General features: G+C 39.2%; 3 protein-coding genes, 1 long non-coding RNA gene and 1 other non-coding gene across 21 annotated transcripts in view; 3 read left to right on the top strand and 2 right to left on the bottom strand.

The window, feature by feature from the left end:
• The first annotated feature begins 3,719 nt into the window (after window positions 1–3,719).
• On the top strand, window positions 3,720–3,860 carry LOC132220200 (small nucleolar RNA SNORA48). The gene has a single exon (XR_009449716.1). It is a non-coding gene; the product is annotated as a small nucleolar RNA SNORA48 (small nucleolar RNA).
• Window positions 3,861–18,271: 14,411 nt separating this feature from the next.
• MYBL1 (MYB proto-oncogene like 1) lies at window positions 18,272–54,080 on the bottom strand. 7 transcript variants are annotated; one of them, XM_059673008.1, is made up of 16 exons: window positions 53,655–54,078; window positions 45,677–45,778; window positions 45,298–45,369; window positions 41,399–41,491; window positions 39,933–40,153; window positions 37,422–37,596; window positions 35,222–35,293; window positions 34,555–34,659; window positions 31,581–31,811; window positions 30,162–30,530; window positions 27,643–27,785; window positions 26,630–26,744; window positions 23,536–23,652; window positions 23,344–23,448; window positions 22,725–22,904; window positions 18,272–20,862 (listed from the first exon to the last, which is right to left on the bottom strand). In XM_059673008.1, the coding sequence occupies exons 1-16, from the start codon at window positions 53,688–53,690 to the stop codon at window positions 20,734–20,736; spliced, it is 2,265 nt and encodes a 754-aa protein (XP_059528991.1). In that variant the 5' UTR covers window positions 53,691–54,078; the 3' UTR covers window positions 18,272–20,733. The 7 variants fall into 7 exon arrangements, with proteins under 7 accessions (XP_059528991.1, XP_059528990.1, XP_059528992.1 ...); XM_059673007.1 differs by having other exon boundaries at window positions 31,581–31,814; window positions 53,655–54,077; XM_059673009.1 differs by having other exon boundaries at window positions 31,581–31,814; window positions 45,677–45,782; window positions 53,655–54,076.
• Window positions 54,081–67,599: 13,519 nt separating this feature from the next.
• Window positions 67,600–96,506, bottom strand: VCPIP1 (valosin containing protein interacting protein 1). Its single transcript, XM_059673001.1, has 3 exons — window positions 93,522–96,506; window positions 86,603–86,689; window positions 67,600–73,058 (listed from the first exon to the last, which is right to left on the bottom strand). The coding sequence occupies exons 1-3, from the start codon at window positions 96,223–96,225 to the stop codon at window positions 72,190–72,192; spliced, it is 3,660 nt and encodes a 1,219-aa protein (XP_059528984.1). The 5' UTR covers window positions 96,226–96,506; the 3' UTR covers window positions 67,600–72,189.
• A 243-nt stretch (window positions 96,507–96,749) lies between these two features.
• LOC132220053 (uncharacterized) lies at window positions 96,750–120,313 on the top strand. 7 transcript variants are annotated; one of them, XR_009449674.1, is made up of 5 exons: window positions 96,750–96,978; window positions 98,159–98,223; window positions 101,354–101,467; window positions 106,912–107,095; window positions 119,190–120,313. It is a non-coding gene; the product is annotated as an uncharacterized LOC132220053 (long non-coding RNA). The 7 variants fall into 7 exon arrangements; XR_009449676.1 differs by lacking the exon at window positions 98,159–98,223; XR_009449679.1 differs by lacking the exons at window positions 98,159–98,223; window positions 101,354–101,467 and having other exon boundaries at window positions 119,190–119,362; window positions 119,977–120,308.
• A 13,856-nt stretch (window positions 120,314–134,169) lies between these two features.
• SGK3 (serum/glucocorticoid regulated kinase family member 3) overlaps window positions 134,170–139,854 on the top strand; it is a 109,834-nt gene continuing 104,149 nt past the window's right edge. For 4 of the 5 annotated variants that reach the window (XM_059672997.1, XM_059672995.1, XM_059672996.1 and 1 more), the window contains exon 1: window positions 134,170–134,308. The gene's annotated coding sequence lies outside the window, so the exon portion shown is untranslated. The remainder of the gene's footprint in view (window positions 134,309–139,854) is intronic. The other variant, XM_059672993.1, reaches the window with a different exon arrangement.

The raw sequence follows: 139,854 nt of genomic DNA, 5'->3' as shown, positions 1-139,854 counted from the left end.
AGCAAGCATTTGTGAGCAGTTATTACAGGCTCAGCACCTGTTTTCACAAATACGTGTTCTCAGGCAACCTCTCTTGCTAAATGAGGAAGTGGAGGCTCAGAGAGGTACAATAACTTGTCCAAGATCACACAGATCCTAAGTGTGTTTCTGTCTGCATCAGTCCTACATTAGTTGATTACTCCACAAATGCAATGTATCTGAAGAACTAGACAAGCAAGCATGAAATCGATTGTCTTTAAATTGAATAGAAAAAAAAACACTCTTGAAAATGTTTTCAAATGAAGGCTACTTGAGCTTGACCAGCAATAACCTCTTATGAAAGGGGAAATAACTTGGCTACTTGTGGTTAAGAAATATTGCCTCACCCTCAATGTCATACCTACCAAATCAGTCAGCTCCCTACTTACTGTGCCCTCCACTTGAGTCATATGAGTGTACCAGGGACAGGAAAAGGGGGAAATCCATTTCACATCTGAAGTCTTGTTTTAGGAATGAGTGACTCAGATGCCACTGACAGACTCCCTACCTAGCCAATAGCCTTATTAAGGGGGCACTTGCTTTCAGTGTATACTTAATGGGACTTGGGCTTCCAGAGCTCCAATTTTTAACAAAAGGCTAAATTCTGAGACTCAAGTCTGCAGACAAAATCTTCAGGAAGCTCTGGGGCACATGATTTAACTTCCCTGACCCTCAGTGTCTTCGTGTATAAACTGAGGATAACAATACCTACCATATAGAGAAGTTGTGAAGAATAAATAGGATAGGGAAGTAATGAAATTGGCACATACCAGGAGCTGGATCAGTGTGAATTCCTTCTGGATTGCCAGGAGAGAGGAAGAGGGATTGTAATGAATAGTGGTAAAGCTAAAATATTTCCCTGTTGACTTCATTTCTTCAACAACCATGAGTTCAGTGCCCACTGGGTACTGATGACACAAAGGAGAATCGGCAGGCAGGACAGAGGTAGAGTTCATCAATAACCCAATGAGATACATGCAGAAACAGAGGAGGAGCAAGGAGGTAGGGCCCCCTGAGGAAGACTGACTAGTTCTTCTGGGGCGTTAGGAGGACCCCAGGGGAAGGTGGAATTGGGCAGGGCCAGGAGTATGGGGTTGCTAGGTGGAGAGAAGGCTTTAGGCAAAGCAAACAGCAAAAGCAAAAAAAATAAAGGGGGGGCGGAGGGGGGGGGGCCTCAGGGAGCCCATTTGTCTGGTTGAAAGATAAAACAGGGCAGGTGGCTAAGGGCCTAGAATGCCATACTAAGCAGATGTTTTAGCTTCTGGTTGGCAGTGGGCAGGTATGTGAAGCTCACAGGAAGGAGCATGCTCTGAAGAGGTCTCCGTTACAGAAAGCTCTTGCCAGCAGCTCTGTCTATGATACGATGGAGAGCGCCAAAATGTTGAAAAGTGGCGAAAGGAAATGAGGAGGGAGAAGGAAGGGAGAAAGGCTAAGAGCCCAGATATCTCATGGGCTCCATAATTAGCATTCAAATAATGACGTGATTCTAGTGAGACATTCCCAGGGACTCATAATACTAAAACTCTGTGTACGGTAACTGCTGAGTGCTAAGAGACATGTTCTTCCTAGTGGCACATTCCAAAGTGTGACTGGGAACCTAAGGCAACCGAAAGGGCATTTGGTCCAGTTAATTCAAAATGGTCCCTCTCCTTAGGTCAGTGATGGCGAACCTATGACACGCGTGTCAGAGGTGACACGCGAACTCATTTTTTTGGTTGATTTTTCTTTGTTAAATGGCATTTAAATATATAAAATAAATAGCAAAAATATAAATCTTTGTTTTACTATGGTTGCAAATATCAAAAAATTTCTATATGTGACACGGCACCAGAGTTAAGTTAGGGTTTTTCAAAATGCTGACACGCCGAGCTCAAAAAGTTCGCCATCACTGCCTTAGGCAATGAGGTCAGCTCCTGAGGGAACCAAGTTTTCACACAACACCTTGATATCTTTTCCTGGGCTCTGCCTTCTCTGAGGTAGCATCACCATGCCCTGGAATATGCTTGGCCCATGAATTTACTCGTATTCACTTAACAAACATTTATGAAGACCTACTATATGTTAGCAGTATGAGGTTTATAAGGGAAAATATAGAGATATAAGGAAGAGATAGATGGCTCTGTCTTCAAGGAGATGACTTCTAATGTACAACGTAGCTATAAGAAAATGAAATCGGCTAAATGGAATTCAAGGTGATTTGAAAAACTCAGTTACATAATTTGAAAATGATGTATTGGTCCTTGCTTCCCAAGGTGTTGTCCACAGAACCAGAGCATAGGTATCACCTGGGGAGCTTGTTAGAAATGCAAAATTATAGACTCCACCCAGACCCACGGAAATCAGGATCCGCATTTTAATAAGATCCTCTGATGATGTCTGTGATATTCAAGTTTGTGAAGCACTGGTTTAGAGCCCATGCAGCCTTCAAGCTTGTTTTAAACAAGGTGGTGTATTTTTTGTTTTAAAGGAAACAATAAACAGAAAGTGACCAAAACTAAACTCCCTGTAGTATTGTGAAATTAGCCTAACCACAATATAATCTGTCAAAATTAGTACTTCTTCTCCTTAATGCATCTTATATTTCCAGTTCTTTCTTCCTGTATTCAATATGAGAGGGATGCAGGTGTGTGTGGCTCAAAAGAGGAAAGAGAAGGGGGGTGGGAATGGGTCCTCTCTGGGAGGGGACAGAGCTGGCAAGCTACCAGCAGATTCAGTTCTAGAAAATGAAGCCTTTGTGCTTTGAGGTGGTCTGAGGCCATTTGCTCTTAGATCTCCATTTCACCTTGCCTTGCAGCTGCCCTGCGGCGCTGCCACGTTGGCACCAATGCATGCATTTTTGTGCTGGTTTCATTTTGTATGTGGAGAGGGAAGCATTTATTGACCACCTGCTAAGTGCATAACATGAGCTAAATGCTCTCAGGTGCATAAAGGTGTGATCAAAGATGCGTAGGAATAATTGTAAGGGTAGACAGACAGCAAGTAGTACCAAAAGAGAGATACAAACCAAAGACTATGAATGTTGAGCTAAGGGAGAGAGTATTCCTGGCTGAGGAAATCCCAGAAGGCTTCATGAAGGAGGCAGCAGAACTAGCTAGGCCTTAGATGATTATTAGGCTTTCAAGAGGTAGATATGGGATTAGAGCATTTTATTTATTTTTTAAAAATATATTTTATTGATTTTTTACAGAGAGGAAGGGAGAGAGATAGAGAGTTAGAAACATCAATGAGAGAGAAACATCCATCAGCTGCCTCCTGCACATCTCCTACTGGGGATGTGCCCGCAACCCAGGTACATGCCCTTGACCGGAATCGAACCTGGGACCCCTCAGTCCACAGGCCAACGCTCCATCCACTGAGCCAAACTGGTTTCGGCAGGATTAGAGCATTTTAGAAAGAGCATCTAGCTAGAAAGAAAGAAAGAAAGAAAGAAAGAAAGAAAGAAAGAAAGGAAGGAAGGAAGGAAGGAAGGAAGGAAGGAAGGAAGGAAGGAAGGAAGGAAGGAAGGAAGGAAGGAAGGAAGGAAGGAAGGAAGAAAGAAAGAAAGAAAGAAAGAAAGAAAGAAAGAAAGAAAGAAAGAAAGAAAGAAAGAAAGAAAGAAAGAAAAGAAAAGAAAGAAAGAAAGAAATAGCATCTAGCCAAGCAAATAGATGGAGGTACAGAGATAAATGCTTTCTCTGAGGACATGAAAGAATTTGAATACCCGCCTGGCAATTTGCAAGGAGACACCTGATTGGTGGTGTTGCTCTTTATCAGTCAGGGCAAAGCAGATGTACGGTCCTTAGTTTATCTTAGCTTGATGCCTGTGTTGGTGGCCAGAACTGTTTCATGTCTGGGACACACTGAAAAAAAAGAAGAAGAAAAGAATCTGACTGAGGAATGTGACAGCAATCTGGAAAGGAAGTCTTGGAGTTAGGCCAAAGATAGTCCCAAATGCTCAGATGTGGGCAGCAGGAAGTCACCAAAGAGTTCTGGGTAGAGCGATGACACGATTACATCTGTCCTTTGGAGTGGTTATGCACCAGGCATACTTTGCAGGTGAGGCGGGGGACTGGGAAAAGGTAAGCGTTTATGAGACCCTTCTATTGCTTCCGGCAATTCCCGGTTGAAGACGTATTTTTCTTTTCTTTCATGTTTTTCCATCTCCTACTCCTCCACCCTCCTACCATCATACGGTCAATAGATAAAAAGCATCTCAAAGTGAACAGGGAGGAGCTGGGAAGTAGCACAAGCCCTGTTCCCAGAAAGATGGCCACAGAGCACGGGTGTGTGATGATGGAAAATATTAAAGCCACAGACTTATCAAAAAGTCTGGGGTGGTGATGACTAGCGTCATCAGAAAGGAGAGGATGATCAGCTAGAAAAGCCCATTTCACAACAATCTCCTTTCACCTGAACTTGTTTCTGGTGAAGAGGACTATGTGCTGTTCTAAGAAGAAACATCCATTGCTTCTCACCTTTTGGCTAAGATCAAGCATAAGAAGAAACATCCATCCAGTCCCTTTTCTGAGAACCTGATTCCCCTGAGCCCGTTGTTTCCTATTGGTCATATTAGCATCACAGACTTGGGAACTGGACAGAACTGTAGAGCCATTTTGCCAGTTCCCTCATTCAATGGAAAGGCTGGATGACTTGTCCAACTGTAGCTTGCCAAGCTAGAATAGGGCCTTTGAAAAATATATAAACATACAATCTGGAGAAGGCCTGGATGGCATGGCTCAGTGATTGAGCATCAACCTATGAACCAGGAGGTCACAGTTTAATTCCCCATCAGGGCACATGCCTGGGTTTCGGGCTTAATCCCCAGTAGGGGGGGTAAGCAGGAGGCAGCTGATTAAAGATTCTCTCTCATAATTGATGCTTCTATCTCTCTCTCTCCCTCTCCCTTCCTCATATATATATTGAGCATATATATAGAGAGAGAGCATGTATTAGTATTTATATATAGTTTTTTTTTTTTAAGCTGGAGAAGGATCCCTAGCATCCTCCCACCCTTGGAAGTAGGGGCTTCTCTGTCACATGTCCACAAAGTTGTATGTGTCCAGTCAGTCGCAGCCTCACTGGGGGCTGCAGGCCAGAGGGAGAGGGCCTTCAGAGCGAGGGCCAGGGTCCCAGCACCTCTGATGGCAGAAGCAGCTGACATACCTGCATCCAGTTTTCACTCTTAAAAACAAAAATGCAATGGCATTTTAAACCGTTTAGAAGAGAATTTTAAGTTAAGAACATGCAACTTATTCTGCTTGGCCTAGACCAAAATACAAAGAGGCTGGTGTGAAATCACTTTCTCGATGACGGGAACTGAGAAACGCCACACGCTCAGTTGCTTCCCATTGGAGGTGAGAAGGAGGCGAGTCATTCTCTCTCTGCAGTGCTTGTGGAGAATGACTGTGTGGGAGTCGAGTCCCTGCAGAGAAAGTGCTCGGGGCTCGCTGCCGCTCAAAGAGGGAAAGACAGGCACCCTCTCCAAGTCACTGGCCACAGGTCTCACCACATCAAAATATCCCCTCTTGCCTTCACTGTCTTGTGCTTTTATTTAAACGTATAAAGGAGAAAGGAGATGGCCGGTTGAATCGGGCATTGAACTCTGCAAGTCCTTGGCAGATCTCCCTCTGCCTGGACATCCTCTAACCAGCTTTGTGAAAACATTAGCCAGAGCTCCTATTTACAGAACAGGTTGGTCAACCTGAGGGCAGAGGCTTGCTTTGGCCACTGATTTCTAGAAGCGAGGCAAGATCCACAGTGTCAAAGCAACCTCATGTCAGAAAACACAGAAGCCAGAAAGACTGGGCTCCCCAAGAGTCTTCTGTCCCCCAGAGTGTTCTGTCCCCCAGCCAGCCAACTTGGCGAAGGCAGATGAGGGCTGGACAGTAAAAATGTACTCGCCCTCCTAGTAGTTCTGGCAGTAGCGTTCCGTTGAGTATAATGCATTCCACAAGTGTAATTTTAATTTTTCTAGAAGCCACATTTTAAAAAGCAAGAAGAAACCGAGAAATTAATTTTAATATTTTTATTCAGCCCAGTGTATCTAAAATAATGCATTTCAACATGCAGCCAATATAAATTATTAGTGAGGTATTTTACGTTCTCTTTTGTCTTAAATCTTCGAAATCTGGTGCGTATTTTACACTCAAGCACGTCTCAGTTCAAACCAGCCACAGTTCAAGTGCTGAATAGCCACATGTAGTTAACGGCCACAGTATTGAACCCCTCAGAGTCAGAAAATTAAAAATACATGAAAAAGCCCTCGCTGGTTTGGCTCAGTGGATAGAGCGTTGGCCGGCAGACTGAGTGTTGGGTTGCAGGCTCGATCCCCAGTGTGGGGCGTGCAGGAGTCAGCCGATCAGTGATTCTCTCTCATCGTTGATGCTTCTCTCTCTCTCTCTCTCTCTCTCTCTCTCTCTCTCTCTCTCCTTTCCTCTCTAAAATCAATAAAAATATTTTTTTTAAAAGAAAGAGGAAAATAAAAATTTTAAAAAATGAAAATGGTAATCTAAGGACACCAGAATTCTGGAAAGAGGCAGCCTGCCTGTTGCAGTGGGGGAAGAGGGAGGCTGGTTCTTGGAGAAGATGTCACCATAAGTATTGAAAAGAGTACCATTGTCATCATCACCATAGGCTTTACAGAGCTTGTTCTGTACCTGACCCTGACTTAGCAATAAGGAAACAGGGTCAGTAATGGAGGGCTGGTCCACGGTCACACTGTGAAGGAGAAGTAGATGTAGGATCCTGACCCTCCAGCTGGCCACACAGGTCTCCAAGAGAGCCTTGGGGACAATTCCTGAAATTGCAAAGGACTCTCTCTGCGGCTCTGTTCTGTCTGGTCTCATACAGATTTCACTATTTTGGGGAAGAACAATGACATACCACCCAACACAGATGGGCATCTGTGTATTATTCAGGATAACATGGGGTTAGGAGGAAGGCAGGATAGAAACAGGCAGCCATGGGCCAGCATGTCAGAAGTGGCTCTTGGAGTTGCCCTGGAGTTCCTTCTCCCCCCGCCCCCCAACAGGGACCCTCTGCTGGACTCTCACCTGGTCTGTCTGTCCTCTCTCTCATGCTCACTACACACCTCTTAGCTCCTCATGTTCCTGTAGTACATTTGGGCGGAGTGTCACCACCTGCATACACTGCTCTCTGTGAGGTGATGAGCTGTGCTACCGTGTTAGACCCAGGGTCACCGCTGTAGATGTAAGGGGGGGCCTTCCGGAGAGAACTTCCAGACCTGAAGAGGGCAAGTCAGCAGGGCAATGTTGGGGAGATAGAAGGGCTTTTATATGGCCCAGAGCTAAGCAGTGTTCCAGAACTAAGCGCTCCATTCAAATCTGATCAGGGCATTTACCACTAAACGCATTTCATCCAAATGGTACCCAAGCCTCAGGCTTGCATAGGTCATTTTTACTATAATCACTTCTGCTCCAAGCCTGGAGAAAGGGCCACCCCAGTTGGCAGAGGCCCTGGGGCATGTGACAGATAGACTATGGCTCCGCCAACCTATGTCCTACCAACACGCACACACACACGCACGCACGCACACACACACACACACACACATACATGAGAGATACAAATCTTCACCTGGTCAGGAACCCACCCACATCTCCTACCTGCCAGGTCTTGCTCTGCCCAGGAGGAACACTGGGCAAAGATGTAAACTGGGGGATTCTCTCGGGGGGGAGGGGTGGAGAGGGGGTCCTGTGTCCCTCCCTCCTCCCAGCATCCTTTCTCTTTGCACCTGCACACACCCTGGACCCAGCACAAACCCATTCCTCTCTGGCATCCTTTGTATTAAAGAGTCCTAACAATGGCCAGCGTGCTCAGTGGAGTGCAAATGTCACCCTGCTCTCTGCTCCCTCAAAGGCCATATGGAAACTCCGGTCATTGTTGGCCCACAGCTGACAGAGCAAAAGGCTTTAATCTCAGAAGGAAAGAGCCCAGTTCTGAGCAGCAACCCCGCCCCTAAGCACACACAAAGTCAAAAAGACATTTGTCCAAAGGGCCTGTCACTGATAAAAAGTTCTCTCTTTTTTTTTCTTCCATAATTTTCTCTTCCCGCCAAAATGTCTGTACGACCGGCCGCCGCAGCAGGCCCACGGAGAGCCTGCCATCTGACCCCTCGCATGTCCCTAATTGTGCACCATCTGGTGTCTGGCACACACAAAGCCGAGGCCCGCCCCGCCTGGCCTTTCTCCAGGCCGTTTTGTGCTTTCAGGGGCCCAGGTTGTGACCGCCCCCTGCCAGGCGGGACAGGGCCCATGCTGACAGGCACCGGGCCCAGCGCCATCCAAGGTCACTCAGGGGAGGAGGACAAAGGCTGAGCCCAGGCCGCAGGGCCGGGTCCCTGCACGCTGGGCTTGGCCCCGAGGACATTTTGTCAGCCCAGGGCTGGCAGGTGATGTCGGTGGACTGGCCCTCAGCCAGAGAAAGCGGATGTCCGAGCCCTAGGACCCATCAAGGTTGGCAATATGAATTAAAACGTGGGGCCTATGACTCAGCAGCTCCCAGCGCCTCAGAACGAGTCCTGGGCTGCAATTCAGAAAGGCCCGGTGGCAGAGCTGCTGGGGTCCGCAGCACCAACTTTCCGTGTAACAGCAAAACTTGGAGACAGCTCCAACAATTCAGAACAGGTCAAATTGTGGAAACATCCACACTCCCAAATACTGGGTAGTGATTAGAGATGATGCTGGACACCTGTGTATGTTGGCACCGAAGGAAATCCACAGAAAGTTTAAAAAGCAAGTTACAAAATATGTGCCATGGGATTCTATTTTGTTATCATATAAATATAAATGTATAATTACATGTTTGCATGTTTGTGTGTATGAAGAAAAGATATATATGCCAAGATGTTATTTCTGGATATTAAGTTTATGCTGATTTCATCTTCCTATTTCTTATTATGTGTATTTTATACTTACATCATTTATATAATGGAAAATTATGCATACCTTGAGCTTTCTATTAAAATGATTAATACTTTCAACAATAAAGAATTATTTTTTAAAAAAATGATTATTTAATGTATTCATTTTCATCCCCAAATATACACTCCTTAACATATACATACTCTCTCTCTCTCTCCCTCCCCTAATTATTTTGGTAATAATTGATCTCAGAAAATGACTTCATCTCAACTCTTAATAAACGGGAATTATGATGGTCACATTCTTGAGTATGACACTAATATTTTTTTCCAGGACACAATCCACCTTATGTTTTCATGACAAGGGGGAAAATATCATCATAAATGAGAAGATAGCTCTCCTTATAAAATAGGAAAAAGAGGACAGCTGACATCTGTTAATTATATGGCCTAGAGTTCTGCCTCTAGGGTTCCTCTCATCACTCTCACCCAAGCATCCCACCTCCTCGGCCAGCTACTCAAACAGAGCTTTGTGGTTATTACTAAATGCCTTGTCATTTAAAGCCATTTTCCCTGGATTATACGAGAAGAAAACCCATGCAGCTGCTGGGAAGGCAGTGGGCCTTGTTTTCCCATGGGCCCCTTTTGTTCTTTACCACGGATCATCTGTCTATATGAGGATTTCGGGTTGAAAATTGCTGATTAACTTCTCTTTCATCACAGAACCTAAAAGGACACCATCATGGCTGCACTGAAATCTACCACTTCCGTGTTTTTCTACATTTAATACTGTAAACTCAGCTACCCTGCCAACTACCATGAGTGGAGTTTCTGATATCACGGTGCCAAGAAAACATAATGGCGGCAAGGGCTAAATTCTAACTCCTCACCAAGGTTGGTGTTCTCGTTCACTGGGCACAGGATACATTCAAGAACATCAACAATAAAAAGTGCCTGGAAAAAAGTAAACATCTTTCTGGGAGCCTTCAGCAAAATCTAGAGAGAAGGAACTTCTTATCCAAGAGCCCCAGGAGCAGTTCCCAAACGTTTAGCTTTCATAGACCTGCAGACATCATGCTCCTTTACCCCTAAATACTTCAGTATTTGCTGGAACAAAGATAGTCACTTATACAAGCAGAGCACAGTGATCAGAATCTTCAAATTTAACATTAATACGATGTTATTATCTATAAGTTTTATTCCTGATGCTAATTATTATGAGCTGAATGTGTCTTCCCCATATGTTGAAACTCTAGGCCCCTTATTACTATATTTGGAGAGGGGGGGGGTCTCCAAAGAAGTAATTAAGGTCATAAGGGTAGGATTCTAATTCAGTAAGAGTGGTGTTCTTACAAGAAGAGACACCAGAAAGCTCTCTCTCTCTCTCTCTCTCCAGATGAAGATGCAGCCAGAAGGCCGCTTTCTAGAAACCAGAAGCAGGACCCTCACCAAAAACTGAATTTTTAGACACCTTGATCTTGGATTTTTCCAGTCTTCAAAACTGTGAGAAAATAGATTTCTGTTGTTGAAGCTGCCCTCTCTATGGTGTTTTATTATAGCAATTGGAGGAACCAATACACTCATGGTCCCAATAAAGTGACTTTGTAGCAAAAATTTTTTTCTGGCCCAGCATCCAATCCTTCCAGAATTCTTACAACACTTTGTCTATACCCCTTGCTTTGGTTCACAGTGGGTGTGGGGACGGGAACTGCCATGTGTTTCTTATAAGCTTTTAGCGTGTATGTGTCCATCTCTCCAGGGAAGCTTTAAGCAAAATGAATCTTGGCTTTTGTCGTGCACATCTGGGATTGTTATACATGGCCCACACAGGGCCTTGCACACAGAAGGTACTGAGTGAATATTTTTTGATTGATTGAACGGGAATAAGCTTTAATTACTAACTGCATTTCCGCTTCAGGCTAACCAGCACTAAGTGAACCAGACCTTGGTGGCATGTCCTGTGCTGTTGCCAAAACGAATCTTCCCATTGCTCACTGGGAATAACACTTATTCACATGTATGCTCTAGTTTGTAAAAATAATTCTGTATTCACGCTCAGAGACAAATAAGCTCTCAAATCCCTTCAAGATAAATGTCGACCTCTTACCAGGATTTTAAAGACTCTTCAGGATCTGGCCCTAATGTGCATTTTCACTGTATTATTATGTCTTACTATTCACTCCACACTTGAACCAAAATGGGTCACTTGTCATTCCCTTTGAATGTCCTTAATTTTCCATTCTCCAACCTCTACTCATTCTTGCCTTTTCTGCCTAAAGTGCAATTCCTTCATCACCTTTGATTAAAATTACTCTCTAGTATTGGAGCTCAACATGGAGGTGAGTGAAATTCAATTGTTCTTCCCTCTTTGCATGTATACATTTATTCCACAAATACTTACTGAGCACCTGCTACATTGCAGGCACTGTACTTCATGGCATCTACAGCAGTGGGTGAGACAGATATAGTTTCCTACCATCATCATCATCATCATTATTGCCTTTGCTAGTGGTCAGTCTATTTGAGAATCTGAGCTGGGTTTATATTTAGAATGACTTGCTTTCCTGATGTAATAGTACAACAGTTGGTCCTTTGGCCAACAAGAATGCCTCACCTTTGTAGACAACTCGAGAGTTGATAGGAACATACACATTCATTTTCTCATTTCATCCTAATGCAGAGATAATTCAGAGATAAGCCGGGTCCCATCTTATGAAAGAGAAGACTAAGACATTAAGTTAACCGACCTAGACTAAGAAGGGTAAGGATGCTGGCCTTCTGACCCCTTGTCCAATTTCACCACCTCCAGAAGCCAGATGTGGAGAAGGAATGAGCAATATTATCTCCACTTTATAAATGAGAAAACTCACTCCAGCACAACAGAAGTCAGATATGCTGCAAAACAAATGCAACGTAGTGGCATTTGGAAATAAAATTCAATGTCAGTTCTACCACCAAGGTAACATAAATCAGCAATCAATGCTTTGAGAAAAAATTCACTAGTTGCTGGAATTTAGTTGAATTCATAAGTTCAATTGTTGGCAATTTGACCTTGCTTTACAAATACTCAAAACTTGAACAACTAATATTGTAATTTGTTAAACCCGTAAAAATGTCAAATGTAACTAATTCTTCTGCATTTCCAGTTTTGACTTATAGTACTAAAGTAACTTAACATTTCAGAAACTTTGGAAAAAAACTCTCATAATCCACAAATTCTAACATCACCACTGTCAGCTTGAAAGTGTTTCTTGTCATTCTTTTGTCAGAGGCACAAGTTTTATATTATTACAACTATGGTTCCTTATCCCTGGCTTGTATTTTTTTCACCTGATGTTCTATTTAGACTTTTCTGTGTTTCAACATAGTCTGAATGTAGAACAGGTCTTGGAACCAGAAGACCCAAGTTCAAAACACAGCTCTTCCACTTACCAACTACCTGCAAAGGCAGTTGTAGGTCTTTTGGGGCCCAAAGCTTTTACAATTTGGGTGGCCCTTCTTTACAAAATTGAGAGCAGAATGAATATTTCTGTGGAATGAAAAAAGGAAATAACACACTTGGCCAGAATTGTAGATTTTGTAGATTTTGATCTTTGCTTCTGAGATGTCTTTAGGTGATTTACCAGAAATGCTTCCTGATTGCAATCTGGTTGCCGCCCCCTTCCCCCTCCCCCCTCCCCATACCACGTGATTCTTGAACTCAGAGGAGCCCTGCAAATGGGGGCCCTGAAGTTTTAGCCTCATTTGCTTTATATTAAATACACCTCTGCCAGTAGATGTTGAGCAGATGGCATAATTTCTCTGGTCATTAGTTTGCTCATCTATAGAATGGAGTCATAATGGCTACCTCAGGAGGCTGCTGTGAGCACCAAAGGAAATAATGAAGAAACCAAAGTTGGAACCCAGTAGGCACCACACAGGCTGGTTATTATTCCCTAACACCAATGCAATGCATTGCTCCAGCTCCTTGTAGAGACTAATTCCCTTTTGGTTAGATTATCATTTTTAAACATCTATGTTTTCCTTTTTTTTTTTTTTTCCTGCAAAAAGCTTTATTCTTTCCATTTGGTCCAATGCATGGGAGAGGGCTTCAGGGTGGTTAAAAGAATGGCTAGTAGTTTTGGGGAGAGGCTCAGGCAAAAGCCAGACACCAGGGCATGCAGAGGAGCCCCTCAAAGGCCTCTGGGCTCCACAGGCTCCTAGTTGTGCTTGAGGGTGAGCCTTTTGAAGAGATACTTGCCCAGCCCAGCCTGGGGGCCGGCCAGCCTGCAGAGGTGAGTCAGGAGTAGCCCATCTTCTTGATGAGTTTTACCTGCTCACCCTAGACGTGGTTCTCCAGGAAGTCACAGAGACGAGCTTGTGCTCGGGTAGAACCCAGGGCCTGCAGCTCCAAAAGGACCTGGTTCAGGTTCCTCTCCAAGGCCAGGGCTGCTTCCATGGCGTCCTGAGTTTTGCCCACTCATCTCGGGGAGACTTCCTGGAAGAGAATGTGGCCACCACATTGGTTTTGCATCTTTAAGAGATGCTCGGAGCGCTCGAGCTTCTTGTCAACTCGAGGAAGAAGTGGCCCACGCCCTCGAGAGCCACATCTTTGCAGTGGAAATAGAAGCAGAGAGAGAGGTAGGTATGGGAGGCCCGCAGATGTAGGCTGTCCAGGCGGTTGATGGCCGCCTCCACCTCGGTGGAATAATGCTGACAAATTTGGGAGCTCATGGTTGGTGGTTGTTTGGCAATAAGGAATTAAGGTAGAAAAAACAATAACAGCGTGTTGGCTGGTCTCAGAGGTGTTTCTGAAGGTGGGGACTAGATAAGACGATGGAAAGTGGCCAGAGGCTGGAAGAAGTGGGTGTCCTGGGGTTTGTTCTGTCCAAACACTGTTGAAGCAAGAGACAGATCCAGGACCGCCGAGGGTACAATCTCTTACACCATTTTTTATGGATTTTTAGACTAGTAGATTTTGTTTGTTTTTACAAACCCTTCTCTAGCAATGTATAGCTAAAATAGGAAGCGAGTAAAGCTACACTTTATCTGGGCCTTCCCTTAATTATTTCTCCTGAAAACAGTGCCTAATAAAATCTTTTTTTTTTTTTTTTTTTTTTTTTTTGGACGCACTGATGCAATTAGAAAAAGGTTAGGGGACTAAGAGATTCAACGGCTCTGGCCTGTGAGCAGACGGGCCATTCATAACTTTGTAGTTTCTAATTCACAGCAGTCTCAGATGAATTTCCTGCCCAAGCTGGTCTGCTTATGGGACAAAAGCCTGGAGATGTGTTTGTTTCACGCCCCATTGGAGGCGCACACTGCTCAGGGCTGGCCCCTCTGGTGGCCTATATCCATGAGTGATTTGGTTTTTACAAATCACTACAGGGGAATGCAGGTTCAGCAGCACATATATGCTTTCCTTCATACTACTGGGACTCCACCACAAGCCTTTTTATTTTGTAAGTAACCCACAAAAGTTTCAATTAGCTATTTCCTGTTACTGCTTCCTATCAACAAAAAATACCTTTGTCTGCAGTGATTTCTCCAAAATATTATGAAAAGTCTGAAGGTGACTCCAGAAAGTTGCCCCTAAGTCATTTATTCCCCCGCCGAGGACCATTTTCATGTGGCTGCATTTTACCTGATATTCTACCAGCTCTCACAACCAAGGACTAACTAGGTCCCTGTAAAGTAACACACGACGTGAGGAAAGATGCTAATGCCCCATGTAGGCGAGAGATGCCAAGTGTCTCATTTCATTTTAGTCAATTTACCTCAGCTTTAGTCCTGCCTTTGTGAAAGAAATGTTTCCGCATTACAACTACTCCAGCTTCAGCTCAGTTACCTCACCTACTGTAGTAATGGAAGAGGAACAGGAAGGGAGAGCTACCAGGTGGGGAGGAGAGATGAACCTGAAAAGGAGGCTTGGCACCATCTCAAAAACATACTATCAACAATAAAAAAGATTTAAAAAAATTTTAAAAAAAGCAGGTCTGGGGCTAAGGGGCCAGAAAATGGGCCATTTACAACCTCTGAGTGCTGCAGAGAAGAAACAAGAAACCAATGAACTAATTTTAAAGAGTGGGTGATGAGGCATAGCTATTATTTGCCAAGATTTCTCTTATTAAAACTATAGCAATCTCTTTTATATTAAAAAAAGGATAGCCCTGACTGGTTTGGCTCAGTGGGTAGAGCGTCGGCCTGCGGACTGAAGGGTCCCAGGTTCGATCCTGGTCAAGGACATGTACCTTGGTTGCGGGCACATCCCCAGTGGCAGGTGTGCAGGAGGTAGCTGATCGATGTTTCTCTCTCATTGATGTTTCTTATTCTCTATCCCTCTCCCTTCCTCTCTGTAAAAAAATCAATAAAGTATATTTAAAAAAAGGATATATGTGCAAAATACTTAGAGATAATTGAATACTTATAAGCAAATTTCCTTAAATACTAAAAGTAAATGCCTGGTCATTGCGCATTCTATAAGAGCTAGGTTAACCTCAGTTTAAAATAAATTTATAAAAGTGGCAAAAAGTATATCTACTTTGATTTATCAATGTTGATTCTATGGTAAATTTCACTATACTACCTCTCTTAAGGTATCTGATCCACCTCTTTATATCCCAGTCCAAAAGTATGAAAATTTGTACTAATCCCTACTGTTGCTCTTTCCAAAGCTAAGCTGATTTTTTTCTTCTACTTTTTTGGGGAGGGTGAGGTGGGGGGGGGCATCAGTATAGCTCAGTAAGTGGTGATTTCTAATAAGGAGAGTGTGCCCAACCCTATGCCTGGGGAGAATGCTTCCCACATACACACACATGGATGCATATTTATTAGATAAATGAATGAGCCCCCCCCAACCCCCACCCCAAGGCTCCTCTCAGCAACCCTCCCACCCAGGGCAACCACTATCCTAACTTCAAATACCATAAATTAGTTTAGCCTGTTTGTACTTCCATAGAAATGGAAACATACACTATATACTCTTTTGTGCATTATGCTTAATTTTAAATTTAAGACTCAACCCAAATCTCAGACAATGGATTGAATGCGAGCTCAACAAAGCACTGTGTGATTTTAGACAAGACTCTTAACCTAAGCCTGTTTTCATCCATAAGAGTGGATTTTAATAAGGTTTACCTAATACAGTTGTTGAAAGGATTAAATGAAATAATGTACGTGACTGTTACATGGCTTCAGCTGCTATGTTGTCCTATGTTAGTCTGTGAACTTCTGGGTGGTGCAAGACCCCTGAGTTGTGCTAACCCAACAATTCCTTATAGTATAGGGGGGATGGGGAATCCATACTATCCAAATAGTAACCAACCATTTTCTTATTCTCAAATGAGTGTCCACAAATAAAATATTAAACTTGGCTATTGATCTCACTTGCGGCCAAAGGAGAAGATATGCAATTTCTATTACACACTTATTTATCTCCCTTTCTAGAACATCGGCTTCCTTAAGGGAAGGGTCATGTCCCGTTTATCACAGTATCCCCAGGACCTAGCACCAGGTACTGTAAGCACTCAGTCAAGTATTGATTGCTAGTTCAAAGAATCAATAAGTGCTAATTGTATTGGGGCTTAGGAAATTATGTCAGAATTTGGCCCAATCTTTTGAGCTCTGGATTGGCAAAATGACAGTAGTAAAATCAAAATAAAGTCAATCTCCCTCCCTCTTACCCTGTGCTGGCCAGGAAAATCCAATCTAGCACAGTCTATACTTGGAACTAGAATAAGCACCCAGGTCTGAGACCTTCAGAAATAAGGACAGTGTACTATACTGCTTTCAATACTGAGTTTGCTCAAATTCAACAGCTTTTAATGTATTAATGCCAAGATACAAAGTTTTCAAAAACACTCTCTTCCCAACACGTCAGCCATAAATAATTTTTTTCCTGGTACATTTCATCTTGGTGTATATTTCACATATTCTTGACTGTATTTTTTTTAAAGCAAGAAAGGGGGAAAGTGTAATGTTAGGATGCAATTTCACTTGGTTCATTTTCCCCTCCACTACTTACTTAAAAATAAATTTTCACTTCTCACAGAGTGAAGTGCCTCTTCAAAAACTACCATCTGTGTTATATTACAGTTAAAATTCTGATTGGCTGGCAATCCTATCACTCTATAACTGGATAAATCGAGCAGGAAATTACATGATTATAAAATGAGCTAAAAGATTTTTAAGAAAATAGTTTACTGACTATAAAGCAAAACCAGTGTCATGCAGATAACTAATAAACCAAAGCTATTTATAATCTGTTGCATAAAATAAGTATGGTTAATATTCTCCACGTCATGACTAATTTTTAAAAATTCTTCAATTTAATACTTACTGAGATTTTCTAAGTACCCTGCTAGACACAGGAGCTATAGATAGCAATCCCTACTTTTCAAACCAAAGTCTAGTGGGAGTTTTATGGAAGCACTAAGATAATGAGGAAACGATCCACAGATCTGTGCCCTGAAGGTTGAGTAAGATGTTAACAGGCTAAGGAGACAAACGCAGTGATGCAGAGAGAACATTGCACACACAGGCATGGAGACAGGAGCATGCGCATAAATGTTCTTGGAAGACCCAAGTCACCAGTCCACATTAGGAAGTGAAGAATTATTTAGGCATCAGACAACTATAGAAGGTCTCTGAATACGAGAAATGTGACAGATCTGCTTTCTAAATGTGTTTTTTATGCTGACTATAAGAAGAGATCTGCCTTGTCCTCAGCAGTTACATTACACACTGGTTTCATGTGTCAGTCTCACACTTAATACAAGCAGTCTACTGAGAGGTAAACTCATTTCTGGCGGGTGAATCCATCAAATTTCTGAGCCTAAAAGGCTAAAGGTAAAATCTGGATGAATTCACCCAGGCAATGTAATAATCCATAGACCTGACTGGGGGACCAGTTGACCTTGCCCAGGTGATGCCCAGGTGACACCCAGATGTCACTGAACGGTTTCTTTATGTGTCTGTAGAATGGAGAACAGAGCGATTAAGTGAAATAATCCAATTAGAGATTCAGGAAAGGAACTAGATCAGTGGTCTTATGCAGGCTGAGAATTTACAACAGATTTCAATGTGAGGGGTGAGGGAAGGACAGGAGACTTCTCATTGGATGATCGAACGGAAGGCCACATGACTAAGGGGCAGAACAAAGGCAGGGCAGGTCCAAGTTGAGAAAAAGAGGACATGATGCATTTAAGGTGCTGACAGAGAGTCATGTGGAACTATTTAAAGACAGTTTAACATAAGGCTCAGAAAGAGGCTCAAGAGTTGTGTTAACAGATAAAATCACCCATAAAGGGAGTCCTAAAGGAGAAAAGAGCTCTAAGCACAGAATGTTGGGGTGAGTCCTTAAGGTTCGATGAATAGCATAACACACAAAACCAAAGTGAAATGAGCAATGCCAAGTCAACTTGTACACAGATGCTTTATTTCTAATGTTAATAGTCAACACTGTAAGCGAGATTCTCTCGCAATGGAAAGTTTTCCCATACATCAAGAAACTCAATTTAGTCAGGATAATTGCTGTATTAATATGAAAACCTTACAACGAAATACAGTATTATATATGTGTACCAGTTTCCATGCAAGTATGGCTGCTACATGTATGTCTGGCATTTTTATAACATACTGAAAGAAATTCAAATGAACACAACAGTATAAAGGTGACTTAAGATGCCTGACATGCTTAAGATTTTAAAAGTTCTTGCAAAAAGCAACAAAGCAGTTAACTGAAGGATTCAACCAATACCAACCCAAGTAGTACTATATCCAATAATCCCAGGCTTCTTTGCAATATACTACCTTTGGAATAATTTAATGCTCAAGAAAAATTATGCTTTAAAAAATATAGCTCTCCAAAGATATTATACTTTGGTGATTGGATACTATGTACATCCAAGGGCTACATAAATTAAAAAATAAAAAAAACAGAAAACAAAAAAATGAACCATTATGTGCTATTAGTTCAAGGCAACTAAAATTGAAATGATCCAGTATGATTTTGCTACAATCATTGGTTTTACAAAGTGAAATTTCTGTGAGAAGTTCACTAATTAGGAAGCAATCAACATACTTAACAAACATGCTAAGAAGATTCCAATTGGTCCATCTATTTGTTATCAACAAGGCATAATCTTAGTACTAGACATTTTCTTCACTTCTCACTACATCTGATATGCAACAATGAGCTAGTGGGTTTAAATAGCTTAAACCCTATTAGGTCTATTGTTCAAGAGCTAGGCATTAAAATACTTAGTATTTCCATTTTTATTAACAGAGACCTCAGAAAATCTTAAGCTGTTTTTGTCTTAAGGCATAGTATTTTGGTATTTGCAAGAATCTGCCTGGTAATGGTTGATTCCATTAAGTTAACTTGAGAACCTGCCATCATTTGCTTTTTTTCTTTTCAAACAGTGCAAGTGGTGGTCGCTCTTTCCTTCTCTCATAGCAGCATACTTCAGGGGTGGAGAGGGAGAGAGTGTGTCAATTATAAATAAAAATTAAAACTACAGTGTACAATTCTATTTACCTGTCAGTGTTTAAGTTGACAGCACACTATTATATGCCTCAAAAATATTACATAAAATCTCTACACAAAAGCAAATAAAGACATTCTTTCAAGAAGAAATAAAATAAGTGCAAACACCTAAAACAGGCAACTGAAGCAACTGTTGTAACCTGTAGAGGAACACAAAACATTTTTTAAAAGGACAAAATATTTTTATAAATAAAAGATAATGTTCTCTATTTCTGAAACATAGAGTAAATATAACAAACTTCTAAGTGCAAACTGTTTTTAGGGACCAAAGTACCATATTATTTTTTAAACAAAATGCAAAAATTTCAAACACATATACAAATTACCAGATTAATTTATATGAACCCTCCCCGTATAATTTAAAAAGAAAATATTAAATTATTATTTAGTACATTTTTAGAACTACTTTGTAACCAACATGATTTAAAGGGCATAGTGCAATACTTAGGTAGATGTGACATACAGTATAGATATTGTATTCTTTGCAGCTATAACTTACTACTGTTTCATACTTAAAAGTCAAAATTGTTCTTATGTAAGCTTTAACAACAGGAAACAACACTAGCTTCTAGACACCCTGTATAGGTATAAATATCTACATTTAAGCTTTAAAAATGAAAATAAATTATAAAAACAGACTTCTTTCCAATTTACAAAGTTTTCCTGCTCCAATATACTGTACAATACATTCAACAAACTCTCAGATCTTCTGAGACTTACGAAGAAAATACTGACTCTTTACAAAAGAAAAAACCCTTTTTCTATGCATTTTGTTTTCAGTACTATGCTCAAATAAATACATTTAACACTGTAGTTAATTTTATTGTTTTTGAAAAATACCAAAATTTAGTAGTGCAACGTTCTATCCTTCAACTTCCTTTCCATTGTGTTTCTCTGTAAATGGTAGGCTAAGTAAATCAGCACTTTGGCAAAAGTACTTCATAAAACCATGTGTGCTTCCCATACATAGACTAATTTCAGAAATTACACATACTCTGTAACAAAACTGCAGCATTAAGAGAGTAGCAACATATATCTTCTGAAGAAAATATGTGAGAATTTACTTTTAGAATATCCAAAAACAGTCTAATATGATTTTCCCATCTTGCTCTTTAAAAACAATTTTTAAAAATCTCATCTCTTAAAAGATAAATTACAAAACTGCCTACCCCTTAAGCGGCTTAGCTTTCTGCCTGCTTTTTATGAAAAAAGATGCAAATAGGGCTGTATTAAAACCTTAAAAACAATTAATTGACACAAATTTCATTGCAACCTAATTTAGTATAGGTTATACTAAGGGAGTGGGGCATTTCATCAGCTTTAATAACAATTACAGTATGAGAGCTCTTGAAGTGCTGCTGGTGGCTGTGTAAGTGCTCAAATATCTTCTTGCTTGTTCAGTCATAATGAGTTGGTCTTCTGTCTTCCCATAAACCACTGTTTCCCATTCACAGTTTGACTAGAGAGGAAATATTAATAGTAATGTTAAAATTACTAAAACAATTATCCATACTACTTCACAATTACACGTTTAAAAGGTAATTATTTTAATTGATTGGATATTTGATAAGTAGTTATAAAAAATATTTGGATAATGGCATTGTGATTCTTTTTAAGTAATGTTATGCTTTAAAAATACATACTGAAATATTTTTGGTCACTCTTTGGCTATCTATATTGTTTACATGCCAGTGGAGGCAGTTTAAAAGCTTTATGTCTTGCAAAATAAGAAATACAGTCATAGCACAAAGTCGAGTTTATGTTTGTTTCTTGTGTTTTCTGCCCTTATTATAAAGATTATTACTTTATAGGTATGACCTGCTATATAATAAATTTTTCTGAAAAGCTTTGTATTAAACAGTTGGAAATCAAATTATCTTAAATCAATTAAGAGAATATGCTGCAAGTCCCTTTGAAAAGCAGTGGCTCAAGACAGAGATGAGGTGGCTATACTTGATTGCCAAAGATGTTTTCAAGGAATGCTTAAATGTCAGGGATGCTGGTGCTGCAGTCATTGTGGTATAAAGAAAACTTCCTCCTGAATGAACTCTCAAATTCTCTGGTTTGAATTCTTCAGATAACATAATAAAAAATTCTAGCCATTTGCAATTACATAATGGCTGCATAGCAACAGGAAAAAGATGGTTTTACAACTTTTGAGCCAAAAAGTTCACTGGAAACCATTGAACAAAATCAAACTGCAACTGATTCCAACCACTTACCCTTTCAAGTAGCAATTGGGGCTATATTTATGTGTTATAGGAAAGAGGTGCCAGAAGTGAATTTAGATATCTTTAGTTTAAAAATGAAATAATACACACCCCTATGTTCATTGCAGCATTATTTAAAATGACCAAGATTTGGAAGCAGCCCAAGTGTCCATCAGTAGACGAGTGGATAAAAAAGCTGTGGCACATTTACACAATGGAATACAGTAGTACAGCTGTAAAGAAGGATATCTTACCTTTTGCAACTGCATGGATGGACCTGAAGAGTATTATGCTAAGTGAAATAAGCCAGTCAGAGAAAGACAAATACCATATGATTTCACTCACAGTTGAAATCTAATGAACAAAATAAACTAACAAACAAAATAGAAGCAAACTCATAGACACAGAGAACAGACAGGAGGGGGGGTTGCAGGGCTAGGTGAAAAGGGGAAGGGATTAAGTAAAAAAAAAAAAAAAAACCAACAAAAAAACACACACACATACCTCATAGACACCAACAACATTATGGTGATCACCAAAGGGAGAGGGAGTGGATAGAAGTAGAAGAGGGTAAAAGGGGTATAAATAGCGATGAAAGGAGACTTGCCTTGGGGTGGTAAACACACAATACAATATAATACAGAAGATGCAGTATAGAATTGTACACCTGAAACCTATATAATTTTATTAACCAATGTGGAAGTAAAGGAGAGAGGGAGGTAGGGAGAGAGGGAGGGAGGGAGGGAGGGAGGGAGGGAGGGAGGGAGGGAAAGAAGAGGTGGAGGGAGGGAGGGAGGGAGGGAGGGAGGGAGGGAGAAAGGAAGGAAGGAAGGGAGGAAGGAAATGAAGGAAAAAATGAAATAGTGATTAGGAAATCACCAGACAAGTCTCTCCCTACAATTCCAATTGTTTAGTTTATATGTGGCCCGATAAAGGAGTCCCTCAAAAACCCAAGTTTAGTTTGAGTGACAAAATAATAATGAATGTTTAGTTACTGTTATAATCACTGTCAAATTTAAAAAGAAAAAGCATAATTTGTGATCAGTAAGTCCAAAGTGATAACTGAATAAACAACAACAAAAATCATTAAAAGAAATTTATAAATTCATACCTGAAGATTCTTTTCCAATGTGACAACTTTGGAAGTGTTAGGGTTTGGTTTCTTTTTATTAAGTGTATATGTTTTGTTGGTTAAATTTATATCTTGTTTTTCAGGAGTCAAGTTGCACCTATTGTCATGTATTTCCAATAATGGTATCATTAATAAAGATGTTGTAAAAATATTTTCTGACTAAGAGAGAGAAAAAAGAGGAAAATAAAATAACTAATTCAAAAACAGTGACAAATAGAGGGACTACTGAGTAAGGGTAGTGGAAGCCTTGTTAATTTTCCTCTAAGAAAGCTTTTGGCTCCGATAAAATTTCTAGTAATGTAGTAAAATTAAATATTTCAGAAATAAACCAAAGATAAATACTGAAATTTAAAGTTTTAAGAACTACCACTTTTTGATAACATACATAAAAGAGACCCAACTCCTCTCAAAACAAAAACATAAAAAGCAAGGAAGTAAAAAGAAATATTCTCTACAATTACATGCTTCTTTCTGAATTAAGCAGAATAACACTAAAGGAAACTTTGTATGACTCTCTAATGAACAGACCACAATGAGTAAGAAACAAGAAGCACTAGGACTTACAGCAACCATTATTTTTTTTAAAATCTTTACAAACCTGTGTGTCTGGAATGTCTTCAGTCAATAGTTGAGGACCTGGTTCTTCTTTTTCCCAATTATCCAAAACTAGTGATTTTCTGACTTTCTTCACAGAAGCAGTATACTAGAATGAATAATTTACAACAAAAACTTATGGCAAAGTCACTTGGCCATGATAAGGCTTTTATTAACAATGATACCGAAAGATTACCTCTTGTTTGCAGCTTTTGTAAACAGGTTCATCTTCCTCTTTGAGGAATATGTCCGTTCCAGTTTCTTCTTTTAGAACTTCCCGAATATCTTCTTCCAAGAAGGCAAGTGGCTGCGACTAAATTGTTTTTTAAAGGGTTTTTAAAAAGTCTTGTATACCAATTCCTTTTTCTCCCATATAAAAACCCAGCTTTTATATTTTTTCATTAGGGGCTTAATTTTCTCCCAGTCCCTTTTGATACATAAGTTGAATAAATTAATCAACTAACCAGTTTTATGGCAAAAACAATATTGTACCTTGCAAGCAATGAATGAAGTGTGGCACTTTTTCACATATATATGTGAAAGCACAGATCACACTTCCCATCTCTATTCATGAACTACTGTTGCTAACACTATTATTAAAATTATTTTAATAGAAGCAACTAATTAAGCACATATTACTTAAAACGTAGCACCACCAGTTTTATTTCTATGATCTCTTTTATCTTCCCAATAACCTTCTGGAGTGTGTTTTATCAACTCCATGAACAGAAGAGAAAACTGAGCCTTAAAGAGATATCCTGATCGATCAGTTTTAAAAACATTATTAGGAAAGTGCTTATGTATATTAAAATATTAAAATTATTTCATTCTGAGAACCAAGATGGCGGCATAGGTTAACGCCGGAGTTTGCTGCTTTGAACAACTACTTCAAAAGTGAAACCAGAAAACGGAAGGGACATCACCCAGAACCACAGGGGCGCTGGCTGAGTGGAAGTCCTACAACTAGGAGGAAAGAGAAACGCATACGGACACTCAGAGGAGGCGCAGTGCTGAAGTCAAATTCTGAGGTGCGGAGTGCGCGGAGCGGGCTGGCGGCGGAGGGCACGGTTGTTGTTTTCAATCGGGAGGGAGTCGCAGACTCTGAGCTCCAGATCCGGGCGAGTCTTTAGGGACCCAGACTCAGGCGGAAGAAGCGGGACTGTCTGGCTTCGGTCAGAGCGAGTGCAGCTTTCTCTCCGAGCTTTGCAGCGGGTGCTGGGACTCAGAGAGGCAGAGCCCCTGGGGACAGGACTGAGAGCCGCCATAACTGCTCTCTCCGGCCCACACTGTTGATCCTGTGCGACCCGCCCCGCCCAAGCCCTGCACAGAGGCATTTGCCGGATAGCCTCAGGCAAAGGCTAGATTAGCACCTCCCTAGAGGACAGAAGTTCTCTCACCGCTGACACAGCTGAATCTCATAGCCACTTGGCCTGGAGGTCAAACCCTCCCTGGAATTAGCTACAGCAATCAAGATTTATCTATAAGACTGCGAACAAAGACCACTAGGGGGTGCACCAAGGAAGCATAACAAAATGCGGAGACAAAGAAACAGGACAAAATTGTCAATGGAAGAAATAGAGTTCAGAACCACACTTTTAAGGTCTCTCAAGAACTGTTTAGAAGCTGCCGATAAACTTAATGAGCTCTACACGAAAACTAATAAGACCCTCGATCTTATATTGGGGAACCAACTAGAAATTAAGCACACACGGACTGAAATAACGAATATTATACAGACGCCCGACAGCAGACCAGAGGAGCGCAAGAATCAAGTCAATGATTTGAAATGCGAGGAAGCAAAAAACATCCAACCGGAAAAGCAAAATGAAAAAAGAATCCAAAAATGCGAGGATAGTGTAAGGAGCCTCTGGGACAGCTTCAAGCGTACCAACATCAGAATTATAGGGGTGCCAGAAGATGAGAGAGAGCAAGATATTGAAAACCTATTTGAAGAAATAATGACAGAAAACTTCCCCCACCTGGTGAAAGAAATGGACTTACAGGTCCAAGAAGCGCGGAGAACCCCAAACAAAAGGAATCCAAAGAGGACCACACCAAGACACATCATAATTAAAATGCCAAGAGCAAAAGATAAAGAGAGAATCTTAAAAACAGCAAGAGAAAGAAACTCAGTTACCTACAAGGGAATACCCATACGACTGTCAGCTGATTTCTCAACAGAAACTTTGCAGGCCAGAAGGGAGTGGCAAGAAATATTCAAAGTGATGAATACCAAGAACCTACAACCAAGATTACTTTATCCAGCAAAGCTATCATTCAGAATTGAAGGTCAGATAAAGAGCTTCACAGATAAGGAAAAGCTAAAGGAGTTCATCACCACCAAACCAGGATTATATGAAATGCTGAAAGGTATCCTTTAAGAAGAGGAAGAGGAAGAAAAAGGTAAAGATACAAATTGTGAACAACAAATATGCATCTATCAACAAGTGAATCTAAGAATCAAGTGAATAAATAATCTGATGAACAGAATAAACTGTTGATTATAATAGAATCAGGGACATAGAAAGGGAATGGACTGACTATTCTTGGGGGGGAAAGGGGTGTGGGAGATGTGGGAAGAGACTGGACAAAAATCGTGCACCTATGGATGAGGACAGTGGGTGGGGAGTGAGGGCGGAGGGTAGGGCGGGAACTGGGAGGAGGGGAGTTATGGGGGGGAAAAAAAAAGGAACAAATGTAATAATATGAACAATAAAGATTTAATTAAAAAAAAAAAAAATTATTTCATTCTTACTACAGGTAACTACTACTGAAACTACGAAAAGCTTGGTTTTAGTGTTCAGAAAAGAGCTCTGCTGACACTTGGTTTGCTCTCTCTCGATGATATAGCATTAAGTAAAAATTCACAACAGCCAAGCAAAGGTTTATTTACAAGACAAAAAAGAGAGATTAGCACAAAGTCAAACTTATAAGTCAAGAGATAAAATTTTTATCAGCTTCAGTGAACAGCATTTTTTTAAAAATATATTTTATTGATTTTTTACAGAGAGGAAGGGAGAGATAGAGAGTTAGAAACATCGATGAGAGAGAAACATCGATCAGCTGCCTCCTGCACATCTCCTACTGGGGATATGCCCGCAACCCAGGTACATGCCCTTGACCGGAATCGAACCTGGGACCTTTCAGTCCGCAGGCCGACGCTCTATCCACTGAGCCAAACTGGTTTCGGCAGTGAACAGCATTTTTAAAAAATGTTAAAAACCAAGGATAAAAATAAAACTTTGTTTTTATTAAAATTAGGAAAATTCTTTAAAAAAGAGTATACATACCACAATTTTTAGCGGTCCATATTTTTTCTCCTGAGCAGCTAGTGCATTCTTAAAAGGAGTAGGAGTTCTTGGTGTGGTACCCAATATCGATCTTCTAATCGTAGGTGTTCTAAACCTATCCAATCATTTAGATATTTGTATTACAATCAAAATTTGTCTTCAAAGGAATTAAGGAAGGCAAAGTCATGATAAAAAGCACACACTAAATTTATCTTGCATATACACATGCTTTATTTAAACACTAGAGGCCTGGTGCACAAAATTCGTGCAGGGGAAGGGGGTCCCTCAGCCCAGCCTGCACCTTCTCGCAATCCAGGACCGCTGGCTCCTAACCACTCACCTGTCTGCCTGATCAGCCCTAACCACTCTGCCTGCCTGCCTGATCACCCCTAACCACTTGCCTGCCTGCCTGATCACCCCTAACCACTGCCTGCCTCATTATCCCTAACTGCTTGCCTGTCTGCCTGATCACCCCTAACCGCCTCTGCCTTCCTGCCTGATCGCCCCTAACCACTCTGCCTGCCTGCCTGATCGCCCCTAACCATTCTGCCTGCCTAATCACCCCTAACCATTCTGCCTGCCTACCTGCCTGATCTCCCCTAACTGCTCACCTGCCTGCCTGGTCACCCCTAATCGCCTCTGCCTCAACCCCTGGTGCCATGGCTTCATCTGGAAGGATGTCCAGCTGTCCAGTCTAATTAGCATATTATGCTTTTATTATTATAGATTACAGGACAATTGTAAAGTATGCCTGCTTAAACTAATTCTTATTCCAATCAATTATCTTAAATAGAAAAGAGAACTAATGTAGAAAAAAAATTCAAAGTTTTACACTGCATTTAGCTGGTTTTTAGTCTCCTAAAAATAAATATAAGGTGATGATTTTTTTTTCCCAACTCTAAGTCCCATATGGATAGGGAATATGATATGTGCATAAAAGGATAAAAAGTTAATCTATTCTTGAAATCTAATCTTCTAATTTTCTCTAACATAATTATTTAACATCTACTTACCCTACATTTTCCTTTTGATCTTTGGGGGTTGCTTCCTTATGAAGAGGAGTTGTAATAAGAACTTTCTGCCCACAAATAGGGGTTGATGTAAATGAAGGATTCTCTATACTAACTTGTTCATTTCCAGAGCATGTGTTGAAAAACTAAAAAAAAGAAGAGCGTTTATAGTCAATTTCTAGAACATAAATATCCCTGCATAATTCTATTAAACTGATAAAATTTTCAAATTGTTTCCCAATTTTTCTTAGAAAAGGATTGCCTATAATACCACATTTACATTCCACTCCAGGAAAAGTAAGCTCCAGGAGGGCAGGAATTTTTGTTTTGTTCATCACTGCCTTCCCAGAAATTAGAACAGTGTTTAGCACATAATAGGCATTCAAGAAATAGTTGTTTAACAAATATTCAAAAGTTAAGAAACAGTACAAAACTTTTAAAACAAGATATTATCAAATAGGAATCTAGAAACCATAAATAGCTGCTGTGTTAAATGTAACAGTTTTGTACAACAATGTAACTGAAAAAAAGTTTTATTAGTTTATTAATAAGTGATCTTAAGTGTCCTTTTCTATGAGAATACTTTGAATTCAGAATAGTGCTTTGCTGATGAGAAATACAGCTGTCTGGCAAATTTACCTATTTACAACACATCTCAGAACCTCCGAGCTGCCAAAACTGGTATCACACAGTCTATTTTCCAAATGACACACTTTACTCATTGGATCTTAACTTACATACAATTGTGAAGTACTACTTTATTTTTGTTGCTAATAGGTGGAAATTGCCATACGGAATGAATTTTAGCTCTATCAATTCTGGATCCTAATATTTGCAAAATACTTACCCCTAAAATTAGCAGTCAAACCCTCTTAAAACCCTGCAACGATGCCCATCAATTATAGGGTAAATTTCAAGCACTTTGCCATTGAATATAAGGTCTTTATAATCATGTCTCACCTTCTCAGCCACTTTCCACCTTAGAATTTACACTCCACCAAAAAATTACTAGTGTGTCCAACCCCGTTTTACCTTCCTCTAGGATAGCGGTTCTCAACCTGTGGGTCGCGACCCCTTTGGGTCGAACAACCCTTTCACAGGGGTCGCCTAAGTCCATCGGAAAACACATATATAATTACATACTGTTTTTGTGATTAATCACTATACTTTAATTATGTTCAATTTGTAACAATGAAAATACATACTGCGTATCAGATATTTACATTACGATTCAGAACAGTAACAAAATTACAGTTATGAAGTAGCAACGAAAATAATTTTATGGTTGGGGGTCACCACAACATGAGGAACTGTGTTTAAAAGGTTGCGGCATTAGGAAGGTTGAGAACCACTGCTCTAGGAGCTTTGTAATTTTGAGAGCTGGGCTGGGGGTCACACTATTCACATTGCAATCTACGTAAATGACACCCCCTGAAGGAGGAGAAGGCACAATTTTCAAAAAACATAGTGGTTGTGTCCTACCAGACTCACCTCATCTTCCCAACATCAAAACACCTCCAATAATATCTCAGCATCCTCCAGGTTTATTTGAGCACTAAATTTCCTTTTTCTCCCATAAAATGTTTTAATCTCTTTCAGGACGCCAAACACCAGCTCTGTCTCTTACTAACTAACCTGAACAACTTGCTTAACTTCTGACATTCATTCCACCGACCTCCTAAGGTTTTTTGAAAGGGGGTTAACTGAAATGCTATAATAAAAGTGTTTAGGCCCTAGCCGATTTGTCTCAGTGGATACAGCTTCGGCCTGTGGACCAAAGGGTCCCAGGTTTGATGCCAGTCAAGGGCATGCACCTTGGCTGTAGGCTCCTCCCAGGGCCTGGGCAGGGCTTGTGCAGGAGGCAACCAATCAATGTGTTTCTCTCACATCGATGTTTCTCTCTGTCTTTCCCTCTCTTCTACTGGCCCTAAAAATCAATAGAAAAAAATATCCTCGGGTGAGGACTAAAATAAATAAATAAAATATATATAAAGTGTTTTAGCACATAGCCTAAAACAGCGTTTATTAAGAAAGAGAGATACAGTTTGCTCTAAGTATCTCCTGCCGGGGCACATAACTATAGGAAAAAGCAGGTAGTTACTGACATCCTTAGAAAATCTTCTGACATAAAATTCTTACAGTGAGCAGTTGTCTATGGATAGATGTACCTGATATCTGTTGAATAGCTACTCAGAATACTTGATGTCGGTCTTAGCTCTGCCACTAGATAATGTGGACTAGTCATTTTACCTTTCTGGGTCTATTTCCTGATGAGGCCTATCAAAGATGTGGAACTACATCTAAAACATCCCTTTTAGCTCTAAAAATTGTAAGACACTCTAATGACACTACTACACTTTGTGAGATACCTTCCAATTTATCAGAGCTTAGCATGCTCATTGCATACATTTAAGTACATTATCCATTTTTTATATAATATCAAAGCAACGAACCACTAGCAAGGATATTAAAGATGTAATTTAATCTAGCTCATCAACATTTGAAAAGATAAACATTACTACCTGTGAAGGAGAAAATGGTAGTGTTTTCACCGGTGTGTGTTTTAATGCTGTATTACTGCCATCATGGAATGTGCCATCACTAAGTTCACTGCCTGGAGACTGACCCACTCGCGTTCTTCTCTTCTTTCTGAGAATGGTTGGTGGAGTACTAAACTTGGCCACATTTGGGGATGTTAAAGGAACCGCCTCACTTTCTGCACCACTGCAACTGTTTTTTTTCCCTTCAAGTACAAGGCTGACGTTAAACTGACATTCCATGGCGCCTTCGTTGTGCTGAATACGCATCAGTTTAACTGGAGTGGACTTGACAGGAGAAGTAGTAGCACCAGTAAGATCAAAGCTGGTGACATCACTCCACGCTACAGGATCCTGCAATAAATCAAACTCTTTGAATTAATGCTGTAACCTAGTGAAATCTGATCTTGAACTTGGGATAATTTCCAGTTAATTAGCTGCTCATTTTTCTCAGTAGAAATAGGCTTTTCTTTCTTTTCTTGTTCATCTTTTTTTAAGCAAAAGCATTTGAGAGGAACAGATTATAGTTTTACTATGACTCTAATTTGGAATATCCCAAAATAATATTCCATCTAATTCAGTAGCTGGGTAATTTAAAATGTCAAATAAATTTTAAATAAAACTAACAAGTTACCGTACATTATCAGAGTACAATTCATAAAATTTCACACTCTATTCCACATCAGAAAAATACTATCAATTTCTACATAATCATTTTGGATTGTGTAGGGAACATCTTCAAAATGGTCATACACTTTAATCCAAAAATGCAATTTAACCTAAGACATAATCATAATTTTGCACAAAGCTTTACATAATACTGAAAAACTGGACACCACCTAAATGTTCAATGATAGTATATTGGGTAAATAAATTTTGTTACATTCATATGATAGAATACTATGAAACCATTAAAATTCAAATTAAAAAAATAGTTCATAAAACAGGGACATGCTCATGAAACAATGCGGGGGGGGGGATATAGAAGCATAATATATAAGTGCATCTTTGGCTTTAAAAATATATGAATATCTATGTTTTATATGTATAGAACACAGCCTGAAAGGAAATACCTTAAGTTATTAACTCTTGGTTTATGGAAGATTTTCTTCCTTATAGTTTTCTCTGGTTCCCAACTATCTCTAACATATTTGTATAACTTGTATAACAAAGAATGAATTGTTAAATTTTAAATTTTTTAAAATTCTATACAAGGTACATCAATCTTGAGAAAGATTTACATATTTTTTGCAGAAGTCACTGCAAAATATCAGAGTGAAATTAAGCATGTCAGACAAAGTAATGCTTAACATAAAACTGGTCAGTGTCCATTCAACTGAGTTTCTAAACATGAAACTATGTAACTGAAATTGAGCTCCTATAATCTCACAATTTCAGACTTACAGATTCAATAAGTTCTAGAGTCTCTGCAAATTCTGGGATGGTCTGTAGAGAGGACAACACAGCATTTGCCTCCACTGCCAGGAACTTTGTGGGTGAATTCTGCTGAGCAGCCATAGTCTGATTTTCATCCATACTATAAATCTCACTAGTGTGCTCCTCGAGGCTGTTTAGAGTATTGGACGTGCTATCATCCATGAGGAAACTACCAGACCAGCTAGAAAAGCTTCCAGGCTGCTAAAAGCACACAAAAAATAATGTGAATGTTACTTGTCATTTTCAACCTAAACATAAATTTGTATTTTAAATAAGTTATTTTCTAGAATAACATACTTCACAACATTTCAGCTGGAAATATAGTAGCAAATATACTGTCTTTCCTCAAAATTGATAAAAAAATTTTCATTAAACTTCATATCTTAATTCTATTTCTTTTTTCTGTGTTTTTAAATTTACAAAATCATAGTAAGATAAGACAAGCATGTCCAAACTCCTAGAATCTGGCCTCTATCTTTCAAACTTCATCTCCCGACACTTCCCCCTCCCAGGGAATACCCAACTATATAGTACTTGTGATTCCCTGATGAGTTAGTCTTTTACCCCAGAGTGCCTTTGCTCGAACTGCTGCTCCCTAGAATGTTGTCCAACCTACTGACCAGGGAAAACTCATATTCCTCATTTAAGATAAAACATTAGAAAGTACTCACCTGACTACTCTTTCACTACTGTTCCATTTATAATAATGACCTAGTTCACTTATTTTGCTAATGTATTGTCTATCTTTTAAGACTGAGCTTACATATAATTTCTCCCAGGAACCCTGGCTACCTAACTCTCAATTAGACACCTCTCCTTTGTGCTCCCATAAAACTTTGTGACCTATTTTTCACACAATATACTGTGTCCTGCCGCTGTTCCCACTGCAGAGTGAATCCTTTGAGGTCAGGGACAGTGTCATTTTCGTTCTCTCTCCAGTGATGTACACTAGGCGATTTACTTATCTTTTGAGTCTAGTTTCCTAGTGTCTCATAAAAAAAGAAAAGAGACTTTGAAAAGTCATGATTAAGAAACAATATGTAGCACTAGCTGTTTTTGCTCAGTGGATAGAGCATCAGCCTGCAGACTAAAGGGTCCCGGGTTCGATTCAGGTCAAGGGCACATGCCCGGGTTGCGATCTCGGTCCCCAGTTGGGGAGTGGGGGGCGCATGCAGGAAGCAGCGGATCAATGATTCTCTCTCATCATTGATGTTTCTATCTTTCTCCTTCTCTCCCTTCCTTTCGGAAATAAAAAATATAAAAAAAAGAAACAATATGTAATTTGAAAGTTGTTAAGAGAGTAGAACCTAAGAGTTCTTATCATAAGGAAAAAACATTTTTTTGCGCCTACATGAGATGATAGACATTAACACTAAACTTAAGTGGCAATCATGTCACAACATATATAAGGTCAGATCATTATGCTGTACACCTTAAACTTAAACAGTGCTATATGTTCACTATACCGGGGGCAGGGGGAGGAAAAGAAACAGTATGTAAAGTGCATTGCACTGTCCAATGAAACTTTCTTAGGTGATAAAAACGTGCTACATCTGAAGCTGCTCAGTATGAAAGCCATTAACCATATAGGCAACCAAAATGTGGCTACTGCAACTCAGGAGCTGAATTTTTAAATTTATTTAAAGTTAATTTAGAGAGTACGTGGCTCCAGTCCATAGGAAGCACTCAACCAATGTTACCTATTACAATTAAAAATAAAAATTGCTAGAATGTGCTAGAATCACAATAACAAAATGTTAAGTTTCAAGTTAAATAAGGTAAAAAATTTCAACACTGTTGCTAAACAAGTTCCATTCGTTTGAAAGTTTCCTAAAAAATACAAGAAATTAAAGCAATTTTATTTCATTAGCATAGAGTTTACAGTCACTTTCTGAAGAGAACTTTGAAATCATATGCATTTCAATTGAGTTTGTAGGTGGGAAAAAGATTCAAAAAGGGAGATCGCTGGACCCACTGGAAAAAACATAAGGCTGTAAACATACACACCTGACTCTGAACCCCTAACAATAAACTACCTACTTCACAGAGTTAATATAAGGATTACCAAAAACTCATTCAACACATCTATAATGGATCCTCAGTAAAATGGTAGTCATGATACCCTGGTAACCAAAACCCAACATCCATATAAAAATTTTTTTAGAGAGTATAAAAGTCTAAATGTTCCTTTCCCCCAAATTTTAATGTTATTACTTTTTCCAATTTACTGAATTCAATTGGAAATATAATAAATAGGAAAAAAATTCAAAGAAAGAATAAAAGTAATTTTGGAGTGCAAAAATCTCTACATTTAATTATTTTTCAAGCTTTATTTTTATTTTTTTTAAATATATTTTATTGATATTTTTACAGAGAGGAAGGGAGAGAGATAGAGAGTTAGAAACATCAATGAGAGAGAAACATCGATCAGCTGCCTCCTGCACATCTCCCACTGGGGATGTGCCCGCAACCCAGGTACATGCCCTTGACCGGAATCGAACCCGGGACCCTTTAGTCCGCAGGCCGACGCTCTATCCACTGAGCCAAACCGGTTTCGGCTATTTTTCAAGCTTTATTTGTCTTTCTACTAAAGTCATAATTACATGGAATGTCTAAAATAAAACCAAAGCCTAATCTAAAATACACATCATTTTCACAAATATATATATCAAAAATCATACCTTAAGTCTGCTTGACATTTATGACTCAAGAAGCACCTTAATAGTGAACACTGTAAAATATGCTCCAAGAGATGCATATCAAAATCAGGCAATCTCAAAGTAACAAATTAGAAAGACTATTCTTAGTCTATATTAACATCTGAAGTCATACTGAATGTGCGTTCCATTTTGTGACATATGAAAGTCAATGCTGATGAGAACCATAAAAGCATATAAAAGATTCTAACAATAAAATCTAAATACTTAACCTAATTTCTTACCGATGGAACTCGCTTTCTTCTAACTTCATTCTCAGCTGACATAAGAAGCAACTCAAGTTCCTTTATTTTTTTTTCCTTCTCAGGATCTTCATCAATGAAGGGTTGCTAAAGTAAGTTAAATAAAAGAGAAAACAGGCTACTTAACATAATTGCTTATTATTAGTGTTTTAATTTTTATTTTCTTCTGCACAACACAAAATCTATTTTCTCTAAAGCTGAATACTACTAAATCCCAAATACCCAGTATCATAATCCCTCTGGTGTCTAAAGAGGTTGGTGGTAAATATTTACAATTTAACAGAAAAGATTTGGAAAATTTAAATGCATAAAACATGTATACTGCATCATCTGTATCAATTTAGAAATTTATGTTACTCTTAGTACATATTTTTAACCAGTTTAGCAAAAATATGTCCATTCGCAACCTGAATGCATTAAATTGGAAAATAAAAGAACCATCTTACTGGTTTTGACAATCACTTTACATTTGTACCATTTGTTTCTCAAACCCACGGAACAAACTTTCTCCTTTAATGTTACAATACGCAAAGCAAATAGGTCAGATAGTGTTGTTTTTGTCCTCGTTTTATGGAAGAGGAAACAAGTACTATTAGAGTTTCAATAATATGTTTGCGTTTCCTTTGTTTTATTATAAATAAAAAGTTACCTGAATAAAGGCAGAAGTCTGCACATGTTCTATACAATTGCCTTCAGGTGACACATACTGATAGCCTGGGATCTAAGAAGTAATTAAATCATTAATATTGTAGATAACACTTTAAAATCTGAGACAAAGCACAAAAACTCTTGACAAAATAGCAACATTAAAAACTCAGGAAGTATCTGTTAATTTTGAATGTTCATACCAACAATAGTTTCTTATCTAGTAACGAACATTCTTTTCTTAGGATTTACTGATGAAAAGTATTAACACTTAAAAAAGATCTATGTTCTAGATGAAATGTGAGAATTATTTGGCCTAGAGTTACCAGTCAATCACTCTATTGACTACAATATCCACCAAATACTTTTTAAGTCTGTTATTAGGATTCCTCTATTTCCTGGAGAAGACAAAGTAATTGTGTTCCTATCTTTCAGAGGAAGGGGTTAGTCCTTGTGAAGCTCTCACAGAGATGGAAACTAAAGCAAATTTTTCTACTTTCATATTTCCTACTCCTTCTTCCACCCCGTGGCAACATCTAGGTAGAAAGATATGAAAACAGAGGCTTGTTCTATTGCTTGTCTTAGAAAAAAAAATCAGCATCATTCATGTACTTTTGAATATTCTGATAATAGATTACGAATTATTCTGCTTTTCTAAAGCATCTGTAATAAGAATTTTGAAGTTGCATAAAAATTTAACATGCAGTGGTGGAAGGAAATATGCGAAGGTATTTTTTAAAACCTTAAAATCTAACAAATCTAAATATGATATTGTGTATTTCCCACAATGGCCTACCTAAATCACCATCTAATGCAGAATCATTTATACATAACTTCTAACATTAAACTTAATTTTCACAATCTTGATTAGCATCAGTTATCACTCCACTTGGTAACTCCAATGGATTAGAAAGGTATCTTTCTCTAATTTTTCATTAAAATCTGTGACAGTATTTCAAATCAGTGCATTTTTTTCTTTCAAGTAAAAATTAGAATTAATTTTTAGTAGTTTAAATGAACTATGTATACATCTTTCAGTAATTATTAAAAAGGAAACAATTCTAAAAAAAAAAAAAAGGAAACAATTCTTAAAGTACAAGAAATATCCTTATCTTTCCAATATATTTTTATTGAGACTGTTAAGCATTCCCTTGGCCCAAATAATTTTTAAAATGAGTCAAAAGAATAAATTTCTATGAGTTAAAAATAAAGTTAAATTAACCTTTCTAAGATAGAAACAGAACATTTCAGTTTATACTGCTGAAATCTCGGACTCTAAAAGAAAAATTTAAAAATCTTAAGGTACTGAGCATCAGCAGATAACTGTCTTCGCATGTCTATTTGTAAATTAAGATGTCATTACTTTCTTTTAAAATTATGTCTTTAAAAATGTCCATTTAATGGAATAAAATCAATTCTGAGGCATACTAAGCATACATTTTTAACACAAATTTTGTCTTTTTTAAGTCAACTTCACTTTTACATTGTAAAAAGATCCAAGAATTGCTCTACATGAAAAATGGCATGACAAATAGCTAGATAGGGAAATGTAAAACAAACCTCATGAAAACTCCTACTAAACTAATTTCTTATAGGTAGAAAAATGCACTGTCAGGAAAATAGAGCTTGCCCCGTTATGAACTTGGATAATCTCTACTCTAGTGAACCTTTTTAAATGAAGACTAAAGTTACTCAACTGGTTAGTTAGTTGAGGGGGAAGCGAAGTTAAATGCCATCAAAGAACAAATTATCTACCACACCCTCCAAAACGATGGCTTGAATGATATTTTACTATTTTCTCCTTTAAATCATTTTTTGTGCACTTATATCTTAGAGATAAGGAATACTACAATTACCCAAAACTTTTTAGAACTACACAGACAACTATTAGCTTTGAATCATAAATAGATTCAAAGAATGATAGTATTAGGAAATGTATATACTAAATTATTAAACTAAATAATGTAAACATTACATATAAAAGGAAATATTTTAATGACTTTGTCCCCAAAATATTTATCAACCAAAAATGTAGAGATAAGCCTCCACTAATTGTTAACAAGTTTTGGAATATTTTTTCAGCATGGAAATTCAAATGTCTTTTCTCCTTTATATGTTGTATTTGTCCTATTAAGAAAACAAATACCTTCCCATATAGCAACTAAAAAATTTTTTTAAATAATAAAAGTATTAAAAATATGTGCCTGAACAGGTATGTAAAATTGATTCTGGGTTTGCAAATGGTCCATTGTCGCACAAGGTTTGTGTTGAAGTTTAGATGAAGATCGTTCTAATTTTATTCCATCTTGTAAGTAGCCCTCCTGTTCCACTTTTCTTCGCATAGTAGAATTCCAATGGTTTTTAATAGAATTATCAGTCCTATAAAATGAAAGTGTATAATTTTAAAAGAAAAAGATTCCAGATTTTAATACTGTATAAAATGTACAAAGTGCATTTTACAACATTTATGTAAAATTAGTTACTTTTTAAATTAAAAAGATAAACTGTATGTCTATATGTCAGGCACATTCTAAGCACTGGAGATATAGCAGCAAATAAGGCAAAGGAAGTCCCTCTTTCATGGAATTTACATTCTCATTGGAAATGTGGCAGAAGGAAAGTAGGAAAGAACAGAAAAACAAAAATTAAATATGTAATAAGAGAAATGTCAGTGCAATGTAGATTAGAGAAAAATAATGTGTCTCATTATCGATGTGTCTCATCCATGTTTCTCTCTCTGTCTCTCTCCCCTTCCCTCCCACTCTCTCTAAAAATCAATGGAAAAATAACCTTGGGTGAGGATTAACAAAAGGAAAAATGAGTAATAAGGGTAATTTTGATTAGGTGGTCCAGGAGGGCTTCTGAGATGTGACAGTGAAGCTAAGATCTAAATGACAAGAATGAACCAGCCATAAAAGAACAGAAAAAAAGAGCATTCCAGATTAAGAGCATAGCAAGGACAAAGACCTTAAAGCCAGAACAACCATGATTATGAAAAGCAACCACAAGTTACAGAATCCCAGAATTCTTTTTCACTTCTTAGAACAAAATACTTATGGAATAGAGTACATGGGCTCCGTTTTTACCTAAGTTTCCTTTATATAAACGTAAATCTTCAACCTACTTATAGTGTAAATTTCATCTTTCATAAAATCTACAAACATTTACTGAGAACCTAATTTATGTCAAGGTACTAGACTACGTCCTATGCAGTGATGGCGAACCTTTTGAGCTCGGCGTGTCAGCATTTTGAAAAACCCTCACTTAACTCTGGTGCCATGTCACATATAGAAATTTTTTGATATTTGCAGCCATAGTAAAACAAAGACTTATATTTTTGATATTTATTTTATATATTTAAATGCCATTTAACAAAGAAAAATCGACCAAAAAAATGAGTTCGCGTGTCACCTCTGACACACGTGTCATAGGTTCGTCATCACTGTATGGACAGTAAAAAGAAGTATGAGATTAAAAACATCAAAAGTTCCTAGGCCAGATTCAGTAACTTGAAAAGAACCTTAACATTGTGCTTTAATTTCCTTATCTATGAAGACAGCATTGTTTACTCTATGTACTTCACAAATATATGAAGGTTAATTAATAATATAAGCATTTTATAAACAATGAAGTACTATATAGAGATTACAACAACAACAAAATGCATATCTTTTAAGTGAGGTATGAATTTTCTCAATGTTGTTGGTCTATTGTACTATTAGGAAACATTTGAACCAGTGCACTGTATAGTGTACATACCACATCCCTGCCGCTGAGGGAAATTCTACACCTGAGCCGCATGGATACAGAGGGGTGGGCAAAAGTAGGTCTATAATTGTGAGTACTGGAAACACAGAGTATACCAAGTAGACTTCAAGAATGTGGGCAATTTGAGCACTTATGAGATTGTACCTAAGTGTACTGTGCCATTATGCCAGTCTTTTGAATTAATAAAGCTATTGTAATAATTATAACTTGGCCCTGGCCGTGTGGCTAGGTTGGTTGGAGCATCATCCCATATACCAAAAAGTTGTGGGTTCAATCCCCAGTACAGGAGGCAAATGATGGATGTTTCTCTCTCACACTGAGGTTTCTCTCCCCCCCGCTTCCTCTCTCTCTAAAAACAATCCATAAAAACATATTCTCAGGTGAATTAAAAATAGTAATAAAATTGGATAATCATAACCTGCATGTCTTTTTCCATATGAACTGTAAACCTCCTTTTGCCTACCCCTGTATGCACTACTTCCATGATTTGAATCATACCATAATTAAGAATTGAGTTTTCTCTAATGTACTTTCATAGCAATTTATTTCAGCTAGTATTGTTTGTTATTTTCTGGGCTTATGCATAGAATCCAATACAAAAGAAACCTCTTTGATTTAGACTCCATTCCAACCAAGTTTGTACAAAGGTCTGCTTCATTGGCATTGATATATAAACATAATTTGGGGGAGGAGGTGCAGTAAATGTCCATAATCCAAAGGTCTATCATTTTATTGCAAAAATTACTATAAAATACTTCATTAAAAATAATTATATCCTTACTACAAGATATATTACAAATAGTCCCAAACGGTTGCTTGTATTATACAGTCTAAATTTTAATTACAAATAAAATAAAAGTCATGGGGTACTTGCAAATATATTTAATAGTAACATAATAAAGATCAAGTTTAAGTACAGAAAAATGTATATACATTTATATAAGCACCTTCCAGGAAGTAGTTTGGCAATTTCTGCCCAACGATTTCCCAACCGCTTATGTGCTTCGTAAATGATCCTGTCCTCCTCTTCTGTCCAGGAAGATTTCTTTACCTCAGGATTCAGATGATTATGCCATCGTTCTCTGCACTGCTTGCCTATTCTTCCTTTTAAATGTTTTGCAATTAAAGACCATCTTTTTGGGCCATATTTCTGAACTAATTCAATAACCTAAAAAACAGAAAAACAAAGTTTAAAAAACCATTACCTTGACAGAATGTTAAAAACATAACTCACAAATACTTTTTTAAAAAAATGCATTAAATCCAAGCCACAACTACAACTTAAAAAAAAATTTTGCCAATAAATACTGCTTCAGTATTTGCCAACTTCAAAGACTGATTCCAAACTTATCTAAAATACAAGGTACTAATTAAAGTGACTTGTAAGTTAAATTGTTTTCATACAAATAATTTAAAGTAGCTGTAATAGCCTAATAAATCAGTTTGGAAGTAGGATGGATCTACAGTTATTGTCTTTTCATTTCTTCCTTTCTCAAACTGAAAGGATCTAGCTCTCACATTTAAAAACTTATCAAGTAAATCAAATCAGTTCTGAGCTTAATGAAGTAGTAACTTTTTTAGTGTGTGGCAATAAGAATACTCTAATTCTCCAACTACATTAACAATTTTTATGCCATAAAGGACATGAATGAAAGGGTAATTCCAAGTGGAGGACAGAAACTCTCCCATTCTTCTTTTTTATAATACAGAGAATTATCTTGGTTTTTAAATCACCCAACCCTTTGGAAACATGATGCTCTGATATCTATCTTATTTGGTGACTTATTATAGGTCAGAAGGGAAAATTGAGAATGTATATTAAATTATATAAAATGCTATCAAATATGATAAAATTGTTTTTAAAATGTTAACTCAATTTTCAAAAAAAACTCTACCCTAAATGTTACTAACCTAAACTCTAAACAAGGTGCTAAGAGGATAGTATATTTTACTTCCACAAAGCAAACTCTCTGAAAGAAAATACCATATATACTTTGACTCAATTCATTAAAAACTACATTCTGGTCAAGGGCACAAACCTGGGTTGCAGGTTCAATCCCTGGTCCAGTCGGGGCATATGTAGGAGGCAACCAATCAATGTGTCTCTCTCACATTGCTATCTCTCTCTTTCTCTTTCTCCCTCTCTCCTCTTCCCTCCATTCCTCCCTCCCTCGCCCCCCCCCCTCCCCAACTCTCTCTAAAAACCCATGGAAAAAATATCCTCAGGTGAGGATTAACAACAACAACAAAAAAAGACACAACTTACAATTCTTATGCAAGCAGCACCCAGAGAACAAAATCAAAGTGATTTAAATATAGACTTTATGTGTCAAAACAATGTACTAGGAAGAAAAAAAGCTAATCCATCTACACAGCGGAAGAAGAAAAAAAAACAACATGAACATAATATTACCCTCTGATCTTCTTCTTTGGTCCAGGGACCCTTTATCAATTCTGGATTTAAAACTTTCTGCCATCGATGTTGGCACTGAAAATCAGAACGATTCTGGAAAAATTTAGATGATTTTGTTATTGGACAACTTTCTTCCAGAAATCTAGTCAGCCCAAACTTATGTCTCACAACCTTAAAAACAAAGTCTTCAAGAATAATGTATTCAACAGCATTCTTAAATATGTAGTATTTCTTTCACATGCCTGTGTCCCAATTCTTTTTTTTTTAAATTTTTAATATATATTTTATTGATTTTTTACAGAGAGGAAGGAAGAGAGATAGAGAGTTAGAAACATCGATGAGAGAGAAACATCGATCAGCCGCCTCCTGCACATCCACTGGGGATGTGCCCGCAACCCAGGTACATGCCCCCGACCGGAATCGAACCTGGGACCCTTCAGTCCGCAGGTCGACGCCCTATCCACTGAGCCAAACCAGTTTCGGCCCTGGGACCCTTCAGTCCGCAGGTTGACGCTCTATCCACTGAGCCAAACTGGTTTCGGCCCAATTCATTAAAGTAGTGGCAGGGCTTAGACTACAAACAAAAACAATATATACTTGAAATTAAAGTATTTGTCTCTATACTATACCTTGTAAAACAGCAAGCAGCAAATCTATAATACAAATTCTGCCCATAAGAAATGTGTGTAAGGTCGAGAAATAAAAGGAAGTAAACAGAAAACTATATAAAGCAGATAAAAGAACTCAACACACAGCAGCCTAGATTCATATAGTATAGCAGTACATAACTCTACACAATTAAAAAACCCTAAAGGCATTGCTAGACTACTACATGGTACTTGAAGAAAGATGTTTATAAATGATGACCCCCCCCCCAAGTTGTCAAAAAACTAAACATATCTACATGGAAAATGTGTATTATGTATCAGTTAAATTATTTAAGTGTTGAAGCTTAAAAGAAAAATGAATTTACCAGGATAAGAAAACCTTATGTAGAAATATCTCAAACTCCAAAAATGATTAATAATAAATGAAACCTTATTTTAGTCAATTCATGACTTAGTAACTCCTAATATTATGATGATGATAATAATAATAGTAACTTTTCATTAGTAATTCAGTTTATAAAGACATAGGTTAATATACACAATTATAGATAATTTAAAAATATATAAAGCAATAGATACCAATACTTTGTTTACCAATAGCTCGGTCTTTGTGCCTACTGCACTTCAAATTATTTTTATTCAAATTGAGCTTCATTTTTAGCTTCTATACATCAATGCTGATCCATTTTAAGGCTATCACTTTCTTTAAAATAATCAGGTTGTTCCTTTATGTTCTTGTAGCATTCTCTGTTCACTTCATTTGCTGTTATACCATTGAAGTTAAACTGATAAAACTAATGTAAATAACTTTTCTGATTTAGCTTCCATTTATTGAACATGGAAGCTAAATGTCTGGAACTATGCCAAACATTCTATGTTATTTCTAATTCTCACAAAAATACTACAAAACCAGTACTATTATTTACATATTATAGCCTATATCAGTGATGGCGAAACTTTTGAGCTTGGCGTGTCAGCATTTTGAAAAACCCTCACTTAACTCTGGTGCCGTGTCACATATAGAAATTTTTTGATATTTGCAACCATAGTAAAACAAAGACTTATATTTTTGATATTTATTTTACATATTTAAATGCCATTTAACAAAGAAAAATCAACCAAAAAAATGAGTTCGCGTGTCACCTCTGACACGCGTGTCATAGGTTCGCCATCACTGGCCTATATAATAAGAGAGAAACATGCAAATTAACCATCACTCCACCACAAAGATGGCTGCACCCAAGGCTGAGGCCAGGTTCCCATAATGAGCCTTAAGGAGCAATCAGCAGGGACCTGAGGCTGTGCCCTCCCGCCTAGCAGGGCTTGACAGGGGACCTCAAGGTGCACCCCCTGCCCCGGCGTCAGGCCGGAGGAACTCAGGCTGTGCCCCCTGCCCTGGCACCAGGCCAGGGGACCTGAGGCTGTGCCCCCTACCCTGGCACCAGACCAGGGGATCTGAGGCCGCACCCCCCACCCAGTGAGACTTGACGGGGGACCTCAAGGTGCACCCCCCCGCCCTGGTGCTGGGCCAGGGGACCTCAGGCCGTGCCCCCCTCCCCAGCGCCAGGCCGGGAAACTTCAGGCCTTGCCCCCCGCCCAGCAGGGCTTGACAGGGGACCCTCTGGCCACACCCCCCGCCCTGGCGCCAGGCTGGGGGCGGCAGGCTGCTCCCCCTGCCTGGCAGGGCTTAACAGGGGACCTCAGGCTGTGCCCCCTGCCCCGGCTCAGGCTGGGGGACCTCAGGCCATGCCCCCCCGCCCTGGTGCCAGGCCGGGGGACCTGAGGCTGAACCCCCCCACCCGGCAGGGCTTGACAAGGGTGGGACCGGCTGGGTCTGGATCTAGCCCAATGAGGGGGGGCCAGCTGGGTCTGGGTCTCGTGCGATTTTGAGGCACATGTGGGTGGGCGGGGACTTGACTCTGGGTCCCACAGCTCACCCCAGACTCTGACAGGAGGAAGATTTTCATGTACATTTTACTAATTTTCTTTCATCTCTGACACTTCTATTATAGAGAAAGGGCAAATAGCAATATTAAAATATTTCCTCTAATTAATCCCCTTTTGATGCGCACAAATTTCATGCACCGGGCCACTAGTTATCTATATAACTGAAGATCAAAGAAAAATTTTTCTAAGCTAATAGAGTTGACATTTGAACAGAATTTAGACTGGCTCAAAAACTTAATGTTCTTCCCATTATTTGGTCTCCATTTTCAGGTTATATTAAAAGGAGTGACTGCCTAGCCCAGGGGTGGGCAAACTTTTTGACTCGAGGGCCACAATGGGTTCTTAAACTGGATCGGAGGGCCGGAACAAAAGCATGGATGGAGTGTTTGTGTGAACTAATATAAATTCAAAGTAAACATCATTAGATAAAAAGGTACGGTCTTTTTTTTTTTTTTTTTTAGTTTTATTCATTTCAAACGGGCCGGATTCGGCCCGCGGGCTGTAGTTTGCCCACGGCTGGCCTAGCCATTGTGGCTCAGTGGTTGAGTGTCAACTTATGAACCAGAAGGTTGCGGTTTGATTCACAGTCAGGGTATATGCCTGGGTTGTGGGCTTGATCCCGACTGGGGGGTGTGCATGAGGCAGCCAATCAATGATTCTCTCTCATCATTGATGTTTCTCTCTCTCTCTCTCTCTCCCTCTCCCTTCCTCCCTGAAATCAATAAAAAATATATATATTAAAGGAGTCATAACAATATAAAAATAACATAGGTAACATGGTTTCTGAAACCCAAAGTAGTCAATACAGAAATTAAAATATGAATTTTTTTAAATATGAATATTTTGCCTACCAACAGTGTAGCGAGGAACAAATAAAAGTATACGTAAAAATACTTAGTAAATTATAAAATTATATGCTAATAAACAGTAGGTAAATAGTAGTATAATTTTTTTTAAATCGGTAAACATTTTTAAATGTAAGCATTTTATGACAAACTTTTTAACAGACTTTTCTGATTTTTATTAATTAGTTATCAAGTATTTCAATATAATTAATTTCTCTCAAAATGTTTTAATACTTATCAGCAAATATTTATAAAGCCCTACCCAAACTTAGTATTATTTTTGTTTTAGATTAGTAATCTTTTTAGGCCCTGTGGATAAACTAATTACTAGAAAATCAGACTTTCTAAACCATTGGCCACTATAGGAGGACCAGAATAAAAATTGTTTTTAGGAAGAAAACCCGAATCTAAAATAATATAGAGACATTTTTAAAAACAGAAAATTTAACTCAATTGCCCAAATCATCCATTATACATAGAAATATAATGTTTCCCTTACCTGAAGATGACTAGCAATGAGAGTCCAATCATCAGTTCCATGTTGTTCAACCAACTTCTTTAACTTATCATCCTATTAAAACAGGTATGAACTTTAGAAAGCTTTCCCTCACCCTATTCCTCTATCCCTTAATACAGATAATTCTCTGATTGTTATATGGTGGCCATTTTTAGGACTAAATCCACTAGAAGTTTTCCCATTTACTCTACTGTTTCTAGCTCAACATCAATCCACTATTCATGCCTCTGGCTGAAGAAAAATAATGTGCAAGTTAGTTGATGGATAACTTTTCTCATGTTTTATTTTAAAGTAGTTTTCATATCTATAACAGTATTAATAAATACAGATATGAAGTTAGTAAACTTTATCAGATAATCACCTCATCTCTTGTCCACTTTACTCTGTTCCAGAGTTTCTTTAATCCTTTTTGTTGGGGTACTTCATAATCATGATCAGCATACTGAAGGTCATCATCCTCATCCTCACTTATAAAAACACAATTGTGAAATGAAAAATTTTATTTAAATTTTTAAATTCAGTCATTGAACAGGGATGACTAAAGAAGCCACTCAGACTAAAAGGCATATATCCAATAAGATTATTCAAAGTATTAAAAAAAAAACTTAGAGACATACATTGGAGAGGAGCTATAGTCCTTACAACCAGAGATAAGAGTGGATATGCCATCAGGGTCCAAGGTAAACTTTATGTCATCCTAAGGGGTTTGACCTTTATTCTTTATTTGACCTTTATCCTAAAAAGTAAAGGACTTTAAGAAGTGAAAGATAAATCACTATCAGAAATTGGAGAAATGAAGGAAGGAAGACCAATTAGTAATCTTTTACAGTAAGTTACTAGGGCCTGACAATGGTAATGGTAAAACACAAAACATAGGCAGTTAACACACTGGAAGAAATAATCCATTAATAATACAACAAAAGTTAAAATATGTAGAAATAACTTGAATGTACAAGGTCAAAGTAGAGTAAATAAGAAAACAGTATTGTGAGACACAAAAGACGAACTAATGGAAAAACATCCAGACCACATTCTTGGACAGGAAAACGGTATTCTAGATGTCCATTCTCCCTAAATTAACTTAAAAATATACTGTAGGGAAACAATAAATCAAACAGAATGGCAATGGCACATTAACATACACAGATCGCTGCAACAGAACATTCAGAAAAAAATAAAACCATTTGGGAATTTGGAAAATTAAAACAGCAACATATTAAATTAGTAGGGTAAAGATGGACTTTTCAATAAATGGTAAGACACTGGGTAGCTATTTTTAAAAAATAAAGATCAAGTCCTACTTTAAAATAAAAAATTCAGATGAAGCAAATATTTTACATTTTTGAAATGAAACCATAATAGTACTATAATAGAGTAGAATTCTATTTTTTATATTATTGAGTAGAAGAGATCTAAATGTGACAAAAATCAAGAAACCATTAAAGAACAAACTGACTAAAGTAATGACAATGGTCATGGAAAAAAGTACATGAAAGAGATATTTAACAGGTAGAAACAAAAAGATTTTACAACTACTGTGAGAGACATGGGAAAAGGAGAAATCAAGTACGACTGCAAAATTTCTGGCTTTGGGAGCATAAATAGAGCTATTCACTGAGAGAAGGACTAGAGAAGGAAAGCTGAACTTTGAAGGGGATGGGGAGAGTACTAAGTTCTGGGCTAGCTGATTTCAAGGCACTTAAGAACTATATGAGAAATATAGAAGTATATAGTAGTATATAACAGCAAGTATATATATTCAAATATATATATCAGCACCATACAAAGAAATGTGATGCAAGCTACACATGTAATTTCCTAGCAGCCACATTTTAAAAAATAGAAACAGATGAAATTAATTTTAATAAATATTATTTACCCAATATATTTTTTAAATTATCATTTCAACATGTAATCAATATAATCATGAAATGTTTTACATTACTTTTTTCTTACTAAAGCCTTCAAAATCAGGTGTGTATTTTATAGTCAAGCACATCGCAATTCAGACTAGCCACATTTCAATAGCCACATGTTGCTAGTAGTTCTGCTACTGTGCAAAGCAGACCTTGAAGGCAACTGGGCACATGGATATTCTGCTCAAGTAAGAAGTCTAGGGTAGACACACAGTTTTGGCAATCACCAACATACAGAGAACAATTAAAGCCATGAGAGCAAGAAGCCCCAGAAAAAGAGGGCAACTGAATTGATAAACTGAATTAGAGAATTTTTAGTAGCCATCAGCATCTGAAAATAACATAAACCAATATTTATTTAAACTGCCTAAGTACCAGACACTGTGGCAATCTATAAAATTTCTCTAAAAGCCCACAACTCTAAAAGGGGATGATTATTCTTGTTATTCCCATTTTACAGAATAGGAAATTTACAAAAGTAACTTCTTTCCCACAGTTACACCAAACATAGCATGACTGAACTCCAAAACTCACTAACTACTAAATATACCATATTGGAAAAATAGGTAAGAGAATACCAAAAAAGCTGGTTCATGCCAGACAAACTTCAAGTACATTTTTAAATCACAGCAAGGTTCTACTTCTAACTTAACTACTCACTTTGAATCCATGAATATATTAGCCTCTCAGAGCTTTAGTTTACGTTTGTAAAATGAAGATAATACCACCTACATTATAGAATAAATGAAAAACATGGAAACACCTTATACAGCATCTGGCACAGAGAGGTGGCTCAATGTTATTATTATGTGCATAGGCTGAATGTCTAACAATATTCAAAGTTATTTTGCTTTACTAGATTCAACTTTACAAAAATTCATTCTGATTTCAAATAGCAAAATCTTGATGATTTGTTTAACCTTATTAGTAGAACTTAGTAAGAGCATGTAGGTAGTTCCTAATATTACATAGTTTCAATTTTATAAAACTGAAAAATAAAGGCCTGGATTTAATACATACTGTCTACAAATCCTTTGTAGGAACTTCTCATTTCCCTGCTATTTGCAGCCATCTTCAGGTATCAGAAATATCACCTGATTAGCCAAGACTACAAATTGTTAAATTGGAGATGGTTCAGGATCCAATTACTTCATAAATTTCTAAGACGGCTACTAAATCAGATAAAACACCATACCAAAGTTTTCTATCCAAATTGTATGTACTCATGGCAGCTATCCTTCCTTCTTAATGCCAATTACACTTGCCAACCTTCCCAACCAAATAGTAAGCAGAGTGCAAAGACCACATCAACTATGTTAATCTCTCAACACCAAGTACAGTACCTGCCATTCAAATACGTATGTGTAAAATTAATGAATGAGCTTCCTTACTCTTTCACCTCTTCCAAGTCTCTGGATTCTAAAATTACCTCAACACGTGGATATGAAGAAAACTTTTTTTTTTTTAAAAAAGAAAATACCTCTAGAAGGTTCTGAAGGGCATTCCCATTTATTAAAAAGGATTTCCAAAATCCAAATTTACCTCCAAGTGATAGAACATAAAAAACAGAACCTGCTAAAACGAACATTTAAAAATATATATTCAGTACAGAAGGGTTTCTTTGGGGTGTCATGTTGCCAAACCTTTCCTAGAACTATCCCAGCAACATTACCACTTCCTGCCATCCCAAACAGCCCTTGATTGTGCCTTTCACGGGTTTCCCTCTTCCTCCCTCCCTCAGATCCCAACAGCTGCCACAACAGCATTTTGAGACTGCTTTAAAAATTAGGTTATTTATAAATCAAAACAACTTTCAGCTTGGGGAGTTGTCCATATAAATCTTTAGTCACAAAAATATCTACATCCTATCTACTCTGTATGAAATCCACCTTAATGTTCTTACCAAAATATTTTAAGTTAAGGGTATGAGTCCAAAAATATTACTTGGGTCCAAAGAGTAATATTCCTGGAAACTTGTTCATTTTTAACTTTCAAATTCTTCCTTATTTCTAATCACATATGTGGTCTGTGAGAAATTTCTATTTCTACACGGGGTTTCATTCTCTGTTTTGCATCAGCATGGTCATCAGTTTTCAGGCCAAGTTGCATAGCTCAGTCAGTGTTCAGGAAGCTGGGTTTTTGAGTGGGTGAGTGTGAGAGAGCATTAAAGTAGAATTCTTAGAGTCATCTCCCAACCACTGGGACTTCCCTAGCTACTTCTTAGTTTTAGAATTAAGTTATTTCTGTATTATTTAAATTATTGTTGAAAAGATTATGTAACTTTTAAATAAGAAGTATGACAGAAAAAGATCCTAGAGACAATTTATTAATATCACAACAGAAAGATGGCTGACAATGCCAACAGTTTGCCAAGAATAAAGGGAAAGGATAAAACCCCACAAGAAACCTCACCAATATTCCAATTTCACCATTTAATAATGAAAAAAGTTCCACTGCTTTCTACTCTGCTCTATTTTTCTGATTTTTATATCATCTTTTAACATTTCTGTATTATAGCAATCAATGCTGGTAAGATGTACTAAATAAAATCAACTTCCTACTGTGTAGATAAATAAACCATTTCTAGCCTGGGATGACTAATCTAGAAAACAGCCAAAAAATAGGTGAAATTATTTCTGCCATCACAAAGCAAAAATAGAAGAGGAATTTGGTCTCAGAATTTTCATCCAGGCCTTGGTTTCCAAAATCATTCTGACAGTTTTAGTGTTTGAGTTAAAGAAAAAATGTATGCCATAACTGTTAATACATTATCTGAGTATTCAAATGGAAAGGGTTTTGTCGATTATGAATGAACAAAGTGATTAGGGTAATTATGAAACAGCAAAATGAAGCACACACATACAAAAAAATATACTATGACTCACTAAGCAAGGAAGATGGTTAACAGTAATTTCACACTGAGGTGTAAGCTAATATGATGTGACAGTCATTTGTGAAATAACACACAATTATTCATACTTGACAACACTAGATAAAACATCCTGGAGAAGTTCGATTTTATACGCCACCAATTATATCACCTAAAGAGAGTAAAATGAGGCTGCCAAAGAAAAAATGTGAGAATTTTAAAAAATTTATTTTTATTTGAAAACAAACTACTGGTTTGAAATTGGAGAAATATCAATAGTTTTACAAAATTTGTTGTAATAAAATCACTTCAACTTGATCATATTTTAAATCACAAACTGCATCAAGTCTGAAATTTTTATCATAATCAAAAAATAAATCTTTATTAAACTGTTTTGACAGAATAACAGTGCATTCTTTAAAAAGTCCAATTGAATTCCAAGTATGAAAATTTACCAGGTTAGTTTAATATAGTGAAATCAGGCCACCCAGTGGTAAATATGATGTACTGCATACGTGAATATTTTCCCCCCAAATCTTGACTGCTAACTAGCATCACTATAGTAGACAAATTTGACTTTATTTGACCATTATTAATAGCAATAGTGAAGTAAATACTTAAGAGAGTTCTCCTAGCTATTCATAAACAAAAACAATATGAGGGTATTTCTATTTTATTCCATTAGTGGGTATACATTTTTAAATGAGAAAAAATTATTACAAAAGGGTTCAAAATAGGATATATATTAAATTAGAAGTTACCTTACAGACCATAAGATTAAAATCCCTTATAATAACAAATAAACAACTGGGATACAGAGTTTATTTGCTTCCCCCCCACCCCCCCCCAAAAAAAACAACATTACTAGTTAATGACAAAACTGATTTTTAAAAATCGTTTTTCACATTTCAGTATTCTTTCACCCATAACACCCATTTTGATGGAGACAACATAGTAAAATCGCTTCCTACACACACATGTACCCAACTGAAAACATCTTCCAATTCAAGAACTGGCTTTTATCTTTTCAGTTTAGTGTAATCACAGGTCATCTCAAGTGTAAACAGGCCTTTTGGCTTCTAAATGACATTTTTTAAAGTTTATACTTAAGGGTAGACTTGGCTTTAAAAACTAAAATTAATTACTTAATACATAAATATGTTTTAAAAATCAAATACATGTTAATAACAGATATGACAACATTAGTATTGCCTACAAACTGTCATTAAAACCCCCAGTGGGATCTAAAACTATTTGAAGTCACAGAAATGAGCCTTTTCTTTTATGTATATATAGATATAGCTATTTTAAAGATCAAAAGAGGCAACATCCTTCAGCTGTTTCACACCTGAGGTAACAGCGTTTTACTTTTTTTTCAAGATCATACAGAAAAAATGTATTACAGGATTTATGCCTATATATAGTCTTATGCAAAATTATACAGCAAAGTATAATTTTCATTCAAATAGTTAAATATAATTTAGAATACTAAACATTCAAGTGTGAAGACCCTAAGAAAATACACCATCCAGAGATGATAATTTCTCACATCCTCTACCTGAATACTCCCATAGGGTGTGCAACTTCACTCCACTATATTTAATTACTCCAGACTTATGACTCCTTAAATCATTCTATAATATACATTTCAATTAATTTATACAGCAAACAAGGAATAAAAGTCAACAGTACAATTAATGTTTAGATCTCAAAGTTCACAGTATTGTCAATAAAATAAAACTTATACAGGCAAATTAATCATTAAAACATTTCTTCTTTCTTAGCCTATTATTACGAAGCATACACAAATTATGAAGCAAACAGAAAACCAATTGGAGAAGGCACGGTTCTGATATTCAAGCATACATGTCTAACCATAACTAAATGCTGGTGACAGCATTAGCCAAGGAACTATTTTGAATAAAATCAACATCAGTACTGATAAGTACTGCCACACATTATAGCACTTGCCACTTGCTTAATGGTTATTTTTATTTTAGTTTAAAATTGTTGTATATTCAAAAGAAAGGGCCTAATCCAGTACCTCAGTCATTATAATTACAGGAACTTTTAATATCTATCTTTTCTGAAATTTAAGAGGTTAACTGGGTCCTTGACATTCCAGGGCAGTGATTCTCACCTGGGTGATTTTGCCCCCCAATAGACATTTGGTAATGTCTGGAGATCTTTGATTTTTCAGGGCTGGAGGAAGTGGGTGTTACTGGTATCTACTGTTCTTAAGCCAGGGATGTTGCTAAACATCCTACAAAGCCCAGGTCAGCCCCTCACCACCCAAAGAATTATCTGATATATCTATAGTGCCAAGGTTGAAAACCCTGTTCTAGAAATGTGGGTTTATATATGTGTGTGTATACATTTGTTCCACCTCAAAAGTTTGACCTACACTGTAGTTGCTACAAACTAATAAGCTAACAAGGACTTAATTGTAGTTTATGCTGCTTTCTGCAAAAACATCTTAAATACAGCAAGTGCCTAACAAATGAATATAGCAACAAATATTCTGTGTATCATTACCAATTTGTAACAGAAATCTGCACTGAATGAATCCTGATACTAAATTTCAACTTAATACATCACTAGTTAAGACTTTTGAGGTTGTGGGTTTAGAAACAAAGCCATTTGGAAATAGTGCCAAACTTCTTTTCAGGTGTATTAATATCACAATGAAAAGACAACCTAGTTTTTTTGTTTTCTTTTTTGTCTTCCAAGTGATTACTACACACAGCTTAGGAGTAGCTACTATATATAAATAAATCAGATACATAAATTCATCCTAGCAAGTTTTGTTTTTTGTTTTTTAAAGAAGTGCCTTACCTCTGTGCAAACTTAGCTACGGTCAGAGCCAAACATGGACACTCAAAATACTAAGTGAATCAAACACCTTGTTTTTATTTTAAGATCAAGCTACTGGTAGTATTAGTGTGACATCTATCTCTATGTATATATATTTAATAGAAAGTATTAAACATACACAGAGCTGAGAACATGAGTATGGTAATTACAGGACACATCCTAAAGGCCCTCTCTCCACTATTCAGGTTTTCCCAGCCTTTCGGGAAGCGAGGATGGCAGGGGGGGGGGGGGTCTCCGCCCAGGTTTGCCCCTGGGTTCCTAGTTTCACTGGCAGCGATTCCGAGGGGGAAAAAAGTGCCTCTGAACACCATTTCCAGGGCATCCTGGCAGAACGCCGCCCCTTCTCTCGGCGTAGCGTCTTCCCCAAAGCAACTTACCTGGCAAGAAACTCTCTACACCAACAAGTGGCTGTGAGAGATTCTGGGGAGCATCCACTCGAAGGAGCAACCTGGGCATCTGTGACCCACTTTCCGGCTCGGCAACACGCTGGTCCCCCAATTCTGCACACGTCACAGCTGTGCTCGGGGCCAGCCGGGCCCAGGCGGCTGCGGAGCAGCGGGAAGGGAAACCTCTGCCCCGGGCCGGCCCGGGAGGGGGCCTGGTGGGGAAGCAGCGGGAAAGGAGAGAGGATCTGGGGCGAGCCCGTGACGACAGACCTGGGCGAAAGGGATGTCACCCACCTGCGCGACCTCTTCGCCATCCTTCGAGTACCGCATAGGCGCGGGCTGGGCGGGGACGCAGGTCAGCCTCCTCCAGCCTCAGACGAAAGCTTCCGTGCCCCGACCCTCCCGCCGACTGCCCGGCTCCCTCTCCCAGGCCACCGAGCGCGGAACGCACGTCCCCGGCGGGGCAGGACGGAGGGGCGTACAGACACCCGCCCCCGGGTCCGCAGCGCCGCTCCTACCCCCGGCCCGGCCCAGTCAGGGATGTCCCTAACATGTCAGCAGGCGCGCTCCCGCCCTCCGCCGGCCCCTCCCGCCGCCTCTCAGCCTCCTCGCCTCGGGCGCCGACCCCCGCCCGCTCCCCGCAGTGAGCAGCTCTGCAAGGCTCGCAGGAGCCTCCTGCAGGGTTTTGTCCTCTCGGCCGAATCTCGCGCCCAGCCTCCCTCCAGAGCCGCCGTTTGAATCTGCGCACGCGGCCCCGCACCTCATTGGCTGGGGCGGCCGCACGCGAGGACGGGGGGCGGGGCGCAGAGAGCGCGCGCGAGGGTGGGCGGGGCCGGGGCGCTGGGAGCCGGGCCTGGAACTCGCGGGAGTCGGGACGGAGCCGGGAGCCCCCGGGAGGGGGGCGGGGCTCGCGGGCGCTGCTGTGACAGACCCCGGGGCGCGCCGGGCGCCGCACCGCGAGGAGGCGGGACGCCGAGGGCCGCGCGGGGCCTGCCGGGAAAAGGAGTTCCCGCACTCGCCGAGAGGTGGGTCTGGAAGTGGCGACCAGCGCCCACACTTCCCGGGGTTCGCGGACGGTGCTCCCGGGGACCTGGGCGGGCTCGGCGGGGGACGTCCCTGCCGCCTTCTCGGGGCCACAGCTCCTCCCTCCTCGGTGTGTCCCGCCTCGCGAGTGAGGGGGCGCGGTCTGCGGACCTGAGACCAGTCTAAGCATCACGTTTGGGCGGCCGTTACTGTGTAAGCACAAATAGGAGCCCTGTTTGCCCCGACGCCCTAACTCCCGGAGTAGCGAGCAGTCCGTCTGTGGCGGAAAAGTGAGTACAGTTATCCAGAACGAGCTGCTGTGACAGGTGGAGAAGAGTTTTTAGCTGAGGCAGGCGTGCTCGGGACCGAACGGGGAACCAACCCGGTTTGGGGAGCGTGGGGAGCAGCCGCTGGGCGCGGGGAAGGAGCCCGGACCCGGCGAGCGACGCGGGGAGAAGAGAGCGGGCGGGCATCTCGCCCGGACAGTGAGCCCGGGGGGCGGTCCGCCGCGGGAGGCGCCCGTCCTTCTCGGGACCGCCGGGCGGGCGGAGCGGGAGCGGCACCTGGAGAACTCGCGGCGGTGGCAGCGACGTGAGAGGTTTGGCATCTCGGAGCTGCTCACTGCTCCATTCGAGTAGCATTCAAGTCCGTGAACTACCGTGACCACTCAGAAACGGCGGGAGGTCCCGATTTGCAAGGTGTAACATGCTCTGCTGCAGACAGCCCTGAACCACACGTCAAGATTGTCAACAGCCTCGCGTCTGGCTATTTTGAAGTTGTCCGCATCCCTTTTTGCACACCAGAGACGCAGGTGCAAATGTGCATCGAGAGGAGTTTGCATGCAACTGCTTTCAACATTTATAGTTCCTTTTTCTCAAGGTCTGGCTTCTGGGGAAGGAAGGCTACAGGTAGCTTTGAAGTCATTCCTTACCGTGTGGCCGGGTCAGTGTTTTGTTTAACCTAATTTAGACAGAAATGTCATTTGAACACAGTGTTTTCTTATCTGCTCCTGGGTCCTTTATTTCTCTGCTTTTGAGTATCCTAACAGGAAGCAGAGTTTTCTGCTACATTTCAGGCGAGGTCCGTTCCGTAGAGAATACCTTTTTAGAGCTTGAAGGCAGGTATTTTAGATTTTGACAGTAAACTAAATCACCCTCATTTTAGAGGTAGAGAAAAACCGTAATTCCTCAGAAAGATTGTGAATTGATGTAAGTCACTTTTGTAAAAAGCCAATGTGGAGTTAAAAATCGTTCACAGTTGTTTGAAAACTCATATTCAAATACAAAGCTGGGAGTTGGGGTCTTTTAGCACAACATTTAATAAAGTAGTTTTATTCAGAATATATCAAGAACTCTCAAGGCCCACTAATGATAAGAAAAACAATTTAGAAAGGGGGGAAACATTAGAACAGACACTTCACCAGAAAAGATATACAAATAAGCCACATGAAAAGACGCTCCACATCATTGGTCATTAGAGAAATGCAAATAAAAACCACAATGAGATACTACTCCATAGCTCTTAGATTGGGGAAAAAACACTATACAAGCGTTGGTGAAGTTGAAGGTGCTAAGCGAATACAACTTTCATACAATGCAAATGTTTATAATGGCTTCATTTGTGATCGCCGAAAACTGAAAAACACTTAAAGGGCTACTCCTACCCTTCAACCCCAGAGAGTTGTTGAATAGTATAGTCCTGCCTCCTAAGTTTTTCCACTGAAGTATGGTGGACTGAATACCAAGGCGTTTGGAGACAAGTGTTGGACATTTCTTTGAAAACTTTTTTTTTTAACTGATGTGACTTTTTTCTGCTCCAGGATGAATATATTCATGCTTTTAATTATAAAACTGATTTTAAAATTATGTACTAATTTACTTTCTACCTCCAAATCTTTAAATTACTTTATTATCCTACCTAATAAAGAGGGAATATGCTAATTGACCCTCATGCTGTCGCAGAGATGGTGGCGCCCACAGTCAATAAGGAAGGAATATGCTAATTGACTGCCCCACCCTCAAAGATGGCAGCACCCACAGCCACAAGATGGCGTTGCCCAGTCCCCTCAGCCCTGCCAGGGTGGCAGGTGGGCCCAGTTGCTCTGTGCGCCTGCCTCCGGAGTCCCCCAGTTCCCTCAGCCTCCCAGCCGCCCAAGGCTCAGCTAACCAGGGCCGGCCGAGGCTTGTGCCGCCGGCAGTGGCAGAACCAGAGGTATGATGGGGCGTCACCTTCCCCTGATTGCTGGGTCGCCTCCTGCCCCTGAGGGCTCCCCGACTATGAGAGGGGGCAGGCTGGGCTGAGGGACCACCCCCCCCTCCAGTGCATGAATTTTCATGTACCAGGCCTCTAGTTAGTAAATAAATGAGCAGGAAGGTGCACCTTGCTCATCCTTCACATGGCTGCACCTACTTCTTCATAACTTCCTGCAAAGCCCAAATACTCCCAGGGTTTGCTTATGTTAGTTGGAAAAGCTTATGCTAGTTAAATATGGTTCCTAACAGGCTATACTTTTGTTGTTGTTGTTGTTAATATATATTTATTGATTTCAGAGAGGAAGGGAGAGGAGAGAGAGATAGAAACATCAGTGATGAGAGAGAATCAATGATTGGCTGCCTCCTGCATGCCCCACACTGGGGAACAAGCCTGCAACCAGGCATGTGCCCTGACTGGGAATTGAACCATGACCTCCTGATTCATAGGTCGATGCTCAACCACTGAGCCACACAGGCCAGGTAAGACTATACTTTTAATAAAGATGTATCAACCATTCCCATACGTAGATTTTTGTCTCTTCTATTAATTGTTAGACCCTAGTCCCTAGAATAGTGAGATACCAGATGCTCAATAAATACAATAACTCTAGAATGAATGAAAAGGGCAAATAATAAATAAGTACATAAATATTTATGCTCACAAGAATGCAAAATGGATTTGAAATATTTTATGACTACTAAAGGGAGCAAAATTTTTCTAAATCCTGCCAACAAGGTTTGAATAACAACTGGTATAATCCTTTTGGAAAGCAGTACTGAGCAAAAGCTATAAATATGGGCATAACCTTTGACAGATATTTTATCCTAAAAATGTAATTCAATGTAAGCTTGAAAGATCACCTTGAATGCTTATAGTAGTGTATTTAATTAGAATTCCAATTTGGAAGCATTCCCATTTTGAACTAGTTTAAATGGCTCATCAGCAAAAAAGAACAGTATAATACTAAGGCAATGTCATCAAATGACTATTACATTACTAAGCTATTCTAGATGCTATGCATGCATTCCTCTTAAATAATATTCACAACTTGTAAAAAGCATGAGATAGGGGCAGGATAGGCTTTAACTTTTTAATTTATGTACTTCTTAAAAATTATTGATTTTTAGAGAGAAATGAAGAGGGAAAGGGGAGAGAGGAAGAAAGATAGATTTGTTGTTCCACCTATTTATGCATTCATTGGGTGATTGTTGTATGTGCTCTGACCAGGTATTGAACACTCAACCTTGGCAAATCAAAACAACACTCGAACCAACTGAACTCTCCAGACAGGGTTATCCTATGTACATTTGTTATATTTGAATTTGACTTTGTTTATAAAAGTATAAGTTCATGTCTGTGTTGTTTTTTTAAAAAAATGAGTTAAGGCTAAACTCTAAAAATTGCTGAAAACCCTATAAGGAAATGGCACAATATGGTATATAAAATTTGCCCAACGTCGATAATCCTATATAATAAAATGCTAATATGCAAATAGACCAAACGGCAGTACAAGCAGTTGCTATGATGTGCGCTGACCACCAGGGGATGTGCGCGGAACATGGAGGGTGTCCCACGGTGGGATGGCGGAGCAGGTGAGCGAGAGCGCCAGACCAAAGTGGGGCGCCGGTCACTGTCATTGGGGCAAGCCTCTGGTGGTTACTGAAAATTCTTTGCTCCCATGTGCCACGGTCCAACCCAGCACTCACACCTGCAGCTGGCGCTGGCCCGCTCACACCCACTACTGGCACCAGAGCCACCGCTCGCACCCACTGCCGATGCCCGACGCCGGCTCTGATTGCTTGGCACTGTCAGCAGGTGTGAGCAGCGGCTGCTGGCTCCAATCACACCCCCTGCTCCTGAGAGGCAATAGGGGCAACAGCCACCACTCGCACCTGCTGCTGGCACCGGACCCAATTGCTCCGCACCATCAGCGCGTGGGAGCAGTGGCAGCAGGAGCAGGGCTGCCAGCAGACAAGGGACCAGGAGCCACAGCAGGAGGGGGCATGGAGGATGGGACGAGACCCACCCCGTGCCTACCACAGCCTCATGGCCCACAGTTTCTTTCAAGGTGCAGAAATTCGTGCACTAGGCCCCTAGTGTTAAGTAATCCTTTGGCAGAAATAATGTGATCATATATTATGTATTCAATCTGAAAACAAAAACCAAATTTATAACTATATATTGGACACACAAATGTCTGCTCTAACTTCTCTCTCCCTGCCAACAATATATTTTGCTAATCTCTACCTTTGGGTACTATTTTAAATTGATGAAAATTATATAAATAACAATCATACTGTCTAAAATAGGCAACAATATAATTCTTAGTTTGGCTTAAAAGGTAAAAATAAGAGTGGTTGAACCTCAAGAAAACTGTAAGAGGAAAAAAAGTGTTTTAAAGTGTCCCTGTATCAACCAAATATTCCTTGCCTCTACCCTTCTGTGGCAGAATAATGCTCCCCAAAGATGACCACATCCTAACCCCAGAATCTGTGACTATATTACCTTAATGGCAAGTGGGATTTTACACATGTAATTAAGGATTTTGACTGAGATTAAGGATTTAGTTTGAATTATCCAGGTGGACCCATGTAATCACAGGGGTCCTTAAGAGTGAAAGAGGGGCCTTAACTGGTTTGGCTCAGTGGATAGAGCATCAGCCTCTGGACTGAAGGGTTCCCAAGTTCGATTCCAGGCAAGGGCACATGCCCGGGTTACAGGCTCGGTCCCCAATAGGGGGCGAGTGCAGGAAGCAGCCAATCAATGATTCTGTCTCATCAATGATGTTTCTCCCTCTCTCTCTCTCCCTCTCCCTCCCTCTAAAATCAATAAAAAATTTAAAAATAAATAAATAAAAAAGAGTGGACGAGGGAAGTAAATTCTCCCCTAGAGCTCCTGATGACACCTTTAGTTTTGAAACATTTTAGTCCATGGAGATCCTTTGTACTTTTGACCTCCAGAAGATTAGGATAATAAATTTGTATTGTTTCAGTCACTCAATTTGTGGTAATTTGTTACAGCAGCAATAGGAAACTAATACATCTCAGAAATGTTCAACATTTCTGGCCTGTAATAATAAAAGTAGAGCTTTCTCTTCAAAAAGTGATCTTTTATAGTGTTTAAAATGTAGCCCCTCCCCCCCCCTTTTTTTTTTTTTTTTTTTTTTTACAGCAAATGAGCATAGTAACTGAGGGTTCAAAATGAAAAATAGGAACTTGAAGTTAAGAGAGAGAATACTCAGGCCATTAATGAAGAAATAATTTATCAGCATACCACAAAATCCTTAAAGCAAGATTATCATTCATTTGTGGGAAATGTGACATCTACCAAGATAAGAATGTGTGTGCTTCTTAAATTCTAACCTTTCTCCCTCCCAATTTTATCACTTTCCACTTTGGCAGGGACAGTAATCCATCTTTTTTTTTAACCCTCACCTGAGGATATTTTTTATTGATTTTAGAGAGGGGGTGACCGGGCCAGCAGGGGAGGGCAGTTGGGGGCGACTGGGCCTGCAGGGGAGGGCAGTGGGGGCAACCGGGCCAGCAGGAGAACAGTCCACTGCTATCTGTCTGTATTTGTAGCTGTTGAGTTCATAGTAATTCTATATATTTGTCAGCTGGATTACTTGTACCCGAGAGTAATTTTATTATCTCTTCTGTTTCTCCTCCATAATATAGATAGAGTACTAACTTTGCTTTTTAAATTGTGCATAAGTTATCTGTGAATTTCACTTTAATAGGACACAGGGAGTAGAATATTCTATATAATAAGAGAGGGATATGCTAATTAGCCCAGATATGCTAATTAGTCATGACCAGTATGCAAATTCACCATCACTCCAACACACAAGATGGCCACCCCCATGTGGCCACAAGATGGCCGGCAGGGGAGGGCAGTTGGAGGCAACCAGGCCGATGGGAGGGCAGTTGGGGGCGACCAGGTTGGCAGGGGAGGGCAGTTGGAGGCGACCAGGTTGGCAGGGGAGGGCAGTTGGAGGCGACCAGGCTGGCAGGGGAGGGCAGTTGGAGGCAACCAGGCCTGCGGGGGAGGGCAGTTGGGGGTGACCAGGTTGGCAGGGGAGGGCAGTTGGAGGCGACCAGGCTGGCAGGGGAGGGCAGTTGGAGGCAACCAGGCCTGCGGGGGAGGGCAGTTGGGGGCGACCAGGTTGGCAGGGGAGGGCAGTTGGAGGCGACCAGGCTGGCAGGGGAGGGCAGTTGGAGGCAACCAGGCCTGCGGGGGAGGGCAGTTGGGGGTGACCAGGTTGGCAGGGGAGGGCAGTTGGAGGCGACCAGGCTGGCAGGGGAGGTCAGTTGGGGGCAACCAGGCTGGCAGGGGAGGGCAGTTGGGGGTGAACAGGCCTGCAGGGGAGGGAAGTTAGGGGTGAACAGGCCGGCAGGCAGAGTGGTTAGGGGCAATCAGGCAGGCAGGCAGGTGAGCGGTTAGGAGCCAGCGGTCCCATATTGCGAGAAGGATGTCCGACTGCCAGTTAAACTGGCAGTCCCTCAAGGGTTCCCAGATTGGAGAGGGTGCAGGCTGGGCTGAGGGACACCCTCCCCCCCCTCCAGTGCACGAATTTCGTGCACCAGGCCTCTAGTATTATAAAAAATGATATTGGCTCCAGTAGGGTTGAAAGTATTGATTTAAATATATTTATCCTTTCATCCATCTATCCCTCCCATACATAACCCTGTATCTGCTATCTTCTCTCTTCTCTTTCAGTCAAACTTCTTCAAAGCTGTCTTGACTTCAATACCTAGTCTTTAGTTCTCTTGCTATCACCATGTCATTGAAATCATGGCTGCAAAAGGCACCAAACCCTGTTAAATCCGCTGGACATTGAAGAAAGAAATCAATTTTCATTTTACCTGACCTTCCTTTAGCATTTGACTTCATTACTCCCTTTTATTTAAAACTTTCATCCTTTGTTTTCTGTAACATTAACCTCCATGATTTCCCCTCAAACTCCTTTGCAAGCCTGCTCCTTAAAGTTGGCATTCCCCAATATTGCATTTTTAGCTTTTTCTCTACACTCTTCCTAGGCAATCTCAGCCACTCTATGATTTCAGTCATATCCTATGATTCATAAATCTTTACTTCTAATCCCAGTCCATCTCCTGAGCTTCATTTTTCTCCATCTGGAAACATTAAACATGCCATATACAACATGTCCCAAAAATCAAACTCACTTCCCACCCTCCAATCTGAAACTACTCCCAGATCCTATCCCAAATTAGTAGCACCACCATCCAGCATTTCAAGTCAGAACCTGAGAGTCTAGGTCAGTGGTTCTCAACCTTCCTAATGCCGTGACCCTTTAATACAGTTCCTCATGTTGTGGTGACCCCCAACCATAAAATTATTTTCATTGCTACTTCATAACTGTAATTTTGCTACTGTTATGAATCGTAATGTAAATATGATATGCAGGATGTATTTTCATTGTTACACATTGAACATAATTAAAGCATAATGACAATATGTAATCACAAAAACAATATGTAATTATATATGTTTTACAATGTTCTTAGGTGACCCCTGTGAAAGGGTTGTTCGACCCCCAAAGGGTTCGTGACCCACAGGTTGAGAACTGCTGGTCTAGGTTGACCTTTTTGCTCTGTTACCCTCTCCTCTCCATTCCCACAGGCTCATATCTCTGACCTAGTTACAGCAAGTCTCTCATCTTCATCTTGTCCAATCTAATATATCCTCCACTTGATCACCGGAGGGATCTTTAAAACAAATTAAATATCTGCCTTAGGAAAGCTCCAACTTCTAGTTGTTGTCTCAGAAAGAAAAAAAAAAGCCCTTTCCTTTGACATTTGGGGTCACCTCAGCTATTTATCAGTTTAGGCAAACTATAGATTCCTTTTAAGGCAATTACAGCTACAGAACATATTTTGAACACCATAAACCTTGATGATGTAAAAGTAATAGTATAGCTAATAAAAGTTAGGAAGTAAAACCCTGGCTGATGTGGCTCAATTGGTTGGAGCTTCCTCCCATACAGCAAAAAGTGGCAGTTTCTTTCAATTCTCGGTCAGGGTGCATGCAAGAGGTAACCATTCGATGTTTCTTCTCTCTCTCTCTCTCTCTTCCTTTCTCAAAATTTAAAAAACCTTTAAAAATAAAAATAAATAAAAGTTTGGAAATAGAATGGGAAAATAAAGAATATTAGAATACTAGAGGCCCAGTGCACAGATTTGTGCACCAGTGGGGTCCCTCAGCATGGCCTGCAGGGGTTGGGCTACAGCAGGCAGCTGGGGAGGAGCCTGGGCCGGGCAATGCACCGCTCCCACTCATCCTGGTCCCACTGCACCTGCCCGTCGCTCGGTAGGCTCACCAGCTATGAGCCCGATGTCTGGCGACTGTTGGTCAGCTGAGCGACGCTCCCCCTGTGGGAACGCACAGACCACCAGGGGGCAGCTCCTGCATTGAGGATCTGCCCCCTAGTGGTCAGTGTGTGTCATAGTGACCAGTCATTCCACTGGTCGGTCGATTTGCATATTAGCCTTTTATTATATAGGATGTGGAAATGCTAATTTCCTCATTTTACATACTGGAGAGTTAAGAGATGTGTAAAATTAATGGCTCAATAAATAGAGACAAGTATATTATATAAAGTTACAAAGATAACCTAAAAAGGCAAGGGGCCGAAGCCAGTTTGGCTCAGTGGATAGAGCGTCGGCCTGCGGACTGAAGGGTCCCAGGTTCGATTCCGGTCAAGGGCATGTGCCTGGGTTGCGGGCATATCCCCAGTGGGGGATGTGCAGGAGGCGGCTGATCGATGTTTCTCTCTCATCGATGTTTCTGACTCTCTATCTCTCTCCCTTCCTCTCTGTGAAAAATCAATAAAATATATTTAAAAAAAATAAAAAGGCAAGGGTACTCATATTTCAAAATAAAAGGGATGGAGGGGGAAAAGGGGGGAAATGGGAGATATCTGTAATACTAATATAAAAATATATTTTAAAATAAAATATAGGCACTTAAAGTTTTAAAAATTATTTAAAAATAATAGATAAATCAAATACTATCTAAAGTTAATAAATCAAGACATTAGACCTATAAGCATCTCATTTCAGTTATAGAGGTAACTGCCAAAAGGGAAATGCTTGATTTAGCAATTGAGATGGGGAGCTGATTGTCTTTCTATAGTTGAATTTTTTTAACCATGTACATGCATTCCTTTGAGAATAATTTTTAAAAAGGAAAACAAGGGCTATTTTAATAAAAACTTTTACAGACTACTTTTTCAGATAATTGCTTTTTCTAATCACTTCACTGTACCAAAAATACATTTAATAACATTGTAAAGTTTACTAAAGAAAAAGGCAGATCATTTGCCATAAGATTGCTAAATGATAATCTTAACTTAAAAAGCAATATTGAAAGCACAATTTAAGGTATACATTGGTTACAGCAACTTAGGCAGCACTACTGCTTAATGGAAACAGAAAATGTGTCAGATACTAGGACAGGACCATGAGGAGTTAGAAGAGTTGTAATTAACCTTTCTATAATCCTGATAATGTTGAAGGAAATCAGAATAATTGAGATGCTAGCTCCTAATTTGATTCTTGCTTTACTATTTTGCTTACATTTTTGTTATATATCTATGCACCTAACTTACACTGGTCATATTCTGTAGCAGAGATACCTTTTAGTTTCAAAAGATAAGCTCATGTTTCTGAAGTTGGTTATATACACTGAATTTAGAATCTCATTCTCTGTTACAGCTGGTTTCTCTTTCCTTAGTAACCATATTTGCACAAGCTTTCTTAAACTTTTTTATCCTTATCATTCTCTTACAGGATTTGGGGTGTACAGTGTGGCAAACATAAGCACCCACTCAATTTTGCTTGGATGGGCCTAGTAAATAAAATATTTTTGGAGGTGCTGAATATTGCCAATTTGATTTATAACTTTCTACTAATTCTTTAGGTCTTAGCAACTTACCTGACATATGATGCCATAGAAATAGGTGATATGCACATAGCCTATGAACTGTACATAGAAACCTTCCCACGTAAGCAACAGACCCACTTAGTAAATGACAATAATTACTCTAGGTTCTTGAAGAGAGGTGGTTTGACTTTTATCTGACCAATGATTCTCAAATTTACCCAATTTAATCATTTAAGAAGTTCTGAACTTTTCCTTAAAGCATCTCCCAATTTTGAGGAAGAAAACAAACCCAAGAAGGGAAGAACTTGAGACAAAGGATTGGGGTTCAGGAAGGAAACTTGTAGGAAATGAAATTAAAGATAGGCATATCATTCAAAGCAGGTTGATGTACCTGTACATAAGATAGAGTTAACAGACTTATGTAGACTTATGTGTTCACCAAATTTCACTCCTTTGTTAAATTATGAATGTAGCACTGAGCACAGGCTACCACAGAGTCATGAACTTCTTTAGGTTTAAATCCCAAATCTGCCACCTGTTAACTCCAGGATCTTAGGTAAACTACATAACCTACCTGAGCCTATTTCCTGAAAGATTGTGACAGTGATGATACCCCACCGTAAAGAATTGTTTTGAGAGTTAAACTAATTATTTATTGCATATTGTGTTTTACCTATTGCCAAGATATAGGGAAAGGTTTACTAAATTATAGTTATTATGAATGTTTATTGCTTGTCTCCATCATTGGACCAAAAGCTCTAAGAGCCACACAGAATTTGTCTCATTTAGAATTGCTTATCCTGTTCCTAGAACAGAGAGAAGCATGGCATTTGATCAGTGCCTAAGAGAACGTTTTAAATGAATGATTGAATATGTTGATTCCATAAATCAAATATGAAAATAAGTCATTTTATAGGCTGACCTCATCCTATACATATTTCTTTCTGTAAGTAGAACTGACAAACAGGAATAATCCCCTATTTTCTATATTTCCCTTCTTTTCCTCATTATCTCCCCAGATTCTCACACAATTCATGTTTTTATAAAAAGAATTATGTAGTAAGATAAATGGACCAAAGACAGTTTTAGTTCCAACCAGAAAGAGTACAAGTTTGAAAAGCCCGTAAGTTTTCCACCTCAGTATACCATATATAATTTAAAAAATCAAATATCTATTTCAGCCCAGTCAGTGTGGCTTAGTGCTTGAGCTTGACCCATGAACCAAGAGGTCCCCAGTTCAATTCCCAGCCAGGACACATGCCCAAGGTGTGGACTCGATCCCAGTAGATGTGTGGGCGGCAGCCGATCGATGTTTCTGTCTCTGTCCCTCGCCCTTTTTCTAAAAAAATCAATACATTTTTTTAATTAAGTACCTACTTCAAGCTTTCCATATACATTTTTAATGATTAGAGTCAGCATTGCCATTACTAGAGTTTGAAAAAGCCAATCAAAATAAAATCCATACCGAACTGTCATAAGTAGGATGTTTATCTTATTTTATTCACTGGAGTTTTTGAGAGTTCTCAATTATATAGTATGTAACCAGTGGCCTGCATGTACAAGACCTCCAGTCCAAGTTTGGAACAAGTGTAGCCAAAGCATAAAGCAAAGCTTTTTATGTTTAGTTTACTTGGGGCTTACACCCATGTCACTTGTTTTAATCAGGACTATGCTGTCAGCAAGTGACACTACAATGACATGATCAGGCAGAACAAGAAGGTAAAGACTGTAGAACCACATGTATAGTAGAAATAGAGGCCTTGAAAGGCTCCATGATTTGCCTTTGGTCACAGAACACGTTAGAGCACAGCTGTCAGTTCTCCAGATTTCCAATGTTGCATGTGGTCGTAGAGCTCTTCCGTAAATATCAAAACATACAACCAATTTTTAGTTCATTAATTGTGTACCACAAATAAAGTTTTAACGTAATGAAACAATTTAAATAACATGTGCCCTACACATGAGGATTTATCCCACTTAAATAAGTAAACTACAGAATTATTTTGACATACAAATATCAAACATTTGAATGTTTACTGTGTTAGGCACTGTTCTAATAATCTGTATTAACTCATTTAACCCTCACAACCCCAGTAGTGGTGTGCCAGGACTCTCAGTCTGATGTCCGAGGCTGTGCCCTAACTACTGAGTGAATCTACTCTAACAAAATGGGTATGAAGCATATACACTAAAACTTAAAATCTGTCATGTTGATTGTTAAACTATACAAATGTAATTTAGTGCTATTTTTCTATATTTCCCTTCATTTCCTCATTATCTCTAACTAGTTTTTTTAAAAACCAGCACAAAGCCAAGTTTTCTTTATTAGAACATGTCTTTGTCTTTAATTACTCAGTAAACCTGGCTGGTATGCTCAGTGGATTGAACATCATCCCATGGACCAAGAGGTCCTGGGATTTGATTCCCAGTCAGGGCACATGCCCAGGTTGCAGGCTTATCTTTAGTAGGGAATGTGCAGCAGGCAGCTGATCGATGTGCCTCTCTCATTGATGTTTCTCTCTCTCTCCTCCCTTCCTCTCTGAAATCAATAAAAATACAAAAAAAAAAAAAACCCACACACACACACAAAAAAACAGTAAGCATTACATGACCCAATTATGTAATATGTCTGAAGAAATTTTGCTCCTCTTTTCTAATTGGATTTGTTTCATTTGCATTGAAATCTGACTTGGGGAGAAATTACTGTCCCTATATGTTAACCCACTTAAAATAACTTTTTTAAAACTTTATTAATTCTTACTATAAAGAATTCCTTTATAAAACTGAACTACATTTTCATGCATTATAATATTAAGGTATGCCCTGGCCAGGTAGCTCAGTTGGTTAGAGTGTTGTCCCAATACACCAAGGTTGAGGGTTTGATCACCAGTCAGGACACATACAAGAATCAATAAATGCATAAATATGTGGAACAACAAATTGATGTTTTTCTCTCCCTCTCTCTAAAATCAATCAATAAATAAAAAGTTTAAAAATAATAATGTGTCATTCCAGGAAACTAAAGAATAACAAGTAATTTTAAAAAGCTACTGTGAAGTTGAGGGGAAAATCAGTATGTATTATTTTATTTTATTGATATAAAAGAAAACTACAAATACTGTACAGTGAGGTGTGCTGTAGAACACTATACAGTTATAATAAACTATTACCAATTATTTATTACCCAAATGTAATATATACAAGCAATCACAAAATCAGAAAATAATGGGTAACAGCCAGTGCCTTAGGGATGATGTAACATCTATGCTATTTTATTGAGCAGTTAAAGCACTTGCTATTATTTCCAAATATTCTCACTATTACTACTGTTTTTTACATATACTAAATAATATTTCCCTCCAAAAAGTAGACTCTCCAGCTCTTGGCACTAACTCTTAAAGTCAAATAGACCTGAAAATATTGATAACCTTTTCAGTCTTTTATTGCTCCACCACAGGCATAAAGGCTCAGGAAGGGACTTGTGCATTCTAAAGAAAAGTATGCAATACCTTAAAATTTTAAATACTAAGTACTTGATACTCACAAGCAGATAACTAAAACTTTTTTTTTTTTACTAGTTTTCCTTTCTTTTACAAGAGAATAATCATTGTATTAATATTACACTACAAAAGGATGTAGACTCCATAATTTAAAAAATTAAATGTCAGATATACAAGTAATGGCATTTTCTCCAATAATTCACAATTTTTACAATTCCTGCTATTTTGGAACAAAGGTTAAAATTCCCACGATTTAAGTATTATTAAATATGAATTGAAACACTTAGCATCTCAAAGAATTATTAAGAATGACAGAACTTACAATTAACTATAAATCTTACAATTGGTGAGATAGCTCCCCTTTGTTATTTTATTTAAGTAAACATTCTACTATGGTAGGTTTTCAAGTGAATAGTTCTGGCTTGAAATAGTAACTTTTTAAATTAACTGTGAAGTGCCTTGAGGTTGTATAATTTTGTTAAATTATATAACCTTGTAATGTCTATCCAACTTACTTAGAGCATTTACCTCACTACTATTATAAAAAGGCATTTTAAGTTTATAGTAAGATGAGTGGAGTTTAACCTGATTTTTGCGAAGGCTTTTATGAAAATCTTAATATGGAAACTCTGTTTTGAGAACCTTGAAACTCAAAATCTGCTCTGCCATATTTTAAGTATGGGCCAATTAAAATTACTATTGAAAAATTAAGACAAATCTAGACTGATATTTTATATTGTCACTAGAGGCCCGGTGCACGGAATTTGTGCACAGTAGAGTCCCTAGGCCTGGACAGCAATTAGGGTCGATGGGGGCCTTCCTTCCCCTGGCTGCCAGCCGGGGCCTTCCTTCATTCCGTGCCGCTCCCTGGTGGTCAGCACACATCATAGCGAGCAGTCGAACTCCCAAGGGGACAATTTGCATATTGGCCTTTTATTATATAGTATTATATTGACCAAATCATAATGATAGAAGTTACAAGCTTATTTTATATCTAAAGACTAGTTATTAGTGAGGTCTAAATTTTTAAGAGAAATATTTACTAACAGCCAGTATTACTAAGTAACTACATAAAATACTTTTATAAACTTTGCATGTAGTAGCTAACGTGATGTCAGTACAATTCTCAAAAACCTGTCATTAGTAGTATGAGTTGCTAGCAAGTGATCTTCCCTGAGGTATGAGACATTTGCAAAAGTCTGCTCATTACCAATGAAGTAAGATACTCAAAAATAATGGCAATAAGGACCTGTGGCTGGAAATCACAGATGCATTTCAGATTGCAAGCAGAAGGCTTGATTGTAAAACCAAACTAGAAAATTATCAAATTATGCAGCAAATTTGCTAAATTTCTCAGGTCATTATCCTGAAACACAGTGAAAGAGGGGAAAATGGACCTTATGCTTGCCCTTAGACTAGTTCCTGAGTAACCATTCCCTTGGAGTTCATTATATTCTAGCTTATATTTGGCAGTTGTCTTGTTTTTCTTCAATTTCAACCAGTGTCTCATTACCAGCATTCTAGACATATACTATCTTCAATTCCACCCGGACTTTGGGTCATCAATTCAAACTTGGTATGATTAACTATAAAATGAATTACTGAAGGAAAAACTTTGACTTTCAGTGAAACACTGCAAACAGAATTTAGTTATAGTTTATGTAACATCTAGGGCTAAAAATATTAACTGATTTATGATCTCCAGCTTGGACTCAAAGTTGTGGTGATCACAAATAATACTAAAAAATAATCATTCTTTAGTCCTGCATTTTATTATAACAACCATATGGAAGGACAAACAATGATATTTAAGAACTTAAAGAAATTGTTCTAAAACTTCTTTGTAAAGATGATACCTGGGCTCACCTCTCAAAAACCATTAATTACCCCAATTTTCAGCAGCTTTAAAATAATTTTAAGAAATATAATCATTCTCAGAATCAAGCCTTTTATTCTTTATCATGGGAGAACCCAAACTATTATAATATTTATACCTAACTGGCTTCTAAGTAGCATTGCTGTGGCGAGAGAAATTAATGTGTTGTCAGAGATTAAACCCTTTGAAATGTTCACAGGTACATTCTAATTTGAATAAATGAAAGTATTTAATAGGGAGATAAAATTTGATATTTTTACTTCATGCTATGAGAATATATTTGTCAGTTATTAACTAAACATACTAAGCCACAGGTGAAGAAAATATTTGTTAAAGAAAAGGTTATTATATTATTTACCTGGAAGCAGTACATTTTGCTTGTTAAAGTTTTCTTGTATTTAAACTAAAAATGGGGAGGCATGTTTCAATGGCTGAAAAGACCAAAAGTATAGTGGTTAGTGATATATGTAATTTTTAGTTTAATACACAGAAGTCACCTATACTAACTAAATGGGAGATATTAGTTGGCAGCTGCAGTTCTTTATGCAAAACTAGTGCACAATATAAAAATTCTACACTTTTCTGCTATTTAGATATAGAGAAAGACACTTGAAGTTTAGAAAAATGGAGAAAAACGGTTTAAAATGTGATAAAACCCAAATATATATCTTGCTCAGATATCACCTGCAAATGTCTAGATTCTCCATTCTTTCCTTATTCAAAATGGACTAGCTCATTTAGTAAGTAGATTCAGTCAGAGATACTTTCATAGAAAGAAAAACAAAACCTCTCTTATTTGGAAACACAAGTTAAAGTACTGTCTATATTCGTTATGAATCAACAGGTTGAGATTTTTAAACACCTGATATTATACTTCCTGATATACATTTTCTTAGAATGAATACACAATTCTGCATCTGTTACATGTGTAAACAGAGACAGCCAGGCTTTGCTCTAGATAAGAGATTGTATTAACAGACATTTTGTCTTTCATCCATTCTAATTCAACTTAATTTTAGTGAACAGAAGAAAAAGATGGATTGAAATGTACATTTCAGTATATAGGTTTGCAAAATAGGATAAAATAGTGGAATACCAATCTCCAGATAAACATTCTCTGTCTTTAAGGAATAAGCATGAAAGCTGCTTCTTGAAAAAACTGGCACTAACGATTTGATGAATACAAATGCCCAGTTGATCAGGGTATGATGCACTAAAATTTACATCCAAATCCAAGTGAAGCCAACAAATAAAGAAAACCTTATAGATTCGGGGGGAAAAAAAACAAAGCAGTTTTGGTTCAAAGGGAGGGGAGGTGTTAAAGATACTTAGCATATATAAGCTTACATACCACTGATCAAAATCGTAGAATAATGTAACTCGTTCATAAAGAAAAATTCTCATTTATAAATTGTCTGTGAATCTGACAAACTCTGAAAATTAGAGATTAACTACTGCTACAATAATTTTTACATTTTCTACTACACTTTGCAATCAACTTTTCTGCAAGATTAAAGAAAAAACAAACTTGGTGGTACTTGACTAGGCCAGGATTCAAAAAATAATGGTAACATATTATCCACAACAGAGCACACTATTGGCTGTGTTAACTCAAACAGCAACATTACTGAATCACATTGACTTTTATCATTCTAGAACAGATATTTCCCCCATAATCTTGCTCAAATCAGCAAAATGTTTTATCATTACATTCTATTCTCAAAATATTTTCCCCAAGAATACTACCTCTATGAATGTTTACATTCACAGAAATGTCAAGATCCTAATATCTAAAAAATCCTTTTTATGAATTTTAAGATACAATTTAGTTCAGATAACCTTCAAATGTACATAAATCTTTGACACTCTAGTAAATATGTGGGATGGTTACATCAACAGTAGCAAATATCATTCCCGCCCAGTCCTAGCCTTTTTAGAAATCAAACATGTTTAGCAAGAGAATTTTCATGTCTGAAACATTAAGACTTTCATGAAATTAAAATTACAAAGAACTTCCAAGGAACCACATATATGGAAAAAACTCATCTTAGCAGATCTAATACTAATTTGTAGGAATTCAGAGCCAGCCTGGGCAGCAGTATATTAAAAGCTATTGCCAATCACACACTTGCTATCATGCACTGAATAACAAGATATAATCTTTGAATTATATACGTACAAGATATTTAATGACTAATCAAATTATGTGGCCCAGCCAACAAATATTACATATTCACAATAAACATTTTGCCTTTATTAGCCTCTAATTAAATCAAGAGTGATCCATTGGCTCAGTTGTGTTTGTCATCTCAGCATCTTGACTATCCATCTCTTCAGGCTCATCCACGGAATTTCCCTTTTGTGCTTTTGACCTTGTGGCAAATGCTGCTCCCAGTGCCTCTGCCACACAGCTTTCAGTTGTTTCTGTATTCAAATTTTCAGTGCCACCAGTTAAAGAAAAAGATTCAGGTAAGCCAGTCTGAAGACTCCCAGACTTCACAGAACTCATAACTTCTCCTTTCCTTTGAGGAAGATCAGATGTTGACTGCTCTGTACTTTGATCCCTAAAGTGCTTGTCCATTGAAGCCTGAATAGAAGAAACCATTTCCTGCAATTTTTTTCGCTGGGCCTCAACCAATTCAGGATCCAGCTGCCTGCCTTCTCTCGTTGTAACTACTCCAGGAGCTATTCGAATAAGCTCACTGTTACTAGGAGTAGCTGTGAATATAGAAGGCTCCGTTTTAATGGAACTATTACTAAAGTCTGTCCCTGTGTTATGCTTCCTTACAACTGGAGTTTCCCTAGCTCTTGGATCAAGTTGTAGGTTACTGGATGCAGTTCCTAGAGAATGCCCTTTTCCCTGAAAGGCAGTTACATTATGAGGTTGATCAGATTTCTTTTTCACTACACCGCCACTACCTAGTTTTAACAGCCCATGTGAGGGACTTGATTCCCTACTTCTTGTAGTAGCCTCTGCTCGAACCTGACTTACAGCCTCTTTAACTAAGTCTTCAACATCAGGACCGATGGGAAAATGTCCTGCAGCATCCACACACAACTCCAGTCTATCTTCAGAAGCATTATAGACAAAGGTTTTGCCAGGTAGATGTGGAAAAGTACAATGCTTGCCATCAGCCATACCTAAAGAAGGGGAAAGATATTTAACATATTAAAATGTTACTTTAAAAGGACAGTAAGGACAATTTTAGGTGAAATAGTAAATTTTCAATAATTTACAGATTACAGCTTTCAAAACAAAATTAGAAAATAAATTACTATCAATGTAATTTAATATTACAAAAAAGAAATATCACCATAGACCTTAAAGTAGTACCTGGGGAGATGTTTAAAAGAATATATCATTTTGCATTGTGTTTATATAAGAGAATGTCCTGTTTTAAAAAGAGACTTGTTGAATATTTAAAAGTAAAATATCATACCTTTAATTCTCAAATGGCTCAGCAAAATATATACACATATTACCTATGTATCTGTATAGAGAGACATAAAGCAAATATTTCTAAACCATATACATAAAATTAACCTATCACAATGTTAGGAAAGTAGCCTCAAACAAACAGCTAAGAAATAAGAAAAAAAACAACAGCAATAATGTTAGTAAAGCAATGGCTTATTGTAAAGCAGTAAGAAAATATATTTTCATTTACTAAAATTCAATTAAAAAAAATTTTTATTAAGTTATTACATATGTGTCCTTATCCCCACATTATCCCCCATCCCCCCACTCATGCCTTCATCCCCCTGTTGTCTATGTCCATTGTTTAGGCCTATATGTTAGCATATAAGTCCTTTGGTTGATCTCTCCCCCTCACCCCCACCCTCCCCTACCTTCCCTCTGAGGTTTGAAGGTCTGATTGATGCTTCAAATTATACACTTTGCAAAAATACCCATTAGGGCAAAGTGTTACATAAACATGTTGCACAGTGTGTTGAATTACAAATAGTAATTTTACTGAATTACCGAATACCAGAATACAAGTTGTTTTCTCAGTATGATAAAGGTATATATTTTTCACAAATAAATATGAACTTTCAAAAGAACATATTCCATAGTTAAAGTAGTATTTATGGGGCACATGTAAGAAAGCTAAGATTAATGCACTGTGACTTCAGTATAATTTTAAGAACTGACACCTGGTCACAATAAATTTAAAAGATTTTATTCAATTCAATTTCTTTGAAATAGTTGTATTTCATGTTACTATTCTTACTCCTCTCTGGTAGGTCAGAACCACCAAAATAAGCCTGTGTTATTTTGGGGATGCTCCTCAAAATGGCCACTGCAATTTACTTCTGATAGTCAACTTATGCAGCAGTAGAGGACAGGACTTTAAAGCAGGCTTCTCTTTATTTTCTAATTGAGCAGTTTGATCTCACTACATGGTATTTCAAAACATTACAGTTTTTGCAGCCTTAGAATAAAAAAATTATATGTGTGTTTTAAACTATCCAATATTCTTACATTTTAAATTTGTCACTGTAATTAAACTCCAAGTATGCACAAATAAGGGTTAAGTTTTATGAAACCACAGATTTTCTATGTTAAAAGAAAGATGAAGTAGACAACTTTTAATAATAAATGGTACATATGGGTATGTTTATGGCAAAATATAAAGGCAAGAGCAAACTACTTTTAAAAAGAAATTGTTAAGCCCTAGCCAGTTTGCTCAGAGGATAGAGCATCGGCCTGCGGACTGAAGGGTCCCAGATTCGATTCCCATCAAGGGCACATGCCCAGGTTGCGGGCTCTCGTGCAGGAGGCAGCCAATCAATGATTCTCATCATTGATGTTTCTATCTCTCTCTTCCTCTACTTTGCTCTCTGAAAGCAATAAAAATATTTTTTTTTTTAAAAAAAGAAATTGTTAGTAAGTATACTATACAAATTCAGAGAGGGAGCAGATGAGTGAACTCTGGAATGTTTTGTGGGCTTTCGGGTCGTCTTCAGTTTTATAAGTTATTAAGATTAGTTTTTTTTTTTTTTTTAAAGCCACTGATAAAAGCTAGAGTGGTTCTAATGTATCTCATTGTGAATATTCCAAATAACCAGAGAAAGGAACTAAAATGCAAATGAATAAATAACATGCAGTAATTTCAAATAAACATTCATTTCAATGATAAGTGAAGTATCAATAAAAATTCAACTAGAATTTCCTCTTTGCACATTTTTGGCAGAGATAAATGGCAAAAATAGACACACAAAAATTAAAACCAGAAATGTGGTTTATATAACACCTTTTAGGCACAACCCTGGAATCAGTTTATTATCTACTAATTCCCTACCTCAGAGATTTTAAACCACGGCTCAAAAAAACAGCAGCAGCAAAGTAGAGAATTTTAAAGTAAGGTCAGGGACCTACCTGGGCAAAGCTTTTAAACATTCATTTTAATAGATAACATATAATGAGACTCACTATATACCAGGAACTAAAATAAACCCTGACGATTCAAAAATAAAATGTCACTCTTATAGGAGACTGACACAAGCAGATCATTATAATTCAATCAGATAAAATAATGTTGGGTATGCTACTCATATTTCACTGATTATTTCAGGATTAAGTGAGGAAACATGCAAAGCACATATCACAGTGTCTAATATAAATCAAATAATTAATAGTTAATTTCTCTTTAAGCTCAAAAAAGGTTTTGTAATTGTTTCCAGGCTGCTATTGTGAGGCTTTCCCTTAGCTATCCCTGGAAAGAATCAGAGTCCCACACAATTCATCACAATATTATCTACAATAAAACACTGGAAACAGCCCTGGCCGGTTTGGCTCACTGGATAGAGCATCGGCCTAGGGACTGAAAAGTCCCGGGTTCGATTCTGGTCAAGGGCATGTACCTTGGTTGCAGGCACATCCCCAGTAGCGGGTGTGCAGGAGGCAGCTGATCGATGTTTCTCTCTCATCGATGTTTCTGACTCTCTATCCCCCTCCCTTCCTCTCTGTAAAAAATCAATAAAATATATTAAAAAAAAAAAACACCACTGGAAACAATATAAGCTTTCAACAAGAAGAGAATGATTATTGTCTACCTGATGGAAGTAATATACAACTATTAATATTGATATAAATAAACCTATGATGCCTCGTAATATACCTTAAAATGTACATGATGAGAAAAATAGCAGGAAACAAATCTAAGTAATTACAATCATGCTCAAAAAAGTGTGTATGAGACAAACATTTTAATATTACAGCTGCTGTTTCCCACTTCTATAGTTTCTAGACATTTTACACTATTTAAAAACTTAAAATATGTATTTAAAAAAATCAATGCAAATATTTTAAGTATTGTAGTCCCTTTTAAGCATAACTTATAAATAGTCCTTTGAATTTTAAGAATCAAGGTGTATTACATTTATATCACATAACAATTCCATTACACATACAGACCAAAAGACATGTATACTAACATTTATAGCTACATTCTTCCTTACATCCTCAAACTGTCAATTACCCAAAAATGCATCAGAACAATGGATGAATATAGTAAAACTAGTGCCCTGGTGCATGGATTCGTGCACATTGAAAATAAATTAATTAGAAGTTGGCCAGCAGGGCAGGACTGGGTGAGACGGGCCGGGACATGCCCTGGAGCCAACCTCTGCAGTCCCTCCCCAGCCAGCCGCACCTGGGGCAGCCGCACCTGGGGCAGCGCCATGTCTCGAAGGGCATCTGCAGAGTGAGTAGGATCCCTCCAACAGGTGGAGTCCCTTGGTCTGGCCTGCAGAGATCAGGCCGAAACCAGCTCTCCGACATCTCTCAAGGGGTCCTGGATTGCAAGAGGACAGTTCTCAGGTGATGCACCCCAGAATCTGGCTCCCTCCTCTCTGGTTCCAGGGTGCTTCACCCAAGAACTGCTGTTGCCAAGTCACTGCAGTTCGACAGCTCCTGCATTGAACGTCTGTCCCCGGTTGTCAGTGTGTGTCATTAAGTACCAACCAGTTGGTCGGACGGTTGCTTAGCCTTATATATATATATATAGATATATATAGATATATATATATATAGATATATATAGATATAGATAGATGATACAATAGAAAACTACACAATAGTGAAAATAGACTATAGTTAAACCCATTAACATGAATGAATCTGAAAAAAGGAGCAAGTCACAGAAAGTATACAGCATAATTCCATTATATAAAGTCCAAACACAAGCAAAACTGAACAATATAAGTTAAAGGATATCTGTGCAAGGGTTAAAACTAAATTTGCCATTCATCTCCTGCATTTATCCCTGTATAAACACCTGCAAGGAAACTTACTACATTTTAAGCCAATTAATTTTAAAATACCTTTTCAAATATTAAGAACTAGAGGCCCAGTGCACAAAAAAAAATTCGTGCACGGGTAGGGTCCCTAGGCTTGGCCGGCCATCAGGGCCTATTGGGGCCTTTCAGCTGCTGACCAGGGCCTTCCTTCCTCAGCTGCCGGCCAGGGGCTTCCTTTGTTCTGCGCCACCCCCTGGTGTTCAGTACACACCATAGCGAGTAATCAAACTCCTGGTCTCCCGGTCGAACTCCCGAGGGGAGAATTTGCATATCAGGCTTTTATATATATATAGAAGATAGGAATATTTATAGTCTCGTTCAGTTATATTGGACAATATTTCTATTCAGATGTAGATATATCATCTGTCTCTTAGGGTGGATTTTAACAAAGTAAGAGAAGCATGTTCTTTTTCAATTTTTGGAGGGTATGGGTTTGCAAGTGAGAAGGGCTTGATTCTTTGACTGCAGGATAATTTAATGATTTGCCACATGAATCTGTCCTAAAAAGAGAACATTTTACCACAAATATCATAAGAAATTGTATTTTGGAAGATAAATAATTTTCTGATGATCCATTTCAAATGGATATTATATATAGTCAAGACTTAATGCCACAAATAACAGCTAGAATTTAAATAACAACAACACACATTAGCTAAGAATTTATTTGGTACTAGGCCCTTTACTAACTGTTACATATGCACAATCTCATTTGATCTTAACTATAACCCTGAGATTACCATACCCACTTTACAAATAAAGAAACTAAAACTTATAAGTCATGTGGGGAGTAGTGATAAAGAAAATTTGACCTCAGATGTTTTTACTCCAGAGCTCTAAACTATCTCCTACTAAGGATAAATACCACAGGTAACATTTAAAAAATATATCAGCTCAAAAAAAAGCCTGGCCAATATGACTCAGTTGAGCATGGACCCAGGAACCAAGAGGTCACTGGTTCATTTTCCAGTCAGGACACATGGTTTACTGCACACTTGCATTTGCATTCCACACCCTGTATGACACCAACTTTGCAGAGTACCCTCTCGCACTCCGGGACCCCTCGGCGGATGTCAGAGAGCCAGTTTTGGCCCAATCCCCACAGGCCAGGCCGAGGGACCCCATCTGCCGGAAGGACCCTGCTTACTCTGCAGACGCCCTTCGAGCCACAGCACCGCCCCAGGTACAGCCAGCCGGGGAGGGACCACAGGAGGTTGGCTCCAGGGCGTGTCCAGCCCGTCTCACCAGTCCCGTCCCACTGGCCACCTTCTAATTAATTTCCTTGCACCAGGTCACTAGTTATGAATAATGCTATTATGAACATTTCTGTACAGATTTTGTGTGGACATGTTTTCATTTCTCTTGGGTATACATCTAAGAGTGGAACTGCTGTGTTGTATAGTTAGTCTATGTTATATCTTTTTAGGAACTGCCAAACTGTTTTCCCAAGTGGCTACACTGTTTTACATTCCATTGTATGAGGGTTCCAACTTTTCTATATCCTTGCCCACAGTTCTTATTATCTGACATTTTAGTGGTACTTATCCTAGTGAGTGTGATATACTATCTCATTGTGGTTTTGATTTGCATTTCCCTGATGCTGAGCATCAATTCATGTGCTTATTGGCTTTGTAAGCATTTTCTTTGGAGAAATGGCTATTCAGATCTTTTGTCCATTTTTTTGTTGCTGTCGTTAACTTCACCTGAGGATAGTTTTTTTCCATTGACTTTTTAGAGAGCGTGGAAAGGGGTGAGAGAGGGGAGAGAGAAAGAAACATCAATGTGAGAGAGACATATCAACTTGTTGCCTCCTGCACCCGCCCCAACTGGGGCCAGGGATCAAACCTAAAACCCAGGTATGTGACCTTGACTGGGAATTGAACCTGAGACCCTTAGGTGCACAGGCCGATGCTCTATCCACAGAGTCACAACGGCCAAGGCTCCTTTGTCCATTTTTAATTGGGGTTTTTAGTTCCTTATGTTTTAGATATAAACCTATCATCAGATATATAATTTGCAAAAATGTTTTTCTATTCTGTGGGTTGTCTTTTCACATTCTTATTTTTTTTAATATGTTTTTATTGATTTGACAAAGAGAGGAAGGGAGAAGGACAAAGAGATAGAAACATCAATGAGAGAAACATCGATCAGCTGCCTCCTGCATGCCCTATTGGGGATTAAGCCCGAAACCTGGGCAGATGCCCAGACCGGGAATCAACCGTCACTGTTGACCTCTTGTGCATGGGACGACACTCAACCAACTGAACCACACCAGCCAGGGATCTTTTCACTTTCTTGGTGGTGTCCTTTGCAACACAAAAGTTGGCTTGTAATTTATCTACTTTTTTTTTTTGATGCTTATACTTTTGGTGTCATATCCAAGGTTTTGCTATTACAAAGTCAAAATGACCTCTTGTGCATGGGACGACACTCAACCAACTGAACCACACCAGCCAGGGATCTTTTCACTTTCTTGGTGGTGTCCTTTGCAACACAAAAGTTGGCTTGTAATTTATCTACTTTTTTTTTTTGATGCTTATACTTTTGGTGTCATATCCAAGGTTTTGCTATTACAAAGTCAAAAAGTTGTATACCTATGTCTTCTGAGATTTTTCTAGTTTTGGATCTTATATTCAGGTTTTAATAGAGTTTGAGTTACTTTTGTATTTGGTGTGAGATAGGGGTCAAACTTCCTATTTTTCATGTGGACATAATACCTATCCTATTACCATTTGTTAAAAAAAAAATATTCTTTCCCCCATTATCATAATCAATCCTAATTTAAAAATACTTTTTAAAAATCATTAACTGGTATCAATATATTTCAGAAGGTAGAATAAAGTGAAAGAGGGAAACTTAAAAGGAATGCAAAAGTGAGGGGTGTCAGAGAAAATTTATAGCTTTAAATTTATAGCTTTAAAATTACAGCTTTAATTGTGTTTTAAAAAACAAAACTTTATAATAAATAATCTAAGTTTCTACTTAAAGAAGCTTGAAAGAAGAATGCAAATTAAATACAAAGTAAGCAGAAAGAAGGATAAAATAAAGAGCAGAAATCAATGAAACTGAAATCAGAAAAACAATAGAGAAAACCTATAAAGCCAAAAGCTGTTTCTTTGAAAAGATCAATAAAACAAATAAATTATAAACAGAACTAGTCAGCAAAACATGACAAGTACAAAACAAGAGAGGTACAATATCAGAAATGAAAGAGCTACAGACCTAACCAGACATTGAAAGGACAGCAAGGAAATATAAACAATATCATGCCAATAAAATTGATAACTTGGATAGATATCTTCCAAGACAAAACTAACAAAGCTTACTAAAGAAGAAAGGGATAACCTTATTAGGGATACCTCTATTAAGAAATTAAATTTGAAGTTGAAAATTATCCAACAAAGAAAACTCTAAGCACAAATGTTTTCACTAATAAATTCTACCCAACGTTTAGGAAATAATATCAAAACTATTACAAAATCTACCAGGAAACAGAAGAGAAATGAACACTTACTAACTCTATTTTATGAAAGCCAACACCATCCTGATTATACAGTCATTACAAGAAAATTACATGCTATTATCCGTCATGAACATGAACACATGCAAAAACAAGAAAATATGAGCAATCTGAATCCACCATGCAAAGTTGGTTCAATATTTTTTTAAAGCCCATTTTTAATTGGGTTTTTGAATAGTCACAGAGATGTAAAGTATAGCATCGAAAATAGAGTCAATAATAATGCAAAAACTATGTATGGTGTCAAGGGGATACTAGACTTATTGGGGGGATCACTTCATAAGTTATGTAAATTTAACTACTATACTGTACACTTGAAACTAACATGATACTAAATGTTGACTCTAATTTAAAGTAAAAAAATAAAAATTAATAAAAGGTAAGCAAACAAAAATAGTGAGTCAATGCAATTCAACCCGATCAACACACTAAAGATAAAAAACATAAGATCATTTCAATAGATGCAGGAAAAGAGACCTGCTAAAATTCAGCATCCATTTACAATATAAACTTCCAGCACACTAGGAATAGAAGGGAATGCACCCTCAACCTGATAAAGGACGTTTCTGAAAACCTACAGAACAGAATGCTTTCCCCTAAAGTCAGCAACAAGGCAAGGATGTCCACTCTCACTACTCCTAACACTGAACATATAGCCACAGTGCCGTAAGGCAAGAAAAAGAAGTAAAAGGCATACGGATTGAAAACGAAGAAATAAAACTACCTTTTATTTGCAAAGGATATAAACAATCCCAAAATATCTGATAAAAGCTACTAGAACTAATATGTGAGTTTGGCAAGGTCACAGAATACAAGGTCAATGCATAAAAATCAATCTTATTTCTGTGCACTAGCAATGAACAATAAGAAATCTGAAGTTTTTAAAAAGGATATTTTGCCCTGGCCAGTTGGTTAGAGCATCATCTGATGAGCCAAGGTTTCAGGTTTGATCCACGGTCAGGGAACATACAAGAATTAACCAATGAATGCATAAATGAGTGGAACAACAAAAATCGATGTCTGTCTCTCCTCTCTCTCTAAATTCAATTTAAAAAAATTTAAAAGCATATTTTACAATAGCATCCCAAAACATGACATATTTAGGTATAAATGAACAAAGGATGTGCAAAATTATATGCTGAAAATTACAAAATGTTGGTAAGAGGAATTAAAGAAGATTAAGTAAATGGAGAAATATAACATTTTCATGAACCAGAAGATTTGATATTATCAAAATTGTCCTCAATTTGACCTACACATTCAACACAATAACAACAAAAATCCCAGCAGACATTTTGTAGAAAGTGACAAGTTGATTCTAAAATTTATATGGATAAGCAAAGTACCTAGAATATCCAAAAGAATTTTTAAGAAGATTCTAGAAATAGATACATTTGTACGTGGTCAAATGATTTTTTACAAATAACCTTTTTGACATATATTTTGTACATAATTCACCCTTCTTAAGGAAATAATTCATGGGCAATTTCTTAAAATGTATTTGTATTGATTTCAGAGAGGAAGGGAGAGAGACATCAATGATGAGAGAGAATCATTGATTGGCAGACCACTGGAGATCGAGCCTGCAACCTGGGCATGTGCCCTGACCAGGAATGGAATTGTGATTTCCTGGTTCATAGGTTGATGCTCAACCACTGAACAACACCAGCCAGGCAATATGTGATAAAGGTATCAAAGCAATTCAATGGATAAAGTGTAGCTTTTTCAACAAATGGTGCTTGAACAAATGGACATCCATACATTTAAAAAAAGGTCCCTGGGCAGGTGTGGCTCAATTGGTTGGAGCATCCTCTCATATGCCAAAATGTTACAAGTTCAATTCCTGGTCATGGTGTATAGGGGAGGCAACCAGTTGATGTTTTTCTCTCTAAAAATCAATAAAAACATATCCTCAGGTAAAGATTTTAAAAATAAATAAAAAATAAGAACCCTGACTCATACCTTGCAATATATATAAAAAATCAACTTGAAATACATCATAAATCTAAGTTAACTAAAACTAAAAAACTCCTAGGTGAAAACACAGAAGAAAATTTTTGTGACCTTGGATTGCCAAAGATTTCTTGAATAGGACACAAAAAGTATAAATCCTAAAAAGAAAAAAATGTTGCCCAGCTGTGGTGGCTCGGTGGATTGAGCATCATCCCATGGACCAAGAGGTCCTGGGTTCAATTCCCAGTCACAGCACATGCCTGGGTTGCGGGATAGATCCCCTGTAGGGGGTGTGCAGGAGGTAGCCAATAAATGATTCTCTCTCATCAGTGATGTTTCTAACTCACTCTCCCTCTCCTTTCCTCTCTGAAATCAATAAAAAAAAGTATTTTTTTAATGTTAAATTGGTATCAAATTTAGACAGCTCTACTCCTCGAAAGGTACTATTAAGAAAACATATGAGGGGGGATGAGGACAAATTTGTAATACCTTAACTAATAATAATAATAATAATAATAATAATAATAATAATAAAAAGAAAACAGACAGCCCTGGCTGGTTTGGCTCAGTGGATAGAGCGTCGGCTGTGGACTGAAGGGTCCCAGGTTTGATTCCAGTAAAGGGCATGTACCTTGGTTGTGGGCACATCCCCAGTAGGGGGTGTGCAGGAGGCAGCTGGTCGATGTTTCTCTCTCATTGATGTTTCTAACTCTCTAACCCTCTGCCTTCCCCTCTGTAAAAAATCAATAAAATATATTTTTTAAAAAAGAAAGAAAACAGACAAGTTACAAATTGGGGAAAATTATTTGTAAAACACTTATCTAATAAATGAGTATGTAAAGAACTCTCCAAACTCAATTTTTAAAAATCCAAACTAATTTTAAAATGGGGGGGGGGGGGGGGAAGATAACAAATAACCACATGAAAAGAATCTCTCAGTATCATCCGTTTTTAGGAAAATGCAAATTAAAACCACTATGAAATAGTACTATAAACCTTTTACAATGGCTTAAAAACAAAAACTGATACTATTAAGTACTGACAAAGACACAGAGTAACTAGAATTCTATAATTGGCTAACTCTAATACAGTGCTAGTAGGAATATAAAATGGTCCATCCACTTTGGAAAATGGTTTCAAAGTTTCTTATAAAGTTAAGCATGTATTTACCACATGACTCAGTAATCCCACTCCTAGGTATTTACCAAAGAGAAGTGATAACATGTCCACACAAATGTTTTTAGTGGCTATATTTATACTGGCCAAAAACTGCTAATAAAAAAAACATACCAACTGTCCTTCAATTGGTTATGAATTCTTTAAAATGTGATGAATACATACAATGAAATACTACTCAACAATCAAAAGGAATGACTACTAATATATGCAATCAGACAGATGAATTGCAAAAGCATTAGGTTAAAACAGAAATTGGCAATTTTTTTCTGTCAAGGGGCATCATGGTAATATTTTAGGTTTTGCAGACCATAAAGCCTCTGTCACAACTATTCAACTCTGTCACTGTCGTTTGAAACCGTCACAGACAATATGTAAACATGAGTGTGGCTATGTTTCAATAAAACTTTATATACAAAAGGCAGTGGGCCTAATATGGCCCACAGGCAATTTACCAACCCCTGTGCTAAATCAAAGGAGCCAGACACAAAAGGTTATACTCTATAATTCCATTTATATGGTGATATGAAAAAGGCAAACGTAGACACAGAAATCAAATCAGTAATTGCCAGGGTCTAGGGGTAAGGGTAAGGGATTAATTAGAAAGAGATGTAAGGCAACTTTTTGGAATGATGGAAATATTCTCTCTATCTTGATTGTGGTAGTGGTTACATGACTATATGTTTATCAAAATTTATATATCTGTACACTTAAAACAGGAGAATATCAACACTAATAAAAGAGAAAAATGGTAATTGGCGTACGACGATACCCTTTTCATTGGCTAATCAGGGCTATATGCAAATTAACTGCCAAGATTGGCAGTTAACTGCCAACAAGATGGCGGTTAATTTGCATATGTAGGCACAATGCAGGGAGGCGAAAGGGAAAGCAGGAAGAAGCCCCCTGCCACTGACAGTGATCGGAAACCCAGGGGGGAGCTAAGAGCTGGGGGGCAGGGCAAAGGCGGCCCTGGGGCCGTCTTTGCCCTGCCCCCCAGCCATGATCGGAGAATCAGGTGCCTTTTCCACCCTGGCCAGTGATAGCAGGAAGTAGGGGTGGAGCCAGCGATGGGAGCTGGGCACGGTCGAAGCTGGCAGTCCCAGGAGCTAGGGGCCCCTTGCCTGGGCCTAAAGCGAAGCCCACGATCGCGGGGCCGCTGCAGCTGTGGGTCCCCGCTGCCCGGGCCGGATGCCTCAGCTAGAGGCATCCTGCAGGGGCAGGGGCGGAGCCTGCGCGATCGCGGCGCCCCCCACTGCCACTGCAGGTCCCCGCTGCCCGGGCCAGACGCCGAGGCCAGAGGCGTCAGGCCTGAGCAAGGGGCCAATCCTGCGATTGGAGGATGATGGGGGTCAACGCCTGAGGGCTCCCAGTATGTGAGAGGGGACAGGCTGGGCTGAGGGACACTCCCCCCACACACACACCCCCTAGTTACTATATATAAATTATGCTTTAATATTCTCACCTTCGAAAGAAAGGGAGGGAGGGAGAAAGCAAGCCATTCTTTGGTCCCCAATTCAAAAAACCCAAGAGAAAAAAAAATTTTTTACATAATCAAAACTCAAGGAAATTTAAACACTGATATTTGGTTATATTTTTTAAATGTGATAATTGTATTGCAATTATTTTTTTAAAAATAAAAATATAAGAGTTATATGAAGTTCTCATAGATATTATATTATGTGTGAAATTTATTTTTAACAGTCCAGTTGAGATGGGGGTAGAAATGTACTGATAATTGTTGAAGCTAGGTTATGGGTAAATAGAGGCTCATTATAAATCTATTATTCTTGCTACTTTTGTATATGTTTGAACATTTCAACAACAGCCAAGTTGATGTGGGGGTAGGGTTAAGAATGAAAAAAAAAAGTAAGAAAGAGATAAAATAGAGATTATGCACTTAATGTCTACTGAGGTCAGGTAAGATAAGCCAGAGTGATAAAGTCTGAAACCAAAGCATTCACATCGTAATTTTAAAAAGACATGTGTGTTCCAAACACACACTGGCATCCTCTCTCTCAAAATCTTAAAACTCTGAATATATAGTTATATACTCACACATGCCTCTATAAACAATGCACACACAATGTGAAAAGTACTAAAATATAAATGAGCTGTGTCCTAAAATCCAGAAAGCACTGGGGCATGTATAATAATCATAGCCAAAACACAATACAACAAACTATATTTATCTGGTTCTGGGATAGTCACTAGCATTAAAACCAAACTGCTTCTGCCCAACTGGCATGGCTCAGTGGTTGAGCGTTGACCTATGAACCAGGAGGTCATGGTTCAATTCCGGTCAGGGCACATGCCTGGGTTGCAGGCTTGATCCCAGTATGGGGCGTGCAGGAGGCAGCCGATCAGTGATGCTCTCTCATCATTGATATTTCTTTCTTTCTTTCTCTCTCTCTCGCTCTCTCTCTTTCTCTCTCTCTCCCCCTCTCTGAAATCAATAAAACTATTTCTAATTTCACAATTTGTCTTTAGTTAAGAATCATATATATTGTTTAAATGAGAAAATAGGAACAAGAAAGTGATAGATTATTAGTAATATTATAGCAGAAAACACAGCTGAGCATATCAGAATAATCCATTTTTAATTAGGTTGCTAAAGAATACATATCTAAAATTAACATTAGAAATAGTTTTAGAATACTAGCTGAACTTTCTTAATCTTATAACACCTTGAGTGAAGATATTATCTAAAAATAAAATCAGAATTTTACTATACCCATGGTTTTCTTCATAATATTGTAGAATACGCCACCTTTCTGGAACATGTGAGGAAGCCCCTTTGCATAAGACCATACATCTTCTCCTGTAAGATAAAAACAGATACAGTATTAGCAACAAACAAAAGTGTTCAACCAGGGTTGTTTTATATGGATTAGCCACTAACAGAGATTGCAAGGCAGCCTGGTATAACATATAGGGAGATAATATGGAATGATGAGGCTATAGCACACTAGGAAATGCATGACCCACCTAAAGATGGCAGCCACTGCCAAGTACTGTCATGGAAAAGTGTAGGCCCAATGTTTCAAGACAAAAATGGCTTTTCATAAGAAGCTGGAAATCTGCATTTTTTTAAATGTGTATTTTTTAAAAATATGTTTTTATTGATTCAGAGAGAGGAAGGGAAAGGGGGAGAGAGCTAGAAACAAGGATGAAAGAGAAACATCAATCAGCTGCCTCCTGCACACTCCCTACTGGGGATTGATCCCGAAACCAGGCATATGCCCTGACCAAGAATTGAACCAGCAACCTCCTGGTGCACAGGAGGATGTCCAACCAACTGAGCTACAACAACCGGGCAAATTCTCTCAATTTTTAAATGTAGGAGCTAATTAAAAAATGTCTTCACAATTACACAAATATGAGGCATATTAAACAAAATAGATCTGAAAACTCAATACAGCTCAAAGGATACTAAGATAATTTATTAAAAAATAATATAAAATTGTATTGTCTATATTTATGTTAAAGCCAAATAAAAACAATGGAAGGGGCTAGAAAGAAAAGTAAATAGGCTGAAGATAAGTAACTAATGTTTCGGCTCAATCCCCAGGTGCCACGCAGCAAGCATCAGATCAATGATTCTCTCATCATTGATGTTTCTATCCCTGTCTCCCTCTCCCTTCCTCTCTCTGAAATCAATAAAAACATAATTTTTTTAAAAAAGAATGGAAGGAACATAAAGTTACTTTTGGTTTGTAGAATGTGGTTGTTTTGTTTCTTTTAAAAAAAATATATATATATATATATACACACACATATATATATATATATATATATATATATATATATATTATTGATTTTTACAGAGAGGAAGGGAGTGGGATAGAGAGTTAGAAACATCGATGAGAGAGAAACATCGAACAGCCGCCTCCTGCACACCCCCCAACCGGGGATGTGCCTGTAACCAAGGTACATGTCCTTAACTGGAATGGAATCTGGGACCCTTCAGTCTGCAGGCCGATGCTCTATCCACTGAGCCAAACCAGTCAGGGCTATTTTGTTTCTTTATACTTACTTTCATTGTTTTCTAATCTGATAATGTACAGTACTACTTTCATAATCAGGACTTTGAAAATTTACTTTATACATATTTGAATTCTTTGAATTAAAAAAAAATATATCTTCTAATTGAAAAAAATATAAAAGAAAATAAAAGGTATCAAAGTAACTGAAGTATAGCCCAGCCGATGTTGCTCAGTGGTTGAGTGTCAACCCACGAACCAGGAGGTCATGGCTGATTCCCAGTCAGGGTACATGCCTGGGTTGTAGGCTTGATCCACAGTAGGGGATGTGCAGAAGGCAGCCTATCAATGATTCTCTCTCATCACTGATGTTTCTATCTCCCTCTCCCTCTCCTTTCCTCTCTCTGAAATCAATAAGAAAAATATTTTTTAAAAAGTAACTGAGTAGCTGAAACCGGTTTGGCTCAGTGGATAGAGCGTAGGCTTGCGGACTGAAGGGTCCCAGGTTCGATTCCGGTCAAGGGCATGTACCTGGGTTGCGGGCATATCCCCAGTGGGAGATGTGCAGGAGGCAGCTGATCGATGTTTCTCTCTCATCGATGTTTCTGACTCTCTATCTCTCTCCCTTCCTCTCTGTAAAAAATCAATAAAATATATTTAAAAAAAAAAAAAAAAGTAACTGAGTATAGAAAGGAACAAAGCCAATGTTTAACTTAATCTTCAGAGCATATTATAAAATCATCATTTACTATAACATCCACATTCATCTTAAGATACATCTATAAAGCCAAAACCGGTTTGGCTCAGTGGCTAGAGCGTCGGCTTGTGGACTGAAAGGTCCCAGGTTCGATTCCGGTCACGGGCATGTACCTGGGTTGCGGGCACATCCCCAGTGGGGAGTGTGCAGGAGGCAGCTGATCGATGTTTCTCTCTCATCGATGTTTCTAACTCTCTATCTCTCTCCCTTCCTCTCTGTAAAAAATCAATAAAATATATTTTTTAAAAAAAAGATACATCTATATGCATTATTTTTATTTTATTTTTTAAATATATTTTTATTGATTTTAGAGAGAGAGGAAGGAAGAGGGATAGAGAGACAGAAACTTTTTTTTTTTATTGCTTAAAGTATTACAAAGGGTATTACATATGTATCCATTTTATCCCCCCGCCCTAGACAGTCCCCTAGCCTCCCCTATCACCCAGTGTCTTATGTCCATTGGTTATGCTTATATGCATGCATACAAGTCCTTTAGTTGATCTGAGAGACAGAAACTTTGATGAAAGAGAAACATTGATCGGCTGTCTCCTGCAGGCCACCCCTGGGGATTGAGCCACAAACCGGACATGTGCCATGACTTGGAATCGTACTGTGACCTCCTGTTTCATAGGCTGACACTCAACCACTGAGCCACATTGGCCAAGCATGCATTATTTTTAAATCAACTTTATAACTGCTCTACTAGATATATGCTGTATATAAATCAATTAGAGGGGTGGTCAGAGGGCATGTAAAGAATAATATGTATTAACTACTATCTAGATTTGAAACTGTCCTTTATCCAATATTTAAAGAAAAAATATCAAGATGTAATAATGATGCTCAGATCCAATGTTATCTAAAAACATAATGTCTGAACCCCAGGTATAATTCTGGAAAATCTTAAGGCAGTTATAACATCAATAGGCACTATTAAATTACAAAATATTGTCTACTTTAAACTCTGTCTTCTCCCTTTCTCTAAGCATATCTTTGAGCAAGGATTAAAAAAAAAAAGTATATTAAAAATGCATACAGTTTTTTTCAGGAAGATAGAAAGTACACAAAAACCAAACAAGTTTCTCAACTCCTGAAAGGTCGCTCAACTTTGTAGTGAATGGGGTAAATATCACAAGTAGCCTAACTCCATTAAAGCAACTCCAACAAATTGTTTTTCACAAACCTGTCTTTATCTCTTGAAAAAGAAAATTAACTAGAAACTCAGTAGAATACATTGATGAGAAAAAATTAATTAGCCTAGTTTTTATGATGGATGCTATGCCATCTATCATCTCTACCACAAAAGAAAATCCACAAAAAAATCCACAAGAAAACAATAACCAGAATTAGAGTCACTCCACTACTACATAAATAATAAAGATTACAGCCTGCAAAAATTGTTCAATAACCCCCAAGTGGTCTGGATAAAGCAGATGTGAAATAATTACAGGCAAAATATTATTTCATTTTAAAACTACCATCATAAGATTAAAGTGACTAGTTCCATGAATCGTTTATACTGAGCAAAAGACTCATGTACTTACTTAATGTCTTACTGATATACAGAAATAGATATAAACTCTATTTAATAAATATTCTACTTAAAAATAATGTAAGGAAAAGCACATGTCCCTATCAAGCATTTACCTATTTAATGAAGATATAAAAGCTATATAATGAAAACTAAAGCTATGAAAGTATGGGATGCCCTCAACTGGGATCCTTCAGGTAAGTTTATGGAAAGCAAGGACTGTGTCTCATTAATTTTGTACCTCTAGCAGTCTCTAACTCATAGCAGACATTCATTTTGCTGAAATAATCTGCACTAATTCTTTCAGCATTTTCTTAACACCTACTGTCAGGCCCTATACTTGGTGATAGGGTTTCCATCAGTGAATAAAACAGATTACTATCTCTTTTGTGGAATTTATAATACAGTGGGGGAGGCAAATGGATAAGTAAGCCAACAAATGAGATAATGAAAACTTGTAATAGGTGCTATGAGAGAAATGAAGAGGATAGAATAGAAGGTACCTATTTAGAGTGGTAAATAAAGGTCTCTCAAACCCTTATATAAGGTGATCAGAAGGAGAAAGCCTCTTTTAAGAAGGCGATATTTAAATCTAAACCTAAATGAGGAGCCAGATATTTGAACAGCATAAAGCTTGATGAGCTATTTTCTAAACCAAAACAGCAGCTTAGTTCACATTTGGTAATTCACAAAATAATTTCTGCAATTTGAAACTTGCAATTTTCTAAATAAGCTCTGTCACTTTCCATTTTCCAGCCCACTCCAATCCAAACAGCAATAGTTTCCTGGCACTCTTTACATAAGGTTGTGTGTATATAACTATCCCCAACTTGATATTCTTACAAACACACCACTTTTTATTAAGAGTATCTTCTATATAATTCAAATACAGTTATAAGATAAGTAGAGGTAGAAAATTAATACTTATGGAGGGACTATTACAGGCCAGGCACTGTCTTAGTACTTTAAAGCAGAAAGTCTCTCAAGTGTTACCACTATAAAATTAGCAAAACACTGTTTATCTTCAAATTTTGTGTTTGAGTGGAAGGAGAAGATTTAAAGAAATTTGTAATTTGTAAGGACAGCAACATAAATATTGGAAGTGAAGAGGGAAGGGTTCATAAAAGGAAGACATTATCTTGGTGAACTCATGGCAGTCCACAGTCTATTACTCAGATATTCAGACGCAGAAACCTCAAACCAAAATAAAAAAGTGACTAATTATAAACCAGAATTATATTGTACTAATATTTGTTACAAAATATATTATCTTGTTGACCAGACTTTTAGACTGCTGATCACAATCTCATTCACACCACCTAATCCTCATTAGCACTTTCAACTAACTGTACATCAACATTTGTATCAGGAAGCTAAATCAGTGATCAGAACAGATGCTTGATGAATATGAAATCAGTAAAGGGATATCAGATCTTTCAGCCAGGCCATGGTGAGGACTGACCACTTATTCCTGCCCCTAAATAGAGATTACCTTCCTAGTTACCAGAATTTTCATGAACCACAGGTAATTTATCTTTCCTTTTGTGCAGCAGTGTATAAACAGTGCCAAATTCTGCTTTTCAAATCTTTTTCAATGTTCAGTGCTAACCATCCATTCCATTTCTGCTGGCACAGCCTTTGTTGAGATAATGTTAATGTCATGTGTTTAATTCAATCAAAAACATTTCAGAGTACCTGTTATCTGCTGGGCACTATACTAGGTGCTGAGCATCCAAGGTTAATTATGATCTGAACCACATCCTCAAAAATTCATCTTCTATTGAAGAAAGCCTCCTCTTTTCTGTTTTTGATCAAGGAGATTGCTTTCCTTAAAAAAAGTGTCTTCTGAAAATATCTAATTTTATCCATTTTGTGCTGATGTTATTTAATTTTTAGAGTTCTGGGAGTAATAAATTGTTACTCTGTATACTAACTACAAGGGGTATTTTGTATAGAGGAGGCAACTGAAGTACTGGGAAGTTAAGCAGCTTATTGAAATCACAAAGTTAATAAGTAGAGGAGATAAGATTAAAATTCTAGATCTTTCTGATTCCAAAGATCACACAATATTTCCTCTATTCCATGCAGTCTCTAAGAAACTAAAAACTCTAAGACAGAAATATATAAAATGCCTACATATCCCCCAATTCAATGACTATGTCTGCCAAAATAAAATCAGCAATATCAAGTTTATATATATATAGTTATATATAGTTATAAATTTGTACAGGGTTTTGAGATCTATTAACTACTAGACCCCCCCCCCCCCCCCCAATTTAACAAGCCAAGAATAAATAATCTTCATTTTGGAAGGTCAGGTCCAATTCACTGATATTTAGCAATCTTGGAAACAGAATCAAAACACAGATCACTTTTCTAGTTGAAAGCTCTAATCTCAGCAAAAATAAGGCCCTTCTAATATGTAAGAGATCTAAATTTTACTTCTACTTTAAGCCTTACTATGTAAAACATATTAACACTAATTAAAAAACATACATTAGGCAAATAAGAATGTAAGAAGTGCATCAATGGATCACATCTCAAATAATCGAAACCTTTAAACTACATATTCTGTTGATAATATATTTTCCTTTACTTTATGCTTAATTATTAAAAAGAAAGCTTCGAAGCAACCTCATTATCATCTACATCTGTTCTTCATGTTTCTTATGCGTTACAACAGTTCATTACAATTATGGCAGTCACTGAGTAAGGAAATTACTTGAACACTAATCCTAATTACAAATAAGAAAAATGTGATGAACTGGGGAAGGGAGAACAGGAAATGGAGGAGAGACACTATCAGGTGGGAGTGTGGTGTGAAGAAAAACACCAGAAACTGCAATTCATCAAACAGGAAGTCCTGAAATCACATGACATGCAGAAAAACAAAATTTAAAAATAAATGAAAAGGGGAAAGAGAGGTGGGCAGGTTCAATAGAACCGAGAGGGGGAAATGAAAAAGGCTTTAAATGGATACATTACAAGCCTATTTAAAAGAAGAATTATTGGCATGGTTAACACACAATACAATATAGAGATGAATTAGAGAATTGTACACCTGAAACCTATATAATTTTATTAACCAATATCACCCCAATTAAGTAAATAGAATTTTTTTAAAATTTAAAAAAATTATTATATTTAAATAATCTGGTGTTAAGGGATTATTTTCACTATTTTCACATTAGGAGTAAATGTCCTCCTAATATTTACTCAACAGAAAAACACACAAATATCTAGCCACTAACTGTGAAAAAGATTAAAAAAATAATTTTCTTCTAAAATATAGTTTTATGATGACCAGATTTTTTTACAGAAACAGAAAAAAGTGTATTACATTCACCATTAAGAAATACTATCTGAGTTAAATTCATCTTACCCATTAACGTTGCTAAAAGACACAAGGAGTACATTTCTTTGTCAGCTTGCTCCTGAAGTTCCTTAGATGGCAGTTTACCAGTAGCAGCAATCTCTTCTTGTTTCACAGTGTGAGCAGAGTGTGCTGCAGCAGACTGACCACCTTCTGCTTTACTTTTTAGAATCTCTATTGTAATTCTGTCACCATGCTGTAAAGGAACTGGCTCCTTTTCCATTCCTGCCTGGGGTGGCATTAACTCTTTAGGAGGAAAGCCGTATCGAATACACTGTAAATAAGGAGGAATGTTGAATTCTCTGGCTATGCTTTCCTGAAGTTCAAAAAAGGTTGTTGAAGACTTAAGTGTAACCATGGACTGTCGTCCATCATTAGTTGTTATTCGGATTTTCTTCTCTTTAGAAGTTGTTGGTGAATAGGGAGATTTGGTAGGGGTAGCAGGTGCAGAGGATGGACCATCCCGAACGGCACTGGGAGAAACAGTCCTGGGCTGCCCTTTTTGTTCTTGTTTTAACTTCTCTGTTTTCCGTTTCTGCATTACAGAAGCCTGTTCCGTAATAGTCTGTTGAATAGTTCTTTCGGTTTTACTCATGTTTAACTCCTCCTTGTGCAAAGTTTTTGTTTTCTGTCCAGTAAGAATAATTTTAGTTGGGAGCTGAGACTCTGACTCTTGTCCTTGTACATCTTCAGCTATTTGGGCATGAGCACCATCTATATTTACAGGAGTATAATCATCAGGATTCTTTTTGGCAGTCTGATGCAAGATAGTGTGGACAACTTTCTGAACTAAGATTTCACTCCCAAATTCACCAGGAAAGTGCTTGGTAACAAGTTTCATTGCAACATCATAAACATTACTATTCAAAGATGAATCACTTTCATACTGGAACCAATATACTGTTTCTCTGACCACTCTGCCACCCCATTCCAAAGTAATAGGAAAAGCTTCTGGTAGATTGTCATACTCTTTACCATCCCAAAAATGTTTGAATCCACAACCACACTTGCCACCAGTGGATCTCGAATTAGTTCTGTCCCCATCCAAATACACAATAGACCCATCTCCTCTGACCCTTCGCACAGATGTGCCATGACACCAATTACAAGCTGGTAGGCTACTTAGTCCATAGTCTGGTACCAGAACATCTTTCACTGAATCATATGAGCAAACCACACTGTTCAAGGGAAAGCTATAATTTTTGTCAGGCCTCAGCTGTCCATGAGTACTTTTTGCCAGGTTATACAGTTTCCCTCCTGGAACCAACCACTCTGAAGGAACATGAAGTTCAGAAAGGGCACCACAGAGCAAACATTTGTGAAGGCGATTATCCATTACTGCTTTTTTAGCAGCGGCTGTGACTTCTTCAGGCTGAACTCCTATCACCCCAGTCCTCCTGTAGAAATATTGATGAACATCAGCAACCAAACTGGGGTGGATACCATGTTTGTCCATAAAGACTTCTTCCATAGCAGCAACAAGCCTAAGTAAGTATTTATCCTGCAGACTTCTGTCTCCTCCAATAACACAACCACCATCCTCCTCAAGTTTGATGTACTTTTTAATAAGGTCCTGAGGCACACCCCATGCTTTAGGAAGCAAATTCATAGGCAGTTTGGGCAAAGCAGCCCCTTTTATGCCTACCAAGGGGATATAATGGTTTCTACCAGAGCTACTCCATGCAATACAAATTGGTTTGTTCAAATGACCATCTCTCCCAGTGCACTTCTCCGCAGGGATGAGCCCAGGCAGAAAAGTGGCTGAATAATCACCAGAGCTTCTCATGCCACTGAGAGAATCTAACAGAATAATAGGGCGATGTAACACATTGGCAAGCCCAAATATGTGGATGTTCCTCAGGCCCAAAGGAACACCCTCAGGCGGGACAAACAAAGGGTCACACTCATTGATAATGTCTTCCCACTCAGCAGCATCAATGAAGTCATGGAACAGGGCTTGGTATCTGGGCAGGTGCTGCTGAAAGTGCTGTTTCAGATTCTCTCTCAGGGCATGCCAGAAGAGCTCCCGGCCCACTAGGGCCCGGGACACAGCATGCACCAGGCAGTGTCCATCCCCGTCCACATGCACTGGAATGAGGCATTCCTGACTTTTATTGGCCCGCTTGATGTCCTCAAGGGTGTCATGCAAATACAGGAGGCTTCCGGAGCGGTCCTTGCCATAGCCCACCGTGTTCACATGCTCTGGTTCGATGAGGAAGGCGCGGTCACCCAGTAAAGCGCAATCGAACAGTTCGCCCTGGTTCATGTCCCGGAGAAGCTTAGCCCGGCCTGTCTGTTTATCCATTCCATAGCGAGCTAAAATGGGCGACAACAATTTGCAGTGGTAGTTGGAAAGGCCCATCACCTTTACCAGTTCCGTGGTCTTCTTGGGCGCCCCGGTAACCCCCAGCAGCGCGTTCCGCAGCAGGTTGTGTAGCACCACGTCCGGGTCGGTCACCTCCTCCACCCCCAGCAGCTGCTGTTGCTCGTGCCGCTGTCCGCACTCGGTACACTCGATGCTGACAGAACCGGAGGCCGGGAAGAACAGACGCGCCTGGCACTTGGGATCTGGGCAGCTCCCGGAGAGGATTCTTCGGTCTCTCCGCTTCGAGAGCATCCCCGGAGCAGTCGCCGACAGGGACGACGAGGTGTGCGGTGCCTCAGGGGGAGGAGGTGGCGGCGGCAGCGGAGGCGGCGGCGGCGGCTGAGACATAGCTCTCGGCTCTCGAGTCTCGTTCCGCGTCCCAAGCGACCCTCAAAGGCTCATAGCCCAGACCCCCACCGGCCCAACTCGGTCTAGTCCGGGCCCAGCGCGAATCGCTTTCGTTTTCCTACCAGCTCCTCCTCCTCCTAGGCGAAGGCGGAAGCGGCGGACGTTGTTTCTCTTCTTACTTCTCCTCTGCCGGAGCCGTTGCCCCGAACGTAACGGCCACCACCCTATCCCGCACTCACACTCACTCACTCACTCTCGCTCTCTCTCCTCAGACACACAGACATACACGCCCTCACTGACAATGCGCAGGCGCAGCTTCCGCTCTGCCCTCTGGGAATTAAAGTCCTCCAGCCTCTCTCTTGGCTATGGAATGCCAGAAACTTAAGTCCTGCAAGAACTACAAGTACCGAGAGGCCAGGCGGTTCAGCGTCCGCGGAGAGGAGGAAGAGGAAGGCAATAGGAAGGGGGGGCAGAAAGGAAGTAGTCACTCACGTTGCCTGCCGGGAGTTGTAGTTTTATCTGGGTTGGCTTTGCTGTCTTCCCCACTCCGGGGCCCAAGCAAAGGAGTATGAGAGACCATCTTTCCTAGGATGCACTGCGGTCCATTCAGCTTCACTTCCTCTTCAGGCGGAGGAAGGATACGGGGAAGCTTTCTGGTTAAAGCCGAGTTACAGGGTATGGGTGTCGGAAGCAGAGGGTCTGCAGTTCACGCCGTCTAGAAGGGGAGGGAAATGAAAGGCTCTCAGTGAGAAGGTACAGTAAATAAATGTCCAGCGATGTGGCGGGCTGGGAAGGTGAATGAAATGGTCTTCTCTAGGCTAGCGGTCATAAGAGAAAAGGGGAAAAATAGTGGATTGATTCTCGGAATGTTTAATGTCTTTTGTTTGTTTGTTTACTCCCATACTTTTTTATTCTCATTCTTCCCGCTATTCCAAGCCACTGAGGCGCCTGCGCCCATTTTCTGCCTTTTCTGCCTCTCCACTGAGGGTCGCGAAGGCGCCATTTGTTTCCTCCTTCCCTGGACGCCTGCAGTTTACAGTATAAATAATACCTCCTTCCCTCAGAGTTACAGCAGCCATCATCACATTCTTACTGTATGTCTGTCATCGCCATACACGATATCAGTGGCTCTTCGTAATAACCTTGTTAGGAAACACGTCCCGAAAGGAAATGACATGTTCAAGTTCACAGTCCAGCAAGTGACTGGATAGGAACAAACCTACATCTGTACCCATTTTACAAACAGGGACACAGGCAGGAACGGCAAGGCGAGTATCAACAAGATAGTAGCTAGCCCCTGGCTCCTATTATAGTTGTTGACAAAGCACAACCAGCCTAAGAAAAAAGTCTTATAAAAGAGTTTGAGCCAAACTGACACAATAGCTGGGAAGCAAAATCTCAATGGATTGAGAAAATGTTCCAGGAGATGGCTGTTTCATAGGTTATTGTAAGCCTTAGAACCAAAGGAGGAGGCAGAAGAGGGTTATGTAAAGCCCACTGGTGGTCGGTCGGAGAGGTGGGAGAAAGCACTGTGGGAAGATGTCTGAGATTGGATAAAAGGTAAAATGGAGAGACACCTTGTCCATTGGGAGGTACAGGATGACAGGTACAGCACAGAGATGGCATGTGGGCAGCAAGAGCAGTGTGGCCTGTGCTCTGGTGCAGGCGGCGGTGCCTCTGAGGGGTCGGGAAAGGAAAGCTACACTTCAAAGGTGTGTTATCCTAGATGCACAAAGGCACAGACTGACCTCTGTCAGGGAATAAGCTACAAGCCTAGGACAGGACCACCTTCCGTGACCTGCTTTATGTTAGGAATGTCTGCATTCGGACGATGCTGTGTGGTTACTTTGGTCTCTTTGGGTTCGTTAAGACCAGCTGTGGAGGCCTCCCCTGAGCTTGTCAAGTTTAGTACGTGACCCCTTTTCATCCACAGAGTGTACATAATGTGCTCGAATACATCGTCTCGTCCTCACACCAGTCCTGCGATACCTTTACCAGGTATGGTTGACTTCCTTTGCAGTTACAGAAACAGACTAGAGAGAATTAAGTGACTTGTCCAAGGTTCAGATCACCAGTGTTATCTCAGACTCAGTGCTTTTTACAGTACTTTTCTTTACGAAAGAAAAGAAGAGCAGTTAAGGTCAGACCTTTTGGCAAGCCTCGGGGTCTCCTTAGTAAGAACTAGAATCCATAAGGAGGTGAAAGAGCTTTATTTTCTTACTTGTGTGCTAGGAAACTGCCTTTTCATGCAAAAGCACATATGTTAGTTGAAAGCTAGTGTTATTTAAATTATTTTACAGTCAGTCCCTTTCACTTACCATTCTGGAAATTCTTGTTTTCAAAACCTTAGATAAGTAAACTTGCTCAAAATTTCTGAAACATTTGGCACAAAATAGATAACGTAAGTGCAGTCCGTGAGATCATTTGAGTCTTCCGTATCTGCCAAGGTAAGGTTAGGTTTTTAGAGTAAATAGAATTAGATGCTTGAAATGAACCATCTGTAAGATAGATTCTCCTAAAGAGTCTTAGTATTGACTTTCACCTGGTTATTGTGTATAATTTTCTTCAAAAGAAATAATACGTTGGGAAGAGAAATCCTTCAAATGTTCATTATTTTCTCGCCCAATTCTACTTTATCCATGCGAAAATAATGTTACCTTTAAACAAGATAGGCAATGGTGTTACTGGTTCTTGCCTTCTTGAAGGAAAGATTTCAATCCAAGAGACGAAGTGTAGAAAAGCAAAGCAAGAATTTATTGACTGCAGCAAAAACACACTTAGGACAGTGAAACAAGTAAGGGCATAGAAAAGCAACAGGAGAGCCTAGGTCAAGGGTGGGCAACCCCTGGCACGCATGCCAAACATGGCACGCCAGTAACTTTTGCTGGCACGCAAAACCCTCTCTTACAATCTTCCATTTACAATTCTTTTCTTAATATCGACTTTTTTATTTTCCAGATAAATTCAGTGTAGGTGCATCTTAGATAAATAAATAATTTTAATTAAAGACCATAGACATGGATTGACGAGAGAGGGGAAGAGCAATTTCTACGCCTCTGCCTTAACTCTCCCTGCCTTCCTAGACCTGACCAGTGTTTTGGTTTCATCCACATGCACTTGTGAATCTTTGTTCTCAGTGAAGAATTTTGTCAAGTCTCATAATAGGAGTAGCCTGACGGATGAAAGTGGTAGCATATCTCTGAAATATAAACCTGATGTAAAATCTCTGTCATCAGTGATGCAGCAGCAAAAGTCCCACTGATAATATCAAACGGAGTCATAAAGTTTTCTGTTGGACTATCAGTGTACATGTATACATTATGTATTTTTCATCATCATATACAGTGGGGCCTTGACTTACGAGTTTAATTCGTTCGGAGACCGAGCTCGTTAAGGAGCTCGTTAACTCAAATTACTCTGTCAACTCAATGCAAAAAGCGGCTGAGAGACAGCTGGTATCTCAAAATACTCGTTAGTCGGGACACTCGTAAGTCAAGGCCCCACTGTACTGTGTTTTTCTCGCTTGAATGAATTTTATTATTTCTTCAAGGTTCTTCACATAGGTACACCTTAAGAGATATCAAGTAGGCATAACATGTTCTCAAAAATTTAGGGTTGGCACGCAGAAGAATTTGAGTCAGAGATTTTGCTGGTTTTGGCACGTACTCACAAAAAGGTTGCCCACCCCTGGCCTAGGTGGTCTGCTTTACGTCACTGAGAAATTAGAGAAAAGAGAGCCTTGGCAACAGATTGCGGGGGTAAGCCAGGGATGAGCTGCCGCTGCCCATTGCTCCCCTGGGCGCAAGTCTCATGAGTCCCTTGAAGTTTAGGAAATAAAGTGCCTGTGGGGAAAGGGAATGGCATAGGCATGCTCCCTGGAGGGAGAGCACACTGGGACCTTCGTTTTCAGGAGTTTTAAAGGCTGGGCTTTTAGGGGATTTCTTAGGGGATCAATAGAGTTTTCACCAGCTTTATGCTAATGTACCAAGATGAGATTTATTCTCTTAATTTGTCTGTTCTTGGGTGTGGTTGGGAAATGGCACTAATTGGATTTCTGTTTTCTGTCTCCCTGAATAGGTGATTTAAGCTATTTACCCTCTGGTTGGGGAGAGGTGCAAACCATTTACTCTTAAGTTTCCTTGGTTTAGGGAAGATAGGATTTATCATGGGGCTGCAAACTGCTGTTTGACTATCTTCCTTAGTTTCCCTGTTCTGCTTGTCCTGGAATTTTCCTAGCTTCTTACTATCCTGTAACAATGGTATTTACCTTGAAGGGGATCGTTTTCAACAAAGTTTTTCATAAAGAATTAATTTATGCAGGAAAAGTGGTTTATATCTGTATTGACAATAGTTTGGTAATTGCTTAAGTGGTCTTGGAACTGATTTTTAATCGAGTGTTTATAAGTTGAGAAATTGGATATGTCCTTTAAGTGGAAATAATTTTTGCCATGACTGAGAAGGTACACCTGCAGTAAAATTTCATTTTTCTCATTCAGAATTCAAACAATTGAATGTGAAGCATGTGAAGGCTGGCAGCAGTGTGCAGTTCGAACACTGTCATGCATTTTTATGTCTTGTCTTCACCAATCCAAATTTTCCTTATGAATATGAACTTATGAGTGACACATATGAACAGTGAAGTAGATATTTTTAAATTGCACCTGAATATGTCATTCTGAATCATACCTTGACAAAATAACCACTTCCCATCCTACTGAAAAAATGGGCAGCCTTTCTCTGGTTTGTCAAGCACAATCCACTTGATTGATCTAGTGCTAATTTCCCTATGTGGGGCCTTGATTAGGTGGAAGCATTCTTCTCAAACTAAATTTGATATTTAAACCCATTGGTTACTATAGTTCTTCTAGTTTTAAGAATTATACTTTTGAGGGGGGAAAATAGAAATACCTTGGTGTAAAGCATATTTAATTGATAGGGGGAGGAGAGGGAGAGTAAGTTTTCAGGCAATTCTAGAATTAAATTAGATCATTTAACCTGAAAATCACTTCATTAATGAATCTGTAAATGCAGTCAAAGTTCTCAGAGTAAGAAAGCTAACATAAATAAAGAAAGGGTGATGATATTAACCATGCCAAGTTCAACTTGTGAATCAATTGGCTGCCTTCAGCATGTATCCTGACCGGGGATCAGACTGCCAGGGCATGTGCTCTGACCAGGAATCGAACCGGCGACCTTTCAGTACACAAGATGATGCTCAACCAATTGAGCTACAGTGACCAAGGTGGGTAATACTGTTTCTTATAAGGCCATAAGAGTGCTGAAAGCTTTTAATCTACTTACATGAGATACACATGCTTCCTTCCTCTTCCTCCAAAATTCCCTGATCTTAATCGCCGAATAATGTTCATAAGATCTTTGTGGGATGCATAATAGTTCTTGTCTCAGTATTACAGATGGGAAAAATGAGCTGGGCGCCTAATGTTAGCTGCTCTGATATATAACTCTTCTACCACCATCACCCTAGCATCACTTGTATCTGAATTACAAAATTCACTTAAAACTAAAATTCGTTTATCCCCCGTAATTTCTAGTATGGCACTTTTAAACTTGCTGGGTTGCTTTTAACAAACCTAGTAAATGTAAAAGCTAAAGACATCTACTTAACCTAAAAACAAGGCATCCACTTCACAACAGAACAGGTGTCCTTGTTTTTTCTCTTTTAAATTGCAGGAGGAAGTGAAGTATCACAGAGAAGTTATAGCCAAGGGTGGAAGGAGGACTTTAGGAACAAGAATTGCAGAGAGTATTTGAAGAGTGATCGGCAGTATTGGGGGATTGTTTTAAGTCAGCTACATTCTTTCTCCCGTGAAATGTGCATCTGTACTAAGAGTTGACTATTTACTCCCGATCTCTACCCCAGACAATCAGATGTCAAGTTAGTTACAAGCTTTTGTTGAAGTTTGGGGTGGATATGGGAGGGACTTAATTACTGAAGTAGCTATTATAGGAACTTAAAGGCCAGCCCTATCCCAAAGGAGCTTACATTCTAATAGAAGAAACAGCCTGATCTAAACTGTTTATAAATACAAGTAGAATAAAGCATATAATCAATCAAAGCGACACAGGAAAATAAGTATCACAAATTCCATGAAAAATGTATTGAGGGCTTATAAGGCAGGTGCTTTTAAGTATATTACCTTGATCTTTAAAACAATCCTGTGAGATAGATAGCATTGTCCTACCTATGAGAAGATGTAATGGAAAGGTTAACATTATCATCATTATTACCACCCAACTAGCAAGTAGCAGAGCTGGGCTTCAAGTCAAGATTTTCTTCCATGTTCAGCCCTCCCTCTTTCCACTACCTCACAACTGCTTAGTAATTTGAGAGAGAATTAGTCAAAAAGTGAGTGCAAACTAGTGGCCAATGGCCAAATTTGGCTTAGATGCATTTTTATTTGTCACTATTTTAGCATATTTGCTTTAGAATCCTGCCTTGGGTATGTGGGGGGGAGATGCACACACACACACACACACACACACACACATAAATAGAGCCCGGCCAGCATGGCTCAGTGGCTGAGCGTCAACCTATGTATGAACCAGAAGGTCACCATTTAATTCCCAGGTCAGGGCACATGCCCAGGTTGCAGGCTCGATCCCCAGTGTGGAGATCATTGATGTTTCTATCTCTCTTTCCCTCTCCCTTCCTCTCTGAAATCAATAAAAATGTATTATTAAAAAAAAAAAAACACAAAAAACCTCACCGCTTTAAAAAAACAACAACAACACACAAAACACAGATATAGTCAGTATGATTTTGAGGTTTAATTTTACTTAAAACAAAATTGTGCCTTATGAGTTATAAGGGAAATGACCATTTCCCTAAATAAAAATAGGATATTCATTAAACTTAATAGTGGAAGAAGAATTTCTGTGGTGAACAATTTCATAATTACCGTTGCCATTATGCTATCCCAGTGAACACTCCTCCCCCTTCCATACCCACGGGCTTTATTAATTACTTGGTGATAAATGTAGTAAACACAGATAGTAACATGAAGCTAGGTAATGTGACTTATGTGGCTTACACAGTTTTCATGCTGCTTGGCCTACCTCCATGTGGTGAAAGTCAAATTCCACCAAGGTAACATCTCAGCTTTGCCCAATAGAACTGTCTGCAGTGATGGAAGAATCCTATGCATGTCCTGTCCTATATGACAGCCACTAGCCATGTGTGGCTATTAGGCACTTGAAAAACTGAAATGCTCATTTTATTTAAATTTAAGTAGCCACGTGTGCCTAGTGGCTACCATATTGGACAGCACAGAACTAAGTCCTCAAAGTGCACATTGAACTAAGTCCTCAAATTCCAGTGAGTCCTGGCTCTGGTAGAGGGTAAAGGGATGGGGACTGACTGCAAAAGGAAACAAGGGGACTTTTTGGATGATGGAAATTTTCTTTGTCTTGATTATAATGATGGTGACGTGGCTATCCACCTTTGCCAAAACTCATCTGTACTCTTAAAATGGGTGTGTTTGATGTACATAAGTAATATCTAAATAAAGTTGATTTTACAAAGTAAAAGAAAAAAGTTGAGTTTTGGAGACATAGTTCCCCCTCATGTCTGTCTAAAGCATGCCTTCTGCAGTCCCATTTTTTCCCCTTAGAACCACCCAAGTCATGGCTTCATTACTGACCCTGTGTGATTTGGCCCCTGCTATTTGTTTGACATTTTTTCCTGGCTGTGCTTCAGCCACACTGGCCTCCTGGTTGCTCTTCAAACAGTCCACATACATTCCTATCTCAAGGCCTTTGAACTTGCTCTTCTGCCTGGAGAACTCTTCCCCAAGTATTCTTTTAATGTCTGCTCAAATCTCAGACATGATGCCATTCCTGCCAGCCTTTCTAAAACAGTACCCCTGTCCTTTCAGCTTCCCATTCCCTAAGCCTGCTCACTTTCTTTACAGCACTAATCACTGTCTGAAATTATATAATTACTTGTCTATTGTCCTCCTTCCCCATTAGACTGCAAAGCTGTTCATAAGGGCAGGGAGTTTATTGATTGTTGGATTCCCTGGGCCAAGCACACAGTAGCCTCGATAAATATTAAGTGAATGAATGAATGGCTATCATCCACGGCAGTATTTCAACTACCAGTGTGGCTCGGTAGTTGAGCATCGACTGTGAACCAGGAGGTCACCGTTCGATTCCCGATCAGGGCACATGCCCGGGTTGCGGGCTCAATCCCCAGTGTGGGGCATGCAGGAGGCAGCCAATCAATGATTCTCTGTCATCATTGATGTTTCTAGCTCTCTCTTCCTCTCTGAAATCAATAAAAATATTTTTTTAAAAAATTTTTGTGTTGCTATTTTTATACTAAAACAGTGACATTGTTTGTGATTTTCCAGGTGAACACCTTAAAACATGAAGTTTTGAGTGCCTGAGTTTATGTTGAGTTTAGGATCTTGTTTCTATCAGATAAAAACTAAAGGACATCATGACACAGTGTAGTAAAGATTTCACAGTAATTTTGATAGCGAGTGGAGTCATCACATGTCACACAGTAGCCTAGACAGGCCAAGACGAAAGGACCAGCACTGCCCGGCCGGTGTGTGTCAGTGGTTGAGCCTCCATCTATGAACCAAGAGGTCATGGTTTGATTCCTGGCCAGGGCATATGTCCAGGTTGCAGGCTCGATCCCTAGTAGGGATCGTGCAGGAGGCAGCTGCTCAATGTTTCTGCCTGTCCCTTCCTCTCTGAAATCAATAAAAATATATTTGAAAAAGAAGTTGCTTTAAAAAAAAAAAAAAAGAACCAGCACTTCACCTGTCAGTGCCACATTCCAGTTAGAAGCAGACATTGCACAAAACACACACAGACATGCTTATATTCACAACAACTTGGTAGCTTTAAGAGAACCAGTAAATACACAATGAAAAATTGGTTCCCAGCAATAATTATATTAGACACTATTTAATTCGGATCTCAAATACTCAAAAATAGTAACCCTATCGCCGGCTTGGCTCAATGGATAGAGCGTCGGCCTGCGGACTGAAGGGTCTCTGGTTTGATTCCGGCCAGGGGCACATGCCTGGGTTGTGGGCTCGGTCCCCAGTGGGGGGCGTGCAGGAGGCAGCCGATCAATGATTCTCTCTCATCATTGATGTTTCTATCTCTCCTCCCTTCCTCTCTGAAACCAATAAAGAAATATATTTTTTTAAAAAAATAGTAACCCTATCTTATAGTGAATAAGACTGCTTTACAGAGTTATCAAGTGATAGGCAATTAAAATTCGCATTCCAATATTTTTTAGCACTAGAATCTTTATTAAAACATAAGAACTAATTATCTAGCCCTGGCTGGTGTGGCTCAGTTGGTTGGGCATCATTCTGTGCACCAAAAGGTTGCTGGTTCGAGGAGGGCACAGGCCGAGTTTCGGGCTCAATCCCCAGTAGGGGCATGCAGGAGGCAGCTAATCGATGTTCAGCTCTCACATCGATGTTTCTCTTTCCCTCTAAAAATCCATAAAAATTTTTTTTTAAAAAAACTAATTATCTAGAACGAGCAGCAAAAGACCTGGGAAGCATCATTTGCATTGACATTTTAAAGTAAACAATACAGAGACACATTTAATACAGATCAGAAGTGGAATCAAAATGCTCATAAATTTAACACTTTACAATTCAAGTTAACATTAATTTTAAATGGCTGGACCAAATAACCACTGCAATTATAGTACCTCTGCCTCCTCTTCTTTTTCCCTTTATTTAGAACTCAGGGGTTACTTTTGGTGTAAAAGAAAATAAAGTTCACGAATTTAGTAAAAGAAATATCTGTTGCATCTTCATTCCAGTAACAGCTTTGTGTTTCTGTAGAAATGGGCTGACCTCTTTTCCTGAACCTTCTAGTTCTATCACAAATACAGTCTAATTCAGTTCCTTTCAAAAGTAAGGCAAAGGTCAGAACAAGTAGTATCAGACACATCGTCCATATGTGTAGTTTCATAAGTGTCATATTTTAATAGGTGAGAGAAGAGCATGCTTTTTTAGCCCTGTGAATCATTTACACATACATTTTAGAGTATTCCACAGTATAAGTGCATCATAGTTGTGATGTACAAGAATTTAAACCCAACACAGTCTGCAAGCAGGAGTTTTTATTTAATTGGGCAGCAATATACGTTCTGTCGTTGTATCCCTGGCTAGGTGGCTCGGTTGGTTGGAGCATCGTTCAGTGAACAGGGGTTTCAGGTTTGATCCCCAATCCTCGGTAGAGGTATCTGGGGGAGGCAATCGATTGATGTTTCTCTTTCACATCTGTGTTTCTCTCTCTATCCCTCTTCCTCTCTCTCTCTAAAAATCAGTAAACATATCCTCAGGTGAGGATTGGGGAAAGGAAATATATATATATAAAGCATTGTAGGAAATGATATGTATGTGCTAAATTAAAGCATTGGCACTAGGTGTCAGCAAATCACAATATCGGAGAGCACCTCAAGTTGAACATTGGTAAAATAGCAATCAGTGGACAGTATTTCACAAGGGCTCATCTCAATCAGCATTTTCCCATTCAAATACTAAGTTCATCTATCTTGACATTTGTGAAGGTATGCTCCATGAATTCGATGGATATTAATAGGTATCATGTTGAGGGAAGGCTCCTATAGTCAAGTAAGTTTAGGAAATGATGAGTAAACTTCGTTTTCTTTTTTTTCCACTGTAGGTCTTCTCAGAAGCCTTCTTTGCTGATGACATTGTGACTCTTTCCAGAGAGCAGCAGTGATGGCTCCAGAATGTCTAGGGAGAGGAAGAGCTTAGTGTCAAGAGTCTGCTCACAGCACAAGATACTCTAGGATGTGTCCTTCAGCTACATCTGTTTTGCACACTTTTATTTAGAGCTATACCAGGTATTTGGGGGTGACCTAGAGAAGCTAATAGAGATAATGGGGGTGTTTAGTGCCCTAAGCCATCCCTTAGGACAACTATTGATATATAGCATTTCCATACTTTGGATACAAAAACATTTTGAATCTGTATCAGAGGCACACATTTTAGAAAAAAACAACTGAACAAATACTGTCTCTCATTATGGTCTCTAGTTGTATCAGTGTGCTTGAAAAGGAGTTAATGTTTGTCCATATTTTCTGATAATTTATGGAGGGGTTTTTTCTTTTAATGTTTTATATTTTTGTATGTGATTTGAGGGATTCAACTTATCTTTTTATTTTATATTGCAAAATACCAATTGTCCCGAAACCTTGCTTTAAATGTGGTTTTGGGTCCTAGCCGGTTTTGCTCAGTGGATAGGCACTGGCCTGTGGACTGAAGGGTCCTGGGTTCAATTATGGTCAAGAGCACATGCCTGGGTTGTGGGCTTCATCCCCTGTAGGGGGCATGCAGAAGGCAGCCAATCAATGATTCTCTCTCATCATTGATGTTTCTATCTCTCCTCCCTTCCTCTCTAAAATCAATAAAAATATCCTATATAATAAAAGCATAATATGGAAATCAACTGAACGGCTGAACAGTGGAACGACCTGACGACCATCCAGGATCACGCTGTGACACCCACTGGCGCCAGGCTAGCCAAGGCAAGTGCGATGTGATTGGTCGGGGCCCGGCCATCACCCCAGATTGACCCGCAGAGGGAGGCCCAGGCCATCAGCCGGCGGGATGATCAATCGGGGGGCTCCATGATCACCCAGAAGAGGGAGGCCCAGGCCACCGACCAGTGGGCTGCAGCGGGTGGGTGGGGCCTCCCTCTGTGAGGGAAGCCTGGGTCCCGGGTGCCGGAGAGAAGCTGGTGCCGGCAGCTGGGGGAAGGAAGGCCTACTCTTTTTTTAAAAAAATATATTTTATTGATTTTTTACAGAGAGGAAGGGAGATAGTCAGATACATTAATGAGAGAAAAACATCGATCAGCTGCCTCCTGCACACCCCCCACTGGGGATGTGTCCACAACCAAGGTACATGCCCTTGACCAGAATCGAACCTGGGACCTTTCAGTCCACAGGTCGACACTCTATCCACTGAGCCAAACCGGTTAGGGCGGAAGGCCCACTCTTGCATGAATTTCATGCATCGGGCCTCTAGTATTTAATAAAAGGGGAAAAAAAACTTAGTTAAATGTGGTTTTGGTTTTGTTTCCAGGTTCAGAACTCTTCAGATCAACTTACCAATAAGTTGAATATGTAAAACAGGTAAGTGCAGTTGAAATGGGGCAAGATAAGAGTTATTTCAACCTGATAGCATCCCTGCCATCATTCCTACCCTCCATCCCTTTCCCCCCGCACCCCCAAACCCCCAACACCACCAGAAGAAGCTCCAGAGGGTACTTTGGAAACCATTGGAAAAATTCATCCCATCATATATAACTTAAAATGCCACATCTTTAATATGCTACATTAAAATTTTTACTTATTTCAATTATTTTTCTATTTTCTACTAAGCTCATACTCTAATTTATGGAGCCTAAGAACTTTATTATATAACAAAAGAAGAAATTGAAACATCTAATAAGCAAGTAAAATAACAACATGGGGTCCTTGGGGGCCTATAAAATTAGCATATTTCTTTAGACTAGTACCCATTATTGGCAGTAGTTGACTAAATACCTTCAATACAGAGATTAACTTGGTAAAACTATGTGTTGGTTGATAATTTTATAATATGTGTTATCAGTTTACAACGGTGATATTCTTCAATCCACCAAAGCACTAAGAGTTAACCCTAAAGAAATAACCAGAAATGTATGAAAATGTTTTTATATTGATAGTATTGAAAATGAACCAAATATTTAATAATGAGGGACTGGTTAAATAAATCCTAGCTCAGTCATAACACAGAATACTCTTCAACCATTACAATGATGTTGTAAAGAAAAATGTGCCATACCAAGCACCTTAATTATATTGTCTTATTTTAAGCCTAACTATATCTCTAGATGATAGGTATTATTATTCTATTTATAGATGAGAAAACCTAGAAGTAAAGTTAAAATAGCTAGTAAAGTTTTGTTGCTAAAATTCAGCCCATTTTGCTCTTAATCCTTGTTCTTTTTTTTTTTAATATATTTTATTGATTTTTTACAGAGAGGAAGGGAAAGGGATAGAGAGTTAGAAACATCGATGAGGGAGAAACATCGATCAGCACCTCCTGCACACTCCCCACTAGGGATGTGCCCGCAACCAAGGTACATGCCCTTGACCGGAATCGAACCTGGGACCCTTGAATCCACAGGCCGACGCTCTATCCATTGAGCCAAACCAGTTAGGGCTTAATCCTTGTTCTTAATCACTGTCCTACTGATATGGGGAAATATTTATTTTTTTACTAAGTTGGTTTTTTGTTTTGTTTTTTTTAATCCTTACCTGAGGATATTTTTCCATTGATTTTTAGAGAGAGTGGAAGGGTGGGAAAAAGAAATAGAGAGAGGAAGGAAGGAAGGAAGGAAGGAAGGAAGGAAGGAAGGAAGGAAGGAAGGAAGGAAGGAAATAGAGACACATCAACTGATTGCCTCCCACACTTGCTCTAATTGGGGATCAAACCTGCAATCCAGGTATGTGCCCTTGACTGGGAATCAAACCTGAGACCCTTTGTTGCTGGGGGCTGACACTCTAACCATTGACCAACAAGGCCAGGGCTAAGTTATTTTTTATTTTATTTTATTTTTTTTTAAGTTTTATTGCTTAAAGTATTACAAAGGGTATTACATATGTGTCCTTTTTTCCCCCCCGCCCTTGACAATCCCCCGTCCTCCCCTACCCCCCAGTGTCTTATGTCCATTGGTTATGCTTACAGGGCTAAGTTATTGTTTTAATGCCGTTTAACTGATTAAATAAACAAATAAACCTTTCCTCCTATATGCAATCACTTCTTCCTTTCCAAATTTACTGATCCTTGGAAATCCCCCCCCCACCCACCCATCCAAGTGAATCTACTTTATGCACTCTTAAAATTGATTTTGGAAGTATTAAATGTCTGCTCGAAGAATTCAAACAATACTGAAAATTATAAAGTAGATGCATCTTTAATCATAAAATATATATTTGCATATGATTGGAAATACTTGTGGGCTCTGTTTTATATTCCATCAATTCTCTCTCTTCTTACTCTAAGACCCACTTTATAGGCCTGGTTGGAGATGGAAACAGACCAGAAAGGCAAACTAGGTGGAGGGATGTAGGTCTGGATGGCTAACTTTAACACAGAAGAGTCCATTTGTACGTGGTATAGCATGGTGGTTCTGGGACCTGACTGGCTAGATTGAAGTCCCAGCTTTTGAACTTGGGTAACTTGTTTGTCCTCTCGGTGCCTCCAGGTCTTCATAAAATTAAGGTGGTCATTGAACCTACCTCATAAGATTGTGATTAGGAATAAATTGATTAATGTATATCAAGTGCTTAAAACAGTGCCTGGAACATAGTCCGTACTCAGTCATCCTATATAATAAAAGGCTAATATCCAAATTGTCCCCTCGGGAGTTCAACCAACTGGGAGTTCAACCACTCGCTATGATGTGTGCTGACCACCAGGGGGCGGGACAGAATGAAGGAAGACCCCGGCCAGCAGCTGGCAGCCAGGGGAAGGAAGGCCTTAGCCAGAAGCTGAAAGGCCCCGATCAACCCTGATTGTTGGCCACGGCTAGGGACCCTACCCATTCACGAATTTTGTGCACCAGGCCTCTAGTTAGATATAATTGTCAAGATGATGATGAAGAAGGAGACGGAGAAGATTCTGCACAGGTTCAGAGATGGGAAAGAAGAGAAAAATAACTTATGCGTGCTTACTATGTGCCATATACTTACATGATCTCCCTATTTGATCTGAGTTAGATATTTTCATCTTTCCCTTTTTATGCAGATGTGGAATCTAAAATTCAGGGAGGTTACATATAGAAGCAGTAGACTGAATCACTAGACCCATTTCAAGAACTATGAACAAGATAAACACTGAAAGCCACCCGGCCAGGAGATAGCAAAATACTGAGGAACGACACGGAAAATAGGCCTACAGAGTCATGACGCCCTTTGGGACCAAGGGGGCAGTGTTTAACATTCAGGACTGGTTGTGTGCCCAGTCTGAGATCAGAAAACTGCTTTGGGAATCCAACTGGTGTATTTTCAGTAAACACTTTGTTTTGTTTTCCTTAGTTTGTGCTAAAATTATTTCTGAATTTTCCGTCTATTTGGTTTGTGCTTTGAGGGAGCAAAAAGGAAAAAGGAGCCCTGGCCGGACGACTCAGTTGGAGTGTCATTCCGTACACCAGAAAAGGATGCAGGCTCAATCCCTGGTTGGGGTTTGTACTCAATAATCCTCAGGTGAGGTTTTTTAAAAAAGGAAAGGGAATCTGTGGCCATCTTCTGCTGGAAGAGCATGTCGGTTAGACACCAGGTGTGCTGGGCTTCCAGTGCCAGCAGCCCAAGAGGGAGCGGAGCAGGCAGGAGCAGCCCCCTCCCCCCGGGCCTCTGGAGTCCCCTCTGCTCTCACCGCAGAGGGCTTGGAACAGTGCTTCCTGAGGGTGGCCTTTCACTCACTCATCTGTCCAGCAGGATTCATCCCAAGGGTGTTGAGTAAGTGGAGTTTTATGGCATTTATATTTTTGTGACTTTTAGAAACATGGAGATGTGGAAAGAGCGTGGACTTGGGAGTCAGGCGAACCTGGGGTAAACTCCTGGCTTTGTCACTTCGCAGTTGTGTAACTTTGGCCTAGTTACTAACTTCTCTGGGCTTCTTCATCTACAAAATAGGAGTAACTAATTGTACTTAACAGAACGGGTATGAAAACGAAATGAGGCAGCAAAAAATGAAAGTGGGCAGTGTAAACTCTGGCACACATTCTCTGGCAGATTGTGGGTTTGGATATGCATTCGGCCATGTCTTGTATTGATTTTTATACTTTTCTTCTGTACCAGTGCAGTGGTAGAGCTAACACTTTCTCACTTCACCCATCCCCTCTCTCCCTCCCTGCCTCTTCTGGTCTTTATCAGGGAACCTGCTATCTTACTTGTTTTTGTTCTTTTACTACATATGATTAGATCTATAGCTATTGAATTTTCATTGTTGAGACTTGCTTTGTGACCTACTACAAGATCACTTTTACAAATAACCTGAGAAAGAATGTGTACTTTTAAATTCTTTAATAAGCTGCTATAAACCACTTACAACAGTGCCTGGCACATTGTAAGCACCATATAGTGTTAAACTTTAAAAATAACCATAAGGTGTGCAATTATACCTAAGTCCAGTAGTTCAAAGTTGTTAACTGTCTATGTTTGAGCTCTTAATTTTTAAACTAGTGTGTTAAATACTCCCTGTGATTAAAAAACAAAACAAAACTTCCCGTGATTGTGGATGTGTACATATTTGCATGTATTCTGCCAACTTTTGCTCCCTGGCACGGGAGTGAGAGATCCCAGTCAGTTGTCTGGATCCCATCCCCTGATCCCTCCCACGGGGTGGTGGGGAGAGCTGTGCTTCATTGCACAGCAGAGGACTAGGGCAGAAGTCAGGGCACTGACTGAGTGGAAAAGACATCATAGAGCAATACAAGTTCATGGGCTCAAACACACCGAGAATCACAGTGGGTTGACTCCTTTTTGTAAGGTTTCGCTCTGCAACCTAATCATCACTTGCTGCATTAATATTTCTCCTCTCAAATGCCCTCTGCTCCCTCCACCCTAATTTCTCGGAAGTATAAGCCAACTTTTTGGATAATATTCAACCAATTCCTTCCATCCAATTTCAATATTTATATGATACCTATGGGACTGGAAGGCTTGGAAGAAATATTTCTTAACTGATTCAATAAAAATTGAATATTGTTGGCTGTGGTAAACAGAATATACATGGAGAAGAGTGGGGGAAATAGACATGAAACAAATAAACCCAAACGAATTGTGAAAATTGCTACAGGAGAAAAGAACCATTTCTATAAGGTGAAAACAATGGGTGGGGAGTGTACTGTGAAGAAGTGATGGGGAGGATGTTCCAAGAGGAGTGAGCAGCTTAGGGAAAGTCATGGGCCAGGACAGGCCTTGGCCATTGAAGGGCTGAAAGAAGCCAGTGAGGTGGGAGCATAGTGAGTGGCCCAGAGGAGGCAGTAGAGATGCAGGGCTGCCTTACAGAGGGCTGTATGAGCTGTGTTAGAGCTTTTGATTTTATCCCGGAAATTGGAGTCCACTTAAGGGTTTTAATCAGAGAATGAGGTGACTGGAATTACGGTGTGTGTGTATTTTTTTAAAATAGATTTTTATTGATTTCAGAGAGGAAGGGAGAGGAAGAGAGAGATACAGAAACATCAATGATGAGAGAGAATCATTGATCAGCTGCCTTCTGCACGCCCCCCACTGAGGATCGAGCCCGCAACCCAGGCATGTGCCCTTGACCAGAATCAAACCTGGGACCCTTCAGGTCAACACTCTGTCCACTAAGCCAAACAGCTAGACCTGGAATTATGGTTTTAAATATAACTCCAGCTAGTAGGTGGAGAATGACTAGAGATCAAGCGTGGAAGCAGGGATGCCATTCCAAAGAACTTTGGCAAATGGAGGTTTGTGGTGACTTCAGAGTACGTTTCCCTCTTGTAAAAGAGTTTACTAAAACCAACTGACTTAATCTGTAAATAATTATATATACAGTTCATGATTGACCATAACAGACACTTCACAGGTCTAAAAGGTCTAGAGTTACAACCATAACCCCACCCCCAATTTAAATTTGTGGATAATTTGTAAAAAATATTTTAAATTTAAACTTCTATAAAAAGAGTACAGTAAATTTCCATTACTTTGGGAATTACTCAATGATTGTTAAGTTTGCTGAAATTTACTTCATCTGCCACTTTTTTTCTTCCTTTGCTGAAATACTGAAAAGCAAATCCCAAGTATGTAATTTTGTTCCTTCATATATTAAGAATCCGTCTCTAAAATATGAGCATTTTCTTACATACCACAAAACTGACAGTTTATTGCTAAAATCTATTTCCAGGTCTATAACCAAATGTCTATAACCTCAAAAATGACTTTCATAGTTGGTTTGTTCAAATGAGAAACTAATTAATATCTACACAATTATTAGATGTTTTTAAATCCAGGGCACTGCTAGTTTCTTTTTCTCTCCTGTTTTCTTTTTCGTTTTTTCCTTTTAAAAAATTATGTCATTGACTTGTAGATTCCTTTTCCTGTAAAATGTCTAAATATTTCATAATACAACTCTTAAAAAAAAGCCCAGCTGGTGTGGCTCTGTGGTTGAACATCAACCTATGAACCAGGAAGTCACAGTTTGATTCCCGTCAGGGCACATTCCCAGGGTTATGGGCTCAATTCCCAGTAAGGGGCATGCAGGAGGCTGCCAATCGATTATTCTCAGTTATTGATGTTTTCATTTTTTAAAAATAAATTTTATTGATTTTTTTACAGACAGGAAGGGAGAGGGATAGAGAGTTAGAAACATCAATGAGCTGCCTCCTGCACACACCCCCTACTGGGGATGTGCCTGCAACCAAGGTACATATTTTTGACCAAAATCGAACCTAGGACTCTTCAGTCCGCAGAGCATTGGCCTATCCAGAGCCAAACTGGTTAGGGCATATTGATGTTTTTTATCTCTCCTTTCACTTCCTCTCCAAAGTCAATAAAATATATATATATATATATATATATATTTTTTTTTTTTTTTTTTTTAAAGGAAAAAATATGGGGTTTGAGACTTACTTTCCAGTAAGTTAGACCATCTCTCTGGAATGTTCTTTCAAGTGTCTGGCATACAACGCAGTCCAGTGAACCATAAACATTCACCACACTTGGCACATATATGCAGTTTGTTAAATAAGAATGCTTGTGCTTAATGTTTTGACTTTATCATTGTCTTCTCAGGTCCTGACCTGCTTACTCACTGTGAATTGTCTACTATTATTAAATTAACATAATCTGAAAATAGCACAATTTCTCAAATGTTTTTAAAAACAATTAAAATAATGCTTTGATTTGCTAACCTCAGCTCTCTTCACCTCAGAAATTAGAAAATTAAAAAAAGTTGAACTGGAGATAGCATCAGTAAAAGCCAAATTTGGTTCCACTTTAAGGATGTTCAGAAGAAGCAGTGACCTAACAATGCATGTCTTTTTCACCTCAATGTCTGTCTCTGAGAAGGAATGAGTTTGATTTCTTTGCTATCATTAGCCTCTTTTGCCAGCGGAGCCAAGTCTAATCACCTGCGGTAACTAGAATTAGATCACTAGTTCTTTTTGCTTTGTTGTTCAACAGGTTATAGTGCATGAATATTGCCAATTTAAAGTAAAAGGGTTTTAAAATAACCATCTCCTGTTAATCCTTTTGAATTATGCATTAGTTTGATTCAAATGCAGGTGTAATTCCAAATCCAGCATAAACCATATTTACATTGATATCTTATTTCATTTATACAAAAAAATTGAACCTGTGCTCCCACATTCTAGACTTAATCCTGGCTCTGCCACTTACAGAAACCATTTAATTTTTCTGAGCCATAGATTTTTCCTGTAAGATGGACATGTCCTACTTAATTTATATAGACATAGGGATAATAGATGAGACTGATTTTAAAATGTAGCTTGATGCCGAAACCGGTTTGGTTCAGTGGATAGAGCGTCGGCCTGCGGACTGAAAGGTCCCGGGTTCGATTCCGGTCAAGGGCATGTACCTGGGTTGCGGGCACATCCCCAGTAGGAGTGTGCAGGAGGCAGCTGATCGATGTTTCTCTCCCATCGATGTTTCTAACTCTCTATCTCTCTCTCCCTTCCTCTCTGTAAAAAATCAATAAAATATATTTAAAATAAAATAAAATAAAATGTAGCTTGAGTAAATTTGGCTGTCTATTTGATCAGGCCCTAAAGTAGGAAACATTTGACAGAAACATACTCGATTTTTAGATAAAAGTGACAGGGGGTTGGGAGCCAGGATCCTTGAACCCTCAAGCTAATATGGCTTCAGCTGTCCTCTCTTAGTCCCTATAACACAATGGTTCTCAACCTTGGCTGCACATTAGAATCACCTGAGAATCTTTTTAAAATCCTGATTTTTGGGCCTCATCCTCCAGAAATTCTGTTTCTTTGTTACTAATGTTGTGGCCTCACCCCATAACAAAGAAACAGAATTTCCAGAGGATGAGGCCCTGAAATCAGGATTTAAAAAAGATTCCCAGGTGATCTAATGTGCAGCCAAGGTTGAGAACCACTGCTATAACAGATGAGTGTACAGCAGAGTAGACCAGAAAGATCCTAGCCATAGATATGGGCTGGAGCCTCAAGGCAAGATCTGAGATGAATTGGCCTAAAATGGGAAGAGATAGAAGAGATTTGAGGAGTTATCTAGTACAATCTCCCAGCCATTTGAGAGTATTCTGCCATGTACCATAATTTATTTACCCACTCCCCTAGTGGTTGACATTTAGGCTGTGCCCCAGTCGTGCCCTTTACAAATTTTATGTGACTTTTTTGGGTACATAAATCTTTAGGCTCATTTAGGAATATTTCAGTACTCTAGATTTCAACAAGTGGAATTACTGGGTCACAGAAACGTGTAAAATGCTAAGTCCTTCCAATCTGCCATCCCCCAAACCTGTGTGCTTGTACCAAGTATATGGACATGTACTAGCACAGGATGTTATCAGTCTTTTGTATATATTGTGACATCACAATAAGTCTGGTTAACATCCATCACCATACATAGTCACAAATTTTTATGCCATTTTTAAAACGCTTTAAATCAAAGAGATTTTTAATTTTATCTCTTTTTTATTTTATTTTTATTTTAACATTTATAAAGAACTTTGGCATCTCCCTTGTGTATTCTAGCTTCTACCTCTTGGTGGGAAAAGGGTTGTCTCTGGGCATTGCCATTCTGGCCTCCAGGGGGCACTGTTTCCCTTTAAATGTTGTGGAACAAGTATTACAGATAATGACCCCAGAAAGTATTTTAACAAAAGTTTACAATAGGGCTCCAGATGAACAGAAGGCAAATGAGTACAGGGAGTAATATACAACTCTATAATGTGGTTCACTAAATGCAGTATAGGCATTTCAGCGTTTGACACCATAAAATGATTCCTCCCTACCTTGCTTCCCACTGCATACACTAAGCACAAGCCATTTTTTTCTCTTCCTGCACTATGGACTCAAGCAAACAAAATTCTTCAAAAATTAGCCCCCAAGCCCTGACCGGTTTGGCTCAGTGGATAGAGTGTCGGGCTGGGCCATGGACTGAAAGGTCCCAGGTTCGATTCCAGTCGAGGGCATGTACCTTGGTTGCAGGCTCGATCCCCAATAGGGGGCGTGCAGGAGGCAGCTGATTGATGTTGCTCTCTCATGGATGTTTCTTCAATCAACAGGCCGACGCTCTATCCACTGAGCCAACCCGGTTAGGGCTATGTTTCTAACTCTTTATCACTCTCCCTTCCTCTCTGTAAAAGTCAATAACAATATTTTTTAAAAAATTAGTCCCCAAATTGATAAGGCTAGTTCAGCTAAGGGTTTCCTTCCAAATTCTAGTTTCCAATCTCATTGTCTGCCTCTTCCCTAGATACTAGAGACCCTACGCATGTCAGCCCTCTTCTAGGAAGATGGCATTGCCTACCTCTTTAACAGAGGTTGTAGCTTTAACTTGTTGGAAGAGACTTATCTATGGGTCTCTCAAGCCCCTCCATGTCATGCTCAGTATGCCAAGCAAGCAAAGCCCTGGCCACTTGTATTATCTATTATCGCATAACAGATTACGCCAAAACAAAGGCTTAAAACAACAAACATTTATTTTCTGACAGTGTTGAACCCTCAAGCTACTGTGGCTTCAGCTGTCCTCTCTTAGTCCCTATAACAGGTAAGTGTACAGCAGAGTAGACCAGAAAGACACTAGCCATAGATACGGGCTGGAGCTATCTTCCCCAGAGTGAGCGAGGGAGAGGGTGCCCAAGACAGAAGCCATGGTCTTTTTATAACCAGAAGCGAAGTCTTTAATTGAAGGAATGAATGCCCGAAGGCAGGAACCATTATGGGCCATATTGGAGGCTTTCTACCACATCACTCTATTTAAGACATTTGTCATGGTTGTGTTGGCAGCAAACAATCTTGAGGGACGAAGTAACGTCTCCCTCTGGGACAGGGCAGGCTCAGCTTCCCACCTGCTAGGAAAGCAGTGGGTTCCCCCAAACTCATTGTTTTCCCACTGCACACCTGGCATCTATTCAGCCCTTTTTCGTCACCCCCGTGGACCTTGGGGGCAAGAGGGGTTGATGCAAGCATTCTTATGTGCATGCTTTTTATGTTGTGCTGTGAGCAAAACGAATCTTTTTCTCTGACTCACATTGTCTCTTGTCTTCTTTCAGCATCAGTGAAAAAGTAACAGGCTAACTTGTTGGCTTGTAAGTAGGGGAAAAAATCAATTAGTAGACCTGAACGTTTGACCCAACAGAGAAACCTAATCAGAATTGTATACAGGCCTTTGAGACCAACATTCACATAAGAGATCCATGTACACGTTATTCATTTTATTTGACAGATATGTATGTGTCAGGTATTATTCTAAGAGTCTATGGGTATAAACTCAGTTAACCCATGAGGTAAACACTACTAAAAATCCCTATTTTACAGATGAGGAAGAAGAGACACAAAGATGGTAAGGAAATTGATTTAAGCCATGCATCTCATAAGTGTCAAAGCCTCATATTCAAGCAGACACAAACATAAACAACCTGCTTACAGTATCCATTGATCCACTATATCATGCTGTGTTAAGGGTTGAGGAGGGGTGGGGCAGAAGGAAGATAGGGAGAAATGACAAAATAGAGAGCTAATTCCTTAAAACATTAGTTGAAATAATCTTTTATTTCTAATACTGTGATGTTTTAGTTTTTGTTGTTTCATTGCATATCTGAAGGATAAACTACCAATCATATTGATAAATACTTTGATTTGGTGTGCTGTATTTGGCTTGTTAGGATGCAATTTTTAAAATGTGCTCTAATATTCAGGTAAAAATGCATTGGCACATAAAAACCTGCACATGGAGTTTATAGCAGCTTTATTCGTAAGTGCCAAAACTTGGAAGCAACCATGATGTCCTTCATTAGGTGAATGGATGAACTGTGATACAAAGGAAGATTATTCAGTGCTAAAAAGAAATGAGCTATTAGGCCATGAAAACGTAAGGGGAGTCTTAAATGCATATTATTATTGGAAGTTCATCTGAAAAGTTTATATATACTGTATGATTCCAATGATGTGACATTCTAGAAAAGGCAAAACTTGGATACAGTAAAAAGATACGGTTACCAGGGGTAGAAGGAAGGGAGGGATGAACAGGCAGAGGCGTTTTAGGGGAGTGAAACTATTCTGTCTGGTGCTATAATGATGGATGCATGTAGTTATACATTTATCCAAACCCATAAAACCCAGTGAACCCTAATGTAGACTATCGTCTTTGGGTGATAATGATGTATCAATGTAGATTCACTAATTGTAACAGATATACCACTATGATGGGAGATGTCCGTAGTAGGGGAGGTTGTGTATGTGTGGGACAAAAGGTATGTGGGAACTCTGTAAACCTAAAACTGCTGTAAAAAATAAAATGTACTTTTAACATGCTTTGAAAATTACAATATACTTTAAAATGTAAAATATTATAATAGTGTATGTAGTAAGTTTTTGTTAACCTCATTTTATAACTGTTTAAGTCCCCCATGCCCTTGACCTTGACTTTCTGCCTGTAACCTCCTCCTTTCCTTATCAAGTGTAAATGTCATGGCCTTCACTCAGGCTGTCTTCCTCAGCTTTATTGTCATTTTCTTGAGCCTTCGCAACCCAGGTTCAGTCCAGCTGACTGCCTCTGCCATGGCTGTACCAGGGCTGCAGAGCTTTGCTGGGGAAGAGTCACAATGGTGAAGTTGATGTCTACTATATGACCTGCAGCCCCTACATCAGCTCATCCCTCCGCGTGTCCTGCAACTGTGTTCTCAGATCAGAGTTTTCTACTTCAAACATATATAAGTAAGTTTTAACTGTAGTTTTCTGTTTTGGATATTGTACTATTTTGAATAAATATGTTCAAAGTTTTGTGCCATTTCTCTTTTTTTTTGTAACTTGTGATATTTATTCTAAAGCACGTGACTTTAGTGCCATTTCTTCTTATTCTACAGATGCAGTCATGTGCTGCTTAACACAAGGATGCATTCTGAGAAATGTGTTGTGAGGTCACTTCATTGTTGTGTGAGTCTCGCAGAGCGCACTTACACAAGCCTAGATGGTATAGTCCACTATTATGATTGTATGTGCTATGCTTTTATACAACTGGCAGCGCAGTAGGTTTATTTACATGAGCATCACCACAAACCTGTGAGTAATGTTACAACGCCTATTGTATCACTAGGTGATAATTATGGGCACCAACTCCATTATGATCTTATGGGATCTCCATGGTATATGTGGTCCATTGTTGACTGAAATGTAGTCATTTGGCACATGACTGTAGTTCACTTATTGTATATATAAAAAATTGGGTTCACGTTATTAATTAAGCTATTTTTGATTAAAATAACTAACAAAATCTGGCTACTAATTATCATGTAGAAATATGGCAGATAAGCATATCTATCAAGGAAGTGCTTATGCCTTAGCAGAGAGGGAAGGGGAAAATAACGTGGTTTAAAATATTTAGAGTTGCTTTAGTTATTGGTTAGACAGGTCTCTTTAAGAAGATTCTGTGAAAAAGTTGAGTCATATTCCCTTCTCTGATGTGCTTCAGTGCCCTAGAATAAGCCTCCCTTGTTCAAAATTAGGGCACCTCTTCACTCAAGGAGCTCAATCAAAATCCAGTCCACTCCACCCAGGCTTCTCTCTTTGCACGGCTGTGGCCTCTCCCTGGGTCAGTATTGATCTCTAGGGCCTCAGACTGGCAGCCCCTGGGCAGATTTACCTGATAGACGTGGCTTCTTCGGCCTGTACAGTATTTTAAGAAAATTTGAATTTGTTCCTAGCATTTTGAAATTATGCCATTTCACATGAAGATGTATATTGTTGGCGCGCATTGAGAGATTAATATACCTGGCCACATCGGGCCCATGATCTTACATAGCAACAGTCAGCTGGTAGCTGCTGTCAGCCATTCCCTTTAGAGAGGGCAGGGGCTCCTGCCACTCACGAAGACTGATTGTCAGTTGCCATTTATCATCTTGCTTTCACCTCTTCTGACACTTGGCATCTGTGGTGCCTCCCAGGTACGTTAGGCATTTGAGTTTGTAAACTCTCTACACCTGGTCTTTGATGCCTTTCATCCAGCACCACCCATTGTCACTGGGTGCTCTGTGGGGCTCTAGAAAGATCACAGGCTTCAAATCAAATGGACTCAGCTCTGCCACTTCCTGCTGTGTGGCCTGGGTAGGGTTATTTATCTCTTTGAACTTCCGTTTCTTTATCTGTGAAATGGGAATAATGATGGCATGGGGTGTTTGTTTGTTTGTTTGTTTGTTTTTTTGTTTGTTTGTTTTTTAGAGAGAGAGACGGGGGGGGAGAGAGAGAGAGAGAGAGAGAGAGGGAGAGAATTAAAGGCAATAATATAAATAATATGCTTCTGATGGAGCTGAGAGGAGGCAGGAAGCACTGAATGAGTGTGGCCTGCCTCCACCAACAACCTCTGTCCACAACACTCAGGGAGATGACAAGACCACTCCTGTTAAGGCATTGTCAACTCATAACTTTGTATGATACTCTCAGATGTCTAGACACAAATAAGAAAATCATAAGAAACTAAATAGTACTTAAATAAAATGTATTTCCTATAATTGTCAGCTGTCATCATCAAGGAACCATAATGAGTTAAGCTATTAGCCAGTAGCAATCCTATTGCTTGGAGGATACTCTTAAGGTATGATAAGTCAGTTCTTGCAATTAGTTATGTAAAGAAACATAAATTGCCCAACCAACATGGCTCAGTGGTTGAATGTCACGGTTCCATTCCCATCAGGGCACATGCCCAGGTTATGGGCTCGATCCTCAGTGGGGGGTGTGCAGGAGGCGGCTGATCAATGATTCTCTCTCATCGTTGATGTTTCTATCTCTCCCCCTCTCTGAAATCAATAAAAACATTTTTTTAAAAAAATGAAAAGTAGGGCCCTAGCCAGTTTGGCTAAGTGGATAGTGCTTTGGCCTGTGGACTGAAGGGTCCCAGGTTCAATTCTGTTCAAGGGCACATGCCCGGGTTACAAGCTCAATCCCCAGTGGGGAGTGTGCAGGAGGCAGCCTATTAATGATTCTCTCTCATCATTGATGTTTCTCTCTCCCTCTCCCTCTCCCTCTCCCTTCCTCTCTGAAATCAATAAAAATATATTTAAAAAAAGAAAAGTAGGGACTCTTTTTCCCCTCCCCATGTGGGAGTCTGTGCTGTGAGATTCTTTCCCCTTTCCCACATGGGAGTCTGTACTTGTTCTTCAATAAATTTCCATGTTTGCTAAATAAATAAATAAGTAAGTAAATAAATAAATAAATATAAATGTATATTTTTAAAAAAGAAAACAAAAATTAAAAAGTTTGTGAATTAGAATGGTTTCCAAAATGGGGGGGAGGGTAGAGACAATTCTCCACATGCCCACATTTGCTCACACACTGCAACCTTTGTAGGGCTCCTGATATAGCTATATATCTAACTAGAGGCCCGTTGCATGAAGGGATTCGTGCAATAGGCCTTCCCTTCCCCTGGCTGCCGGCACCAGTTTTCTTCCGGCACCTGGGACCCAGGCCTTCACTCCGGCCACAGCAGAGAAGCCAAGCCTCTTCAGCCTTCAGTCTTCGCTCCACCAGAGCCTTCAGTCTTTGCTCCGTGCCTGCATATGCAAATTAACTGCCATCTTTGTTGGGTTAATTTGCATACTCATCCGATTGGCTGGTGGGTGTAGTGGAGTGACACCAATTTGCATGTTTCTCTTTTATTAGTGTAGATTGTTTTCTGTTTGCTATAACGTATTACAACAAACTTAGAGACGTAACACAACACACATGGATTATCTTAAAGCTCTGTAAATTATCTTATAGCTCTGTCCTCGAGCTAAAATCAGTGTGTCAGCAGGGCTGCACTCTTTTTTGGAGGCTCTAACGTGAATTCATTCCCTTGCCTTCTCCACCTTGTAGAGGCTGCCCACATTCCTTGGCTCATGGTTTCTCTCTTCACCTTCAGAGCCAGCCATGTTGCATCTCTGTGATCATTTTTCCACAGTCACATCTTTCTCTGACTTTGTTCTGTTGCCTCCCTCTTTCACTTTTAAGGACTCTTGTGATTACCTTGGGCCCACCCAGAAAATCCAGGATATTCTTCCTATCTTAAAGTCAGCTGATTAGAAAGAAGCCTTAATTCCATCTGCATCATTAATTCTTTTTTTAAAAATATATTTTATTGATTTTTTTTACAGAGAGGAAGGGAGAGGGATAGAGAGTTAGAAACATCGATGAGAGAGAAACATCGATCAGCTGCCTCCTGCACGCCCCCCACTGGGGATGTGCCTGCAACCAAGGTAAATGCCCTTGACCAGAATCGAACCTGGGACCCTTCAGTCCGCAGGCCGATGCTCTATCCACTGAGCCAAACCAGTCAGGGCTCATTAATTCTTTAAAAAGATAATTTATTTTTTACATTGAGGTATCATTGACATATAATATTATGAGTTTCAGGTGTGCAACAAAATTATTCCATATGTGTACGTATTGTGACATGATCACCACAATAAATCTAGTTAACATCCATCACCATGCATAATTAGAACTTTTTTTCTTGTGATGAGAAATGTTAAGATCTACTCACTTAGTAAACTTAAAATACACAATACAGTATTATTAACTACAGTCACCATGCTGAAATTGCATCCATGACTGACTTATTTTGTAACTGGAAGTTAGTTCCTTTTGATCCCTTTCACCCATTTCATTCTCCCTACCTCTATGGTAATCACTAATCTGTTCTCTGTATCTATGAGATCTTTTTTTGTTTTTATTTTCTTTCTTAGATTCCACATACGGTATTTGTCTTTCTCTGTCTTACATTTGACTTAGCATAAGGTCTTCAAGGTTCACCCATGTTGTCCATGCAACCCTAATTCTTTGCCGTGTAATGTAACATAGTCACAGGTCCCGAGGACTAGGATGTGACTTCTTTGGGGGACCATCATTCTGCCGATCATAATGAGTATGTACTTTTATATGTGATTTATAGATATTATAAATTATATATATACAACCTAAATTTTTATCATCTCTTGTGTTCTTACTGTGTGATTATTTTCCCTAATACTCACAATAGCCCTATGAAATAGGAACTATTTTTACGAATGAGAAAACCGGGAGTTAGGAAATATACATGGGTCCAGAGCTGGTCAGCAGCAGAGTAAGATTCAAACCCAGGCCTGTTTTCCTCTGGAGCCATGCTCGTAATCACTACACTGTATTAAAATCTGTTCAAATTGTGTTTTTTTCTTTTGATTTTCTAAGGAAATGATTATCATAGTAAAATTTGATTTTTCTTTGGGAGGGATAGTTCAGGAAGTACGTATCAGTTAAAATTCAAATGAAGATACTGGTTTTTTAATTGTCTGAATGTGCTGCTTTTCTAAATTTAATTTTATAATATCACAGATTTTTGTAACTAATTTTGACTTTTCCTATCATGCTCTAAATTTCTGAACTGTTAGTACCTCTTTTAAAAGTCAAGCAGATGTAGGTTCCTCCAAAGACTGTGAGCTTTAACTTTGCTTATTTGCTGAGTTTAAAAGTAAACGAGACCCCAGGAAGTCATGTGGTTGTGTTTTTTGCTTTGAATACCTCAAATCACCATGTTTTCTTGCTATTTAGGGAAATGGTATAGGATTCTATTTTAGGCATGCAAGGAATTTTAATTTCTATGAGCTTAGTTTCCAGCAGTACTTTCTTCTACCTGTTCTTCATGTGATTGTTCTCCTATGCAAATAACTAGCAATTAAAAATAATTTATCAAAAAAAATATTTATCACAGTCATGGGTTGAAATTACATGTAATGAGATGAAATTTGAAAGAGGTGGTTGAAGCTAAATAACATGCCTGTAAAACTTTCAACTAATATGGTACTAAGTATGAAGAAATACAGTACAAAACAAGAGGATGATAGTTAAAAAGGCCGTGTACTGAGGAGTACATCCAATAGTGAAAGCAATCCACATAGCATAAGGACAAAATTAAGGTGTTTTTCTCATGTTCCAGTATGGATATAAAATCTCCTTGAAAGCACAGTACATCTTTGTACCTCGAACCTTCCCTCTGTTTTAACCCAGTGCTCTGTAGAGGAAATGTCTGTTGAATTAGAAATGTTTATGTCCACATAATTACCTTAAAAGCACTTTGCAATAAGACACTGGGGGGTAGGGGAGGCTAGGGGACTGTCAAGGGCGGGGGGGGGGGGGAAAGGACACATATGTAATACCCTTTGTAATACTTTAGGCAATAAAAATAAAATTTTTTAAAAAAGCACTTTGCAGAAATCTAGAGGAGAAAATAAGAAATAAATGGTTATTTAAACTACATGAAAACTAAGTGGGTGTTCAAATGACCAGTTTCAAATTCCAATCCTAATCCACTGCAGATCATTATCTGTGTAAAGGCCTGGGACTGGTGGCAAGGGGAAGGAGCTGAGAAGCAGATAATTCTGTGGATTTTAGTTGTGGGAATAGTTCCTTATTTATGTTTCATAAATGATGTAAACTACTGTTTGTGGGTGGGGAGTATATTTTTAATTTCTATCTCTCTGAACCTAGCCCAATACCTGGGACACACTAGGTACTCAACCAATAGTTAATGTATAAGGGGAAAGAGAACAAAAGGCATTTAATTCTTAGATAACACCAAACCAAGGTACAGAGATGGTAGAAGTTTACTGATATCTTGCTTTTTGAATATGCACCCCATCCTTTCAAAATGTTCAGCATGCACACCCACGGATAAATACATATTTGTGACAGCTGATACTAATATATTTATGCATTGTAAAATAGAAATTTCACATTAAAAATAACCAATACATTTAAAATAATTTAATGGTATTTTATTCATAGTATAAAAGCCTTTTTGCCCTAGCCGGTTTGGCTCAGTGGATAGAGCACTGGCCTGCGGACTGAAAGGTCCTGGGTTTGATTCCCAGTCAAGGGCACATGCCCCGGTTGTGGGCTCTATCCGCAGTAGGCGTCATGTGGGAGGCAGCCGATCAATGATTCTCTCTCATCATTGATGTTTCTATCTCTCTCTCCCTCTCCCTTCCTCTCTTAAATGAATAAAAATATATTTTAAAAAAAGATTCCCATTTTCTTTTTCAATCTCATCAACCAGTTCTGCAAAGGTTTTTGCTGAAATTTGACTAGTTTCTATTTTCTATGCTATCAAAAATTCTTGCAAACCAATTTAAAGGCATTACATTTCAACAGATTAGTTTAAGACACACTGAAATTCATTATTTGGAGAATATTTAAATAAATAGAAAATTGTGTTTCCAAAATTTTTAAGTGTGTATGCATTACAGTTTTAATAGCGCGCACACGCATGCGCGCACACACACACACACACACACACAGTTTTTTCAACAAAATTACATACTAATGGAAATAATTCCAAACATCCTTTTCAAAACATTCTCTTTGAAAGCATATTTTCCAAAACACATGTGCACTTAAAGGGGAGGATGAATGGAGTTACTCTCTCACTCATTCCTAAAGCTTTACCATTAAAGGAAACTACTACTCACAGAGAAGGTAGGGAAATTTGAATCCCTTGTATTTTTGCCAAAGGAAAATGCATCATTTCTCATACACACACACACACACACACACACACACACACACACACACATATATATATATATATGATTTTGGAGAGGAAGGGAGATGGAGAGATAGAAACATCAATGATGAGAGAACCTCATTGATTGGCTGCCTCCTGCAGCCCCCTTCTGGGGATCGAGCCTGCAACCCGGGCATGTGCCCTTGATGGGAATCGAACCCAGGACCCTTAAGTCCGCAGGCCAACGCTCTATCCATTGAGCCAAAGTGGCTAGGTCTGCATCATTTCTCTTGATATTTAAGTATTCTTTTAAGTAATAATAACAACTGGTGCTTATAAAGTGCTTATTTTGGTGGTAATTTATTTTTTTAATAAATATTTATTGATTTCAGAGAGGGAGGGAGAGAGAGAGAGAGAAACATCAATGATGAGAGAGGATCATTGATTGGCTACCTCCTGCACGCTCCACACTGAGGATCAAGCCGGCAACCCGGCCAAGTGCCCTGACCGGGAATTGAAACCATAACCTCCTGGTTCACGTAGGTCGACCCTCAACCAATGAGCCACACCAGTTGGGTGTGGTGGTAATTTTATATATATCTTACTTACTTCATCCTCAGAACAGTAGATACAATGATGTTTCAGTTTTACAGATGAAGAGCCTGAACACAGAGATGTTAAATAACTATAAATAACTTGCCCAGAGTTACATGGCTGGTGATGGCAGAACCAGGCAGTGTGTATCCAGGAGCAATGCTTTTAATCCTAAGTATCTTGAATACTTGGGTAGAAGGTAAAGAGTTTCCATGATTTACTCCTCACCTCAATACAACGTAGTGTTTAGATTCTATTGAAAGGATTAGTTTTTACAAAATTAACCACATCAATGACCCCCTATACTGAATTAAACTGCCAAACACCAGTGTTGGATGAAGGAGAGCAAGTGGAAAGCCCGACCTTCTCAGGATAACTCACACAGCATGCGGATGACTGACTATATGGTGACAATGGACTGTAGGAGCATGCCAGGGTCAATATGTATGTTAAATAATAGAGTTTAATTTCTTTCTTTCTAGATAAGACAAATAGACATTGGGATCTTTCCTTTCTGGACTGTAGTAGATTCTCTTGAGCACCACTTGTATGTGCACACCTCCACTTTGGATGTTGTTTGTCTTAAATATGATGAACTTCAAAGTCACCCAGGAAAAATACAGTTTCTATAAAATAGGTACAGAAGCAATAGGATAATCGAAGCAACCTCTTAAATATAATTCAAGAAACATAAGTAAGCTAAACCAGCATTTAGAGTTTACATTTTAAAATCGAATAATGATGAAATGCAATTTTAAATGTAAGATTAATTCTAAGTTGCACTATAGGATTTCGAATACCACAGCTTCAAGAGAATGCTCTCGAAGACTTATCTGATCCTTTATAGAGTTCCATGTTTCACTGTGGACATCTCATCTAAATAAAAATGTGAAGAATTAGAAAAGAATTGCATGAAAGTCATAAAACACTAAAAAAAAGGTGTGAGAAAAATTTAAAGAACTGAAGTTGTTTATTCTAGAAAACAGGTAATGTAAGGATCTTCCGGTATGTAAAGAGTTATAATCCCTTAAAGTCTATTTAAGTTTTTAACACAACTGGTTGAGCCAGACACAGATTCTTTAGAGATTTAGTTGAAGAAATAACAAACTTCTTTAAGCCAGAGCATGTGCATTTGAAATGGGCTTAATCATTAATTGCACATAATTGACAGTAAATAATTGAGTCATCAAATGACTAGTGTCTAAGAAAAGCTATTATTTCCTACTGATAAGCAACAAAAATAATTATTATCTTCAAAGTTCACCTTGTCGGTTTGAGCTCAGAGGCCTAGTCTGATTCTCAGAGGAACATAGTAACTGCTGACATGACTTATGTAAATAAGTTATTGTCACCTATTAACACACAGAGTTTATGTATGTAATAGACTATCCAAACAAGAGGCAGGAAAAAAAAGGGGGAGATTTTTATTTTATTCTCAATACTCATCATAACTACATTGGGTTTCCTTAATAGGGAGGAATAATAGTTTTACTCCAGATAATTAATGGTCTTAGCAAAACTTAAAGTAATTTCTAGCAATTTTTTTAATATCAAAAAGTTGATGCTAGCAGTTTGAGATTTCAGATCTCCTAACACTTCCCCTTGGTTTTTCTCATGAGTCTAATACAGAAAGTGAGAAAGGCCTGTGATACGAAAAGCCTTATATTTGACCCTAGAGTAGTCTTGCTTTAAAATCGAGTTTCCCTTTATTACAAAACACACTTGAATTTCAGACATTTCAGTTTTGAGTTTGAACATGGCTAATTTGGCCCAAGAAAGATGTTCAAATTTGGGCCACTCCCACATCAAATACACAAAATGAGCTCTCGGAACCATTTTCTAGATCAAGGAAACAAGTTATTTCTGCTCGGTGCTAAGGCGGAATAAACTAGTCTCCATTTCAGTTCCTGTGAATATCTGAGTTTTTCTAACTATAGCTTGGGTTGCTTTGTGTTTTATTACTTTTTTTTTGTTTAGAAAATTCAATAAATTGGTCACTGTAATTCTTCTATTCTTTTTTTTTTAATATATTTTATTGATTTTTTTACAGAGAGGAAGGGAGAGAGATAAAGAGTCAGAAACATCGATGAGAGAGAAACATCGATCAGCCGCCTCCTGCACATCCCCCACTGGGGATGTGCCCGCAACTCAGGTACATGCCCTTGACCGGAATCGAACCTGGGAACTTTCAGTCTGCAGGCCAGCAACTTTTTCTTGTTAATTATTTTCTGAGTCAATTCATGGCTAGGACTGTGCTTTAAAGTACCTTCCCAATAAAAATGTGTTTTTTTATTTTTAAAGAGTTCTTTTTAAAGAGGTTTTTATTTTATTTATTTTTAGAGGAGAGGGGGAGAGAGAGAGATGAGATAGAGAAAGAGAGAGAGAGAGAGAGAGAGAGAGAGAGAGAGAGAGAGAGAGAGAGAGAGAGAGAGATGAGAGCAAAACCTCGATTGGCTGCCTCTTACACCAGCCCCCACAGGGGATTGAACCCACAACCCGGGCATGTGCCCTGACCAGAATTGAACCCATGACCTTTAGGTGCACTGGACGATGCCCAAAAGTGGTTTTCTTATTTTTGAAGTTGTGAGATGCTGTGATTGCAATATCAACGGTTAAACATAGCTAGAAACTATAGCAACAACTCTTCATGCCTGACCCACTTAAGTAGATGAGTCTGTAGTAGAATGAAGGGAAAGGTGCTGTAAAAACAGTGCAAATAATATGAATCAAAAACATCTTTACTTTTGTAATCTGTAGTTGGTACTATTACTCTCTGGTCTTATCTGTTATAAAATAAGTATTCTAATGAAGACCAGCCCTCACTTCCACTACCAGTTGACTTATGAATAGATCATTCAGGTCCTGTGATGCCATTTTATCAAATCTTTTCTCTTAAGGAAGTGATATTTCTTGTATTGTAATGCCCTTCAACTCTTTCAAAGGTTTAATAAAAGAACTGCAAAAACACAGGACTTTATTCTGATATAAAAAGTCTTAATGATTCCATATTGGGCACCAATTTAGAAAAAAAGATTTTCTATTTTGAATATAATGAACAACATAAACTGATTAACAAAAATAGAGCCAGAGACATAGAAGCATCAAACAGACAGTCCAACCTAAGAGGGAAGGTGGGGGAGGAGATCAACCAAAGGACTTGTATGCATGCATATAAGCATAACCAATGGACACAGACAGTAGTGGGGTGAGCGCATGTGCTGGGGGGGCAGGAGTGGCCAGGGAGAGGTCAATGAGGGAAAAGGGAGACTTATGTAATACTTTAAACAATAAAGAATTGAAATTATAAAAGAAAAGGATTTTCCATTTTAAAAGAGGATAAAAAAAAAACAAGCACTCATCTCATTGTAATATAGTCTAGAAAAAATACTGTATTACCTGGTTAGGTAGTTTTTGTTGTTATTGTTTTTTTAATGTTTGGGTTTATAGTATTGGCAAGTCCAATTTTCTAAAATTGTGAATATAACTATATTTTATGATTTTTTCCTGTTACTTTTAGGACTTTTACAAAAACACAAAACTCTAAAAGTTGGCCATTCTTTATAATAGGACAAATGAAATATAAATAATTGGCATTTGTATATCTGTGTTAGAGATAATAATGATGATGACAACAGCAGCCGGTTGATGTTATGTTCCATGTATTCTACTAAGTTTATTTGAACTTCATAGCAATTTCATGAGATGAGTACTATTATTACCTCTGTTTTACTGAGGAGATAAAAGTACTATTATTATCCTCATATTACTGATAAAATTAATGCTCAGAGAAGTTAAATAATTTGCCCAAAAGAGAAAGTGGTAGAGCCAGAACTTAAACCCAAGTCTGTCCAATTCCAAAATTTGTGCTCATAATCTTTACGTTATAGATAAAACAGAAGAACAAAATGCCCTAAATGTATGAACAGAATCATATTTCCAAACAAAATATTGGATCCCACAGTCTAGCAAAAAAACTTTATTTTAAAATTTTATTTACACAAAATCTTATGAAGCCATAAACATCAACTAGACATTTAACCGAACATTAAACAACTTTTCAGTATAAATTTGAAATTGGAAGCATAATGGAGAATATAATCTTTATCTATAGGTATGATAAAGTAAAGTGATCAGCCTTAAACTGTGCCTATAAAATGAATTTTAAGTGGAAAAAAAAACCTTTAATAATTTCTGACTAGGTTTACATCCTCTAGTATTCTGAGAAATCAAGCTATTAAATTGCAGCTCTCAGGTTATAAAGGCAAAATACACAACCTCGTATCAGTTGAATGTGGTTTATCCACCTTCTAGTCTTAAAATATTTGTGGGAGGTGGTGTGTGTGTGTGTGTGTGTGTGTGTTCTTCACAGCAGGAGGACAAATTTATCTTAGAATTGTAATGGTTCCCAGATGTTTGTTTTTCAAAAATAAATAAAGAAAAAAAAGTTTCAAATGTGGTGATAGCCAGGTATTTATTGGTCTCTAAAACAAGAATGATGTCATTTCACTTGGAGTTTATTGACACAAAACTTCCTTTTGGCTGAGAAAATTTTCAGCACTGTGAGTATGGCTTTAATTAAGAGAGAGACCGATCACTGTTGATTTTCTGAAAAGGGAGGAACGTCTTTGTGCATTGTGTGGATTGTTTTGTGCATGGATCACAATGAAAATGTAGGAAGGACTACTGGCAATGTGTTGATTTGTGTCTACTGTACTTTATATCCATTTCTGGATGCCACTGAACATCATTGTTTAGAAAGTTCTTTAGGCTTATGATATTATGAAATATAAAAGTATTGGATTCACTTTTTTTTTTTTTAAAGAAGGCCATACTGTGGTAACTGACATTAAAAATGAATATTCTAATTTTTACCTCTGAGGCAAAAATTCTATTTATTTTTAAATCCTCACCCAGGGATATGTTTATTGATTTGAGAGAGGAAGAGAAAGGGGTGGAGCTGGGGGCAGAGAAATATCCTTCAGTTGCCTCCCTTACATGCCCCTCATCAGGGACTTAACCCAGGAAACCCACTCCCCACAGCCTTTTGGTGCAGGGACAACGCTCCAACTGAGCCACCTCGGCCAGAGCTGTCGTGCAAAATATTTAAATATCGCCAAAACCGGTTTGGCTCAGTGGATAGGGCGTCGGCCTGCGGACTGAAAGGTCCCAGGTTCGATTCCGGTCAAGGGCATGTACCTGGGTTGCGGGCACATCCCCAGTAGGAGATGTGCAGGAGGGGCACATCCCCAGTAGGAGATGTGCAGGAGGCAGCTGATCGATGTTTCTCTCTCATCGATGTTTCTAACTCTCTATCTCTCTCCCTTTCTCTCTGTAAAAAATCAATAAAATATATTTTAAAAAAATATTTAAATATCATTTTAAAGTATAAGAAAGTGTTCCCTGAATTTAGGAAAGCCACAATAAATCAGTTCCTCTAATTACCTCTGGAAGTTCGCTTATTCACAGATTTGTGGCAAAGCCTCTAGAGCAGAGGTTCTCAACCTGTGGGTCGCGACCCCTTTGGTGGTCGAACGACCCTTTCGCAGGGGTCACCTAAGACCATCCTGCATATCAGATATTTACATTACGATCCATAACAGTAGCAACATTACAGTTATGAAGTAGCAACGAAAATAATTTTATGGTTGGGTCACAACATGAGGAACTGTATTTAAAGGGCCAGAAGGTTGAGAACCACTGCTCTAGAGCCATATAATCTGAAGTATAGATCATGGCCTCAAAATCTGAAGCATGATATGCACATAGGAATCTTTAAATAGTTGTCTATCTTCAAATGATATCCGATAAAACTTGAATTGCATTAGGGTTGTGAGGCAAAAACCCCCTCTACTTCAAAATCCTAACCACTATACTCCACATCCATCGAGTCATGTAATTCTTAGTTCTCCATTCACCTCTTTATGGGACCTGGAAAAAAGGAAAAAAGAGATAAATAAGTGGGTCTAAACTTGAATAAGGAGGTGTAATGTGTGCCCTCACCTGGCTTGGAGATGAATGGGAGTGGAAAAAAAAAGTAGTAGATAAAAAGGACATGTTGAAAGGACAGGTCTCTGTACACAGGATCTGCCAATTTGTGGCCAAAACTTTGTTGATGATAAAGTAGAAAACTTCAAATAATGCTAAATAAAGCATAGCCGTTGCTACATAATTTGGATGCTTATGTGACTTCTCGGAGCTCCCAGCGTGCACCAAGCCACAGGCCCACCCCAGGCCATTCCTGGGGGTCCGGCGGTCCTGCTCCCCGCCCACACCGGGGTCATCCTCGCCGGCCCGGCCCCGTGGCCCCTGCGGTCCCCGAGCCCCAGGGTCACGGTTAGCTGAGCAGCGAGAAACCCCTGAGAGTCCGAGCCTCCAGACGGGACCCATCGGCGTCCCCTGAACTTGGCGCACGCGGAGGTCCCGGGGGAAGAGGACCAGCGCCGGGTTCCGCGGGGGCGCGGCGGCCTGAGCGGGGGCCACCCACCCTGCGGCTCGGCCCGGCGCCCTGCGCGCGGAGCGGGCGCCTTCCCGGCGCGCGGCCCGCCGCCCACTCGGCGCTCCCCGGACGCCCCGCGCGCTCCGCGGGAGGAGCCGCCGGCCGCCGTGACGCGTCAGGGAGGAAACGCGGCTCCCGGCGGCCCAGCGGGGAAGGAGGAAGCGCGAGTGCGCACGGCTCCGCGCCCGCCGCGCCGCGAGGCAGCACCGCGGGGCCGGGTAAGTGCGGGGTCGGCGGGACCCGCTCGGAGCGCTGAGCGGCGGCTGGGTCCGCGCGCGTCCGGCGCAGCCGCAGGCCCCCGGGCGGGAGAGGCGGGGCGGGGCGAGGGGTGCCCGGGCCTCGGAGCGAACGCGCCTCTCCCGGGTCCCCTGGCAGTTCCTCCCTCCCTCGCCCGCCATCCCCTGAGTTGGTCGGGAGGGAAAAGTCCTCTCGCCCGCCCCGACTCGGAGAGGTGGTGCGCCCCGTTCCCTCGGGGTGGATGCAGGCTGTGCTGCTGATTCCTGCCCTCCCGGTGGGGTCGGGGACGGACAGGGTGCATTAACCCGTGCGCTGCTCCGAGCGCGGAGGGGCGGGCCCGCAGGCTGGGGGACCCCACCGAGGCGGGAACTGGATGCGGGACACCTGCGAGGATGGGACCTCGAGGGTGAGGGCACGGGAATCCCTACCCTGTGGTCAGTGGACCTGTGGTCTGACACTTCGGCGCGTTGTTGCCCTTTATGCTTTCTGTGACTTGAACCCTTTCCCTCTCTTGTCAAGTGAACTTGACTCTATAGATGCCCACAGTTTGCACATCGATCTGTACCATCCAGAAGTGCTTTGAGATTTTTAGATTCGGTTATGTTTCGTGGTGGTTAGTTGGAAAGTGAAACAATTCGTCTCTGAAGACTTAAACTCTCATTATTGACTTTTGCACAGTGATTTCGGGACCAGGAGTAGAACTTGCACAATTGATGGTATAGGGTACACTTGAGATGCAGGTAAAAACAGAGGGAACTACAGTTTCTAAATCTTTCTCAGGGTAAAAAGTATGAGACTGCTGTACTTTGTATTAGGTTGAGGAGTCACCCAGCCAATCTGAAAAGTGCCTTTCTTATTTAGCAAACACTTTGATAGCTCTTACTATGTGTTGGGCTCTTTCTAAGTGTTTTATAAATATTAACCCAAATTGTTAACTCAAAATATCCAATTATAGTGGTTCTAGCAGTGAAGTGGTTGTTCATACTTCAGTTCCCCAATGTCACTGCAAGAGCTGGAAACATGAGAGAAAGTTTCAGGCTTTTTTTTTTTTTTGGACTGTGTGTACCTTCTGGTTACCCCTTGGTTACCATTCCTGTAAGACAAGCCACCAGCCTCCACTTCAGGGGAAGGGAGTCTGGAACTCCCCCTCTTCTGGACCTCTTCCTTGCAGATCTCAGCCACCCAGATCCCTAGGATCGGCTCCAAGATGGCCTTTCTTATTGGCCATCGTGCCCATGTTAGCTAACTCTGGAGAGTCCAGAACTTCCCCCTTTCTTCAGCTGCCACTACTTGGAGCCTGATTTTGTTTTTCAAAGGAGTTTTGCTCCCAATCTGTTTGAGAATTGATGTGACTGTAGCTTACATTTAAGATTGAAAGTGAAATGCAGTATAAAATAAAACCTTTAGAGATGTCCATTTTGTGGTTTGCAGACATATAGAGAAAATATTTTTCCGGAATAAAGCGCCCTCTTTAAAGACATGCCTTGGCCTGATGGTCAGATTAGTGAATAAAATAGACGTGGTTCTTGTCATTTTGGTGATTATGAGTCTTATGTTAAGATCTGTACGTCATACTATCGTTCTATATCTCTCATATATTTAAATTTCCAGGGTGATGATTAAATGAGACGCTGAGCCTTATTTAATAGGATTATGACGTGTCCTGGAAGCAGGAAGGTTCACTTTCCTTTGATAAAATTTATGGCGCAACAGACATTGGTGGATTTCAAGAGTGCACTTCACCCAAATGACAACTGACACTTTCATGAGTTACAAGGTGCTTCCAGACATACTTACTTGCTCTTCAGAGAGACCTTGTGAGGTTGGTAGCCATTTTTATTCCAGAAACTGAGGCATGGAAATGTTAACAAGCTTTAGCCTGGATTGCACAGCTGGTAAGAGGCAGAGCTTGAATAGAGAGCAGATATGTGCACAGTGCCTGGCACATGCCAACCTGTAATAAACATTTGCAGAATGAATGACTCCAAATGACTTCATACTTATTGCTCTTTCAAAACATATGCCTCTCAAATACCATAATAAATTTGTGCCTAAAAGATTTCCAGGCCTAATCCAATGTATCTCTCTCACTTCAAACAGTATCTGTCTGATACACATGTTTTTTCCAAAAGGGATGAGAATGCTCTTTGGACTCACTTCTTAGGATTTATCATCTCTGGTTTTTTTGTTTTGTTGTTGTTGTGTTGTTTTTTGGGGGGTGGAGGGGCAGATGTGATATCATCTCTGGTTTTTGAAAAGCAAATAGGTTGGTTGTCCTTTCTCTCTCTCAAACATTCTTTTTCCCTCTGATTTGGAGAGTTTAGACTGGACACGTGGGTTTAGTGTTGGTGTTGACAGCTTTCTTATCTCTCCCTGCTCAACTAAGGTCATTTTTAAGGACAGCAATCACTATAGCTTTTCCATGTCAGTGAACTCAATATGATCAAGTTTAAACACAGTGATGCTAGGTATTGCAATTTTTCGAAGTATCTGACATTACTAATGTATTTCTCAAAATGTTGCAATTACTTTAGTATAGATCTGTCTTTCAAAAAAAAACCAAAAAAAAAAAGAAAAAACCCTCAACTATTTATATCCTTTAAGCACAACTGTCTGTACTCTAAAGTATGTGACTTCCAGATGGAAAAACCTTCCATTAGAGAGGAAAACATGGCCATTACCTGGTGGGAGAAATTGAGAAGGGAAAAATGGGAGGTGGAGTGGCCTTTCCCATGAAGGGGATTAGGTGGTAAGACACCCTTAATGAAGCCACCCTGAGTCATCTGCCTGTCAGGTTCTTCTCAACGTTCGTTCCTCTGTGTGGGGGTGGAATAAAATACTTTTGAAACCTGTCTTGTTTCAGAAACCTCGTTACCTTTTCCAATCTCATGTTTTCTCTCTCTCTCTTTTTAAATTCATGTAAATTACTGACTAAACTGCTGATTCATGAAACTCAAATTATGTAACATGTTGTTCCTGACAGAAACAGTTCAAGAATTATTTTAAGGGACTGTTTCCCTTTATCTGTTGCATTCTGTAAGGTGGCGTCTTTGTTCTCATTTCACCTTTCCCCCCCTTCTATTTCATGGAGAAAACTGGCAAATGTAAGAGGCGCCATTTCCACTCCTTGTGGTTCATGGCAAAGTTCGTTTTAACTCAGTACTAACTTGAGTTAGTTAATTGTCATTGCAGAGGAAAACAACATGGAAATCAGATGTTGAAGGCCGACTCAGAACAGTAAAACTTTATTGCCTGTTTGAAGCTGCGCCAGTGAGTTTGCAAAGAGAGCAGTGTACCATCTCCTTGCTCCTGTCCAACTTCTTCTGGCCTTTCCTGGTTGCCACAGGTCTTGAAAATCTGCCTTAGTTTACCTTTTTGTAGCCACTATTATTTGGTGATGGGCGGGTGAACGAAGGGTGATTATGTTAGGGGAATTGTTGTAGGGTGAGAATCTGTAATATGTGAAATGGAGGGTGAAGCAAGGGTTGTGAATGAGGTCTCACAGTGGAGGAGTCATGCAGATTGCTGCTTTGCCTCTCCTGAAGGGATCAGACAGACATAAGGGGAAGACATATATGGGATCAAAGGACGATTGGGAAGGTTTAGAAACATATGTCAGCATGTGATATTGGCAGGCAGAGTTCCTTTGAACCACCAAGTGCAGAAGTGTCATTATGGGTAGCTGTTTCTTCAGGCCACCAAATGCATTTGCAGACAATTGAATTGTAGAGGGCTGGTTTCCAGGCTTTAAACTGGAAGTAAGAAGATTTCACAGGCTTTTGTTTGAGTAAAGGCCTGGATTTCGTACCTTTTTAAAGCCTTACTCTTTTTTGAGCCTGCCTATAATATGGAGATAATGTCATTCTCTTCACTGTTTTTGCGATTTTAAATAACCGACATTGTATTTACATGGCATGTAGTAATGAATAGCATTCAGGTTAATTGCTGTCATTCAGGTTCCTGGTATATTTGCTGTGCCAGTCAATACCAAACACTTTTCCTGTAGGTAAAATAGACTTCATGTACATTAACACACAAAATCGGACTCACTGATGGACTAGCCAGTCTATGGATGAAGCATCCTCAAGCACAGTGGGGCTTCCCTAGGACTTGACTAATGGCTTGCTTGAGTTAAGTAGTGAGAAGAAACTTTTAGTTACTTACCTCGCTGTTTTTAAAATAAAAGTAGATTAAAGTTAGCTTAAAATGATATGGTTTCCAAATCAGCATCCACACATGCAGACAAACATATATATAGGATCTGTGGATAGATTATATAATCTAATGCACATATATTATACTAGGGGCCCGGTGCATGAAATTCGTGCACTGGGTGTGTGTGGGGGGGGGGGGTGGGGGGGGGAGTGTCCCTCAGCCCAGCCTGCCCCCTCTCACATACTGGGAGCCCTCAGGCGTTGACCCCCATCACCCTCCAATCACAGGATCGGCCCCTTGCCCAGGCCTGATGCCTCTGGCCTAGGCGTCTGGCCTGGGCAGCGGGGACCTGCAGTGGCAGCTGGGGGGGGGCCGCGATTGCGTGGGCTCCGCCCCTGCCTCTGCAGGATGCCTCTGGCTGAGGCGTCCGGCCCGGGCAGCGGGGACCCACAGCTGCAGCGGCCCCGCGATCCTGGGCTTCGCTTTAGGCCCAGGCAAGGGACCCCTAGCTCCTGGGACTGCCAGCTTCTACCGTGCCCAGCTCCCATCACTGGCTCCACCCCTACTTCCTGCTATCACTGGCCAGGGCGGAAAAGGCACCTGATTCTCCGATATGGCTGGGGGGCAGGGCAAAGGCAGCCCTGGGGCCGCCTTTGCCCTGCCCCCCAGCTCTTAGCTCCCCGCTGGGTTTCTGATCACTGTCAGTGGCAGGGGGCTTCTTCCTGCTTTCCCTTTCGCCTCCCTGCATTGTGCCTATATATGCAAATTAACCGCCATCTTGTTGGCAGTTAACTGCCAATCTTAGTTGGCAGTTAATTTGCATATAGCCCTGATTAGCCAATGAAAAGGGTATCGTCATACGCCAATTACCATTTTTCTCTTTTATTAGTGTAGATAAGTGATCAGCTAAAGGGAACTATAGGAATCATGTCCGCAGTTTCCCAAGAAAACACAGTGTGTATGTCACCTTTTTTCCCTATTTTTATTTTAGTTTTGTTTCTTTTATTTTCTAAATATTTTTAATTACAAAGGCATGTATGCTCTTGAATTCAAGCAGTCGAGAAGCATGTGAAGTGAAAAGGAAAACTAAGTCTTCTCCATTTTAATCTTACCCATGAAGATAATCATTGCTATGTATTTATATCTTTCCAGATTTTTCTCCATGCTTATATAAACCTGTGTGTCTATAAATATATGCAGAAATATTTTTTGAAAATGAGAATCATTCTACACAATTTGTTCTTTTGTTTCTGTTTTTTGTTTTTTATCATGGACATCTATCAATCTACACCATTAGTTTTGACAGCTGCATAGTATTCTACTTTATGGTTAATAAATTATCCACCTTCTATTTCTAATTATTTATATGCTC

This window comes from Myotis daubentonii, chromosome 17 (genome assembly GCF_963259705.1).
Source record: "Myotis daubentonii chromosome 17, mMyoDau2.1, whole genome shotgun sequence".
NCBI classification, from domain to species: domain Eukaryota; kingdom Metazoa; phylum Chordata; class Mammalia; order Chiroptera; family Vespertilionidae; genus Myotis; species Myotis daubentonii.
This window is presented reverse-complemented; position numbering and strand designations above follow the sequence as displayed.

Bases quoted from the DNA above. Each gene is read 5' to 3' on its own strand.
- MYBL1 (XM_059673007.1), bottom strand. From the start codon at position 53,690: ATGCGGTACTCGAAGGATGGCGAAGAGGTCGCGCAG. The intron at 30,531-31,580 runs GTAAGTCTGAAA...GATTTATTGCAG, and splicing joins CTCTAGAACTTATTGAATCT to GATCCTGTAGCGTGGAGTGA. The intron at 20,863-22,724 runs GTATGAATTTAT...TTTCCTCTCTAG, and splicing joins CATTGGAAAAGAATCTTCAG to TCAAACTGTGAATGGGAAAC.
- VCPIP1 (XM_059673001.1), bottom strand. From the start codon at position 96,225: ATGTCTCAGCCGCCGCCGCCGCCTCCGCTGCCGCCGCCACCTCCTCCC. The intron at 86,690-93,521 runs GTAAGATGAATT...TTTATCTTACAG, and splicing joins TCTTTTAGCAACGTTAATGG to GAGAAGATGTATGGTCTTAT. The intron at 73,059-86,602 runs GTATAGTAAAAT...CCCCTTCTTTAG, and splicing joins TATTATGAAGAAAACCATGG to GTATGGCTGATGGCAAGCAT.